The 144,179-nt window shown below is 39.4% G+C and overlaps 4 protein-coding genes across 20 annotated transcripts in view; 3 read left to right on the top strand and 1 right to left on the bottom strand.

Moving 5' to 3' along the window:
- LOC143019641 (uncharacterized) overlaps positions 1-23,714 on the top strand; it is a 264,093-nt gene extending 240,379 nt beyond the window's left edge. For 12 of the 13 annotated variants that reach the window (XM_076175469.1, XM_076175470.1, XM_076175472.1 and 9 more), the window contains 5 exons: positions 9,146-9,303; positions 9,451-9,941; positions 10,156-10,244; positions 10,470-10,837; positions 13,344-23,714. In XM_076175469.1, the coding sequence (XP_076031584.1) occupies positions 9,146-9,303; positions 9,451-9,941; positions 10,156-10,244; positions 10,470-10,837; positions 13,344-13,770 (1,533 nt within the window). In that variant the 3' untranslated portion in view covers positions 13,771-23,714. The remainder of the gene's footprint in view (positions 1-9,145; positions 9,304-9,450; positions 9,942-10,155; positions 10,245-10,469; positions 10,838-13,343) is intronic. The other variant, XM_076175462.1, reaches the window with a different exon arrangement.
- Positions 23,715-42,724: 19,010 nt separating this feature from the next.
- On the top strand, positions 42,725-44,734 carry LOC143019424 (uncharacterized). Its single transcript, XM_076175061.1, has one exon. The coding sequence runs from the start codon at positions 42,725-42,727 to the stop codon at positions 44,732-44,734; it is 2,010 nt and encodes a 669-aa protein (XP_076031176.1).
- Positions 44,735-49,075: 4,341 nt separating this feature from the next.
- Positions 49,076-100,456, top strand: RasGAP1 (Ras GTPase activating protein 1). Of its 2 annotated transcripts, none has more exons than XM_076175476.1 (19): positions 49,076-49,214; positions 57,116-57,236; positions 60,375-60,576; positions 61,614-61,693; positions 63,439-63,595; positions 65,615-65,799; positions 66,371-66,524; positions 69,800-69,948; positions 71,694-71,895; positions 80,076-80,187; positions 80,785-80,891; positions 85,935-86,096; positions 86,211-86,284; positions 90,162-90,268; positions 94,978-95,102; positions 95,979-96,097; positions 97,180-97,331; positions 97,680-97,857; positions 98,696-100,456. In XM_076175476.1, the coding sequence occupies exons 1-19, from the start codon at positions 49,160-49,162 to the stop codon at positions 98,817-98,819; spliced, it is 2,565 nt and encodes an 854-aa protein (XP_076031591.1). In that variant the 5' UTR covers positions 49,076-49,159; the 3' UTR covers positions 98,820-100,456. The 2 variants fall into 2 exon arrangements, with proteins under 2 accessions (XP_076031591.1, XP_076031592.1); XM_076175477.1 differs by lacking the exon at positions 49,076-49,214 and adding an exon at positions 49,229-49,961.
- A 26,763-nt stretch (positions 100,457-127,219) lies between these two features.
- Positions 127,220-144,179, bottom strand: part of LOC143019643 (uncharacterized) — a 29,525-nt gene continuing 12,565 nt past the window's right edge. The window contains exons 1-3 of one of the 4 annotated variants that reach the window (XM_076175480.1): positions 138,006-138,115; positions 129,208-129,266; positions 127,220-128,235 (exon numbers count right to left, since the gene is read on the bottom strand). In XM_076175480.1, coding sequence (XP_076031595.1) covers positions 127,382-128,212 — 831 coding nt within the window. In that variant the 5' untranslated portion in view covers positions 128,213-128,235; positions 129,208-129,266; positions 138,006-138,115 and the 3' untranslated portion in view covers positions 127,220-127,381. Of the gene's footprint in view, positions 128,236-129,207; positions 129,270-138,005; positions 138,161-144,179 lie in introns of those variants that run through there. The other 3 variants (XM_076175481.1, XM_076175478.1, XM_076175479.1) reach the window with 3 other exon arrangements.

Raw genomic sequence — 144,179 nt, forward strand, 5'->3', positions numbered from 1 at the left:
GTGCCAATAAGTTCTTTTGTAGGGTTGTAGTGGGGTGTAATTTTCACAGTTTTATGGATTTTTGGAAATAGAACTCAATTATTAGAAAAATACCTTGAGGTTGTTGTATTCAATTGAGTGATTAAATCCTAGAGGGTTGGAGGCTATTTTCTCTCTCCCACTGGTTTGTAACTACCTGCCCTCCACAGTTGGTAGGAAGTGTATACCCGGCCAACTTGCCACAGTTCTCATCAACATTTGGTGTCCACTGCTGAACAAAGGCCTCCCCCAGCTTCCTCCATGAACCAAATAATTATATCTTCCTCTGTCATGACATTCGTGCAACCTTCTTCATATCGTCTCTCCAGCGTCTGTCTGGTTTCCCTGTTGCTGGCCATCCACGCCATTTCCCATCGTCCTTTCAGGCTGCCTTCCCTGTCTACATCCATTTGAGCTCCGTTATCGCCTCTGTTACAAATCCCACACCAATCTGCTCCTTTAACCAGATTTCCCTCTTTCTGGCTTTCAGAATTGTTCCTAACATTTAATCTCCCCATTGCGTATAACCGGCACTTACCGAACTTCCGCGTCTGCAGTCTATTCATTTGAACATAACGGAAATTCATTCGAAACCGAAATTCGTGTCGACCCATTGTAGTTAAAGTCATGGCGAAATGAATTTTGAAGTGTTGAACCTTGAGTATGCAATGCAGGACCGCCAGTGTGTTCCCTTGGTGATGTGCAGACAGGAGAATGAGAAAAGAAATTATGGTAAAGCATTAAATCGACGATGTTGACGATGCGATGTCAACAATGCGCCATATTTGGTCAACATTGTCGTCCGTCGGTGTGGCGTTAATTTTTCAATTCCAGCCAATATCTTTTGTAATATTTTTTGCTATTCAAACCTAACCCAAGGCTTCACAGTAGTCAGTGATATCATCCTATTAATTAGAAAATAAATGTTTAGTGAAAGGCGAAAATCGAAAACTAGCATGAAGGAAATATCCGCCAAGTGAAAATAAAGTGTATAGGCTTGTCGCTTGCCGTGCTCGGCTTCTCTTCACCTCTCCTCCAGTAACCTCCTCTTTTCTCCCTTATGCTTATCCTTTACATCTTCCTCCTTTCTACTCCTCATCATCTCTCCCCATCCCTTCTCTTCCCTGCCCTTCCCTTCCCTCCCATCCTCGCACACATGCATACGCACGCACGCGCCTCCACCACCCCACCCCCGCCTTCTTTCTCTCCCCATTTTCATTCTTTGGGGAGGCGAGGCCCTGGGGACCTCAGCGACATGACGTCAGGAAAAAGTCGTCCGACTCCCTATTATTGTCAGGACGGGAAATACTCCAGAGATCTCCTCCTCCTCCTCCTCCCATGGCCTCCACCCGTCTATTTCCTTTCCCGAGCTTTGAACCTTCACTGGCTTCCCATCACTTGCCCCCCCCCCGCCACACGTGTCAGCATTGCCCTCTTGCCTGCCTGCCAGCTTGCTTGCCTGCATGCCTGTCTCCTGCCTGCCCGCCCGCCCGCCTTCCCACGGACCTTCCATCCAGTCTGCCAAACACCTACCTTTTGCTGTCGATAGAGAGCGTTTCTATTCCTCTTCATCCTCCCTCCTCTTCCTCTTCCACATGAGCACCATCCCTCGCTTGTAGCCCGAGCTCAGCCACCACAGTACCTTGCTTGCGAAGGGGCCCCGATGAAGATTAATTGTTCTTCCCAGACTTGGGCTCAGTCTACCGACTTTGATTAATAAGATAATGGTGAAAGACTCACTCACCTACTCCTGGACCCTTCCTCCCTCCGACCTCCTTCTTTCCTCCATCTTCTTACCTGTACTTCCTTCACCCCCCAACACCACCTCTTTCCCTCTTCCCTTTTCCTTCTCCCTCCTCCCACACCCATCCCTTTCCCATTTCCTTTCACCCCCTTCCATCCTTTCTTTTCCTTCCCCTTTATCTCGATTACACACACTCTCCTCTCTCTCTCTCTCTCTCTCTCTCTCTCTCTCTCTCTCTCTCTCTCTCTCTCTCTCTCTCTCTCTCTCTCTCTCTCTCTCTCTCTCCTTTCTCACCCTCATCTCATGTTGTCTCGTCATGCTCAAATTTTAATTTCTTTTCCCCTAGTTCCGCCTCCTTTAGTCCCTGAGTTCCAACATCTTACCCAAGTCCTCTCTTTCATAGCCCCGCCCTTAGCTCCTTCCATAGCCCCGCCCACTTCTTGTCGAAGCCCCTCCCTCTTTACTCCATAGATGCATGGTGCCTTCTTTCCGACAACTATGAATGATGCAATTTTCCAATTCCGGCCTCACTATTGTAAATTGACGTATGGTTCAGAGGCGCATAGGAACGTCATACCCAAGAAGGGTGGAATATACGCTGATGTGGTCTGGTTTTATTTACTTCACTGGAATTACATATAAGCTATCCGGGAGTAACGTTTTACGTATTTCAAATAATGAAGCCCGGTCGTCACGAAGCTTCGATCCTGGGTTCCCTCAAAATGCGAGGCCACCGCGCTACAAATTGTACCATCACTGAGCGTCAAAAAGACCCGGAGTGATTTGTTCCATAGTTTAATGTTTTTGTTATGGCTACTGCGAGGTGGGGGATTGTCGATTGCAGGATCAGAACGCTGTTGGCGTCTACTGAAGAGTTTTTCTTTGACCTGAATAAAATCGCCTGACGGCAGACACGGTAAACATACAAGTCGAATAAAGTGATGATAGATGAATTGAGAATTTTTTTATCCCTTCAGAGTCTAGGGATTGCTCCCTCCCCCCTCAAACGAATGAAATCGGTTGGCAACACATGACATACGAGTCGAGTAAAATGCCCCAAGAGTTCAGGGTCGTTTCTGGATCAGGTGACGTGGTTCCCTCTACCGATAATTTTAATTGGTGGGTATCGTGTAACAGATTGATTGTGGGGTGGTATTAACCTTTATACTACGAGAAAGTTTAGAAACATGACCCTTTAGGCGTCTGTACTTTTCGTGTAACCGCGATTTTAGGTTTAAGGAAGGTTCTTTGCAGTGTGATCTAAGCTTCTCTCTGTGTATCTGTTTATCTATCTCATTGCATATTTACCTTATTGTATTATACAGGATAGGAGCAACTCTCGTTGGGTCCCATTTCCTTCTCTTCAGTTTATCATACCAAAGCTCAAATTCATGTATAGAACTAACTTACTCTTTATCCTTGATCTCCAATTATCATATTGTGTGTGTGTGTGTGTGTATTTACCTAGTTGTATTTTACGGGCCTGGAGCTATGCTCATTATGACCCGTTTTTGTATCTCTCTACATCTAGTTTGCTTTTGAATTCGTGTATATTTCTGGTATTGACTGTTTCACTGTTCAATTTGTTCCAGACGTCAATCACTCTGTGTGGGAAGCTGTGTGTGTGTGTGTGTGTGTGTGTGTGTGTGTGCATGGACTCTGGAAGGTGTGGCCCTATTTCATAGCAGCAATGAAAAGAAGCCGAATGACAACGTGAGAAATGGCAGCATTTATGCTCACGATCGTAATTTCGAAGTCATGAGGCGATGGGTGGGGAGCAAGGAGGTTGGAGGGTGTTGGGGTGAGAATTCCAGACTGGGCGTGAAGCACGACTCAAAAGAGGTAGCCAAGATTATTGATGATTTAGGTACGTGTTCACCTCCTCCTCCTTCTGAGTGTAGAAATTACATGAAGATAAATATATCATTCGACTGTGGCATTAACTGGACTGGGTTAATGCACTGTGACCTGGCTGGCTACATGTTATATACACGAGTGGAATATATATTTTCTTTCTTGGTCATAGTTCATTTTGTGTAAAACCTTGATATCAAAGTTGTTTAATGTTCCTTTATGTTGGCTTTGCATTTTTTCGTGTGGGAGTAACAAGGAAAATGGTGGTTGAGAATATATTGCTGCTTTCGTTCATCATATTATCGTCATGTTTTACATGACGAAAGTGTATTGGTGTCAGCAATTTATAGTAAATAACGGAACAAAACATTCGTTGAAATATACACACAAATACGAAGGAAAGAATAGAAAATACATGAACTCGTTGTAGAAGATATTCGCATGCTTCGTTTGGACAGCACAGGCAGAACTTCGTACGCGCAAACATAACCACATTGATATGGAAGGAACCTGGGCAGTGCTCGCATGTGTAAAGGGAATTAGTCTTAGACGCGACCTGCACTCGGATCAGTACATTCGAGATGTGGGCACTCACAAATTCTCCCTCAAATACAAGTGACATAATGGGGGAAACCCTTTGATTGTGTCAAGGGTGGCAGAACCAAGTGGTTGCCACGTGCACCAAAGTGACCGTTTGTCACGCACACACGTCCTGGCCAGGTCGCCACTACCTCGGATGTAGACGCGGCTTCAACTGCCGCCCTGCTTGACGTAGCTGTTGTATTCAATTTTGTTCATTGAGTTGGTGCACGAGTGAGCGATTGTTCAATACATAATCTCCCCCATCCCACCCACCCACCCCTGGAACCCCAAGGTCTTTTTGTTTGGGCAAATTGTGTTTGCCGCGGGAAAGCAAATTTTAGCGGTAATAAAATTCCAGAGTGAAAAGAATGAAGGTGGAGGAAGTTCGAAACCTTGACGTGTCAGAAATGCAATATTTGCTCAGCACCTGACAGGGTGATTATTTGTATTTTTATATGTAGATTGATTAGAAAATTCGCTAAAGCTGTGTTTGCACTTTATTTCTATAACTAAAAATATGCTAACCGCCATTCTTAACCCTATTTTTTCACACCTTCGGCATTATGCATTTGACCATTTAACCGCGTTACTCTCGCACTATAAAATGCATGGGCAATATAAAGACAAAAAAATGCTACTAAGGTTTAGCACAAAATAAAAATTGAGGAAAGGGAACATGCATTCCCTTTGCGCATATATAATGTGACGAGCCAGGTATAACGTATTCCAGGATTGATAATCAATTTTCTGTTATGATATAGTTACCCCCTACTATGTAATGTTGTGCTCCCAGGGGGTAGATTTACTCCTGGTTGAGAATCACTGCACTATAGTCGATGTTTGGTTATTATGTACACAACCCTCACCCCACCCCACCCCCGAACCTTCTATCAATACATTTCCGTGTTACTGCCTCATGTTCTGTGTATGCTCGTGTGATATGTATACCTCAGCATGTACGACTGCTTAAAGTAGTTTGCGTGCTTTCTCATGATTATATGCCGGTCAATAAGGTCCCCTGTTTGACTTTGGGAGGGGGCCGGGGTTGGGGGGGGGGGGTTCCACCAGTGTCCGGAGGATCAAACACGTAGCTAGGACTGTTCAATGTCGTAGTGTTGGTCAAATCGAATGCGTTCAGGTTCCAGGGATTGGCTAATTTGTAATATAGTTTGTAATAATAGGTTGTAATATTTGTAATACACGAGGTTAGAACCATGCTTTTGGGTCCGCTCTCTATGCCTCCACTCATCAAATTTTCCCATGAATTCGTGTTTGGTATTGCCCTGGATTGTATGATCAACCAATGTTCCATAAGTCTACGCACCTATGTGGAAAGCTGTACCTTCTAACATCTTTCAAACAAATGTCCTTTTTCATTTTTTTTTTATTATACCTCGTTTTGGTCTTTCATCCCGTATTGGCATATGCTTTCTGTCCATTTTTGTATATCTTTCTTCGATCTAAGTATAATTCACATGTCACTTATCTTCGTTCCTCCAATGAGGGAGTTCTAGTTTTTTTTTTTTTTCTTTCTTTCTTTTCTTTTTCTTCATTCTTTTCTTACACGCCTTGCTATTTAGACTAGGAATCATCTTGATTGCTGTCCATTGTACTCTCTCCCTCCATCTCCCTCCCTCCTTTTTTTTTTTTTCTCTCTTAAGGTGTGGTGATCAACTACATCTATTCCAATTGGGGACAAATAAGGATTTCAATAATTTCCTTCAAGTCCTCGTCAATATAGTGAAATGCCACTCGTATATTTTTCAGCAGAATATACTGTAGGTCTGTCGTTATTTTCTGTATATGATTTTCTGGAGATAGATCATTCTTGATTAGGATCCCAAAGTCCTTTTCATCCTTTACTTTATCAATTAATTTCCCGTTTTGTATTTTTCCCAGCTCCAATGGTTTACATTTACTTGGATTGAAATTAATTTTCCATTCCTGGCTTCATTCATAAAGCTTATCTAGTTTGTAATCCTACTCGGTCTTCAACTTTTTCATGGTCTTGGCATCATCTGCAAAGTTTGCATAGCTGCAATTCATTCATTATGTGATTTATACGTATACAGTAGTGTAATTGTTTTCGTGGTAACACGTCGTAGAGTTCTAGAAAGTATACAATCTACGTGGGGAATAATTTCATAAATATACGCGCGTCATTTGTTGTGTCTGCCCGATTGTAGTACACAGGTATACTGTGGTTTGTTTGTGTGTGTGCGCGTGCAGTGTGTGTACGCGTGTCTTTAAATACCTGCTCTTCGTATAATGCGTCATCTTAAGTTAAATGCTGATATATGTGCAATTTTACGAAATTACGGGTGTGAGGAAGGGGGGTCTCTCATTCTCCTGAGCACGCCATTCTTGCACGCGCTCCTGGCTAGTCGTGGGAACCGGTGGTAACGGATTTTCCACGCGTCGGTCGACCGTGTCAACACCATCGACAAGGTGGCAGAATAGAATCCTTTCCACGCCGGGCCAAGGTCCATCCGATTGCTGAATAAAATTTGATGTTTTCAGTATTATGAAAACGTTGTAAAGTCCACAACGGTTATCATGGGAGTTAAGGTTATAATATGTGTAATTTGCTCGCGTGAACACTATAGTTCATAAGCGCGCAAGGACGATCGAGTGCAGAAACCAGTAATATGACCAATTGCAGAACTGAAATCGCATAGCAGTAAAAAAGGTACAGGAGGGAAGTGTACCTAGATGTATCAAAGTAATTCGACATTTTAGGAAAGGGTAGATGAGTGGCAATGATTGGAGTGAGTTTTTGGAACAGCAGTTACTATAAAGCTACGTTACAGTGACTGAGCATGTTCGAAAAAAAATGGCAGTTGGGAAATAAGTTCACGCCGTATCCCAACGTCCGTCCGTCTCTGAACCCCCGTTTCCGTCACTGGATAAGTGGCAGTCACCACGTCTAGAAGATTCATTAGAGAAGAAACGATGTCCAAACGAAGGAGGGAAGTAGAGGGAAGAGTCTCGGGGAGCAAGGTAGTGGCTGCAGCGGTGGATGGAGTGTTAGGGAATTGAGAGAGAGAGACACCTCCTCCACCCCAATCGAAACTTTACAAAGAGATTGGATACAAAAGAAAAGTGCCTCTCCCCAGTGGCACCCCCCCACACCCCATGCCTTTTGATCTGCTCGCTGGCTAGCTGGCTCTGTAGGGATTGGGGGGTGAGTACTGAAGATGGATAGGTCGGTCAGGGCGGAGCGTGAGCTTGATACAGTCTAGTGAAGGAGCTGGTACATAGGGCGCGGGAAATAGATGTTTTGTGAAGAGGAAACTTGGGATAAGGTGCCAGTGATGGTGGCACTCTTGAAGAAGAGACGCAGTGGATATGGGTCTGGTAGTTCCAGGACCTTTGATCAGCAGAGCTTGGCGTGCCGAGCTCCCAAGTAGGATCTTCTTCCGGTTGTTGCCTCTGTGTAAGGGAAGGTCAAGAAGTAGGAGATTCAAATGTGCAAAAGAAAAGGTCGAAGCAAGTGAGAACCCCAAAGTGGCCGCACCTCTCTCTCATTTATTTGTTTATTTTAGGACATGGATGGTTGTTTCTACTATTTAACAACCACAGACTTATGGCGAACTTACCTGCCTCCTCCTCCTCCTCCTCCTCCTCTTGCTTTTGCTCCACAACTTCCTCCACATCCCTTTGATATACCAGACATAAGGTAACAACATCCTTCCCCACCTCTTTGCCATTGTGCTCTTTCCCCCTTTTTTCCCAACCTGTTTACATTCCCCCACCTTTGCCCTCTTTCCCTCCTCCACTCCCCATCTTTCTTCTTTTCCACTCCTCCTCCTCCTCCTCCTCTTCCTCTTCCTCTTCCTCCTCTTTGTCCTCTCTCATTACCATTTTTTCTCACCTGTTTCCTATCCCCATCTTCCCTCCCCTCTTCTCACACTCTCAAATCTTCACTCTTACCTCTTAATTATTCCACACGTCTTCAGTCTCCCACCCTCCCCAATCGACTCAGGAGCGACAATCACTTGTTTCAATTTTGCTTCATGTACAGGCCGTAGACACAGTTAATAAAATTACGCCATAACAACAGTGGTTTCAATAAATTACATAAGCAAAATTGGGGCCCACCCCACACACCAATTCTCACATCCTCCTCCCTCCCTCTGAACTCTGTTGCAAATCTGGTTTCCCAATACCACTCTACTCTCCACCCTCTCCTCCTCCTTTCTTCCTCTTTCTCCTCCTCTTTCTGCTTCTCACTCTTCTTACCTCATACTCCTCCCTCTCCAACTCCTTATCTCCCACTCCTAATAGAGTGGTTAACAAAAAGAATAAACTTGGTAACCATGTAGTGAGGACTGAAGCTATCAGTTGTTTTAAGAGAAGGTTAGATAGTTTTATGGATGGGGATCATAGGTGGTCATGGACATAGAAATTCCTAGTTTAAGCCTTATGGTCTCTTGCAGTCTCCTTCATTCTTACATTATGTACTCCTGATCTCCTACTTCCTGTCCACCTCATACCATCTCTTCTCCTCCTCCTCCTCTTCATCATCATCATCATCATCATCATTTTTCTCTTCCTCATCCTTTCTCCCCTCCTTTTCCATCTACACATCCTCTCCTACTTCCACATTTCACCACATCATCACTTTTCCCCTTCATGATGCTTGATCATTTGTATTTTCTTATCTGTTTTCCCAGTCATATGCAGCAATTGCATGTTGTTATGCCTCAAGGTGAAACAAGGATTTTTAAATGTGATGTAGCAGAGAAGGACATAAATGAAAATATAGTTTTGTGGTGCTTTGAGTTTCTCATTTTGCTCTTTTCCCAGTATTACTTTGATTTTCCATTTTCCTTGTAATCTTATTAATTATAGACAAAGTGTGAAAAGATATGACAGCATAGATGAAATACACTGATGCAGTAGATATGATGATTTTCATGCCAGTAACTTGTATTATTGACACAGAACCTAGGAAAAGGATCATTGTGGATGGTAGACCCAGCCTATCGACCCAACCTTCTTCAAGCACTAGGTAAGACACCCTTCCACCCATACTCCAACTTGGACCGCATCAACATGATCTTCACCAAAGCTGCATACAATAGTAGACCTGTCCTTTACAGGTAAGTAAATGTAATTGAGTGAATGTGAGAGATGAAAAAAAGCAAGAAAATATAATGAATTAAAAATAATTCATCAGTGCCTTTTATTGATTTTGACACCACAATTCCTCAACTTTTTTTTTAATTTGTTATGAAATGCTTTTCCAGTAATGATCACCAAGGCCCACCTGGAGGATCCACAGCTTCGCAAGGCAACACAAGCAACAGCAGCAACAACAGTAATAGTAGTAACAACAGCAGCAGCATCAGCAGCAGTAGTAACAGTAGCCTCAACAGCAGCAATAGCAGCAGTAATGGTCTTTCAGCTGTCTCACCAGAGGTTACTTCCCCTGTGCAACACAATCAAGCATCAGGGAATAAACTCTTACCCACTGTGCCATCCACTGGCAGCAACAGCAGCAGCAGCAACAGTAGCTCCAGTAGCAATAGTGCACTCAATCTGCCCAACCCAGAACTATTTCCCTACTTGGCAAGACGACTGGGTGCAGCTGGATGTGGGATCAGCAGCAGCTCTGATGCTGTTGTGGCTGCTCATGGGGAGGGTGTTCACAGTGAAGATGTTGATGCTGCTGCAGCTATGCTTGCTCTCAAGCATGGACCTTCCATACTTACTCCTACAAATGGTAGGACTGTAATAGGTACTAGAGTAGTTACTATAATTGTATACTGGGTTGTGTCTATATATTATCATGGAGGGACTAATGATGGGTACCTGTGAGACACATTAAAGAGAATGATCTTGTCTTCAAAACATGTCAGTACCATTTTCTTTTAATCTAAAGCACATTCAATAATTCACATCACTTTGGTGAAGCAAGTTTGCTTGACAGAATCATATTTTTCATTTAATAGAGTCCTACTCAAAACTGAGGGAAGGAAAGGACACAGCTTCTTTGTATGAAGAAAGGAGGAAGAGGAAACGGAAGAGAAAACATACAGAGGTTTGTATCATGATTTAAGTACCCCTCCCCCCACAGCAATTTATCTCTTTCTTTTCTCTCTGTCTCTCTCATGTATCAATCTTTTTCTCTTATACACTCAACCTCTTTCTTTTTCCTCTTATGTGCTTGCACATGCAGATACATCTTTATTCTACATGAGAACCTATCATAGGATAATACTGCAATGTCAGTAAATGAAATATGGATTTCATCTTCCATTTCCAGATTGGAGATTCTCGTATGATGGTAATTAGTTCCTCACCAAGTGAGGATCACACATACTCAGTCATGGATGGTGAGGAAGACTTGCCCACTCTAGGACCCCAGCCTGCCAAACTTCACCGCAACCACAATCATCTCAATCAACATAGTAGCAGTGGTACTCAAAACCTTCAAAAGAAAGTGTTAACACACAGTAGAAGTCCACAGAAAAAGCTGCTGACCTACACACCCAAGGCTACAAATCATCAAAGTTCACCACGTAAGCCCAGCCACCACAGTACACCACAGCGGCACCACAAGGTCAAAAGATCACCAACTTCAAGTGTAGATGAAGCATTTTCAGATGACTCTTTTGAAAGTGATGCAAACAGGTTGGTAATCTTTATTTACTAAAGCATTCATTAGAATATTATGTATGTATTTTCCATATTATTATTATACATGCTCAGAAGCATGCAGCTGATACTTTAGGGTCTATTTAGGGTGCCCATGTGGACCAGAGCCAAACATCATTTAGTCTGTGATAGAGGAAATCTCTATTGAGAGAGAGATGATACTACTTTATTATACCGCAACTGTCCCTCCACTATGCTGGTCCCCCCACTCTTAACACTGTCCTGTACCACTTCTCTGAATATCCATTTCCTTTTTTTGCCAAACCCTGTGGTGGGGGAGAAAGAATACTGCCACAGAGTGTTACCACTTGAGTCATAAAAGGCAACAAAAATGGGACAGGGATAGGAATGGGTATCCTACTCTCTGTAGCCCCAAAAGGGGCATGCCTAAAAAAAGCAAAGGCATAAGTGGGTCTGGAAGGAGTTTTTCAACCAGAACCCTAAGGAGTGGAGGAGGAATGGGGATTTTTCAAGGAGGGAGTCACAAGGTGTGCAAACATGGTGTGTGGAATAAGGAGGACGGGAGGAAATGGATAGTGAGTGGTGGGATGATGAAGCAAAAAAGTTGTAGAAGATAAGAAATGAACATTCACAGATTAGTGCAGAATAGGACGAGAGAATGATATGAGAAGTACAAAGAAAAGAGAGGAGAAGTAAAGCATAAGATAAAAGAGACAAAGAGGAGAACAGATGTTAAGCAGGGTAAGAGTATGACAGAAAATTTTCAAAGTAATAAAAAGATGTTTTGGAAGGAAATTAAGAGAGGAAGAGGAGGTAAATCAAGTAGAAAAGAAAAGGTAAAAGGTGCAAATGAAGAAATGATAATGGAAGAGATGGCAGTAAGAGAAAGATGGCCAGAGTATTTTAGGGAGTTGCTAAATGTGAATGACGATAGGGAGGGAAAGGTAGTTTCAGTGGGAAGCACTAAGAAAACGACAGTGATGAATGAGAAAAATGGACGAGAAATAAGGAAAGATGAGGTGAAAACAGTTATAAAAATTATGAGAGCAGGTAAGGCACCTGCATTGGTCATGAGGAGTGTAAAAAAGGGAGGTACAGTGATAGTAAACTGGTTGGTGAGGGTATTTAATGTTTGTCTAAAAGAGGGTAGAGTGCTGGAGGACTGGAGGAGTGCCTGTATAGTTCCACTTTACAAGGGAAAAGGGGACAAGTGTGAGTGTAGTAGTTTCAGAAGGATCAGTTTGTTGAGTGTAGTTGTTGTTTGTTGTTGTCGTTCCCTAGACTGTCTGTCCGAGCAGTCCCGTCTCCCCAAGGAAGGCCACAGCCGAAACTGGGTTTTCCCACAAATCCTTTATAGAGTGTATGTTGTGTTGTTTGCGTGCATGATTGTGTATAATGCAGTCTTCCATTATGTGTTGTATGGTATGGGGTGAAGTGCTACATCCTGGGCAGCTGTTCACAACACGGTCGTCCAGTTGAGTGTAGTTGAGAAGGCTTATGGGAAGTTTTTGATTGAGAGGATAAGGAGAAGAAGAGGGAGTAATTGGTGAGGAACAAGAAGGGTTTAGGAAAGGTAGGGGTTGCATGGATCAGATTTTTGTGTGAGAAAGCTTTAGGAAAAGGTAAGGATCATTTTTGGGCATTTATGGATTTGGAAAAGCTTTATGATAGGGTAGACGAGAAGTCACTGTGGGAGGTATTGCAGATATATTTATTAGGAGGAAAGCAGTTAAGAGCAATCAAGAGTTTTTATAAGAGTAGTAGAGCCTGTGTTAAAATTAGAAATGAAGAGAGTGAGTGATTTGAGGTAAAGGTGGGATTTCACCAGGGATGTGTTATGTTCCCTTGGCTGTTCAATTTATGCATGGATGGGGTGTTGTGAGAAGTAAGTGCAAGGCTAATGGGCTGGGGATTGGAGATGGTTAAAGAATATGGGAAAAAATTGGAGATAAGCCAGTTGTTGTTTACAACAGGATCAGGGTTGATTTCTAGGGGAATTTGGTGGTCACTTATGTGTTGTAGAAGGAGAATGAATGAGATGGGGTGAGGAAACTAGAGATCCACTTTATTTTTGCTCTCGGTAGCTAAGGCATAGGAGGGTGTAGGAGGACTCCAACTAGAACCCTAGTAATTGAATTATTGAATGCACATAGATTTGGTAAAGTTATGAGCAAAAGGGGAGAGATTTATAGTGTGCTTGTGAGAAGAAAGATGGATGTGTTTGTAGTGAATGAAATTAAACTAAAAGAGAAAGGTGACTTTGAGTTTGAGAGCATGGTAGATAGGGTGTCATAGTATTGTTATGTGGGATGGGTGTAGAGTGTGTTCTTTGATTCACTCACCCTCCCATAAGATGGAAGAGATCTTTCATACGTATGTATTAAAAAGTGCTTTTTTGTGATTGACTGTGTGTGTATTTACCTAATTATAAACCAGTGAAGATTTTGGGGACTTTACATTGAATTCCTTAAAGGGTAAATTTGTGTTTGCAGTAACTTATTATTTTTGTTGTTTTTTGCAGTGAGGAGGCCTCTGATATGCAGCAGTTAGTTGAAGGTGCTGATGCTCTTCTGAATCTAGCTGCAGTTGCAACATCATTAGCTGCTTGCAAGAACCACACACCATCTGCTCCTATGCCTGCACCTCCTCCCACCTTTCGCAAGGCTACCCACAGCATGCGAATGCATCATCAACAACAGCAGCACGGAAGGAACAGTAGTGGTCTAAAGCCGAAGAAGATTCATCTCATGGAAGATAAGGCATCCAAGGCCTCAAACAATAACAACAGTAACAACAATAACAATAACAGCAAGAGTAACAATAATAACAATGTGGACCTTCACCATCACAATAATAACAATATCCAGGCCCTAAAGGTCCTTAAAACTAGGAAAGTTGGTGGTGGAGGAGGAAGAAGTGGAGGTAGACCTGTAGTAGCCCGACGGTAGGGTGAGGAAGAGTAGGAGGAGGAGAAGGAGAAATAGGTCGTGGTGTGTTGGCTATGCAATGTGGAGGCAAGAAACCCGGGTCTAGCTTGCTCACACTAAAATAAAAGTAAATCTTCCAAAAGACAAAAGACAGTCCAGGGCTGCCCAATATTCAAGTGTACAATGTTCACACAAAGAATGTGCAATGCTTATGTATTTAGTATACAATGTTTATGCATACTTTATGAAGTATGCAATGTCTATGTATGCATTGTGAGTTATGCATTGCCATGTATGCATCATAGAGCCTACTGAGTTTCTATGTAAGCTATGAGGCATCCACTGCCTCTATATTTAGTAAACAGCATACAGTATGTGTGTGTACAATACAAGGCATAAAAAAGTGTAGACATGCTAAAATATATAAAGGCAACAAGAGTACTTTGACGAGGGTTGTCCAGTGTTCCCAGATATGCAAATGTTGGCTTGCATACGCCTTTGATGCATTTTACACAGCAATACTGTTTTTACTCTTTATATACATGCTGGTCTTGTTTTATACATTAAAATGTATATTTGCAGTTATGTAATATACACACATGAGTAAGAGCTTTATTGCACTGTACATATGTAAAGATTGAGATTATGAGCGGATTATTTGTTGTTGTTGTTTAGAGATTTAGCACCTTACTACACTATGGAGATTTATGACATTTTGTCCTGCAGCAGTAGTGCCCCGCTCACTTCAGCACAGGCGGGGGATGCTGAAGAGCATCACAAATTTGCTCATACCATTCTAGGTTTGCAGGATTCATCTCCACTCACCTACATCACTACTCATGAACGCACACATGTGTTCACACACACTACACACACACACAGCATATACATACACATATACAGTACATATATATATATATATATATACATACATACACACACATACACACTACATTTGTGCAGATAACATGTACAGATACGTCCATGCATTCATTTACTCATTCATGCACCAGTCTTTTACTTACAGTGACTTCTTTAAATCTTTTTCTTATACATTGTTGTATTGTTTTCAGATTTTAAACAATTATGTATATATGTTTTTGTATGGAAATGCTTGAGGACAAAGTATATCTTTCTCTGGGAAATCTATTACATATTTAAATCTAGTCCTATTTAGTGACACTATGTGGTTGAAACTTCATGAAATCGTAGTTAGCTGGTGAGTAGGTGGGATCAGATAAAGCTTAGTTTTATTACAGTCTTCAGTCTTGAGCTCAGACACCTGTGTGCCAGTCAGCAGGTCTTCTATGAAAAGCTCTTGGCTTATTTGTAAAGAGTGTTGTGCATGTGAGGACTGGAACAGGTTACAAAACCAGAGCCTAGGATTGTAGTCTCTAGCTGTCTCTCTGTCTCCCTCTGTCTGTCTGTATCCTCTTTCGTTCTTTCTTCTTTTTCTCCTCTCTCTCCTCTCTCTCCTCTCTCTTCTCTCTCTCTCTCTCTCTCTCCCTCTCTCTCTCTTTCCCTCTCTCTCTCTCTCCCTCTCTCTCTCTCTCTCTCTCTCTCTCTCTCTCTCTCTCTCTCTCTCTCTCTCTCTCTCTCTCTCTCTCTCTTTCTCTCCTTCATTTTCCTTTCTGTATGCACTTGTATATCTATCTTTATTCCACATGAGAACATATGAGGCTAGTGCACTTTGTTGTCAATTGAGGAATGAACTATAGTTGTCTCACTAGCTGGGCCTATAAGTCATGGGCTACGGCACCTCTCATCCTTTGGACACTGGTGATAGCATATATGTACATATATGTGTCAACTACCTTTCCACCCTTATGATGGGATGAATTCAAAGCACACACCCATATCCCAAACAAGAAAAATAAAAAAATGAAGTTAAAAAAGAAAAAAAAATCGGTCACATCTCCCATGTCAGCACCGCAGGGGTTCATATAAAATGTTCGTGCAGTTGACCAAATATTTTACATTTTTTTAATCTATGATTATCAGATAGATTTCCACTCCCTTTAGCATATTTATGAAATAGGCAATAAGGAAAAAGGACATAATGTCAAGGCATTAACACTTAAAAGAATATGAATAATGGTGACTTGTGTCCAGTTACACTATTTGGAAACCCACAACCCACAGTGATTGGCAGTGGTCCTCAGGCTCTCCCATAGATCTCTCTTGGAAGAAACGCTGTACTTTTATTTGTGTGGGAATGTTTGTTAATGGCTTGTAATAGTAGGAGGTGAGCAGTCTATAGGTGTCAGCTCTCCTTGTGTGAAAAAGTGGAGGAAATGCAGTCAGTATTGGTAGGGAGAGATCTTGGGTCCAGTCTTGAGACAAAGTTTCAGCACCTCAGGGTTTCACTTTCATGTGGAAGTTAGGGTGTTGTTGAGTTTTGAAGATGGGTGGCAGGGAGATGATTCTCTCTGACATCTACCTCACAGGATCACCACTTGCAGGTACTCGTCGCTGGTCTCTCAAGGCCAGATATTATTTTCTAGTGAAATCTCTTAACTGCATATTGCTTTTATACTATACACATAGCAGATACAGTAAATACAGATATTTAAGCATTGCAGTGTATATTGTCCTACTGTTTGCATTTACTGTATATGGCCAAAACAACTATATGACTATAAAAGGTTGAGTTAGAAGTGCTCATTCACTAGGGAGATTGAACATTATGGAACAATTACTCAAAGCCTTGCATCTCTTTACAGTCAGCAGCAGGTAACTGAACTATCATCTTGTCAGATGCTGCTGTAATTGTTAATCAGTAAAGCCATGACTTATATACAACTTAAAGTCAAAGTATATCATATTTACAAATAATGCAGATATGATCCAAATCCAGTGGCAATTTAATTTTATACAGACTGAGCACTTCTGTCTCAGTTTTTTTCAGTTGTAGGGTAATCTGTAAGGTTGGTTGTAAGTTCAGATGTTAAAACCACAGAAGTGTTAGCCATTTTATTTACTTATTTGAGCTCTATAGCACAATCATGATACAGATCATAATGAGAGAATTAGAAGAAATAACAGAGGAAAGAACATTATAATTTTCATAAAAGTTAAGGTTGTTGAGATCAGATTTTTATTTTTAAAATAGTGCCATTAGAAAACTTGTGGGAAAGGGAAGTGAGTACCTATGTGTTTTGTGGATCTGGAAAGTGTACAGTGAAGTAGATAGGAGTGGGTTGCAATAATGATGATGATTGTTGTCTCAAGTTTCACTGAATGGAAACTGGTATCCCCATAGTGGCTGACAAGAGTCCCAGGGTCTCTCATAGATCTTTGGAAAGAAACATGCTAAGATAGGAGGGAGGGTGGAGGGGTGTGGAGTGTATTCAGGGATGGAATGGGTGGGAATGATTTTATGCCTTTTCCTTTTTGGCTACCTCCCTTGTAAGGGGGGAAAAGCCTTGGTATATGCATGTATGCTTATTAGTGTGGGGCTCTTTCTATACTGTCAGCTTATTGTAGATGAAGGAGAGCAGTTGCCAGTTGTCAGTTCCATATGTGAACAGGTAGACTGAAAGACAGTGAACCAATTCCATAGTAGTACAGCAGGGATTAACAGGCAGTATTGCTGGAAAAGAAATGAGGTACAACTTTTCTGTGGTTTAAGGAGGAAGTAATGAAAGGGATGAGGATGTTCCTATTCCATTCCAAGCCACTTCATTTTGTGGGTAAAAGCTGTTTAGTTAGGGATATATATATATACACACACACACACAGGTATGTAAATGGTAAACTAAAAAGTAAACAAGAAAGGGAAAAGCTGTACCAGGGAAATTATGAATATACAGAAGAACTTGAAATGGTTGAAATTATGAGCAATCATTTCAAATCTGTATTCGCAATTGAAAGTTCACAGAACTGTGAGGGAATAGAGAGAGAGATCCCCCAATGAAGGAAATAACTGTAACACAGAAGGAAATCAGAGACCAAATAAAAAAACGATGTCAGAAAATCATATGGTCCAGATGGAATTGCAAATTGGATAGTGAAAGAATGCACAGAGGGGTTGACAAGCAAATTATAGAATATAATTAAATACTCATTCAAAGAAGGAAAGTTACCACAGGACTTGAAAAATACAAATATTGTACCAATATATAAAGGAGGAAATAAGGAAGATCCAACCAACTACAGACCAGTCTCCTTAACCACAGTAGCAAAAATATGTGAAAAAATGATCAAAAGTAGATGAGTTAAACATCTGGAAGAAAAAATATACTGAAGCCAAATCAATTTGGATTTAGACAAGGAAGATCATGTACAACAAACCTGACCTGCTTCTGTTCGAGACTATAGAAATAATACAAGAAAGGGATGGATGGGCAGACTATGCCTTTCTAGACCTACAAAAAGCATTTGATAAGGTACCACACAAGAAACTAATAAGAAAAATAGAATCAGTAGGTGGCATCAGAGGAAAATTATTGGAATGGTTGTAAGATTTCCTGACTGGGAGAAAAATGAGGGTAGTAATTAGACAAATACTCAAATTGGGAAGAAAGGATAAGTGGTGTCCCGCAAGGTTTGGTATTGGCTCCACACATGTTTGCCATATATATAAATGACATGGATAAAGGAGTGGAGTGTTATATGAATTTCTTCCCAGATGACGCAAAAATACTAAAGAAAGTAAGAACAGAGGAGGATTGTGAATCATTACAGTTAGACCTGGACAAAATCTGGAAATGGACTCAAAAGTGGGAAGTGAACTTCAATATCAAGAAGTATAGTATAATGGAGTTTGGAAAAAGTAAAAATAGAATATCAAGAAATTATAAAATTGGTGAGAAGTCAAAAAAGTGAACTCAGAAAGAGACCTTGGAGTAATAATCAGCAAAGACATGACACCGGACAAACATATCAATAAGATAGTAGGAGAATCCTTCAACCTATTAATGTCAATGAAAGTGGCATTTAACTACTTGGATGAGGAAATGATTAAAAAAATATTAGTTACACTAATAAGACCAAAACTGGAGTACGCAGCAACACTATGGACACCCAGTACTAAAAAGAATATAAAGAAATTAGAAAGAATACAAAGAGCAACAACAAAGTTGGCACCAACTCTCTCCAAATTACCATACAAAGATTGTCCAAATTGGAATTATCAACTCTGGAACAAAGAAGAGAAAGAGGAGATTTGCTGACTATTTATAGAATCATGAAAGGAATGGGAATCCTAGATAGGAATGATTTATTAAAATGGGACAATGGAAAAACAAGAGGACATGAAAAGATAACTATAGATCTGAAAAAAAATAGCTTCCCACTTACTCTACCTGGAATAATTTAGATAAAGAAACTGTGTGTGCAAACACTATTCAAGATTTTAAGAAAAAACTTGATGCTGAAAGACATAAAGACAAGTCACCACGAGCATAGCTCCCTTCCCGTATAATACAACTAGGTAAATACACACACACACAACTCGATGGCATAGTGGTTAGATTTCCCAGCCACCACTACAGCAGTCCAGGTTTGAATTGCACCCAGGACTGAAATAATTTCAGTATCGCTGCGCTGCGAGTCATTACCCCAACTCTCGTGGGCAGGGAGTTGGGGAGGGGTGTGCGTGTAAGATCACAGCATTACCCATGGATCGGTCATATATAAGCTCTGAGCTCTCTTCCAAGAGGGAAATAGCTGTTGATCACAACTCCAACACATGATCCAAGACCATGGTGAATCACACACACACACACACATTGGATATAGCCCAAACTCAAACAATGAATGAGTTCAAATCTAAATATGATAATTGGTAATCAAGGATATAGATTGTTGGAACTGTACATGAACTTAAGGCTAGTTATGATAAAAAAGAATAGGAGACGGGACCCACAAAGCTTTGTTCCTTTCCTGTATGCTACAATTAAGTAAATACACACTCACACCCTATAAGGGAGGTAACCAGCCAAGGCATGCACTCATTCCACTCCCATCTATTACCCATTTGTTTTCCTTCTCTCTTAGCTCCTTGTAGATGAAGGGTCATCCCTGACCCCCACCCACTGCCCAGGTCATAAGCAATGCAACGAGACACAGCACATCCATAGCTGGGGCCCACTGTTTCATTTACATGCTGCCCCTCCCTCTTCATTCCACCATGCAAAAATAAAGAAAACAAGAAGAAATAATTTTGAGCCACATCAATTTATAGTCCATTCACAACCATTCTCCACTCACACCTATTTCTTGCCTTCTACTTTCCCTGCCCAACAGATTTCCCCCTTTATTCAAGTCACCCCTCACCCCATCCATCCATCTCATTTTCAGTTGTCCCCTCAAGTTCACTCCATTCCCTATTTTTCATCATATTTTATTCCCCCATGACATTTACTTACTTTCATCACTCTTCAGTTTAACTTAACCCCCACTCCTCCTTTCCCTGCTACATGTGACCCTGAATACTTACATCTGTCAACTTTGTCCAGTCTCTCTCCTGTAAGACTTTTACATGTGTGTTTATGTGTGTGTGTGTAAATATATATATATATATATATATATATGGAATTTTGCTGGCCAGACAGCTTAGAAGGCACTTAGGAGTGGAGACACTTCAAGATTACATAGCAGGCAAGGTAATACTGTTGGCCTGTTCGATGAACAGCTTAGATCAACACTACTTGGGGAAGAAGTCAGGAGTAGAGACATTTCAAGATTCCATGGCAACAAGAAAGTTTGTTGTACTGTACAGGCATACTACATTAAATTCCCATGCTATAAAAAGTTCTTCATAATGAGACACCATACAAGCCCTCATAGAGAGTGAAAGTTTTGTGATACTAATCCTAATGTAGGTATGTATATGTATAGGTGCTTCAGCCATATACAGGGATTGCAAGTTGTGGGACAGTGTATACCATTTAATATCTTAATTAGTATTTGGTGTAATTCTTAATACATTTTTATGTTTGACTAGCCATTGCTGATAGATTTTTTTTTTTTTTTTTTCACATCTTTCTTGATGTGCCAATACCTTGATATTTATTTTGTTTATTACCAATTTTGTAAACAAGGTTAGGAAAATAATAATCTATCCATATATATATACCTAATGGCTTCTTCACCCATACAATGGAGGTAGCCAGAATATTAATGGTTATAATTGCAAATACATTAAGCCTAAAAGACTTGAACAACTGCCCAAGCATTATGTAAACCAATCAGTGACTTCCAAAGGAGGAGAGCAGTGCCAGGGGGCATGGCTTATAGACCAAATTAGTATGAGACAACTATAGTATGTGATACACACAAAACTACAAATTGAACTTTTTTCATAAAACTTGTTTAGTATCTCAGTATCTTGTAAATATGCGTACATACATGTACAGGCACATACATTTGCAGACAAACAACCAAACACACTGATGCATCTGTGCAAAGCATCAAGTGAATAAATTGAGAGTACATTACTCCCAGCATCGTAACCACCTGACCAAGAATTCTGCAAGGATCGAGTACCACCTAGAATGTATGTATGGGCGGGGCACTGTTGTACATCTTCCTTGGTCTTCCTTGGTATGAATGACAAGCTTTAAGTCTTACCCTCACTTTTGTTGAACTTCACAAAATGAATTGTCAGTCCAGCCTCTTTCCTCCTTCAGCAGCCCCCACACTTCGTCATTTGCCTGCTGCTTTGATCCTTTCATCCCAACAGTTCTGAAGGAACTGTCAACCTAACCACTTTATGTATTATGCCAAGCAAGTAATTACATATCCTATCTCTTGAACAATCCTATGTATCCTGTCAATCCAACATTATTACATATCCTGTAAATCCAAAACTAGTGTTGTGTATCCAGTCAACCTTGCAGACATATCCTGTCACTTCAACAATCTTATATGTTATTTTGGTTCAGAAGTCCTAAATATCCTGCCAACTCAGCAGCCACAATTTATCTTTTCTGTTCACCAGTCCCACATACCAGATTGTCAGTCCAACTGTCCAGTTTGCTTTGGTCTAATAACCACTCATATCTTTCTGCCCTGCAGTTCTGATAATCATATAAACCAGCTTGCCTGCATATACTGTACAGCCCATCAATTTTGTTTTCTGTAAAACCATTCATTTTAGGCAAAAGTGAATGTCATGCATATCCTTTCAGTCTCATATTGTTATGTACTCTTCATACCTGTTGGCAGTCTAGTTTTCTTCATTAGCCTGTCTTACCATTCTAGTATGTTCTGTAAACCTGTGCATGGAGTATTCAGCCAGCCCTAAAATGTAAGGCAGCCTTCTAGCCCTGTAGTCAAGTAAAATCCTAAAATATGTCTACAGAATATGCTGAACCCTGTCTTGGTCTAAAGTTCCCATGCCAACAGTTGTAACCTGTCCAAAGGTTGAGTACTTCTTCAAGTCAAGTGTTTCCTATTTAAACCATGTTATTATTGTCTGCAATCTATAGTTACTTATTGTCACTATTCTTCTTTTCAATCATTTCACCCTCTGGAATCTTTTAGAACTTCATGATAATTTTTATTAAGTCAGTATCAGTAATAGTTTCTTCTTCATCTTCTTCTTCCACCTTCCTATCCACCATTCCTCACCATCACCACTACCCCTAGACTAAACAGACTGAACAGCACTGGCAGCACACACATGAAGACAACATTTTAGGGGTGCAGGACCTCTGGTTGGAGCCCAGGAGGGCTATTAATTTCCTCAAAAACTATAGTGTCATAATCCATTGATACTGTGGGCTACCCAACAACAATGACTACCCCTATTCCCACGTCCTTAAAGATACACACCACCACATCCATCCCATATTCACCACATATTACCAACACAATCATTAAAGTTTTCTGTGTATTTTTTTTTCCTCTCCCAACATTGTTCACATTGTTGCTGCCATGCCCTGAGGCCTGCAAATATCCTCCCCTAGTCCTTTAGCCCATCTATGCAGGAGTTAGTGAGAAATTGGATAAGGTGGCCCTTACTGGCGAAGTGCTTGTGATGCTGTTGGGGATGGCTGATGGGACTTGTGCCAAAGGAAATGGTAAGGTTTTCCACTGCGGGATCGGCGCTTTCCTAAGTTCAGGTTGAATGTGCCAAACACTCTGGAAAATTATCATAGTAATAAATAGTTTAAAGTTAATATTACTAGTGATAACTAGTAGTGAGGGTGAATTCCTTAGTTTGCAAGAAAAAGTTAGGCACATAGTTGAATGGTATTTTTTGAAGTCACAAAATGTGATGACTTTTGACTGCTAAGAGAAATTTATGTGTTTTATCTATATTAATAGTCTATGGCAATGACAACACTGACCCAGTAGGTCTTTCCCGCTGAAACAACTGGAAGTAAAAGTCTTATATTTAGTTTTATTAGTCTTATATTGAGTGCTGGTAGTGTAACAGCAGACTATGCATAATTTGCTGAGTTTGTGTTGTACAGGATGGCCTCAGTGTCAAAGGGATGGAGAGCAAGGAGGATTTTAGTTTTATATTTTTATTTATAATTGGTTTTGCTGAATTGTTCAGGGAAATTTAAAAGGACATCATGAATGTCATCACTCGTCTCCTTTTCCCTCCATGCCAGCATTCTTGGATATACACAAAATACAGTCATACAACTGTGTGTTTGTAGACAAAGATATTAAGGATTATTTTTCTTTTCATACAAATGTATAATTAAATATGTGACTGCTTTACTTGTGGGTGCATTGGAGGTTTGATTATGGGTATAAAGAATATTTAAAAATGTTAACATGAATTATACTTTATGGTAATGAGTAATCCAAGTTGTGAATCAAATCAGTAATGTAAGTTCAGGTTGACCATTTATTGCAAAAACTTACAAAATGCAAGAAAGATATAATAATGTAAGACCTAACAAACTTGTCCGAGGAAGGGAGATGTGAAGCCTTTCCAGCCTCCCCTGCCCCAGCAGCAGCAGCAGCAGCAGTATCAGGAATCACATTACACTTTGCTGCCATTCTTGGGTTTCATTTTTACCTTAAGGATGAGATATTTCTTGATTTTCGACGAGTCAAAAAGATCAACATCATAAGCATTATCTGAAAAAAATAAAATGTGTATTGTTTGTTAACTTGAAGACACATTCACTAGAAATCACATGTGCCCATAAGATTTGGAATTGTTGTCGATGAGAGTTGTTATTCAGATGTGTATTCAATATGTTAATGTGTATGTGACACACATAAACATATAAATTTTTTAATTCCCTTTATAAGTGGGTGGATGAGCCAAAACACACTTTTTGCCATGACTCATGTGCATGAGAAAAATGTAAAAGGTCTACCTAGTCCCCTTGTTTCTCCCCATTTAATCAGCTTTTATGGAATACAGGGGAATATAATATTCCTGTCCCTTTCACAGGATGACATGTACCATATTTTTTTAATTCCAGTTGGCTTGTACGTATAGTCATTTAATTAGATATTGTATGAGTAGAGTTTGTATATACAGTGAGACATTAATTAGCTGTGTTTGCGGTGTTTTCGCTGTGTTTTTGGTGCTGTTGTTTAGTGCGTGCAATCACTATGCCACCCAAAAACCACTCCAAAACACCGAAAACACAGCAAAAACACCGCAAACACAGCTAATTAACGTCCGTTAATGAGAGGCGTTCGTTAATGAGAGGTCTCACTGTAGTTGCATGCATACGTGTTCATATATACATGTATCTACTTAATTCTACTTACCTAATAGTAGTGTACAAGGTTAGAGCTATGTACATGGGATACCATCTCTTATCTCCACTTATCAAACTTGTGTTGTTGATCTGGATTACTTCTTCATTTAATTTGTTCCACAAAAAATTATGCATTAATGTGTAAAGCTATTCTTCCTAACACATTTTAAGCAATTTATCTTCTTTAGTTTTTTGCAATGACCTTTGGTTGTTCTTTAATCCACACTAGTAGATCCTTTGCCCCTGCAATGTGGGTAGTTCCATTTTCCCAATCTCTCCTCATATATGTCAGCCAGGCTAGGAATCCTACTAGCTGCTGTCTTTTTATTCTCTCTATTTTTCTTATGTCACTTTACATGGTAACTATACTGATGCTGTATGTCTCACTCTAGGGCAGATTAGATTTTCAGTTAGTGTTTCATCATATCCTCATCCACATAATGAAATGCCACTCCAGTGTTTGTTAACATTTCATATGTTTTTCCATGATTTTGTTTATAGGATTATATCTGGCAGTAGGTCATCTCTGATTAAATTTCCTAAATCCATTTCCTCCTCTGTTCTGATTATCTCGTCTCACATTTTTTTAACTTCCTCTTCTTTTTTTTTCCCTTCTTTTCTTTATCTCATTATCTTTCAGTTTTCTTATTTTCTTGCTTTCTCTGTTGAATCTTTCTTTACCCAACCATTCTCAAACTTGTCTTTGCTAGTTTCCTTGTCTTAGTAGTTGTCTTTTTTATTGTTTTTTGTGATTTAAACTTTATTTTCATTGGCTGTGCCCCTCCTTGTACATAATTTCTTAACCTAAATACTTCTGTCTCTTAGTATGAGCCTTCCTCATTGTTCATAATTACATGTTTAATTTCCTTTGCTTTTTTGCCCTCATTTCCTTCCTAAATCCATCTTACAATAATAGTAGGCTACATTTGTTTTTATCCACCACTGCTTATCACCATTTCTCTAGGTACCTGTAACACCTTTTCCACACCTTCCCTTTATCTTTCTTTTTATGTTCTATCATTTTATTGAATCGGACTTTTCATCCTCTTGCCCCCCTTGCTTTCTCAGTACTTTCCCCCCTGTCCTCCAGCCAGTCTCTTTTCTGTTAACTTGTCATAATCATCTTTCAAGCTGTCAAGCTCTTTGTTTTCTTTTAAATTTGTCATATCAGTTCAGTGACTTTCCAAACATTCTGATCTCACCCCCAGGACTGATAAATGTTAAGGACACAGCTTTCATTATTCTTATTGTGTCTTCCATGAATTTCATTGATAATTCATTGAAGTCATTCCAGTTTATAGCTGATCCATATTAAACCTGTCTTGTCACTAATTTAATTATAATCATTATCAGAACCAGTATCAAGATCCCAGCTTCCTCCACCAATTGCCATGGCCATCAGATCAGTTTTACCTACCTTTAGAATTTTTTTTTCTTCTTTTTACCTTACATTATATCACTTTTCATTTCTTCACATGGCTCAACCCTATGTTATCCACCCTCTTTTTCTGCTCACCTGATCCCATTGCCAGAGCTCTAGAGCAGAGAAGTTCTTTTGCTATGAGGGACCCGCAACATACAAATATATATATGCAATAAAAACACTAGGAATGTGTGTTCACAAATGCATAAGTAACCACTAGGAAAAGTAAACTAACGAAGCAGAGCGCTTTCATATAATTACATCTTCTGTGTAATTATATGAAAGCGCTCTGCTTCGTTACTTTACTTTTCCTAGTGGTTACTTATGCATATATATATATATCTGTATGTATACACACACTCAGTACTTACATGTGTACTGAAACTGAACATCACAGAACATTTGTTAGCACAGAATATAGAAAACAGAAACACCCATTACAGTGTACAAACAACTCATTAGAACCACAACAAAACGGATTTTGTTAAACTAAGAAAAAAATTCCAAAACACAAACTGGGAAGGAATCAACAAATATATACCAAAAAAGAAACAAAAAGAGATTTACATAAAGTGTTGGTTTAACAAAAGGTGTAGTGAGGCTAGAGACAGGAGAGATAAAGCCTGGAAAAAAGGGGGGGGGAAACATCCAAATGGCAAACGTATGTAAAACTTAGGAACGAATATGCAGGAAAGAAAAAAGAAATTATGAAAAAGATATTATAGGCAAATGTAAGGACCAACTTAAACTCTTTTACAGATATATAAATGAAAAACTAAAAGATAAACATGAAATAAATTGTGTGAAGGAGATAAAGAATATATATATGTGACACAGGGGTGGCAGAAGCTATGATCAGACATTTTAGATCTGCTTTTACAATTGAGAGCTCACAATCGTGGGAAGATGGACAACAAGAAAGATCACCCACGATGAAAGACTTAGATGTCAGGAAATCGCATGGACCAGATGGAATTGCAAATTGGATACTGAAAGAGTGTATAGATGAACTGACAGATAAACTGTACAAGATAATTAACTTCTCACTCAAAGAGGGAAAGGTGCTGCAAGATTGGAAAGATGCAAACATAGTACTAATATATACATACATATACCAAGGCTTTTTCCCCCTTACAAGGGAGGTAGCCAAAAAGGAAAAGGCATAAAATCATTCCCTCCCATTCCATCCCTGAATACACTCCACACCCCTCCACCCTCCCTCTTATCTTAGCACCTCCTAAGATAAAAAATATATATATATATATATATAAAGGAGAAAATAGGGAAGATCCTACAAACTTCAGACCGGTATCCCTTACAAGCACAGTAGCAAAAATATGGGAAAAGGTCATCAGAAAAAAATGGAACAAACACTTGGAAGAAAATAATATAATAAACCCCAAACAATTTGGCTTTAGAAGTGGAAGATCATGCCCCACAAACCTAATCTGCTTTTACTCAAGATTAATTGAGATAATACAAGAAAGAGATGGCTGGGCAGATTGCGTCTTTTTGGATTTGCAGAAGGCATTAAACAAAGTACCACATAAAAAATTAATAAGAAAAATTTAAATAATAGGAGGAAAACAAGGTAAACTGCTGGAATGGATGAAGGATTTCTTAACTGGAAGAAAAATGAGAGTGGTACTTGGAGAAAAAGATTCGAACTGGGAAGAAGTGAAAAGTGTCGTCCCACAAGGCTCTGTACTGGCTCCTTTAATGTTTGCCATATATATAAATGATATGGATGAGGGAGTAAACTGTTACATGAACTTCTTTGCTGACGATGCCAAATTACTCGAGAGTAAGAACAGAAGAAGATTGCATATTGCTACAAGAAGACCCAGACAAAATATGGGAATGGAGTCGGAAAAGCGAGATGAATTTCAACATTAAAAAATGTAGCTTAATGAAATTTGGAAAAAGTAAAAATAGAGTATTGGGACAGTATAAAATTGGAAACAAAGAAGTCAAAAAAGTTTATTCAGAAAGGGACCTGGGAGTAATCATCTCAAGTGACTTGACACCTGATAAACATGTCAATAAATTATTTGGAGAGACTTATAACTTGTTGAGGTCAATGAAAGTGGCCTTTGACTATATAGATGAGGAGATGGTTAAAAAAATAGTTGTTACACTGATAAGACCTAAACTAGAATATGCTGCAACACTGGGCACCTAGCACAAAGAAGAACATAAGAAAGTTAAAAAGAATACAAAGAGCAGCCAAAGATGGCACCCACACTGACAAAATGGAAATTCTCAACAGAGACGACTTACTCAAGTGGGACAGAAGAGAAACAAGAGGACACGAAAAGAAACTAAAGCTTCCCACTTAGAGTGATTGATGTCTGGAACAAACTAAACAGAGAAACAGTGAATGCCAAAACTATACACGATTTTAAGAATAAACTGGATGTGAAGAGATATGAAAATGGGTCACTACGAGCATAGCTCTCGTCCCGTAAAATACAACTAGGTAAATACATTTAACTAAGCTTCCACAACTAGATATCCAACAATGAAGAAAACAAATTATACAGGCATTACAAAACAAGGGCTTAAGAATAATAGCTATATCAGAATAAGTCAGTAGGGCATTTTGATATAAACACCAAAATCTTCTCCATAGAGAAGCATGTGAGATGAATTGTGCAAAAGCCCTCAAACCCTCTCACCCATCACATCAAACAAGCACAACCCACAGGACACAATAAGGAACCAACCCCACAACACATCCAACCACACAAACCATACACACAGTCTACAAAACAAATGCTAGACCAGCAAATTCAGTATTTGATAAAAAAATTCCAGGATAACCCTAAAGAGAGATCCTGCCCAAAACACAAAGGTGACACAAGCATGCTGATCAAGTCATCACTCAAATACAGTATCAACACAGAATCAGCATAGACACCCAGTGCCCTATATGCATTCACCACCCAGAAGACAAAATGGATTATCTACACTGCCCAACACTCATTTCAGACACCACAAAATCTTTACTGAGTGTCCTATGGGCTGACCTAGTGGCTGTGGTAAAATTCCTTTGGACCCTAGGTCTCCAGCAGGCAAGATTCAGGACTGGATTGATTGATGTTCTTTCTTGGGACCAGTGACGCTTGTCTGCACCTGATGGTATATATTTAAATGTATTTGAATCTTTGTGGTTTAAACAGGAAAAACTGAAAGGGGTGAGGATGTTCCATGCCTAGGCACTTGACTTTGTGGCTGATTTGAAGAAAATATAAAAGACAAATAATTGGTTGCATTGAACCCAGTTTAAAGTTTGGGGGCAGTGTTACCCTGCTGCAGGTGCTCACCTGCTTGTGACCACATTCCTGTGTGTTGTGGGGATGAGGGTGACTCTCCTTCCTGAAAAAGGTAACTGCTGCTTCACCACTACCTTGTAGTACCCCCTGAAATTGACTCCCACCAGGGAAGTCAATGTAAAGTGTGAAGTAGCGATTGAAACTGATTGTGCACTCAACCTGTAATACCTTTTCATCTTCCTGTCTAACAATACCTTCTGTCTTACCTTTTACTAACTTGATAAACAAGTCCCACAGCAAATGTGCATGAAGATGTGTTAAGGAAAAGGTGATCTCTGAAAGCCAATAATCATAACCCACATGTGGGTAGTCTAGACTCAGTGATCACTGTACTGGAGCAAGGTAGCTGTACAACTTTGTAGTCACCTGCACATTTGAACTGCCCTTTTCAGGATCCATTCTTCACCCCCACATAGGTAAGGGGCTAGAAAAGGTGACCTCCCAAAACATACAGTAGCATGCCCATGCTCTACCTGGCAAGGAAGAGTGAGGTTTTCCTTACCTGGATCCTGTTCCAAAGTCTTGCAATCCTCTCCATTATCTTCTCCTCAGAAGGTATCAAGATCTAGAAGCAGAATTTAAAAATAGGCTGAAGGATAACCAACTGTTGCCTCACTACCTCCTCGTGGTGCCTCAGGATTGACTTCCATCCAAGAGTTGATCCCGAGGGCATGACAGTGTTTGCCCCGTGGTGAGAATTAGGGAACAACAGAGCTTAGCAGCAGCAGTCTACATGACTGAACCGCCCTATTCAGGACCCCTTTTACTCGCCTCACATGGAAAAGATACCCTAAACATAGCCTTCCCAAACCCAATTTGGACTAGGTGCTACCTCTACCAAGGTCACCAAACGTGACAAGAATAACAATAACCAACCAAGAACAACAGAGAGAGAGAGAGCAACTCCTGCCTCACAGCACTTCCCTGTGAACGGAGCAGAGTCCATTCCCCAAGCTCGAGAACGATCTACAATGGCAACACTGAAGCAATTTCCCACCTTCCCACAGAGGGCAACAATCACCGCCATCGGGGTTATCATTGGACCCAAGCACCATAGTCAGTAACTGCAACTCCGATCTCGCTAAGCGATATTGCATGCTCGAGCCTACCCAGCCCTTCCAGCCACCAACTTCTTCCCTTTGGTAAGCAGGTCCCACGGCGAATGCGCGTAATAAAGACCACCCGTTCGCACGAAATCTGTGTGTGTGTGTGTGGGAGGGAAAGAGATGTTTGTAAGAAAATGAAAAGATAGTGTATAGAAGTCGGCTATTGCCAATAAGCAATTTTAGAACGATGATCGTGGCGCAGGAGGGATAGGCAGAAACCTTGGATGGCGACACCTGCATCTTAACTAAAAGCGGAAAAATAGTAGGAGTAGAGAAAGGTAGAAAAACGGGAAAAATAGTGGGAGGTAAACTGAAATAAGATGTATGAAAGTTAGAAAGTAAGCGAATTTTAGTCGAAGAAAAAGTACGTGTAAATGTTTCCGCGTGGGTTATGTATATGTTCGTGGGAAGTGTGTGTATGTATCCGAAAAGTAAGTAGGATTCATTTCTCGGATGTGCTACCGAAGGAGAGTGGCCCCTACCGGGGCAGGGCGGGGGTGAAAAGTCAGCAGCAGGTGGTTCCCTAAAGGTAGAAAAGAGTTGGCCCCTAGCAAGACCGAGCGTAATTGATCGTAGTCAAGCAGCGGGCGGCCCCCACGAAGGAAGTAGAGGACAGAGAGAGCTGGTCCCTGATGGGGCAGAGCGATGCTGACAAGTAGCGGCGGGCGGCTCCCTTAAGAAGGAGAGGAGCGTTGGCGATACGGAGCGTAATCTTGAGAGTATGTCCGGTGGGCAAAGCAAGCTAGTGTAAACTTGTGTAGATATATTTTCCTTCGAGCACAAGTCTGAAAACAGAGAATTACGTGACTCGTGGGAGGTACATTGGGTGGATTTGTCTAAAATGTGAGCCCGCTTGCCAGCGTCAACGAGAGATCTTGCGTGTTCCGGACCGGTCAGCGGCAGAGAAAAAAACCTTTGCCACGACCGGTCGGCGAAGAGCGGTGGACGGCGAGGGCAGGAGCTAGGAGCGAGGTCTGATCTCTGCTGAACCTGAGTTGGTTATGAATGGACTATGGACTACCTAGGACAGACCACCCGCTCGCGCGGGACCGGTAGTTGTAGGAGGGGAAGAGAGATATGTATGAAACTGAAAAGATAGTTGAGTATAAAAGAGGTCTATTGCCACCGAGCGATTTTAGGGATAGTTCGTGGGGTCGTGGCCTAGTGGGGGTGGGCAGGAGACCTGGAGTTGGAGGCTGAAATCGATGCATGCAACCGTGAGGTTACTTTAGAGATATTTATTCATCTTAACCCCAACCAACAAAATTAAAAAAAGGTAGGAGGCTTAGTCGTAGGGACAGACAGAAAAATTGAAAATATTTTTAGTGGTAGGTAAACTGAAATGAAAAGATGTAATAGGAAAGTTGGAAATGAAATTTTCAGTAGATGTTCGTGCATGTAGTCGTGTTTTTGTTTGTGGTATGGCTGTGTGTGTATTCCACGCTTAAAGGGTTGTTGCCTCTAAGCTTGATAATTAAGGCACGAGACATTATTATTACTATTATTATTGTTGTTATTATCAATATAACTAGCGAGGACTGAACCCTGCCAGCCATAGCACGTGTACTGAGAATCTGCTACCTTTCCTCACGCTTGCCGCTGGATACAGACGGACTCATGTCCGTTGTACTTAGAACACAGCACATCTCGGCACGTATGGTCACGATCAGTCAAAGCTGGTAAAAGGATACTCAGTGTAGGGACTCGGCAGTTCTGAAGTCGCTCCATCGCGCACCCGTGATGAACTTGACTGCGACATTCTGAACCTTATAGTCGTAGTTGTTAGTGGGACATGTCAGCTGGCTCAATTTCAGCGATTGGCACAGAATCGGTCTGACTAGGACTAGGTATAATCGACGCTTAGTGGACAGTGTTGCAGTTTTGAAGCGCATTAATCTTTCCAACACAACCTTAGCCCTCGCTCCCTGTCTGCGGAAGTGTGGGGTCTAAGTAAGGCAACTATCCAGTGTGCTACCCAGCACACAGGCATGGTTTCTCACTGGGACGTTAGTATTGTTTATTTTAAGAGGAGTGTCCATGATTGTTCAGTTGGTTTGTTCGCAGCGGAAGTATACAGCTTTGCATTTCGACGCGCTGGTCTTAATGTGCCAATGTTGCTCCCACTTGTGTGCCCCGTCTGGTATGTTTTGCATTACGTGTAACGCTCCCTGCAGCGTTTTGTGTCTGCTAATGTGATAAGTGTCGTCCACATACTAAGGAGTAAGAGCTCGGTTGCGTGGGTAAGCCGGCTCTGACAGGTCATTCGTATATAGATTGTACAGAGTGGGGGCAAGGACTGACCCTTGCGGTACTCCAGCCTTGGGCACAAAAGGTGGGGACACACAGCCCCGCCACCACTTTATTCTTATTGTCCTGTCGTCAAGGTAGTTGCAGAGCAACCTTGTGAACGGCAGGGGAAAGTCGAAGTGGAACTTGACTTGGACTACTCAAGAAAGACTGTAAACTATGCAATCACAGCTTCCAACCTACTTAACCGTAATCTGATGTGCGGAGTAGAGAGGTACTATACACCCCCACGCCGCTTATTCAACTGCCAGCGCTTTAGACACACGAGACACTTATGTCAGAGAAGCCCAAAGACAAGTACGATCCAGGATGATCAGACTTGGAATCACATATGTGGAAGCACTACAATCTGTCAGACGAAACCACGCACCTTGATAGCTCCATACGAACGACCACACAGAGACGACTTGCATGGTACGAGAGTTCCCTATATTGATTCCTACTGCCACCCCCCCCCCCTCACCTGTAAGCTGACAAACGGCATCCACCATTTTTAGTACCTCAACTCCACTGCCAGTAACACTTACTTCCCAGTAATGGACTAAGATATATGAATCTATTTTCCCTAAAAAAAAGTGTAGATTCTGGGGCAATTTGATACAGATCTGACTCTAAAGGGAATTCACATCAACAGTGGCGAAATTTTCACATTGAATGCGAATCAGACAAGAAATAATTGTCTCAAATTGTCAGGAATTAGATTTAATTTGGGAGTGTGTTAAAACAACTTAGTCAACCGTGTAGTACATGAATGGAATAAACTTCTGCAGAGGCAGTGCAATGTAGTGCAGCTCCAACTTTTGAGATTCATTTAGATAAACACCTATGCAATATACTCTAATGCCTGCCATTTATTATATTATATTTTATTTATTAATTTATTACTATCATCTATTTTATAAATTATTATATTTATCTTTGTTTATTATCTATCATTATCTATATTTATTTATATATTTATTTATTTGTTTACTCAATTTTTTCGTATCTGACCTAGTTATGGATAAGAGGTCTCTTGTCGCCATGCTCTTCCTTTGTAATCCTTTGAATAATATTTTGACGTAACCCGAGGGGATTTCTCCAAGTCTTCTCTATTCCTGCAAGAGGGGACGGAGAGGGGGTGTCGCCGATTAGATTGAGCAGCCTTGCTGTAGATATGCTGTTTTGCTGCATTGCTTCTAACCCAGGGCAATGGGCGAGATACACAGGTGACCCGTCATCCAGGAGGAGCCATAAAAGGGGGAGTGGTGGTGAGTGGGAGTGGAGTGGGTGGGAGTGAAATTATGTCTTTTGACTTTGGCTACCTCCTTTGTAAGGGGAAAAAAAAACCTTGGTATAGGTATGGATGTATGTACATAACGCCCCGCAACAAACAACTACTATCTCATCTAGCCCTTCAACAATGACACCACCAAATATTGGGCGGTAAAATATCTATACTTTCAACTTACTATAAAAGGCAGAACACCTAACTAAAATATGAATATTCCTAACCGGACCAGTACATGATATAAGGTTACCTACGATAGTGGCGTGAGATTGTTCACAAAAATAAAAAACAGGTAAACCAAAGATCATAACTAACTCTTCTTCACACTGTACAGTGCACTGCTTTGAACGCGTAGTCCTCTGCACCCAAAATTGGAGCGCATCAGCTTCCGAGAGCCCCAAATCCGATTGAGATCCACGTGAAATTACGCATCCAGAGGTACTGCAATCCCTGTGTGACCCCCTAACCCCCGGCATTCCCGCCCTGGCACCCCACCAAGCGAGGCCACAAACACGGTGATTTGTCAAATAGCTTCCCATTACTTCCAGTCCTCGTCGCACCGCGCAGCCAGCCCCAGCTTTACACTAGCCCTCCACGTCCTCCCACAATGGACTCATCTCCTTCACCCCAATCCCACCAACCGTAATCCCCCTCTTAACGTCCAAAGAAGATAACCAGCTTCCAGGTGAAACAATACAACAAATAACACTGTATAAGGTATCACACATGCATCCTTTCAACCTCCAAAACGCCACCGAAATTACCTCATCTCAAACACGCAGGGTATTTCCCCCTTCCCCCTCCCTACCCATCGGAGTTTGTGCTGCTTCAAACAATGATATACAAAGTTAAATACACCCAATGCCAGCAACAATTTTGCACACCCAAATCACACAAAAAAGCCCACCACAGAAAATAAGCCATGTGACACGCACTAACTAGGCTCCTAGACTTCCCAATGCCCCGAGATCAAATTGAAATGGATGATTACTAACCATCTCCAAATTCATCCCCAGAATCCAACCCCCCTCTCTCCATATATGAACACACCCACCCCTTATCATATACCTCAACCCACTTAAAAAAAATCCCCTCCTAAGACGTTACACGTGAAAACCCATGTTCATTGTAAGACCTCCGATGACAAAGCATAACTTCTTCCAACAACCCATTCCCTTATTTGGACATCACCGACCTACTAACATTCTTAGTCTCTCAGTGAAATTTTGGACTCCTATCAAACTGGGAAAATATCTCCTTCAACAGTTTGAGTCTAACTCCATTTACTAAAAACAAATAGGGATACGTACTACACTTTCCCAGTTGAGCGGTTATAACACTTATTTGCAAAATAAGAACAAGAATCTCTCTTCTAAATTGTCTAAAAATATCCTGCTGTAATGGTGTTTATTTTTTTCTAAACAACAAAACTTTCCTTCTCTATATAATATATTTATTTCACTGTAATCTATATTCATATTAATTTAATTACAGCATTAGTCTTGGAACAGAATGTAATAATGATTAAACTAATGTACAAGGAATCCTTTTGGTAGCGTGACATTAGAATCTATTTCTGGATTAATAATACAACTCAGACCCGACTCGAATCTTCGGATGAGGCGCTTGGGTTACCTCCTTATGAAAATCCGCCGGACGTAAACTCCCTAAAATTCTCTACAAGTTATTACTTAACACAACGTTCACTTAACAGGGTATTTGTCATGGGACACTATTATCACACCTTCTCCAACCTAGATAACACGGGGGGGGGGGGGAATCACCATGGGAGGATGGCCACAACCCTGCTTCCTTAACCTCACTTTTTAACGTCCCTAGCATCCAATGGGCAACGCCTGGCCACGCTGCGCATAACTCAGTAACTAATGAGACAACTAATGTATTATATATATACTAGCCAAATTACCCGCGCGTTGCTGCGGGCAAATGATCATTTTAATTTTGATAGAATTTGTGGAGAAAAGTTACACGTATCAATATAACTCAGTGGAAAATGTAACACAAATAAAATGTTAAAGTAAGAAAAAAAAAAAAATTGAGGAGGGAGACGCCCTTTGGAAATAAATATTCTCTGCCGTAAGAGAAGAATTTAAACATTTTTTTAATATCTTTAAACTCGATTATATTGCCGCCTGGAAAAAAATAAAGTAAAATAAAATAAAAGTAACCAATATTTCAACATTTGGTAAAAACATACAATCATTTTACATTTACATGCTTTCTCCTTACGAAGGCTATCAAAGTTTGTGGCAACATTGATTTCACAAATATAGATAATATTTATGGACACATAAAATTGTTTAATTGTAGTAATTTTTGTCACAAAAATGTTATGCATGTTAAGGGGAAACTACAGTAGTGGCGTGTTACCACACCATACCCCTTTAACCCTTAACTCTAACCAAAATGTTTTCTTTTTAATTGAATATAGTTATCCAAGTACCTGTAGTGATAGGGTATCAGAATATATATGGTTATGGGGGTCTATCTCCAAAACCCTAGGAGTTCGTGAACAGACAGACAGAGGCTACTACTTTATATATATATATATATGTATGTATATATATATATATGTATGTATATGCGAATAAATCACAAAAACACGTGATTCACAAAATGTGTAATAAAACCAATTGGAAAATAAAACGTTCGATCATCTTTCTTTTATTTTCCAAGTGGTTTTATTTCATGTGTATATATATATATATATATATATATATATATATATATATATACATATATAAATATATATATATATATATGTATATTTATAAATATATATATATAGATATATATCGATATATATAAAATCAGGGCTGTGGAGTCGGAACACAAAACCTTCGACTCCGACTCCGACTCCGACTCCGACTCCGACTCCGGCTCCTCTTCATGTAATTAACTGATTATGGCCTACATATTTTATAAAGCCTATACAGCACACATACGTTCCAATCTTGAGTAGACTTATATCATTATAACTGGTCTATATCAAAGAATAAATATATATGGTATAGTGTGGCTTTCCTGTTTGACCTCTTCATTAATACTTTATAAGTGAAGTAGAGACCAAATTTTTGAAAGTATATTGAAGAAAATTCAGCAAAGAAAAAAGATTCTATAATGTAAGACATTTGGCATAATATATATATTTGCAAATAAGTGATAAGTACATTTCAAAAACAAAAATACTGTGCTTTATAACAAAGGTTGAAATATAACCTTTGTAAAGGATATTCAAACCTAATAATAAAATATATATATAATGGAAGATTTTTTTACATATATAGTTTTGCAAATACAAAATAAAAAATTGGAATACTTTATATAAGAAGTTTAGGCAAATTTCTTGAAAGGAAACAGTAAATATAGAGAAAATAAACCTTATTGATACGAGTTACGGTACAAGGTCGAGTGTTACAGCTGAACATGTATGATACTGAAAGGTATATGTATTATACAAACATTTTGGGTATCATTATCCTTCATATGTTTTCATACCTTTTGTCTTAATGTACTGAAATTACTGACACAAGTACCTCTTGGTTTAACTACATACTGGTACTGTTATGCGATTATTGCGATGGACTAACTCTGGTTCTGGAACCGATCTTATCGATACGAGTACAAAACAAGATACAGCTGAACATGTTTGAAACGTGAAACTTTTTTTCAACTTTAAATAACCTTATTTCAATCATTCATTGTTAAAAAGTAAAGAGGGAAAAAAAGAAGGGGAAAGGAAAGAAGAGATAGTATTATTGCGTTAGTCTACAGTTGAAATCATAATTATTCTACTGTTTGGTAACACAGCAGTGGGAGAAACCACCAAACTGATGGAGTGATGGAAACGATGCATATGGAACTTGACAGGAATATTACAGCTCCCGTGACTGTGTATCAACAGGTGTAAAATTGAGGTGTTTAATTTATTCAAGTAATACTTTGGATGTTTATCGGTCTCTGTATAATTTTGAAAGCCAGCGTTGCACAATGACGTTTTGGGGGTTTAGTGGTATGACAACGAAGATAAGACGATGAGATTTATTACATTTTATAAAATTATGTTTTTTTTATATATATAATCAACTTACAAGGAGTGTGCACTGCATAACTCTACAGACTAAACGAAGGCCTTATAAAGTGTAAATTTAACTGGAGTCGGTATATTTTTACCGGCTTCCGACTCCGACTCCGACTCCACAGCCCTGATATATATATATATATATATATATATATATATATATATATATATATATATATATATATATATATATATATATACGAATAAACCACAACACGTGATTCACAAAATGTGTAATAAAACCACTTGGAAAATAAAACGTTCGGCCACCTTTAACTTTATTTTCCAATTGATTTTATGGCACGTGATAACTTTGTTGTTGATTCTGACAGATTTTTCATTTGTGAATTTTCCATGAATGATTATTGTTTTGCTCTTGAATCATACCCCTAGTGTAGTTATGAACAGCTCAGAGACTTTTTGGTGCTGCCAAGGAAACGCAAGCTGCAATACATCATTTCATCTACTGACAAGGATCAGGTGATGAGGGAAACATCTGCCACAGTGAAGACACTGCAGCAGAATAATTTATTTCTCTTGATAGATGAAGTATAGATTCGGCCAACTGTTACATTTTTCTGGTGTGGTTCTGAGTGGCATGGCAGTGAACAAGCCAGACTGCAAGGCCACTTCTATGCTATGTATTATGATGACGTCGCTGCACAGAGGACCTTGTATTATGATTTCTGTGACACCCGTCCACAAGCTCACAGCAGCATACCAGCTTGAGCGTGTGAAAGAGGCGGCAGCTGCTGTTGAGAGGGCAGGTGGGCGTGTCATCGAGTCTATCACAGACAACCACAAGATAAACCAGCAGTACTGTAAGCTGTTTTATTTTCCGGGTGATTGCCGTGCCACAGCCAAGCATCCTCTTGACAAAGATCGTGTCTGGTTTCTCCTTTTTGACACAGTGCAACTTCTGAAGTGCATCCGCAACAACTGGATCAGTGAGAAGTGCCAGAAGATCAGTCTTGACAATAAAACAACAGTATCATTTGCTGACGTCAAGGAACTGTACGAGTCAGAGAAAGGCAGTATTCTGAAGACTACTCCCCTCACTAAATTTGCTGTCAGACCCTCACAACTTCAACTACGAAATGTGCAGCATGTCTTGAAGGTCTTCAATGAAAAGGTTGTGGCTTCATTGAAGCTCAGAGGATGTCATGACACTGCTAAGTTCATCCAAATCATCCTCAACTGGTGGAATTTAGTGAATGTATCTGGGAAGGGGGCCAAGATCAGCGCATGAACGATCCATATCGAGCTGTTCAGGATCCCCAGTCAACCAGCCTGCAGACTTTCCTGTTGATTTTCCAAGAGACTTCTTCAGGACATGGAGCAAATCGAATCAAGTGTTTCACCCATGACACCAAGAATGAACAAGTGCAGACTATGCAGGGACTGACTGCCGTTTCCGCTACTTGTTCAGAAACGCTGACTTCCATTATGTCCTGCTGCGTGAGATCCAGAGTGACCGGCTTGAGGGGGAGTTCTCAGTCTACCGTCAATCAACTGGTGCAAACTCTTTCATGACCACTAGGGATGTGTTCTCCGCATGCAAGCAGCGCCTCACGAGATATGCTGCCGTAAACCTCCAGTCCATCGATGTCCACCCTGTGTTGAAGGAACATACCTGCTTGGGGACTGCAATTGACCTAGAGGATGCAGCCTCTATTGAGAGGTGCACCACAGATGTGACACTGACTGTGAGTGAAGAGTGCAGTGCAGCCTGTGTGGGGGGGTGGTTTGAAACGAAGTGCGCGGACGATGTGGTCTTCAGCGCCGAGGAACCTCTTGTGACCAGTGACGTTAAGGACTTTATCGAGACAGTGTCCAGAGGTTCCCTGACAACTCCACATGTGTGCACTTTTGATCTTGTCAGATGTGGACTGTGTTTCATCAAGGAAGCCCGTCACAGTTCCTGCTGCCAGAAAAGACTGATGGAGATCGTGTCAACACTGACCAGCTTCAGTGGGATTGGCATTGTCCCAAGATGTTCTGTCGTCTGGCAAATGTTCTTCTGAATGGCCTCCACAACCTAGAGAAAGACCAGCAGAAGAATGCAGCCCTTCTCCAGACCTCTGTAAAGAAGGCCCGGCTCGCTGATTAATGGGACCTTTCGCAGTGAGCAAATTGATACCAGACACCGCCAGATTTTGTAATTCTTGCCGGAAAATAAATACTTTTTTGGGCAAGTTTTATAACCTTACAGAGGTGTATCCTTGTACATTATTGTGTCTGAAATTTAAGTCAATTAATTTCATGATTGCAAACATCATATAGCATTGTTTGAGCCTCTATTTATAATCATAGATGATATTCGTAAAACAGCCTATAATTGTATCAAGCCAAGCAATTTCTCATTTTCTACCGACTTCAAAGGACGTATACTGATATATACTTTCATTTGAATGCACCAAGCAATAGGCAAATCCATGTAATGTATCGAAAATATAATTTTGCATCGAAGACTTAATTTTTTCGGTACGATAAACTTTGTTTTAAGTTATATATATATATATATATATATATATATATATATACATATGTATATATTGTCAGTGTATTTGGGCAGGAGTTTTTCTCTAATGCATGTTTCATTAAAAGTGATGGCTAGTTTTGCATTAATAATTTTCTTAATGGTATTTTCCATATACCTTATTAAGGATTTGTTTTCCTTAGAAAGGAAATTTATGACGTGGCTGTATGTCGTCATATTAGCTAGATCGCGATTTCGGGTTCAAGACCCTTCTTCAGTAGCTATAGGGATAAGAATTAATCCGAAGATTCTAGTAAAGATCTAAGTTTTATACTAGAGTTTCTATACTTGCTAATCACTGGGGGAGGTCACCTGGTATTACGGGCAGGGACGAAATGTCACGTGCGCTAGGGAGCCTCCGGGTTTGTGTTGTGGCGGAATGTGGCGTTTTGTCTCGTAGTTGGACGAGTGGCGTTTTGTCTCGTATTGGCGCATGAGACAAACCGTTACAAATAAAAACAGGAGACATAACACCACAAACGCCAATACGAGACAAAACGCCATGAGACAAACCGTTACAAATAAAAACAGGAGACATAACACCACAAACGCCAATACGAGACAAAACGCCACTCGTCCAACTACGAGACAAAACGCCACATTCCGCCACAACACAAACCCGGAGGCTCCCTAGCGCACGTGACATTTCGTCCCTGCCCGTAATACTAGGTGACCTCCCCCAGTGATTAGCAAGTATAGAAACTCTAGTATAAAACTTAGATCTTTACTAGAATCTTCGGATTAATTCTTATCCCTATAGCTACTGAAGAAGGTTCTTGAACCCGAAATCGCGATCTAGCTAATATGACTACATACAGCCAAGTCATAAATTTCCTTTCTAAGGAAAACAAATCCTTAATAAGGTATATGGAAAATACCATTAAGAAAATTATTAATGCAAAACTAGCCATCACTTTTAATGAAATATATATATATATGTTTTAATCTGACGTGCAGTTTGCCACGGCTCACGTAAAATTAGTCATATCAAATATAATATAAAAGATAAGTCTCCGCGGTCCAGGGTGGTTTCGCCGATTTTGTCGATTTTGTTAAAACCCTTCAAGTGCTCAGTCGGCGTGGCAATCTGCGGACACCTCCCTGTAAGCCCTCCGAGGGTGCAAGTCCTCCGAGGGTGCAGGTCCTCCGAGGGTGCAAGTCCTCCGAGGGTGCAGGTCCTCCGAAGTTGTAAGCCCTTCGAGGCTGCAAGTCCTCCGAGGTCGTAAGTCCTATGAGGGTGCAAGTCCTCTGAAGTTGCAAGTCCTCAGCGAGGGTGCAAGTCCTCTGAAGTTGGAAGCCCGCGGCTTCGCGGTCCAGAGTGGTTTCGTCGATTTTGTTAAAACCCTTCAAGTGCTCAGTCGGCGTGGCAATCTGCGGACACCTCCCTGTAAGCCCTCCGAGGGTGCAAGTCCTCCGAGGTTGCAGGTCCTCCGAAGTTGTAAGCCCTTCGAGGCTGCAAGTCCTCCGAGGTCGTAAGTCCTACGAGGGTGCAAGTCCTCTGAAGTTGCAAGTCCTCAGCGAGGGTGCAAGTCCTCTGAAGTTGCAAGCCCCTCGGGGAGTTCGGGGAAGCAGACTTCGAGGACCCGAGTCAACGAGCCCAGCGATTATCATCGCTACAAAGGACCTTCGTGACCGACACTTCTCCTTGCATTGGCGGTAGGCTGCGAGGACCCAGGTCTTGGAAAGTCTCTACCTCCGGGTCAAGAAATAAAAAACCAAAACCAAAAAGACAAAATTCAAAAAGACAAGAAAAAAAAAATAATAATAAATAAATAAATAAATAAATAAATAAATAAATAAATAGATAGATAAATAAACAAATAAATAGATAAAAGAAGAAGAATATTTCGAGAAGATCTTCTGAGCCGAGACCCGGAGCCCGAAATGTCTCAGAAAAAAGGGCCACAGAGAGAGAGAGAGAGAGAGAGAGAGAAAGAGAGAAAAAAAAACGAAACGAAACAAAATGAAATTAAATGTAATGAAATGAAACAATAAGACAAAATCTAATCTAATATAATATAAAAGATAAGTCTCCGCGGTCCAGAGTGGTTTCGTCGATTTTGGAGTGAAGACGGTAAAAATTCTGGACAACGTATCGTTATTCCTCCAACATACGTTGGGGGCCCAAGATACATGAAACAGCGTCAACAGGACGCACTCGCGTTCGTCACTAACTATGGTTCTCCTGACTTTTTCATAACTTTTACCATGAATCCTGCCTGGGAAGAACTGAGCGAAGCCGCGCAACAGACGGGTTCCCATGCTACTTCGAAAAATAGGGGCGATAGACCTGATTTAGTCAGCAGAATCTTCAAGTTGAAAGTCGACGAACTCATGGATGATTTGACCAACAAGAACATTTTTGGACGCGTAAAAGCTCACCTTTACAGCATCGAATGGCAGAAAAGAGGTCTCCCTCACGTTCACATTCTTTTGTGGATGGAACATCGTGTTGACGCAGAATTAGTGGGAAGAATCATCTCAGCCGAAATACCAGACAAAGAAAAAGAGCCAAGGTTATTCGAAACTGTTACAACATGCATGATCCATGGTCCTTGCAAGGGTTTCGACGAGTCCCAAGCATGTTGTCAAGGAAAATCAGTAAACGGGAAGGAATTCTGTGTAAAAGGCTTCCCTAAACTTTGCAGGGACAATCTTCTCTTTGGAAACAACGGGTACCCTCTTTACAAAAGAAGAGCCGTAGGGGAAGGCGGACATTCTTTTACCAAGAAAGTTAAAGGAGAGGAAGCAACAATAGATAATTCGTGGGTTGTCCCTTATAATCCGTATCTGTGCCTTAAATATAACGCTCACATCAACGTTGAATGTTCAAATTCCATCAAAACTATCGCATATGTTACCAAGTACGTTAACAAAGGTTGCGACCGTATTCTGTTCACAAAATCAGGAGAAAACGATCAAATTGTCAACGAGGTCAAAAACTACCAAGAGGCGCGTTACGTTAACGCGAATGAAGCTACTTGGAAGATATTCAAGTTCCCTATTCACAAAAGTCACCCTCCTGTCGTTTCACTAGATTTACACCTTGAAGGGGAAAATGAAGTGTTCTACAACAAAGATGCATCAAAGGAAACCATCAATAATAAGGTCTCTAAAGATACCCAACTAACGCCCTTTTTCAAATTATGTTCCCAAAACGAATTCGCTGCCAGTCTCTTTTACCATGAAGTACCAAACTTTTTCTTCTACGAAAAGAATAAGGGAAAATGGACGGAACGAAAGACCAGAACTTCTTCTTTAGGAAGGATCCGGGCTGTAACAAGTAAAACTGTTGAACTATTCTGTATGCGTCTACTTCTAACACATAAAAGAGGTCCTACATCTTTTACAGACCTTAGAACAGGTCAAGGGGTAACACATCCAACCTTTCGGGAAACCGTAAAAGCTATGGGTCTCTTAAACGATGAAGAAACGTGGAAACAGACAATCATGGAGATCATTAATCACACAAACGACAGAAAACAGCTAAGATCAACGTACGCGAGTATGCTGGTGTTTTCTGACCTAGAGGATCAGTCAAATATCTGGGAAGAAACTAAAGATCTGTTTGCGAGTGATTTCCTCTATTTCAGAGGATTAACAGAGTACAATGACGAAATTTATCTGGACGCCTTAGACGATATACAAGAAAACGTTTTAAACTGTGGAGGTGGGAGAATAGTTCAATACGGTTTACCGCCTTCAAGAGACGGAGAAAAGACAACAAATGTCATCCGTAGGGAGAAATCGTACAACAAAGTTAGGCTAGCAGAAGAAGTTGAAGGTAAAAAGGTTCTCCTAAACGAGAAACAGCGGTTCTGCTACGAAACCGTGATGGCACGCGTAGAAGGGGGCAGAAAAGACTGTAACAATGGCTTTTTCCTAGACGCTCCTGGGGGTACAGGAAAGTCTTTCGTTCTAAACATTATACTGGACACAGTTCGTTCAACGGGAAAGATAGCCTTGGCAGTCGCGTCTTCGGGTATCGCTGCAACAGTTTTACATGGAGGTAGAACGGCTCACAACATGTTCAAGATTCCACTAATGGAATACAATGAAGTACGTTCATGTGGTATCAAGAAGAACTCTGAGATGGCACGGTTATTAAGGATGACATCAGTTATAGTGTGGGATGAAGCTGTAATGGCCAACAGGAATACGATTGCAGCCCCTAGATATTACGTTGAGAGATATACTGGAAGTCAAACATACCATTGAATAAACACTGGGCGGAGCCCAAAGGGGGGGGGGGAGCGCCGCAGGCCAAGCACCCACGGCGTAGCCGTGGACGGCGAAGCCGGGTGCTTGTTTGTTTGAAAATAGCTCCCAGCAGATCTAAGAGGCTATTCTTTACAAAAATGTCGTTAACTTCGTACGTCCGCCACCACTATTGTTATTTTTTATCTCACTGATTATCTTTATATACAGGACGTGACAGTGATATCCATTATTTTTCAACACTCTCAGATAAAATGCACAAACCGAAATCAACATCATCTTATTTTTACTGCTCATAGTTACTTCAGTAAAAAATAATTACCTATTTTTAGTTTTACCTTATAATTAAATTAACAAAGCCTTATCACACACCAGTAAGTAAAAATTATAACATTATGAGTCATGTTTTTTAATTTTAAATACATTTATGCAGCAATTTATGGCGTATCTTTTTTTAAATATCGGTTTCCAAATTAGCTAAGTCACCCCTTTGCCTCGTGAAATCCGAGACAATTGAAAATTCTAGCGCTAATAGGAATCTACGAGCCTGACTGCGAAAGGTCCCATTGCTGCAGTCTGGTAAGCTTTTGCTTCTATGTCTGTTTATTTGTGTGAATGTTTGTTTGTTTGTAAAATGTATAACAACAGCAACTTGGGTTCCTTTAAAGTGTCCACTAACCTCATACAATAATACATGTTAAGTCCAGCTAAAATTGGTATTTCAAAGCATAACAGTGCCTTAAAGATAATTTCTTATTTCACTATAAAAGTTTGTATTAACTTATACTGCATTGAATAAGTCAATAGTTGATATATTTGTCCTATATACAATGTCAGGTTTCTAGTTTTGATATATTTGTCCAATATAAAATGTTAGGTTACAAAGAAAGCAATGGCCTCCGCTAGCGGAGTCAGGAATCTGGGTGTGCACGTCCTGTTTAATAGTAGTCCTTGATATACATACATATATATATATATATATATATATATGTGTGTGTGTGTGTGTGTGTGTGTGTGTGTGTGTGTGTATTTACGTCCTATGGGAGATGTTTTTTCGGGGAATCTGTCAAGAGTGATCATTTCAGTAGAAAAAAATCTACATCTATATGAAATTTAGCTATATTACATAAAAAGTATATACCATTACAAAGGGGGGGGGGTGAGAAAATAGACATCAACCTGTCGAGAGTCTTCAGTAGAAATGACGCTCACACACCCCTTTTACATTTTCGTATCTAGGTCGAATCAGTTTGGTCGAGGTATCTATAGGGGTGTATATATTCCTGGTGTTATTCAAACCACATAATTTTATTTCTTTTGGATGAGAATTTTTTGAAAATAGTCTAAGGCGTGAAACTGTAACTCTCTGTGTTTCGGACAATTCGGCCAACCACGAGCGTGGGTATGTAACATTACGCGAAAATGTTACTTGCGCTTAGGTGCCGAAGGAGTGAAGGAGACTCCGGTGAGTTTCGTGGCTTTATTCTTGTTAGCTCGAGAGTCGACCGAGGCTGGGTCGGCGGGCAGGGCACAAAGCCCTGCCCTAAACCACAAGAGTAACCGCGAGCCTCGGCCGGGCACTGCTGGGTACAAGTGCTGAAAGGAACTGAACGGGGACACCAGAACCTGACATCTTATATAGGCCTATGCGTACGCAAAAGTAGCACACGACCCAACCTGACCGAAACATGGCTCGGCAGGGCTTAGGTTGTGCTTTCAAGAGGATACAAATGCATGTAATACAGGCGTACTATAGACTTAGCCTACATACAATTACTATAAGGCCGAAGGCCAGCTACTTCTACACAAACTATCAATTCCTGGTCCATCCCATTTCTGAGGCGGCGATGCTATAAGCCAAAATACCGCGTCGTTGCACATGTGGGGGGTTGTCCACCACAGGTAGGCTTTGGCGCGAAGACGGAGGATGGGGGAGGGGCAGAAAGAAAGGGGGGGGGACTGTTACTAACTACAAAACTACGCGTCGGTTACGTAGGCACGGAGAAAGAGGGGGAGGGTATATCCTCTGATTTTACGGTTAGTCAAAAATAACGTACTGAAATCACCTCCGGACATCTTACATAAACACCCTTTTGAACAATATAAATGAATAAGCAAAATTTGGCATCACGCAGCCTTCAAACCTGTGACTTCTCACACAGCCTAGGAAGCAGTCAGATGATCAATTTAGAATATACTAAATCCTTTTACAAATGTGAAATTGATTATTAACGCAAAGCCTACTCTGCAACCTCACCCACAGCAGCCCTTCGAATGTTCGATTCCGTATACTCTCTCCTTATAAAAAAAAAAAAAACATAAACGGAAAGTTAGTAACTCCCAAATAGACGTCTACTGTTCTTTTAATATCAGTGGAATACCTTCCACACAACACAACGAAAACAAATAGTTCTCGGTAGCAGTGTAATATTGTCCGTAAGGATAGAAACGCTGATTAATTGTCGGCGACAAAATACAGTTGCTCTATGTATGGTTTGTCCTTCATTTCATCTTAGAGCATGTCTTCCATTACAACCAAAAACAATCCTATTAGAGGGGAGTATGTTAGCCTCCCCTCAAAGACCACTATTTTCACCAAGCCCAAGCACATGGGAGAGATATGTGGCCCCGTCCTCCCACCTCAGGACCCTTCCCCAACTGAAATAGTTTTAGTACATTTCCATTCCACGTTGGGTGACCGAACTCAACCACCTTTGATATGCAATCGAAAATCCTAAAGCACAGACAGTCACAACACCAAAATGTCGCAGGAAAACATGGAGTCATTTAAAGTGCAGGGAAAAGAAATGACTTGATGTGTAGTATTTGAAGTCGGGGGAGGAACCAACAGGGGCATTTTAATTTTATACCTTTAGCAATGGTAAGTAGGCTACGTATAACGGTTTAATTTTATACCTTTAGCAATGGTAAGTAGGCTACGTATAACGTGTACGCCAACAACACTGTTTCGTAAATAATCGATATATAACTAAATTATATTTTTTGTTTTACTTTAACAAATGTTGACTTCCAACATAGTATGTTTTCTGTGTAATAAAACTCTCAACAATTTGACGGGTAGTCATAATAAAAAAAAAATCTGCCATACTGTAAAATTTCATGGTAACAGTACATATGACTTCAGTCATTGCAAAGAAGTACTGTACAATAAAATTTGATAACTATTGCGATAGAAAATCCCTTTCGCTGCATAAGGGGATGTATTTCAAGTGAATAGAAACGCCCCCCCCCCCTCGCAACAGAAGGGGGGCGCCACGGAGTCCAGTTTGTCGGTATGTAGAAGAAAGAGATGGGTATCATACGGTACGGAAGGGGTTACCCTTGCCAGAGATATCCGGTGGCAGTCAATACAGAAGGATAAGTGCCACAGAGGTTAACGCTGATAAGAATTGTCATTATCACAAGATTCTTCATCGTCATTGTTGATATTGGCCTTTCCGGGCAATACTTGTTAACAAATTACTCTGCTGTCATCTACAAGTTATTTCGCATATATTTTAATTAGATATTCAGTAAAACCCAACATTTGTTTTTTAAATACCTGGATATCAAAATTGGCCGCTTGAAACCATTCATGTTTACGTTTTACCATTGGCGGACTGAAATCGCAAGTTAGTGTAAAATTAGTGGTGACACATCCAGAAAAATACGTATATTGCATAACTTGTCATTCATGCTATGATCTCTATTCTGTTTAATGGAATAGTTGTGTTAGGCGCAGCCAGCAGAAAAATGTGCTGGAGCAAATAGGCTTGTCACCCTTCATGTCTATTGTATGATTCATTCCTATCCAAATTTGTTCATCATTCCAAACAGATTCATTGCACACATAGAAATCGATTGGATATATGTATTAGTCTACGGTATTGTAATCATAACCCTCCCATTTTGGACTAACACTTGTATCATCGCTATTCCCATTTGTGAATGAATATTCCGTTTTCTTTCTCGCCTACTACACTGCTTGGGAAGTTACTTTTCTCGTGTCATCAACCTTGCTCTCTCAATCTGTGGAAATGTCTTTTGAGATTCATTAATATAAGAATGAGAAAAGCGTAGATGAGTATAAAATATATGAAAAAATATATATTTTAAGAGTAAATTTTGTTTGTCTTATTCTGAAGTATGATTATTCCCTTTTAGCCGTACTCAATTATTCTGATTTATGAGACTGCAGCCCTTCGGATAAATTTTTACAACTCTTTCCGTGGGGCTTGTGATAGATATAACAAATTTCTCTATTCCTAAGCAGTACAGGTTTACTTTGCATGAATTTTCATTTAATTTTATACATTAATTTCTAATGTGAAATATCTGATAGATCAACTAACTTTATATAGCCAGTGCAAGTTATCAGTGTTATTGTATCATGTTGGTAGCACTGGTAGTAAGGGATGGATCAAAATGGCTGTATCGTCTGGCCAAGTTAGGCTGGTTGAAAGACTAAAAGTTAAATTAGGTAAGTAGGCAATACAAGTACATGTTTATTGCACGCAAAAGTCTATTATAGTTAAGAGTTTGCATAATACTTGTTGAGTTATGTACCTAATCAACCATATCTAAAATATAAGGAATGTCAAAAGTTTGTTTGGGAAGTATTGCTTTTGTTTACTTACACTGAAGTGACCTGGACATTGTTATTGTAAACAAACTTTAGAGATATTTACACTATCTATGTAGGGCACTGTGTGCGAAGGCTTGATAAGATTACGTTTGAAGAGTTGTCAGTAGTTGGTTTGAGAAACACTAAAAGAGTTGGGATGAGTTCCTGACCTACATCACATTCATTGACACACAGAATGACACCTGTTGATATCTGTCCTCGGTCTCACTATATCGTTGCATATTTCTTGCAAAAATCCCCATACAGCCAATAGCTATGCTAAAGAAAGACAGAATAGAGTCATGATTGGAGGGCAAAATGGAGTGTGTTCATCTAGATACACATTAGTGTGGATCATTGTGCCCTGACCCAATCTCCATTCTCCCTTATAACATAAATTCTTATCCATATTGTTTATATATAAGACAGTTGTTATTTTGTTGCTGATATGAATGGTGATAGATTGATTTGTGGTGTATTACATTAGCTGTTTATATATATTGAACATCCCTAGTTAACTTCATAGAAGGTGCAGGGAAACCCAAAATTCTGGGAGGGAGTGAATTCAAAATCTAGTTCAAGTGGTATCAAGTCATCCGTTTTGTAAGTTATCTCATAATCATTGCATTTGAAATATGTATACCGAAAAAATAGTTGTTTCATGATGCCATTCTTGAGAAACATTATAGGAAAAAGGTAGTACGGGCATTCTCGGTAAATAGTGGTCCTATCTGGCTATACTCCACCACCCTTTTCGTGGTAAACTTAACAAAATAAATTATCAACAATTCCTTGTATATTTAGACATAGGTGATTGAAAATTTTTGATGATGAAATAGATTGTTGACTATTTATTTTGCCATGAATTGTCAAAATGGACAAAATGAATTATAAATAATCCCCAGTATATTTGAAGGTAATTTAAATTTTTCGCAATATAATATTGTTGATAATTTGTTTTGTATGTTTATTGTTGGAAGGGTGGGAGAGCAAATCATGCCTTTTCCCATGATTTTTATGCAGTTAATTCAGTAGAATAGTTTCACACTTGTTTAAATTAGAAAAAAAAATTCTAACTGTTTTTGATGGTATTGAAACTGTTTTGACCAGTACTTGTTACTGAAACTGCTTTTGACATAAAAGTTAAACTTATTTCAAGATTATCTTGATTTATCCTTTCAGTATATTTAATGACCAGTATTGACTCTAGTGATTGTCCTGCAGTTTTATTCATCTGAGGGGAACGCTTTTCTATTGTGAAAGGGTTAAAGATAGCCTGGGCTTATCTCATGTAACTCCATATTCTATGATATATTCTAGCTGCCACTGGACACTGACTTATTTGAGTGAATCTTCTTTTGTAGTGAAATATTCTTAACTTATGATTTACCTCTTCTCTGCATTTTATGGCATTGATATTTATTCCATTTGATTACAGGCAAATTTAATAAGCTGATAAGGACCCCATCATAGTGATAGGGTAGAATATAATATTTCATGGTTATCTTAACTAACTCCTCTGCTCCATTTTGTGACATGGATATATATTACAGCTACTGCCATAATTTTGTTCTGCTGAGGGAAAGACCTTCCACAGTAAAAGGATTAAACAGTTATCAAGCTTATCTTATTTGCTGTGGTTGATAACTATTTATTTTAGTTGCCATTGAGCTATTTTATTCAGCTGAAGGAAACCCTTTCTTCAGTGATTGGGTCGAACGCTTTTTGAGCTTAACCTTTATTCTGTGTTTTATGTCAAGGACTTATGTTAGCTACCAGAGGGCAATTTTATTCAGCTGAAAGGAAATCCCTCCACTTTGTTATGGGTGGGTAGCCTTAGGTGTGTGTTACATAGGAAACCAGTTATAATCTTGGACTCTTGCCAGAGGTATTCCACCCCATATATGTTATATTTGCTAAATTGTATTTACCAAATTGTAACATAGAAGATAACTATGCTGGTGAGGATCTGTCTGCTTCCATTGGTCAATCTTGGCTTTGAAGTTGCTTATGTTGTCTTGACTACCATTTCTTTAACCTTATATTGTTCCAAGAATCAGTGCATATGTATGGAAAGCTATATTTCTTAATATCTTTGAAACTAATGTGTTCAAGTCTTTATTGCCAAACCAATGTTGGTATGACCAGAGTGTTATGCCAAAGTACACTGGGTTAGTTTTGTTTAGATTAGTTTCTGGTTTGTGTATAGGTAATGGGTGGGGATGGTAGTGGCCAAGGATCTTGTTTGGCACTAGACTAGGTAGAGACTTATCCAATAGAATCAAGAATTGTACTGGCATATTACATTCAAGTAATCACCCTGCACTTCAACAATACCAACACAGAATTGGCCTGGTTACAACCACCAAGTGTATTGGATGCAACCACCACAGAGAAGACAGAGCACTGTATGATACACTGTCTGATACTCACTACAGACATCACAAAATCTCTTAATTGAGTGACATGTGGGCAGAAACAATGGCCATGGCTAGTTTCCTAGGAACTGTGAATATCCAACAAGAGAGAACTGGTGCAGTGGTTGGTCTAATTATATTCATCTTAGGCAATGTTATTTAGTTGAGGGGAAACCACTTTTGCAGTGAAAAGGTTAAATGCCTTATGTGCTCATGTTGATTAACTCACTTGCTGTATTTTATAACTTTAGTAAATATTCTAGCTGCCACCAAGTAACATTATTCAGCTAAAGGGAACCCACCTCTATAGTATTTTTTGTTTATTTATTTATATATATATATATATATATATATATATATGCAAAAAGATCACAACACCACGTGATCCAAAAGATTGCTGATAACCACAGGGAAAAAACAGAAAAGAAAACTAGAATTCCCAAGCGCTTGCGTGATATTTCACATCTTCAGGGGATTACGTAATCCCCTGAAGATGTGAAATATCACAAAAGCACTTGGGAATTCTAGTTTTCTTTTCCGTTTTTTCCCTGTGGTTATCAGCAATATATATATATATATATATATATATATATATATATATTATCTTTTATGAAAATTTTGCATTAGAAATGACCATCTTTTCACCAATGATAGTGTTAATCATTACATTACACAAGCTCAACCAACTGACCACAAAAAGACAGCATTCTACTCAAACACTTACAAATACACAAATACATTCAGATCACAAAACAAGCTCTACAAGATTGACCAACAAACTTCCTACTCCACTAAATTCCCCGATTTTGGTCCTACAGAGGAATCATTCTTGTAACAAGCAAGAACCACATTAATATATCAGTATTCAGGCCACCACCCAGCTATAAAACAATACCAATATAGAATAAGATTAGTCACATGTGCAAAATGCCCCAGGTGCAGTCACCACACACAAGACACTGAACACCTCATATAACTCTGCTCTACTTTAGCCCTACCCAGATAGCAACAAAATATCTCTTCCATGTGGGTCTCTTGCAAGAGACTGGGACAAAGGTTTAATGATTGACATTAATATAATTTTGTGTGGCTTTTTTCCAGTTCTCTAAATTGTTTTTTTTTAACATGGTTTTAAAGACTTTGAAGATTATATATGATCATATCATGTATTTTCCATTATATTGTTGAACTTTGAGCTATGTTTTCAGTTATATTCCTGTTTTAAGTACATTATGGGTATTTAATAGTCTTTTTTGGAGGCTGTGAATCCTGTGGACTAAAAATAGGCCCTTACAACATGTTTTATCATATACATGCATACAGACTGTTAAACTTTGCTCATTGATATGACTCTTCACTGGGGTTAGCCATTGGAGCTGACACTATATCCTCTTGGTGATGTGAGTTGCACTTGTGGACCACATGTGGTTAACATCTGACCCATGGCCAAGGAGTGAGTCTCAGTTCAGGTTGCAAATGGAATTTAGAAAGGCATCTCTCTCCCACTCTCACTCTCCTCCCCCTCCCCACCTCCTCCCTCTCCTTTCCCTCTCTTCCCTCTCCCCCTCCTTCCATCCCTCCCTCCCTCCCTCATTTCCTATCCTCCTTCCATCCTCCCTTTCTCCCCTTCTCCCCTCTATCCTCCCTTTCTCCCTTCCATCATCCCTTCCTTCCTCCCTCCCTCCCTCCCCTTCCTTCTCTCCTTCATACCAGTAGCCCATCCTCTACCTCCTTCCATTTGTTCCTCCCATCCTTGCTTCCTTCCTTTCCTCTTTTTCTTTCTTCCTTTCTAACTTCTTTTCTCCCTGTTTCCCTTCTTCCTTTCCTTCCCATTCATGAGCACCATCCTTATCTCAGTCCCAGAGCACATCAAAGCTCTTATATATGCATAAAACCAAACCATCATAGTCTAACACAGCAACTACAAAAAATCTGCCAAAAACACAAAATATCTTGATGAACCAGAACTGTAGCTAAGTCAAAACAAAATGGCAGCTTCAGCTAAGAAGTTCCAGTGACATTATTTACTCCAGACAGTCAAGAATCAAAGAAACATCCAAAAGTCAAATTGAATGGCCAACTTACATCACAAGACAAGAACTCAGAAACCCTAGACTTCACTTGACACATGACCCCCAGTCCACACATCAGAGACCTCAGTACAAAAGCAGATAAAAAATTTAACATATCAAGATCAATAGCAAATGCATAATTTTACCAGCAGAAATAAACCTAGGTAACAGTTTAGAAACAACTCATAAGAGCCACACTTTACTATGTCTCCCCAGCATGGTTTCCAACAGTCAAGAAAACAAATACAATAAACAGTATAAAACAAAGCATGAAGAATAATGACAGGATGCACCAAAGCTACAGATTTCAACACAGGAGACCTCATTTCCACCCATCCTTCCCATCACATAAGAAAAAGAAATTACAGCATCATACTACACAGATATCTTGAACAACTCCCCACCAACATTCCAGGACACATCCACATGAAAATACATACACTCAGATCCCAAAACAAGCAGTCCAAGACAAACCCCAAACCTAATACTGTACTCTACCAAACTCCCCCCAGACATGAGTCCTATCAAGAAATATTTTCCCCCAACAAGCAAGAATGACTACATTCAGTCTACTGCCTAGTGGTGAAGTGGTATCAACACTGAATCACTCTGACCACAGAGCTCAAATTGCCCATGATGTAATCACAGCACAGAAGACACTTAACACATCCTACACTATCTCTCACATCCTATTCAGACAACAGCACATCTCTTTCATGAGTGACATGTGACCTAAACTAGAAGCCATTGCCATTCATCTGGATGTCATGAATTGATTGATCCCTTCCCCACTCTTCCTTCCATTCCTCCTTCATTTCTTCCTTTTTTCTTTCCTTCCTCCTTCCACCCATCCATCCATCCATTCATTCATCCATCCATCCCTTTCTCTCATAATTTCCCCTTTTCCTACAGACATTTTTGACATATTTGTTATAAACATAAGATAGTGTTTTAGGAAAGTGCTACTGGGATGGTTTAGGCCCATGGAAAGAATGAGTGAGGAAAGACTAGCAAAATCAGTGTGAAAACAGGTTAATGGAATGAACTTGGGAAAACCAAGAATGACATGGATGGGGTGAAGGGGGCCTTGAGTAAACAGGAGATGTCTGTTGAGCAGGGAAGGGAGAAGGCAAGAGGTGGTTGTGATAAGAGAATGGTTGTGAATGGACAATAAATTGATGCAGCCCAAAGGGATTTCTCATCTACTCTATTATTATTATTATTATTACTGTTATTATTATATGTGTGTGTATATATATATATATATATATATATATATATATATATATATATATATATATATATATATATATATATTATAGAAGAGAAGGTAGGTTCATTATGTAAATGAAGCAGTGAGAATAAACCAATTTAGGTTGTTGGGCCTTGCTGTAGATATGCTATGTCTTGCTGCACTGCTTTTGACCCTGGTAATGGGTGGGGGTCAGGGATGGCCCTTCATCCACAAGGAGCTAAGATAGAGGGGAAACAAATAGGGAGTGGGATGGGTGGGGGGTAGGCACATGCCTTGGCTGGCTACCTCCCTCATAAAGGGGAAGAAGCCTTTTGGTATATAGATATGTATTGAAGAATGTGTTGAGTCAGCATAAGACAATGTATAGCTTTGTGTTTTATTCCTTTGTTTAAGTTGATAGAAACAAATAAAGTGTGCCAGTCATGTACAGGAAGCATCACTGATGTCAACCTGTGGATTTTTTGAAGGACAGGAAATGGTTATCCACAGGACTTGTGCAGGGTACAGTACAGTGGCTTAGATTTATGTAACATGATTGTATGTTATTTAATACATTCAGAGACTCCAAAGAAATTATTGCATAGAGTATTCTGTGTAAATATTTAGAGAACAAGCTTGTTGCACCTTAAGGGATGCAGCACCTCATAGAAACTTTTAGGTTTTCCAATATGTATGTGCATAGGTAATATATAAAATAAGAGCCATACATGTGGGCCATCTCTGCTTCCATTGGTTAAACTTACTTTTAAATTTGTATGTATCTGATTGTACCATTTCTTCTTATATTTTGTTTCAGAAATCAGTACATCTACATGTACAATGTATTCCCTGATATCCTTCAAATACCTTGTTTTTTATTTATTTTTATTTAATTTTATTATTATTATTATTATATTTATTATTATTTTTCAGATTATTTCCTTGCCCTTTGATTTTTCTACTGTCCCACACTAAAACTTCTTTGTTTATTTTATATATATATATATATATATATATATATATATATATATATATATATATATGTATGTATGTATATGTATATATATATATATATATATATATATATATATATATATATATATATATATATATATTAGATTTGGAAAAGGCTTATGACAGAGGAGACAGAAAGGCACTGTCAAAGGTATTGTAGATATATAGGATTGGGAGAAAGCTGTTAAGGGCAGTCAAGAGTTTTTATGAGAGTAGTAGAACCTGTGTTAGAATTAGAAATGGAAAGAGTAAGAGGCATGATGTAAAGGTGGGACTTTGTCAGGGGTGTGTCATGCCACCATGCCTGTTTGATGTATATATGTGTGTGTGTGTGTATATATATATATATATATACATATATATATATATATATATATATATATATATACATGCAAGCTGCTGGAACAATACAGTTCATGAATTCAAATGTAAACATGGTTATTGGAAGTTGGACCTGTACATGAATTTGAGGCCAGGTATGATAAACTGGAGAGTAGGAGACAGAACCCCATGAGGGTTTTTTCTTTCCTGTATACTGCAATTAGGGAAATGCATGCATGCATACATACATGCATTCATACACCAAAGGCCCACTCCCCTCATAAGGGAGTGGCTGAGTTGAAGCAGATATTCACATAATTCACAAATAAATACCATTCAGAACTCTTTCAATAACCCCCCCCCCACACACACACACACAAACCCTTATAAGCATCTTGGAGATGAAGGGTCTTTCTGTCCCCTGTCACATTGCATGGGTCAAAAGCAATGCAGTGAGGCACAGGTCTCCTATAGTAGTGCCCGACAGCTTGTGTTAAGGATGATAATTACAGTAACCTAATTAAACCTAGCTTAACCTAGCAGTACAACCTAACCTATAATGTATCTTATTGTGGAGAAGGATTGTCAATGTGCTTTCTGTCTCCATGAGGGATCAGAGCTTCTGGGTGTAATGATGATAAGGTTATTCATTATGTTATCTGTCCTCTTGATATTTGAATCTTTTCAATGATTTTGTAGGGGAGGCAAAGAACTTACCAGCAAGGAGCCATGGCAACATTGGACAACGTGATGTTTACTGTGCCATATCCCTTGACCAAGAAGAAATTTTTCGATCAGCCACATGTGAAAAAACATTGGAGTGAGTATAATGATTACATACATTTTAAGTATGCTCTTTCATAATTCATAAACAAAAACAAAATAATACCAGGCCTAGTTTATGGTGAACTGAATCATATACCAGATCTACTTGTGCTGTGATTCATTACACTGAGCTTTTGAATAATTGCATCCCTTTTTCATGTGAAAGTTGGCTTATTAATTTCAAACATTTGAGAGTTTGAAATTCCTTTATTACACAGCTTTTAGGTTCATAGCTATGTAATTTATGTTTTGTCAAGCAATATCAAGCATATCTCTGCACTCATGATGACATAAATTTGTGTGAATGACAACTTATATTTTGCAGAGCTGTGTAGAAGATAATATTAAACTATATGTACATATTTCTGCCAAATCACCATTTAAAGGCAGTTTAGACAATATTTAAAGCAGCAATGTAGGATAGATTTTGTTACAGAATTATTAGACACTAGTTTTATTATGTATTTGTAAAAGACTGCTAATGTTTAGTGTTATATAGATCCTCAGTGTTGGATAGCATAGTTTTTGTTTGTTGTAAGAAATGTAAAAATGTATGTCTTCAAAATTTCTTAATGTCATTCTTTGAGCTATGTTCATTTATATATATATATATACACACACACACACACATACATATATCAAATAATTCCGACTGTAATCCCCGGATTCGAACCAGGCACGTGAAATCTCACTGCCGTCGCCTTACAGACTGAGCTACTGACCCTATAAAATTCTCCAACCTGGAAGTTAATCTAGTTCCTGAGGAACTAAGTCGACTGCTAACTGTCATCCATACTTATAAGTACGGACTGGTGATTCTATTCAGGTATGACAACGACGATAAGTCCATCAAGGAAATGAACTAGTTTAAACACTAGCTAAGAAGCCCTGGTTCTCTGTGAAATAATAAGTATGGACAGCAGTTAGCAGTTGACTTAGTTCCTCAGGAAGTAGATTAACTTCCAGGTTGGATAATCTTATAGGGTCAGTAGCTCAGTTGGTAAGGTGACGGCAGTGAGATTTCATGTGCCTGGTTTGAATCCAGGGATGGCAGTTGGAATTATTTGATCGACTTCTCCGTCACTGGTGATTCTATTCAGATATATATATATATATATATATATGTATATATATATATATGTGTATATATATATATATATATATATATATATATATATATATATAAATATATACATATATATATATATATACAGTACTACCTCTCATTAGTGGACTAAAGGGGGTTAACGGTGTCCGTTGATGTTAATAATCCATTGATTTGGAGTGGTTTTTGGGTGGCATAGTGATTGCATAGCACTAAACAACAGCACCAAAAACAGCGAAAACACCGCAAACACAGCTAATTAATGTCCGTTAATGAGAGGTCTCTCTGTATATATACAATAGGCACCATAAGTTTGGATGCAATAATGCTGACATCAGTACTTATGCCACAAATTGGAAGTCCCTCGCCCTTAATATCCTGAGCAAGATTGATATTTTTTTGTATGCATGCCAGCGAGACCAGGGCATACAGTGTTTCCAGGCTTGGTGCTGTTTGATATTCAACAGGGGTAGGATTACGTTTCTGGAGCTCCGCGCTTTGGCTTCAATTTTATGTAAATTTTCAGTTGTTTGGCATCTATGTTGCCGGCTATGGGTAGTGGACATGAAATTGAATTTGACACAATTGCTGCTATATTTACCCTGTTGAAGGCAGTGCATTCTGTGAAGCAAATCTCTGAAAATACAGAAGTTACATTGTGATCAATGCAACGCTGGTTATGTTTCAAGGATGGAGGGGCATCACTACCTACCCCACGTCAGTACTGTGGCAGACCCGAGAAACTCATACCATGCACTTTAAATGTTATTAAGCATGAGATAGACAAGTCTTGTAAAATTGCCAAATGAATTGAGCAGGAAAACCCTAGGTTATTAGGTGATGTGTCTCTTCACACTATGAAATGCTGCTCCCCCCCACCATCCTTGATATGTAACAACCAGTGTTGCACTGAATGCATTGTAACTCCTGTATTTTCAGAATTTCCTTCACAGAATGCACTGCCTTAAACAAGGCCACTATAGCAGCAATCTTGTCATGTTCAATTTCACATCCACTACCCATAGCTGGCAACACAGATGCCAAACCACTGAGAATTTACGTAAAATCGAAGGCAAAGCATGGAGCTCTAGAAACATAATCCTCCCCATCCAATCTTAAACAGCACCGAGCCTGGAAAAAATGCATGCCCTGGTGGCAGCCAACCTTGGTCTTGCCGCCAGGCATATGAAAAAATATCTAGCTTGCTCAGGATATTGAGGGCGAGGGGCTTCCTATTTGTGGCATAAGTATTGACATCAGCATTATCACATCGAAACTTATAGCAGCTATGATATATATATATATATATATATATATATATATATATATATATATATATATATATATATATATATATATATATATATATATATATATATTCGTGAAGCGTGGCAGGAGATTCTCTTTTAAGCATATTCTGTTGAAAACGACAGCAAATTCATTAGAAATTAATTTCTTTCTTAAGCTTTCTAGCTTTCGGAAAGAAGATTTCTGGGGGAATGAGAGGGGAAGAAGCAAATTTCCAATTGACATTGGTAATTTATATTAACACAGAAGTCTATGTTATATACAAAATAAATGAAAATAAACAAAACACAGTATAATAAACCCAAGACGTTTCGCAGATCGTTCTGCATCTTCAGTTGGAGTGAAGGGAAGTGTGACCAAGACGAGTATAAATATGTATAAAGGAAAACTTGGAGAGGTCACTTAATGACTCTCCTCTGTTTGGCTGGCGCTATTTGGTTGGTTCCTAAGCCTAGCCGATCGTTTAAGGCATGACATTTTATCCTCTGCGGGGATATTTTGGACCTTTAAGCTAGAAAGCTTAAGAAAAATTAATTTCTAATGAATTTGCTGTCGTTTTCAACAGAATATATATATATATATTTGTGTAAACACTCATCTCATAGAAAAATGAAGTTTAACAAAAATTTTACTGTTAGAGTGATATAACAATTTGTCTTCTACTTTAAAAAATGTATACTTGGCCTAGAATACTATATATATGTATATATTTTTTTCCAGCCCATTCTTCGGTGAAGAATTCCAGTTTGACATTCCTCGTGAGTTCCGTTTCTTGTCTTTTTATCTCTATGACCGGGATCGCCCTATGAAGACAGACAAGGTGATGGGCAAGGTATCAATCAAGAAAGAAGAACTTCACAAATATCATGGCAAGGATCAGTGGTTTGCAGTTACACCAGTTGACCAGGATTCTGAGGTCCAAGTGAGTATAAAAAAATACTATATAGAGTAATTGTTTCAGAACTTTTTGGACATTTAGAAAGAGATTTATGCTGGTCAAAGACATTGTTTTATAATTCATTGGTATTTCCCTTTTTCCTCCCTTGAATATTAGTATCACATTAGTAAAATTCCAGTCCAGTGTCACCTTCCCCTCTTTTCTCCTTTCAGATCCCTCTTCCTTGTTGAATACTGATTGGAATATTTTATTTATTATTTCAGTTTGCTTTCTTGCTGCTTCATGTACCCCTTCAACTTTCAGTTTGGATATTCTTTCTCCGTGCTTTGGCTTACCATTCACAAATCTGTAAAATAGCTTAACCCCTTCCATACGGTGATGCCTGCGTAGGCGTCATGAGGAGCAAGTGGGTACGCGAGGCTGCCATATTGGCGTCTTGATTATATTTATTGTAGTTGTACCTGTGTGACCCCCATACTCTGTAAACTGGCTTCATCATATTTTCTATGGTTATCAAAATTCACGGGTGAAAGAGAGAACGATCGATACAGGGGAGACTTTATTTTTTATAATGCGAGTATTATGACGCAATATCGTACGTCTGGCAGCTAATCCTGCCTGCGAGATTTTGGCCCGGCATGAAGTGGTTAACCTTTGCATAGTTGTATCAACCTTGTTTGTATATTTCTTCCTTTAATCTGTCTTACCCCTCATCCAGCATAAATTCAAGGACTACATTACTTCCATCTGTCTTCCATTTCATGTCTCAATTTTAATGTCGGTAGGGACAGTGCTTTCAAATAATTCATATCATTTGGTATTAACCAGAGCAAAATTTCATAGAATATCATGGAAAAGGAACATTAGTAAAGTGGGTTTGGACATTTGGAACCTAGGAACTATTCTTCCTCTTTATAGACTTGTCTTCCATGTGCCAGAACACTGTCATTGAAGTATATTTGGTTGAAATTATGTTATATGTATTTTGCCTTAGGATTTATTTATTTTTATTTTATTTTTTTGTTTTTTTATTTATTTATTTATTGTCATTTTTCTCTTAGGGAAAGGTGCATATTGAAGCAAAGCTACTCATGGTAGAACATATGAATGATGCTGTTCCACAAAATATGCTGGAAGTCAGGTAAGCCTACAAGTTCCAAAAATTTAAGAAATAGAGAACAGCTTGAGCTGTGTGTGGATAAGATATATTGGGAATATAGTTAAGAAGTTATCATTTGAAAGTGTGTGATGGAATTAGCTGAAGGTGTGTATAATGCTATTAGAGAAATGGTAATGTAGAATCAATCAATCAACTGTTGCCTCAAGTTTCTATCTAACTATCCATATACTGAGAGCTTTTTCCCACTTACAAGGAAGGTAGCCAAGTTAGAGGCACATACCTATTCCCACACATTTCGCTCTCTTCCGCCACCCCTTCCACCCATCCTACTTCAGCTCCTCGTGGATGACAGGTCATCCTTGCATCCAGCAACTGCCCTGGGTCAAATGCAGTGCAGCAAGACAGTACAATCACAGGAAGGCTGCTTCATTTAATTAACTAACCCCCTCTCCATTTCTTCATGCAGAAAAATAGAAGACAGGGTGAAATCCCTTTAGGCTGCATCAAAATATCATTCATACATAAGCACCACCTACCCACCCATCCCCCATCCCTTCCTTCCTTGCATAACAGTATCATCCATGCCCATTCTTCACTCATCCCTATCTTCATCTCATCCTCGGTCATGCCCTCAAGTTCACTCTCTCCACCTCTGCTTTCCACATCTCTTTTACCAATCTTTCATCACTCATTCTTTCCATGTGTCCAAACCATCCCAATAATCTTTCATAAGTTCTATCTGCCATCTCCATTTCCACTCCTGCTCTTCTCCTCACATCCTTGTTTTTCACTTTGTCCAACCTAATAACCCCTACCATACACCTCAGACATTTAATTTCAAACACATTTAAACATTTCTTCAACACTGTCACTCTTTAAATTCCAAGTCTGCTCCATACAATGCCATCAGCATAATCACCCCTTCATGCAATCTCCTTTTTGCATCCATTCTCAGTTGCCTGTTTCTCATAACACTTTTTAACATTCCAAGGCACTTACTTGCTTCTCTTAATCTAGCTCCATCACCACTCCTCCCTATCCTGCCATATGTGACCCCAAATACCTAAAGCTATTCACTCCCTCCAGTCTCTCCTTTTAGACTTACTTCCAACATACTGCCACCCTCTACCCTTGTACATCTCATCACCTTACTTTTACCCACATTTACCTTCAACTTTCTCCTATCGAGTTTCACAGTGGAAAACCCACAGCCCCACAGTGTTCCTCATAACCTCCCATAGATCTCTGGGAAGAAACTTTAGACTTTTGTCTGTGTTGCATCAGTTCAGGACTGTTTCTTTGTCACTGGATCACAGTGGTAGGGAGAGGGATAGTATTTGCTGGCTGCCAGCTCTCCATATGTGAGAAACATAAAAATACAGTTCACGTTGATAAAAAGAGACCTGGGGGGTTGATGGGTTTTGAAAATGGGCAGCTTCACTGTCTAACTTGCAGTACCACCACGTGTGACAGAGGTCGAGGTGGTGGTGGTTCAAACCTAGCCACGAGCTAGTTGGACCAAGGGCATGGTTCATTAAATTCCATACTACAGAGTCCTTTGTAAGGGACATTGTCCTAGCCTCCTGATGGGGGGAGTTTGTGACATTAAACTGAATCATCATTACCACCCCTCCCATCTCAGTACCTGTCCCCTCATCACACTGCCTGAAATGGAAGGATCTAGTTTCTGTCCCATGTCAAACCACCTTGTTTTGCAGGTAATGGCATATGGGTTGAAAGAGAGTATTCATTTGTCTTTCTTTCAGGATTATAGAATGCAGTGAGTTAGCTATTATCCATGGTTGCTGTGATCCCTATGCAACATTAACAGTTCTTTATAATAACAAGAAGACAGAATCCAAAAGGACGAAAGTGAAAAAGAAAACCAGTTGTCCACTTTATGATGAAGCTTTCATCTTTGAGGTAGGGCATTTTTTAATATTCGCCATCTTATATATCCCTCTATGTTGATTGGGTAAACAGCATCACAAAAGGCTTCTGGAGTGATGCAGACATTTTTTGGGTCAGCCAGTTTATATGAACTTGTGTACTTAGTTGCCATTTTGTAGTTGAGGTGCTGAGCTATTCTTAATAGGGTATTGGAATAAGTGAGTTTTGATGTTATATTCTGTGTTTGATTTGTGGAAAATTTGTGTAGCTAGATTAGTAAAATAAACTTTTATCCCACCATCAGAAAAGAAGACACTAATGTCGAAACTTCTGTATATTTCGATCACTAACTGTGATCCTGTATGAATGATCCTGTGAACTGTATGAAGGAGTGATTGTGCCAACAGCACTGTATGGAGCAGAAACATGGAACATAAGAGAGAAAGAGAGAAGGAACTTGAATGTGTTTGAGATGAAGTGTCTGAGAAGTATGATGGGGGTTACTAGGCTTGATAGAGTGAGAAATGAGGAGGTGAGGAGGAGAACAGGGGTGGAAAGGGAGCTGGGAGATAGGGTGGATGAAAGAGTATTAGGATGGTTTGGACACATGGAAAGAATGAGTGAAGAAAGACTAGTAAAGGAGGTATGGAAGGCAGATGTGGAGGGAGTGAACATGAGGGGACGTACCTAGGATGAGATGGATGGGGTGAAGGGTGCTTTGGGTAAGAGGGGAATGTCTGTTGAGGAAGGACGGGAGAGGACAGAAGACAGGGGTGAATGGAGAATGGCTGTATATGGAAAATGTTGTGATGCATGAGGTGGAATGGACGGGGGAATGGGGGATGAGGTAGTGTGTATGAGCAAAAATTTTGACGCAGCCCGAAGGGATTTCTCCCCGTCCTCTCCTTTATATGGGGGGACGGAGAGGGGGGGGTCGCCGATTTAATGAAGCGGCCTTGCTGTGGATGTGCTGTGTCCTGCGACACTGCTTCTGACCCAGGGCAGTGGACAGGGTGCAGGGATGACCCGTCATCTAGGAGGTGCTAAGATGGGAGAGAGGGTGGAGGGGTGTGGAGTATTTTCGGGGATGGAATGGGTGGGAGTGATTTTATGCCTTGTCCTTTTTGGCTACCCCCCTTGTAAGGGGGAAAAAGCCTTGGTATATGTATGTATATAAATGTGATCCTCTTCAGCAGATTGAGTACATAGTAGAAAACATATATATATACAAAAAATGTGAGGTGAGAAGTAGGAACAAGGGGAGAGCTCAGGTTATGTGACCAACGCTCCACGGGCCTTGTGAGTTTTTGTCCACTTGGAGTAAAGAAGGTAGTAGTCAATTGACAGCTGAGGTGATAATGCAGTCAGGTGACCATTGAGCATTAGAAATATTGAAATTAGGGAAATGAAATGTAGTTTCAGAAGAAAAATAATTGAGTCTTCCCTGATTAAATATTTTCCTAATTTCAATATTTCAAATGGTCATTGGTCACCTGACCGCATTGCCACCTCAGCTGTCAATCGACTACTACCTTCTTTACTCCAAGTGGACAAAAACTCACAAGGCCCGCGGATTGTCAGTCATGTAACCTGAGCTCCCTTGTTCCTACTTCTCACCTCACATTTTTTGTATATATGTTTATGTCTTCTACCATGTACTCAATCTGCTGAAGAGGATCACAGTTAGTGATCAAAATATACAGAACTTCTACTATTAACTCAGTCTGCTGAAGAGGATCACAGTTAGTGATCGAAATATACAGAACTTTCGACGTTAGTGTCTTCTTTTCTGACGGTTGGATAAAAGTTTATTGTGTAGCTAGGTTAAAGAGTGATGGTAGGTTGGTATTTTTGCTGAAAATTCACTGGTACTTCTCTCCATATAGACACAATCACTTAACTTAGTGACTTATGGGGCAAACTGATGGCTGTGGCCAGCTTCCTGGGGGCTGTGGAAGAACCAGGACAGCAGATTGGTTATTTGATTGATAAATGTTTTATCACATGTTTCATTTTTTCTCATAGTTCATTGACTTGTTCACCTTATTTCAGAATGGTCAGCGATGTGGAGGACAAGATCGTGAAAACGCATACAGCCTGGTAGAAGAGGAAGCGGCAATACAGGAAATTCGTATCACCCTATATCATGACTCCTCTGGGGTCTTTGGCAATGCATTTCTTGGGGAAGTGAAGATTCCCATTAGTGATATTGCCTTGAATAGGGAACATAATGCTTGGTAAGAAGAAACATTGAATCTCTTACTACTTTGGGTGTGATCAGTGATAGGTACTTGCTAGTGTTGGCCCTGCAAGATGGACCTCAGAAATAATCTTCCTGCCACCTATTTTCAAAGCTCCTCCATCTGGAGGTACATCCCCAAGGGGATGATGCTTAAGACTCTGAAACAAGCCCATGATTTATGTCATGGGATTACTGTTGACCCAAGGAGTGTGGTGAAGTGTAGAGATGACCCTTCATTCATAGATGCTAAGACAGGGGAGGTAATTAATGAATTTTGGGTGGGTGTATGCTTTGGCTCAGCCACCTCTCTTTTAAGGGGGAAAAGGCTTTTTAATATATATTTATGTATCTATAATTCTTTACTTGCACATTAAAATATTTGAAATTATGTACATTTGTATCCATAAGCTGGTTTTCAGATTAAATTTTATTTATGTTGAAATATTTTCCTTTGTTTCACCATATACTTTTTTTCAAGAAGTGTATGGGTATTGTTACATTTTATTTGACATAGATATGGATTTATGTTAGTATTTTGCATTGATAAGTGAACTTTGGTTTCCCAGGTATTTTTTGCAGCCAAGAGACTCTGCAAATCGAAACAATAAAGGAGAGTTAGGTTCCCTGAGAATAAAGCTCCAATACACATCAGACCATGTTTTCTCTAGTCATTTTTATGATTCTCTTCGTAATCTGATTCTGCAGAGTGCCAATAAAGAGGTGAGTTGAAGACAAGTTCACATCATTTTCAGAAATGTTTGATAACAAGAATGTTTAAATAGATATGCAACTCTTGGGGAGATAGTATACTGTCTGGAGTGGACCCATGCTCTATCAGCTTCCATGATTCCTCTATAGCTCTTTCACATAAGAAAATATGAGAACCAGTGACTTTTTTCTATCTCCTCCTCTTCCTCCTGTGGCAATGCCCTGCAGCCAAGTGGTGTCCAGGTCCTTGTTGGGGGTATTGATTCCTCTAGTGGTTCTCCATCCTGTCTTTGATGGCAGTGCTGCCTCTTTCAGGCACATTGCAGTAGCATCACTGAAAATATTAACACAATACACCAATACCACCCCCAATTGAATATCTAAATGCTGAAACCAAACTCCACCTCATAGAACAGTACATGAAAATGATGCACACACGGTTCTGTGCTAGAGCTCTCAGTCCCACTCATCCATCTTATTACAAAACACAAGCTCCACCAACTACAGGAGCAAAAATCTACACAAGCAGCATACTGTTCAAACATCTACAACAGCATACTTTGAGCCTCGTGCAACACACCCATATAGAATCACACATACAGATCACAAAATAAATATTTAAAGACCAACCACCAAACACCCTACTTTACCAAACTCCCCCAGACACCAACCATACTGAGGAATCCCTCCCATGACAAACAAAAACTACAATAGCACATCTGTGTACAGGCCTTCATCCAGCTTTAAAACAATGTCAACAGAGAATAGGCTTGGCCACAGAAGTAAATTGCCCCAGATGCAGTCATTACATAGAAGACCTCAAACACCTCATCTTACATTGTCCTACTCTTGCCTTACACAGACAAGACAATATCTTAATGAGTGACTTGTGGATCAGCCTAGAGGCTTTTGCTGGTTAACTGGGAGCCATAGATCTCCTAAAAGAGAGACCTGAGGCAATGGTTGATTGATTGAAAGTGAATAGGATGATAATAATAATAGAGCCATACATATTACAGTACTATCATTCTTCAAAACAATAGATCGATGATCATTGTATAGTGATGACAGTTGAGCTTAAAGTTATCTAAACAGAAACCGGACATAAGTCCGATACATAGAAAATTATCCGTTAGGTTTCGGCGTGCACATACATATTAGATATGTAATAAAAAGCTACAGTACATATGTATAATGATGTACATTACATACATATATACCATTTCTTACCTTAAATCTAGTTGCTGCTATTTACATATGTGCAGTACAGGATCTCCATTGGATTAGTGGTGCCAGTGTGGGGGCTGGCTGGTGCATCAGCTGTATCCATAGTGCCAAGGTGGGGGCTGACAAAGGATTACAAAGGCGGAGCATGCCGACAGGAGACCTTTTGATCCATATCTAGGTCGGATGCGAAAAAAAATCATATTAATAATAAAATAATAAATAAAACTATGATAATGTAAATAACAAATAAAATGCATAGGTATAGTTAAATAATAAACAAACAGGTAAATAGTAAATAATGATAAATTGACATATGACTAATAATAAATGAAAATCAGACTGACAAATGATAACAAAACAAAAACAGGACACACTGGGCTGGCTGGTTGGTTCATCAGTTGGTTCATCAGCTGTACCTGATATGCCAGGCTGGGGGCTGGCAGGGCTGACTGGTGCATCAGCTGTACTTGATATGCCAGGCTGGGGCTGGCAGGGCTGACTGGGGTGGCTGGTGCATCAGCTGCCCAGCTGTAACTTGGGGCAAAGAAGCTGCTAATCTTGGTCTGCTTGCCTGCCATGTATTGCTCTCTTATAACAATTTCCCTCAGGAGGCATAATTGTGTGTAGTGGTTACAAGCTTTGGGGACTGCTGTATGTGGTGTAGTCCAGCAGCGTGTCCACACAGTAACGGATATGTGACATATTTTTCTTCTTCACTTCATCCTCATCCTCTCCATCACTGCTGTCACTTTCCTTAGCCTGTGTCACTGATGCAATAATGTCTTAGTCATCCATCAGTTCATAGCCATCCTGATTTTTCTGCTTGTCAATCCATTCATGGATGTCATCCATAGTGTGACGAAACTGCTGATGTTTGTCGTCTGCTTGAAAACCTTCAAAAGGTTCCACCTCCTCCATGTCAGCACGGCCAGCCTCCTCCCTGACAACTTTATTGAATATCCCATGGCAATCACAAAAGTGCCACAGCCAACAATCACTTGCCCTAAAATCAGCAATTTCTAATTTCGTGCCCAGTCGCTAAGCGGCACTTAAAATATCCAGGCTATGGATGTTAACACCACACTCTCGCTGCTGCACATACCACTTCATTACTGCTCCGTCTAACTCACATTCTTTGCCTGTTTTTATATGCTTACGCAGATGGCTGGCACTACCATGCACACTAGGAGTAACATCAACACAATGCATAGAAGCATATTCCATGAGCTTAGCCTTAGCTCTCTTGATATCTGAAACAGTTTGTTTTTTACACCATACTCATCACAAACATTTTTCACACTCAAGCCTCGTTCCAGCTTCTTCAGCAGCTCCAGCTTCGTTTGCACTGACAAATGCTTGCACATGGCCTTGGGAGGAATGTTGGTACAGACGCACACACGGTGACCTGAAAATTTGCAGACAATGGACAAGGTACACTATGTGAACGTCAAGCGGACTGCACAAACCGCAACAACAATGGTGGTGGTGGCAGATGTTCCTGCTCGCTCCACCACCTACCGGTCATCAGTTGCACTGTGGCACCACATTCAAAGCGACTCTACCAGACAAATTTTGATTTGACAGATTTTGTCCAGTACTATTTGCCTGTTACTACCGGACACCTATTGGACAAAATTTCATTTTACGGACTTTGTCCGGTACTATTTGACCGTTACTACTGGACACTTATTGGAAAATTTTTCATTTTACGGACTTTGTCTGGAATTTCACTATTACTACCGGACACACTTTTTGTCCGCTAAATCGAAAGTGTATTGCGGCACTGCTTCTGGCCCAAGGCAGTGGACAAGGTGCAGGGATGACCCGTCATCCAGGAGGTGCTAAGATAAGAGGGAGGGTGGAGGGGTGTGGAGTGTATTCAGGGATGGAATGGGTGGGAATGATTTTATGCCTTTTCCTTTTTGGCTACCTCCCTTGTAAGGGGGAAAGAGCCTTGGTATATGTATGTATGTAAACCGAAAGTCCGCAAATTCGAGGTCTGCTAAATCGAGGGTTGAGTGTAATCATGTTATGAGCTGTTTCATTTGTTTTTGTTGCAGCCAATCACATCCTCCATGGCTTGGCTCTTGGGTGAAGTTGTTTCCTACAAGCTTGATGCTGCCCAGCCACTCACTAGAGTTTTCTTCCATCATGGCCAGATTGTTCCATTTATATCTGCCCTAGCCAGATATGAGCTCTCCAAAGTCACGTAAGTCGAAGCTTTCATTTTTGTTTCTTGAAGAATAGTATAACAGGTGGAGGACCTAGGCCTCCTGCAAAAGAAAACCAGGACAAAGTATTGTTTGGTATAACAAGTGTTTAGTATTTCAGTAGAATTGTAAATGTAAGGGTAATGGGCAAGGGACTAGAGGTGGTTAAAGAAAATGGAGAAAAGTGGGAGATGAGGCCATTCTAATTTACTGATGACACTGCGCTTGTGTCACAGTCAGAGGGGGATTAAGGAAGTTAGTAACAGAGTTTGGGAAGATATGCAATAGGAGAAAATTGAAGGTAAATGTGGGTAAAAGTAAGGTAATAAGATGTTTAAGGGGAGAGGATGGCAGAGAATTGGAAGTAAGTCTTACAGGAGGAGGAGGAGGCTGGAAGAAGTGGATGGTTTTAGGTATTTGGGGCCACATGTGGTAGGCAAGGGAGGAGTGGAGGTGGAGGTAAATTGTAGATTGAGAAAAGCAATTAAATGTTTTGGGGGATTAAAAAGTGTCATAAAAAATGTGCATTTGAGAATAGTTGCAAAGAGATTATATGACACTGTATGAGGCAGAGACTTGGAATTTAAAAAAGGCAGAGAGAAGTTTAAATGTGTTTGAGATGTAATGTCTGAGAAATATGGTAGAGGTTACAGAGTTGAATAAAGTGAGAAATGAGGAGGTGAGGATGAGGTTGGAAAAGGAAATTGCAGATAGGGTTGATGAAAGAGTATTGGGATGGTTTGGACACATGGAAAGAATGAGTGAAGAAAGGTTTTTAAAGAGGTGTGGAAGGCAGAGGTTGATGGAGTGAACTTGAGAGAATGACCAAGGATGAAATGGATAGGGTGAAAGGGGCTTTGAGCAAGAGGGGAATGTCTGTTGAGGAAGGAAAGAAGGCAAAAGATAGGGGTGAGTGGAGAAGGGCTGTGTATAGATGATACTGTGATGCAAGGAAGGGAATTGGGGGGTGGTGGAGTATGTAGTGGTTATGTGTGAATGATATTTTGATGCAGCCCAAAGGGATTTCTCCCTGTTTTCTCCATTTTCTGCATGAGGGGATGGAGAGGGAGGGGTTGCTGATTAAGTGATGCCACCTTGCTGTGGGTGTATTGTGTCTTGTTGCACTGGTTCTGACCTGGGGCAGTGGGCAGGAGACAAGGATGACCCTTCATCCATAATGAGCTAAGATGAGAGGAAAGGATGGTGGATGGGAGTGGGTGTGTGCCTTTTGACTTAGCTACCTCCCTTATAAGTGGGAAAAAGCCATTGATATATAGACAGATAGGTGATTTGTCTTCTCAATATATATATATAGGGGCACCTCAAAACAGTTCCTAAAGCAGTGGCTGCAGGCTAATATGGAATTACTACTACATGATAACATCCATTCAATCCCAATATGGGGTATCCCATCTTATTTATTTAGTTATTTTATTTATCCAAGAAAAGAGGGAGGGAGGGAGGGGTGGTGAATGGGAGTGTGCTATTTCTTGCTATATTGCTTCTGACCCAGGGCAGTGGGTGAGATGCAGGGATGACCTGTCATCCAGGAGGAACCAAGATAAGAGAGAGGGAATGGGGTGAATGGGAGTGGAGTATGTGGGGATGAAATGGGTGAGAGTGGATTTTATGCCTTTGTTTTTGGCTATCTCCCTTGTAAGGGGGGAAAATGTTGGTATATTTATGTATGTATGTATGTATATTTTATTTTTTATTTTTCTTCTTTCTTCTTTCATGATAACAGAGATACCAACACAATTTTCCGAGGAAATACCTTGGTGTCGAAGTGTATGGATGAATTAATGAAGCTTGCAGGTCACCACTACCTACGCGTCACACTTAAGCCAACCTTGGACTTAATGTTTCGTGAAAGAAAGGCTTGTGAAATTGACCCATCAAAGATGCAAGTTGGAGAGTCAAGGGAAACCAACTTGGCCAATGTGCAGGTAGGATTTATGTATAGGCATTCCTCAGCTTAAGAGAATATTTGGTTTAAGATATATGTATTTACCTAGTTGTACCTAGTTGTATTATACGGGAAGGGAGCTATGCTCGTGGTGGCCCATCTTTGTATCTTTCAGCATCAAGTTTATTCTTAAAATCGTGAATAGTATTTGCTCACACTGTTTTTTTTATCTAAATTATTCCATATATCCAGCATTCTTTGTGGGAAGCTATTCTTTTTCCTGTCTCTTCTGTAGTTGTCCTTTTTGAGTTTCTTTTCATGACCTCTTGTTTTTCCATTGTCATTTTTAATGACAATGCAAAGGGGGACGGAGAGGGGGGGTCGCCGATTAAATGAAGCGGCCTTGCTGTGGATGTACTGTGTCTTGCGACACTGCTTCTGACCCAGGGCGGTGGGCAGGGTGCAGGGATGACCCGTCATCCAGGAGGTGCTCAGATGAGAGGGAGGGTGGGAGGGGTGTGGAGTGTATTTAGGGATGAAATGGGTGGGAGTGTTTTTATGCCTTTCCCTTTTTGGCTACCTCCCTTGGAAGGGGGAAAAAGCCTTGGTATATGTATGTATGTATGTATGTATTTTTAAGTAAATCTTTTCTGTGTGTGTGTGTATTTACCTAGTTGTATTTTACGGGAAGGGGAGCTATGCTTGTGGTGTCCCGTTTTCATATCTCGTTTTATCTAAACTATTTTTATCTAAACTATTTTTAAATGTGGGTAAAAGTAATGTGATGAGATGTACAAGGAGTGAAAGTGGCAGTAGACTGGAAGTGAACATTAAGGGAGAGCGACTGGAGGAAGTGGATAGTTTTAGATACTTGGGTGCAAGTGTAGCAGGAAAAGGTGGAGTGAAGGTGGGGGTAGAATGTAGATTGAGAGAAGCGAGTAAATGCCTTGGTGGTTTAAAGAGTGTAATGAGGAATAGACATTTGGGAATGGATGCTAAGAGGAGACTGTATGAAGGAGTGATTGTGCCAACAGCACTGTATGGGGCAGAAACGTGGAACATAAGAGAAGAAGAGAGAAGGAGTTTGAATGTGTTTGAGATGAGATGTCTGAGAAGTATGGTGGGGGTTACTAGGCTGGATAGAGTGAGAAATGAGGAGGTGAGGAGGAGAACAGGGGTGAAAAAGGAGCTGGGAGATAGGGTTGATGAAAGAATATTAGGATGGTTTGGACACATGGAAAGAATGAGTGAAGAAAGACTAGTAAAAGAGGTATGGAAGGCAGATGTGGAGGGAGTGAACATGAGGGGACGTCCTAGGATGAGGTGGATGGATGGGGTGAAGGGGGCTTTGGGGAAAAGGGGAATGTCTGTTGAGGAAGGAAGGGAGAGGACGGAAGACAGAGGTGAGTGGAGAATGGTTGTATATGGATGATGTTGTGACTGCATGAGGAGGAATGGGCGGGGGGTTGGGGGTGGGGTAGTATGTGTGAGTAAATTTTGATGCAGCCCGAAGGGATTTCTCCCCGTCCTTGCCTTATATGCAAAGGGGGACGGAGAGGGGGGGTCGCCGATTAAATGAAGCGGCCTTGCTGTGGATGTGCTGTGTCTTGCGACACTGCTTCTGACCCAGGGCGGTGGGCAGGGTGCAGGGATGACCCGTCATCCAGGAGGTGCTCAGATGAGAGGAAGGGTGGGAGGGGTGTGGAGTGTATTTAGGGATGAAATGGGTGGGAGTGTTTTTATGCCTTTCCCTTTTTGGCTACCTCCCTTGGAAGGGGGAAAAAGCCTTGGTATATGTATGTATGTATGTATTTTTAAATTCATGTATTGTTTTTGCACACACCACTTTCTCATCTAACTTGTTCCAACTGTCTATTACTCTGTGAGGAAAGCTGTTCTTTTTCAGGTCTCTTCTATAGCTGTCTTTTTTTATTTTATTTCCATGTCCTCTTGTATTTCTCTCATCCCATTTTATCAGATTCTCTCTATCAGTAATTTCTATGCCTTTCATGATTCTGTAAATAGCTATCAAATCTCCTCTCTCTCTTCTTTGCTCTAGTGTCTGTAGTTCAAGTTTTGCTAGTCTCTCTTCATATGATAGTTTTGAGAGTGTAGGTGCCAATTTTGTAATTGCTCTTTGTATTCTTTCAAGTTTTTTATACATTTTTTTGTACTTGGTGACCATATCGTTGCTGCATATTCCAATCTTGGTCTTATCAGGGTGATTAGAATTTTCTTCACCATTTCTTCATCCAGGTATGTAAATGCAACTTTGATTGTTCTTATTAAATTATAGGTTTCTCCAAAAATCTTATTTATATGTTTCTCAGGTGACATATTATTCATAACAATGACTCCCAGGTCTTTTTCATTTTCTACTTTTTTTATTCCTTCTTCTCCCAATTTATATGATCCTGTTATTCTGTTTTTACTTTTTCCAAATTCCATTATACTACACTTCTTTGTATTGAACTCCACCTCCCACTTCCTACTCCATTCCTGTACTTTATTTAGATCTCTCTGTAGTGATTCACAATCTTCTTCCGTGTTCACTTTTTTCAATAGTTTTGCATCATCTGCAAAGAAGCTCATATAGCTTTCAATTCCTTCATCCATATCATTAATATATATAGCGAACATTATTGGGGCCAGAACTGTTCCTTGTGGAACACCGCTTATTACTTCATCCCATTTTGAGTGTTGGTCTCTTATCACTACTCTCATTTTTCTTTCTTGCAAAAAGTCTTCCATCCAATTTAGCAGTTTGCCCTGTATTCCTCCTTCAGTTTCTAATTTCTTAAGCAACTTCTTATGTGGTACTTTGTCAAAAGCTTTTTTTAGGTCTAGAAATGCACAATCAGCCCATCCATCTCTTTCTTGTATTATATCTATTAGCCTTGAATAGAAACATATTAAATTGGTGACGCATGATCGTCCCTGTCTGAATCCAAATTGTCTTGGATTTAGCACATTGTTTTTTTCTAAATATTTTACCCATCTATTTTTGACAATTCTTTCACAAATTTTTGCTATTGTACTTGTTAGAGAGACTGGCCTATAGTTGTTAGAGTCTTCTTTATTTCCCCCTTTATATATAGGTACTATATTTGCTTTTTTCCAATCTTCTGGAACTTTACCTTCTTTCAAGGAACTGTTTATTATGCTATGTATTTTGTCTGCCAGTTCATTTCTGCATTCTTTCAAAATCCAGTTTGGTATTTCATCTGGTCCATGCGATTTTCTGACATCAAGATTACTCAAGTGGTTCAATATTTCATTCTTTGTTACTTCTATTTCTTTCATAGGGGGGACTTTCTCTTTCCATTCAATCTCTTCAGGTTGTATGTTCTCCCTTGTAAACACAGATTTAAAATGTTTGTTCATAATTTCCACCATTTCAATTTCCTCTGTGTATTCAACTCCTTGTCTTAATTTCTCCAAATCTTGTTTGTTTTTCAGTTTGTTGTTTACAAATCTGTAGAATAGTTTTGGTTGATCTTTACATTTTTCTATGACATCTTTTTCATATTTTCTCTTTTCCTCTCTGCATGCTTGTACATATTCATTTCTATAACAAGTATATATTTTCCATTTTTCTGGTCTTTTGTTTTTCTTCCATTTGGCCCAGGCTTTGTCTCTTTTGTCTTTTATCTCCCTACAACTTTTATTGTACCAGCACTTTACATATTCTTTTTCTTGTTTTTGTCTTGGGACATACTTTTCTACTCCTTTTTTATAGATTTTTGTCAAAATATTCCATTTCTCTTCTACTGTTGTATCTTCTTTGTGTATTCTTTCCCAGTTTTCATTTTGGAAGAATTCTCTTATTTTTTCAAAATTTGCTTTTTCATACATCAATCTTCCTTTTTATATATTGTTTATTTTTTTCATGTATTTTTTCTCATTTAGTTCTAGTTCTATCAATATGTGGTCACTTTTGCTTATTGGTGCCTGGTATTCTATCTTTTCCACTATTTCAGGTTCTGATGTGATTATTAGGTCTAGTCTCGATGGTTCTTCTTCATTTCTATACCTAGTGTTCTCTTGGATCCATTGTGTCATTGTGTGGTCAGTAATCATCTCAAGTAGAACACTTCCCCATGAGTCTTCTCCACCCTTTACGGTCATCTCTTCCCAGCATATTTCTTTGCAATTATAGTCGCCCATCATAACTATTCTTCCTCCATCTTCCATTATCTTGTTTAGTGTTATTCTTGTGTCTTCTAACATGCTTTTATGTTCATTCTCTTCCCATGAGGCTGTTTTTGGGGGCACGTAGTTTATTACAAACTTTCTGCTCTTCTTATCTCTATCTTCTACTTCTATCATGATCATCTCTACTCTATTGTTCCCATATGTGACACTCTTCATGCTTATATCCTTCTTAGTCAGGAACATAACTCCACCCCCTTGTTTTTTCTCTCTGTTTCTAATCCAATAATTATATGCATTGTGTCCTATGCTGTTGGGTGGTAGTGGACCTTTTAATTTTGTCTCAACAATTCCCATTATGTCCGGATCTTTTTCTTTCAGATATTTGTTCAGTTCATTCAGTCCTGTTATTAATCCATCTATATTTGTGTAGGATACTTTTAACTTTCTGTTATTTCCATTGTATTCTCTGTTTCTTTTGTGTTTCTCTTTGTTATTTTCCATTGCTTCAATTTCATATTCACTACTCTCCAGTAGAATTCTTGTTTTTCTGTCTCCGTTCTGGTCTCGTTTTTTTTCTTAGCTTCATGTCTTTTCCTTATTTCCTCCTCTCTTTCCTCTTTATTCATTTCCCTTTTTATCCATACCTTTTTATATTGTTCACTTGTTGCTAGTTTCCCTGTTTTGGATAAGATATTCTCTGCCGTCGTTTGTGACCTGAATTTAATCTTAATTGGTCTGGTCTTGTCTGTACTATATTTCCCAAGCCTGAATTTCTCTTCGATTTGTTTCATTATTTCTGGCTCATCTTCCTGAACTAATTCTAGTAAATTTCTTACTTTTTCATTTTCCTCTTTGGTTCTTGTGGTTCTATCTGGGTTATGTTTCTCTTCCATTCCTAATATAATTATACATTTCTTTCTATCTGCTAAGTCTCTTACTATATTCTCCTTCTGTCTCATCACTTTAATAACTGAGTCTTCAGTTTGTTCTTTCATTTGCTGTTTGATTATGTCAGTAAATGCAACTTTACTGTTTTCTTGAATTTTTTTCCAACCCTCCTTGTCCTTATTATTCTCCTTTAAGACTTTATTCTTCTCTTTTAACTGTTTTTTTAATTCTTCAATTTCCTTAGTTAAGTTTTTGTTCGCCTTCTCTAGTTCTTCCAATTTTTCAACCCTCTGCACAATGTTGTTAATGTGACCGAACCTAAGTTCCCAGTGCTCGATCATCTTATCGAGCTTCTCTTCTAGTCTTGTTAATCGGGGGGGTTTGTGTCCCCCCCACCCTCTTTAAATCCCTGGAAAATATTCTCATCACCTTCTACTGTATTGCTCTTATCTATACTTCTGATCTTTACATTTTTGTTAGACATTTCGTCGTCGCTAAATTGGTCCGGACCTCTTTTGTTTAGATGGCGTCTGCCTGCCTGGGCCAAGTCCTCACCTTCCTCATTTCCTTCCATTTCCCTCAGTAATCCCTCCCCTTCTCCTTTTTCCTCACTTTCCCCTACACCACGAGCAATTCCCCTCCCCCTGTAAATACAATAGGTACTTCCTTTGCTTCGGGATCCACGAAATTTCACTTTTTCTTCAGAATGTCCTCTAAGCCATCCGTTCGTTGAAGTGTGTGCGTGTGTGTATGTATATGCATCTCATATGGGGCAGAAACGTGGAACATAAGAGAGGAGTTTGAATGTGTTTGAGATGAGGTGTCTGTGAAGTATGATAGGGGTTACTAGGCTGTATAGAGTGAGAAATGAGGAGGTGAGGAGGAGAACAGGAGTGGAAAGGAAGTTGGGAGATAGGGTGGATGAAAGAGTATTAGGATGGTTTGGGCACATGGAAAGAATGAGTAAAGAAAGAATAGTAAAAGAGGTGTGGAAGGCAGAGGTGGAAGGAGTGAAAATGAGGGGTCGACCTAGGATGAGATGGATGGATGGCGTAAAAGGGGCTTTGGGTAAGAGGGGAATGTCTGTTGAGGAAGGATGAGAGAGGACAGAAGACAGGGGTGAATGGAGAATAGTTGCATATGGATGATGATGTAATGCACGAGGTGGAATGGGTGGGGGATGGGGGATGAGGGAGTATGTATGAGAAATAATTTGATGCAGCCCGAAAGGATTTCTCCCTATCTTTTCCTTTTCTGCATGGGGTGGACAGAGAGAGGGGGGGTCGCCGATTTAATGAAGCGGCCTTCTCCAGTTCAGCTCTCAAGGGCAGGCCCCCACTCACTTGACCATGTTGACACCTCTTTTGAGGGGGGGAGTACTGTAAAAGCCTCAGCATGGACCTGCACTGCAGCCAGCCAATCATCCCTCAGCACAGACCCACACCACAGTCACTTGCATACAAACTCCTTGCATACGTGGAAGTAGCCATTGTCTCCCACAAGATGATACTCACTGAAGCTTGCAAATTTGCTGAACCCATGAGGAAGCTTCTGATTGGTTGACTGCATTCCCTGCTGAGCTTTGTGTTTTGTATAAAAGTCCTGTGTAAACTCAGTAAAAGCATTCTGCCTTGGTTTGTTGTTTGATGCACACCTCACCAGTCATAGAGGTGAGGAGGAGAGCAGGGATGGGAAAGGAAATGGCAGATAGGGTTGATGAAAGAGTATTGGGATGAGTGAAGAAATATTAGTAAAAGAGGTGTGGAAGACAGGTGGAGGTAGTAACTTGAGGGGATGAATGAGGTTGAGATGGATGGATGGGGTGAAAGGGGTGTTAAGCAAGAGGAGAATATCTGTTGAGCAAAGGAGGGAGAAGGCAGGAGATAGGGGCGAGTGAGAAATGGCTGCATATATTTACCTAGTTCTATTATATGGGAAGGGAGCTATGCTCGTAGTGACCCATCTTTGTATCTTTCAGCATCAAGCTTGTTCTTAAATTTTTTAGATGATACTGTGGTGCAAGGAAGGGAGGGGTGGGGGATGGTGGCTAGGGAGTAGTTATATATGAAGGATATTTTGATGCAGCCTGAAGGGATTTCTCCCCATCTTCTCTTTTTTCTGCATGAGGGGAAGGAGAGGGGGTTTGCTGATTAAGTGAAGCGACCTTGCAATGGATGTGTTGTGTCTTGCTGTATTGCTGCTGACCCAGGGCAGTGGCAAGATACAGGGATGACTCATCATCCATGAGGAGCTAAGATGACAGTGGGGAAATGGTGGTAGATGGGAGTGAGTATGTGCCTTTTGACTTGACTACCTCCCTTGTAGGGGGTAAAAGGCCATTAGTGCGTGTTTGTGTATGTGTATATATGGTGGAAACATAGAAACACCAGACTCAGAAGTAGGTAATTTATTACCGACGTTTCGGGTGCTGGGGGAGGACATTTACACCCTGCTACTGTTTGTGGGATTTTTCTTCCACCTCTCCCCCCACACCCACATAGATGGGATTGAGTGTGATAGACCTATTTATGCTGTCTCCATTAGTGGCCCACGCCTCCAAGAACAGTCTGCCTCCTTTCCTGTTGTTATTGTAAAGTACCTTTGCACCTTGCCAGTCAAACTTGTGTTGGTGCTGTTCAGTATGTTTGTACACCGCCGAACTCTGGTCTTTTCTGTTTACTGTCCTTTGGTGTTCTTGTAGTCTTGTGCTAGTCTGTTTGCCCGTTTCACCCACAGCACACTATGTGGGTGTATATATGTACATATGTATACACCAAAAATCCTGTTGGGGTATGTTGGGGTAGCCAAGTCAATGCATACACACTATGTGTGTATATATATGTACATATGTATACACCAAAAATCCTGTTGGGGTATGTTGGAGTAACCAAGTCAATGCATACACCCACCCCACACCCCTGCTGTACCTATCCAAAAATCCATTCATTGTTCCTCCCATCTCGACTCCTCATGAATGAATGAATTTTCCCTGCCACCCTCTTCCCCCAAATACACCTGCTTGTGTCTGAGGCAGTGCAGTAAGATGCAGCACCTCCACAGCAGGTCCCAACAACCAGAGCTTGTTTACCCCCACTGCTTCATTACAAGGTGATTTAGTACAGATGATAGCTAAAGGACCTGCAGTAAATGTACATGTTTATATATGTTATATTTCAGGAATATATAAGTCAGATCCTGGTGGCTATAAAAAACTCAGCCCTTAATTGCCCCCCAGTGATGTGCCAAATCTTCTCTGAGCTCCGTGAGCTTGCAAACACCTACTTCCCAAGTAAGTTATCATTATCTGTTTAATCACCAAGTATGCTAAGGAGCTTTGTTTTATTTGTAAATTCATTTTTATGTAGTAAATGGGTTTAAGGAACTAAGTGCACTAACAGTGTACCCAGGATTTATGCTTGGAAAACCAGCATGTCAAAACTCACTACCGAATACCCTTCTCCATCAAACCCCTCTAGACATTAGCCCCACAGAAAAATCCCTCTCAAGAGGGGCAAGAACTCATTTGCACAATTGTATGCAGCTCACCATACAACATTAAGAAAATACCAACACAGAATAGGTCTGGCACTCATTTGCACAATTGTATGCAGCTCACCATACAACATTAAGAAAATACCAACACAGAATAGGTCTGGCCACAGAAACATATAACCCCAGATGCAACCATCTAATATTTCACTGCCCCCATCCTGGCCATACTCACACAGCAATACAATATGTTTTTCAGTGACTTAGGGGCCAATTAGGTGACTGTAATCAGTTACCTGTGAACCATGGATCTCCAGGAAAGGAGACTTGTGGCAATGAATTGATTTGCAGTTTTTGTATGAGGTAAAGAACTTATTGAATTCCCCCTCCTTTACAGATCAGCGGGAGGTGCGCTACTCAGTGATCTCAAGCTTTGTCTTCTTAAGGTTCTTTGCTCCAGCCATACTTGGGCCTAAACTCTTTGATCTCACCTCAGAGCAAATTGTAAGTAACCAAAGTCATTAAGACCCATAAATATTTGATTAAGTCTCAATTATCTTATTTTCCTTGCACACATTAGCATTTGGTTGTAATGGCCTTTATACATTTTATGTATGGAGCTGAAACTTGGAATATTAGTGAAGGTAGAAAAGGAGAATCTGAATGTTTTTGAGAGGGTGTTTGAGAAATATGATAGGTGTTACTAGAATGGATAGAGTGAGAAATGTGGAAGTTAGACAGAGAACAGGAGTGGGAAAAGAGCTGTGTAGATCAGAATGCTGAGGTGGTTTGTTCATATGGAAAAAAGGAGTTTGCAAAGCAGGAGTAGATGGATGGGGTGAAGGGGGCCTTGGTTACATGAAATATCAAGTAGGGAAGAGTGTAAAAGATAAGTTTAAATGGAGGGAGGTTGTGAATGAATGACATGACCCAAAGTATTTTCATCTGGTTCATAATGTATTTTGAATAGTTGAAGAGGGGGGGGTACACCATATAATAAAGCAATGGGGATAAACTGTTTCTGGCATTTGAATGCTGCTGTGGAAACACTGTGCCTTACTCTATTGCATTTGACCTAAAATTGATGAGGTGCTGAGAAAGGAGGGGTATTAAGTGGGTTTTGTTATGTATGAAGTGGGTGTGTGCTTTGATTTGGCTACCTCCTTTATAAGGAGAATAGGTCTTTGTGTCATTGTAGCAAAGTGGTGAATTGACATGGCCCTTTTGTATGAGCTGTGTCTTCATGTGAATAAAATTATCTGAGTTAGGCCAGAACAACATTTGTAAAGTGTGTCAAATGTAGAGAAGGAGTTAATCTGCCTTTATTCGTCCTGACCAATAAATCATTACATTAATCAACTTAGGTGTGAGCCTTAGCATAAATATACATACATATACCAAAGGCTTTTCCCCCCTTATAAGGGAGGTAGCCAAAAAACAAAGGCATAGAAACCACTCCCACCCATTCCATCTCTAACATACTCCACTCCCTTCTACCCTCTTCCCTCCCTTTTATCTTGGCACCTCCTGGATGACGGGTCATCCCTGCATCTCACCAACTGCCCTGGGTCAGAAGCAGTGTTGCAAGACACAGCACATCCACAGCAAGGCTGCTTCATTAAATTGGTGACCCCCCTCCTTCCCCTCATGCAGAAAAGGAGAAGATGGAGAGAAATCCCTTCAGGCTGCATCATTTTATTTCTCACACATACTCCCTCACCCCCTATCCCCCACCCACTCCCCCTCATGCATCACAGCATCATCCTTACACAACCATTCTCCATTCATCCCTATCTTCTGTCCTCTCCTGTCCTTCCTCAAATGACATTTCCCTCTTCCCGATGGCCCTTTTACCCCATCCATCCATCTCATCCTAGATCAACCCTTCATGTTCTCTCCTTCCACCTCTGCCTTCCACACCTCTTCTGCTAGTCTTTCTTCATTCATTCTTTCCATGTGTCCAAACCATCCCAATACTCTTTCATGAACCCTATCCTCCAACACCCTTTCCACCCCCATTCTCATCCTCACGTCCTCATTTCTCATTCTATCCAGCATAGTAACCCCTATCATACTTCTCAGGCACCTCATCTCAAACACATTCAAACTCCTCTCTTATGTTCCATGTTTCTGCCCTGTACAGTACATACAATATCCGTACAGTAGCATAAATATAATTTTGATAAATCCATACCTTGTTTCAGCTAGTGTCCACCTGTAAGTTATTTGTCCATTGGTTGTTATAATAAATTTGTATGTTGGTTGGAGTTAATCTCTGCTTACTTGGTTCCAATTGTTTTCAACAGACTTGATACCATTCACATATGATTGAGTTTCACTGTTTCGCTCAACAGCATGGTTCCCAACAATCAGCAAGCCAATGCTAACAATTTATAAACACAACAGTATGGAGCACTGAGAGTAATAATGGGATGCACCAAAAACATCTATATTGGACACTTTACATAGTCACTAGCTTTACTAGAGTTGAGGTTGCTAGTCACTAGCTTTACCGTGTCAAGGTGTAGGCCTTGTGATCTCCATTGACTATGTGGGTGGGTCAAGGTGTGGATGCTTACAGCTCTAGTTTGCTAAATGATCTAGTGGTGGTGGGAGTAGGTCACGAAATGATACCTGTGCTAGGCAAGAATGTAGGCAGTTGAGCTGGCATTTGGCAGATGAGCTAGTAGTCAGCAGACATGGCAGGCAGTGGCGGCAGGCAAGCTGACAGTTGGTAGACCTGGTAGGCAGCAGCAGTTGGCAGACCTGTTGAACAGCAGCAGCAGTCAAGCTGGTGGGCAGTCGAGCTGGCAGGCAGCAGCGGCAGCAGATCAGCTGGCATTCGGCAAACCTGGCAGGCAGTGGTGGTAGATGAGCTGGCAGTCAGTAGAGCTGGTGACTGGTGCCCCATGTTGGGTGTCAAATGTCAGGCTGGCTGGAAGGGGAGGGGGGAGGAGAGAAGGCAACGAAGGCAGCCAGCTAGGATCAAAGCGTGATCCTTTGAGGCGATCTGAATCTTCAGCATTCTGTCCAGTCTTATATACATGACCTGTGCTCTTAATTGGCATGAGGTCAAAGTCGATGCCTGAGAAGTCAAACCCCACTGGCATGCTTGCATTTAGGACACCAGCATTAAGACTGTTTCAACACAGAATAGGCCTGGCCACAGATTCAAACTGCCCCAGATGCAACCACCACACAGAAGACACAGAACACCTTATACTAGTGTCCCACACAAACAATCCCCAGAAAACAACATAATATATCTTCCTTGAGTTACTTATGATCCCACCTGGAGGCTGTTGCCAGTTTCCTGAAAGCTGCAGATCTTCAGCAAGAGAGACTAGGGGCAATGGATTGACTGATTTAACTTTTTTGTTTCCATCTTTCTTTTCTCATCCTTGCAGTTCTGTTGTGAATGCTATACTGCTGTGGAGGTTCAATTAGTCCCTCAGGCACCCCAGTTCTCTCTTCCATTTACAGGTTTCTTCCCTTCCACACTTTCTTCAGTGCACCCACAACTCTTTTGCCCTCTGCAACCCTATGTCTAACCACCCCATCCATCTGCTGCCATGTTCATCCCAAGGTACTTGTACATATTGACCCCTTCCAGTAGGCTGCCATTCAGACTTGTATTTAATTCCCATACCCTCCTGTTTTTCCTGAAATACATTACTTTATTTCATTTTCATCACTAACCCATTGAAGACTGGTATTGGTGTCATTAGATAAAATAAGTTTGCATTAGTGCCCAAGTGTAGTGACACTCATCTGTGGATTGATCAAGATGGTATTTAACCCAGTTAGTGGTAAGAGTTTTCTCCTAAATGGTTAAAACCATCTAGCATTAGTGTTACAAGGATGGAAAGAGCGAGAAATGTGGAGAGTTGGGATGGACAGAACTGTTGGATAGGGTAGATCAAAGAGTGCTGAAGTGGTTTACGAATATGGAGTGAGTGAATGAGGAGGAACTGAGTAGAGAAAGTAGAATTGGAGGAAGAGAACTTGAGGGGAAGAGCAAGAATGAGGTAGATAGATGGGATAATGGGGATCATGGAATACAAAAGGAATGTCAGTTGGGCAAGGAAGAGAGATTGAAAGAAATAAGAGTGAATGGGGCGTAATTGTAAATGGATGAAGGAATGACATTTCCCAAAGGGATGTACTTGTCTGCTCTGTAAATTCTTTGGATGAGGAGGAGGGTTGCCATATGATGAAGCAGTGGGGGTAAACTAGCTCTTGCTATCAGGCTGTGCTATGGTAGTATTGTGTCTCACTGTGGTTCCTTTGACCTGAGTGGTGGTGTTGGGGACAGAGATGGCCCTTTATCCACAAAGTGCTATGGGGGACAGTGAGTGGGTTTTGAATGGGTATGTGATGTTTGTGGAAGCTTGCTAGTTGAATGGATTAGGGCATCATTACTTTTAGCAGAAGTTGAGGGGATGGCAGTTCAAATCCTGCCACTGGCAAAGTTGAACCAAGGTTATGGTTAATTAAATTCCACACTACAAAGTCATCTGTAATGGGCACAGTCCTTGCCTCCTAATAGGAGGGAGTTTGTGATGTTAAACCATCATCACCATCACCACCACCACCACTGCTACCACCACCACTGCTGCCACCACAATAACAACATGAGGTGTTTGTATGCTTTGAATCAACCAACCCCTTTATAATTGGGAAAAGCCTTTTGGTATGAATGTATCTCTATACAAAACATACCTGAAGAGTTTCATCAAGATAGTTTAATCTATTCAGAATTGGAGGATTATCTACATTTCGTACTCTATCCATTCCCATGACAACCACCATACTAAAATATAAAGGAAACAAATGGGTGACAGATGAGAGTGAGATGGGTGGGGGTGGGTGCATGCCTTGGCTGGCTACCTCCCTTATAAGAGGGAAGAAGCCTTTGGTATTTAGATGAATAGATGTATACATACAAAGGAAGAGCCCAAATATATTTGAGATGAAATATTTAGAAAATATGTGTTAAAAGAATGGATAGTTGGAGATGTGGTAAGGTAAAGAATGGATAGGACAGGGTAAATTAAAGAATGCTGAGGTAATTTGGACATATGGAAAGAATGAATGAAGAAAGACCAGGAAAGAAGAGTGTAGAAAGTAGATGTGGATAGAGTGAACTTGAGAGAAAGGTTGTAAATAGATAAATTATATATTTTCTTTCTATCTTTTTGTGCAATCCCTTTGACTTGAGTACTGGGGTGCTAAGATGAGAGGGGCAATGAATGGGTTTCGATGGGTGTGGGGTGGGTGTGTTTATTCAATCACTCCCCATATGAGGGGGAAATGGCCTTATGTATATGATACATACATTGTATATGATTCATGTATGTGGTACTGTTGAGGGTATTTGAATTGAAATATCTGATGACATTGAAATCATGTAAACAATTTCTCGTTTATTTTATTTCTCAAAGATGATTAAATTTCCAGATATGTGATTTTAATGAAAATATATTTAATGCCAGCTTTGTTGATTTGTTTTATATTGAAAGTTCTTAAGAATATTTTGGATTTTAGGACACACAGATGCACCGCACACTTACGCTGGTTAGCAAGACAGTACAAAGTGTGGGTAACCTTGTAAGTTCCCGCACCTCTCAACACAACTCTAAGGAGTTGTACATGCGTGATGTCTTCACACATTGTGTCACTGACAAACATGTAGATGCTGTTCGAATGGTAAGATGCATGTTGTAAACTGATGATAATGATGTCTAATATTTAATGAATTTTTGTACTCCCTTTTGGGTAATATATATATTGCATACCTAATTGGTTTTGTTCTTATTCCAGTTTTTAGAAATAATTTCCTCCATGCCAAATGGAAACCAGAAAGCTTTTGATACTCCAGTTATACTAAAGGAAGGGTAAGCATTAGTTTGAATTTTCCTTTTCTTTTATGTTACAAATGTTCTTTAGAAATTAATACACTTGAATTGTTGAAGTGAATATGAATAAACTAAAATACCTCGGAATATTATATCAGTCAATCAATCCATTGTCCCAAGTCCTTTTTGCAGCTCCCAGGTAACCCGCTACAATCACTGAACAGGTCCATAAGTCACTCAGGGAAGAAGTACTGTGCTGTTGTTTAGGAATTGTTAGTGTGGGGCATTGTAGGATGAGGTGTTCAATGTCATCTGTGTAGTGGTTGCATCTAGAGCAGTTCAATTCTGTGGCCAGGCCTACTCTGTGTTGGTACAGTCCTAATGTTGGATGCTGTCCTAACTGCAAGCATACCATTGTAGTTCTTTTTTCTCATGAGGGATTTTTCTATGGGGATAATGTCTTGGGGGTGTTGGTGAAATATTGAATTTGGTGGTCTGTCTTGAAGAGTTTGTTCAGTGAGGCAGATATGCAAGAAGTATTTGGCAAAGGGTGAGGTATCTTTTGGGTTTTTATGGATTTAGAAGAGTATGACAAGGTTAACAAAGAAGCATTGTGAGATGTGGTGCAGATGTATGGGATAGGGAGAATTCTGCTAAGGGCAGTCAGAATTTTTTATACATGTAGTAGAATTTGTGTGAGAGTAGGGAATGGAGAGAGTGGGTGGCTTAAGATGAATGTGAGGCTGCACCAAGGTTGTTCAATGAGCATATAGGATGTGTCCTTTTTACCACTGTTGCTTATTTTTGGAGCATGGAACATAAGAGACGAAGAGTTTAAATGTGTTTGAGATGAAATGTCTGAGAAGTATGGTAGGGGTAACTAGTCTGGATAGAATGAGAACTGAGGAGTTGAGGAGGAGAGTGGGTGGTAGAAAGAAACTTGGGAGATAGGAATGATGAAAGAGTATTGGGATGATTTGGACAAATGGAAAGAATGAGTGAAGAAAGTTTAGTAAAAGAAGTGTGGAAGGCAGAGGTGGATGGAGTGAACATGAGTGGCCAACAGAGGATGAGATGGATGGATGGGGGTTAAAAGGGGTATATCTGTTGAGGAAGGAAAGAAGAAGACAGAAGATAGGGGTAAGTGGAGAATGGTTGTACATGGATGATGCTGTGATGCATGGAAGAGAGTGGGTGGGGGATAAGGGAGTAAAGGAGTGGTTATGTGTGAATGATATTTTGGTGCAGCCCATAGGGATTTCTTCCCATCTTCTCTTTTTCTGCATGAGGGGACAGAGAAGGGTGGTTCACTGATTAAATGAATTGGCCTTGCTGTGGATGTGCTGTGTCTTGCTGCATTGCCTCTGACCCAGGGGACTGGGTAAGATGTAGGGATGACCTGTCATCCAGGAGGAGCCAAGAAAAGAGGGAGGGGTAGTGAATGGGAGTGGAGTGGTTGGGGATGAAATGGATGGGAGTGGAATTATGCCTTTTGACTTCGGTTACCTCCCTTGTAAGGGGGAAAAAAAACCTTGGTATATGTATGTATTTATGCTTATTTTTGTCATTAATTAAAACTTTTGATGATTTACTAATTACTTTGTGTACATTGTGCTTTTCCAATGGTAAGCTTGCAGTTGTCACAGTAATACATTCCACTGCTGATTATGTTTACTTCCAAATCTTTCTATTCAACCTGCCATTCTAAAACAACATAAGTCCTGTCTTCACACTGTCTTCCAGCTTAAAATGATCAGGAAGTCAGTCTTGGTAGTTTTTGTTTTAGTCCTTAACACTATTTTCCATTGAGTTCTCTGTCAGCCCCATCATATCCCTTTTCCAAGTCAATGGAAGAAAGAAAAAAAAAAAAAATTATGTATATATATATATATATATATATATATATATATATATATATATATATATATATATATATATATATATATATATATATATATATATGCAAAGAAATCACAAAACACATGTGATGAGCTATTTTTGCAGAAATCACCGGGAAATTGAAAAAACAGATACCGAATGTTTTCGTCTATTAAGACATTTTCTTAATAGACGAAAATGTTCGGTATCTGTTTTTTCAATTTCCCGGTGGTTTCTGCAAAAATATATATATATATATATATATATATTTAAATACATCCTTAACTTTTTCAATAATTTTTATATATGTCTTACAATAAGAAATGGACCTACACACCCTCCCCCCCCAACCCACACCACTCTTCTCCAGCCATATAATCTGCCCTCCACCCCAGTCCTCTTAGTTAACATATGCCCACTTGAACAACCTGAACAACCAACCACACTCAATGGAATTATTTCTCTAAAACTTTCGCATTCATACTTGTCTCCCCTACCCTTGTATACGAAGATCACACGCATATGCAAAAAAAAATTGATGCTGAAAGATACAAAGACGGATCACCACAAGCATAGCTCCCTTCCCATATAATACAACTAGGTAAATACACACTCCTCCATTCCACTGAGATGCCTCCTTTCCCCAGGTACACATTGAAAAATTTCGCAAGCCACTCCACTTCCAATTCTCCACCCATTGTTTGACATTTCATATAATATCCATCTAATCCAGGCACCTTTCCAGCTTTCGACCACCTTCAGTGTCACCAATATCTCCTATTTTGCAATAGCACTATCATTCTGCCCATCACAGTCATTCACGTAGTATCTCCCACCAAAATATTTAGCTTTGTAATAAGTATCTTATAGAGGGTCTCCTAAAGCCCTCCAACATTTTTTATTAATTCGTAAGCAATTGGAATTGGCGAGTTGAATTTTTATTCTTGTATGTAAATAATGTTGAGCTCATTCATGTTGAGAATTGTTATTAACCTGAAGTCTAATCAAGGTATTTATCATAGCAATTATAACTATTTTTTAAATTAGCATACCTGATTAAATACTTTCATGCAGGTTACTTCCTATGTAATATCATTATTCATAATTATGTAGTTAAACTGTTCTAATGTTGCCTGTAATCACAGAAAGTTATTGCCTAATAATAAATTTTAAATTTTACATATGCTTTCAAAGAAGGATCAAAGGTTTGTCAATACTGTGCATTTGGTTTTGTGTAGAAACATATTCAAAGGATTAATGTATGTTTTCAGGCTATAATATCTTGTTTGAACTGATATCCCAATACTTATCCATAATGATTACCACTCTGTTGAACAAGTTGAACCATGGTGGCATAGGAAATTTATAGAAATTTGCTTTTAATTGCCTTTGTTGGCTACCTCTCTTGTAAGGGGGAAAAATCCTTTAGTATGTGTATGTCATTGTCTTTGTATCAAAATATTAAAATTAAAAGCTCATATCTCAGCCTAGCTTTGGTTTGCTACCTTTTTTATGAAGGGGAAGAAGCCTTTTCATATATAGCTATAGATAGAATCCCTGCCAGTTTCCAGTGTCATCAAACCCTAGATTGTTAGGAAAACAGTATGCATTTGAAATTTGACATTTCAGTTGTTCCTTGATTTAAGATTCCCAGGTTACTTTTAGAATGCATATGTAGTTTTAGTAGTTACAAATAAGATTTTTTTTCTCTTAACCAAGTCATTGTGTCATATAGAGGTAAATTATTTTTTCTATTATGTACTTGACTTTTTTATAATAAAAAAGTTGTCACAACTATTACACCCTTGTTCTTAAACATTTTAAAATTACTGAATTAGTGTCAGATATATGTGCATAAGTATGTACGTGTGTGTGTGTAAATATTTAGGGTATAAATCGGCAGGAATTTTTTTCTTAAACATTAAATGTGATTGCTAGTTCAGCATTTTTTCTCTTCTTAGTGTCTTAAAAGGGCTTTATCCTCTTTGAAATCTCATCTGTAACTATTTCAGTTATTATCATGATTAATTTGTTTCAGGTTTATGATTAAGAGAGCTCAAGGAAGGAAAAAATTTGGAATAAAGAACTTCAAGAAAAGATACTTCAAGTTGACAACCCATGACTTATCATATGCCAAAACCAAAGGTATTCTTTAAACTTTACCATGAATGTTTCATTAATATCTGTTTTAATTGAGTTATTGTGCATATTTTTTTGTGTATATATGAAAAAATGAACGAGGAAAGTCTAATAGAGTGTACATACATACATATACCAAGGCTTTTTCCCCCTTTCAAGGGAGGTAGCCAAAAAGGGAAAGGCATAAAAACACTCCCACCCATTTCATCCCTAAATACACTCCACACCCCTCCCACCCTCCCTCTCATCTGAGCACCTCCTGGATGACGGGTCATCCCTGTACCTTGCCCACCGCCCTGGGTCAGAAGCAGTGTCGCAAGACACAGCACATCCACAGCAAGGCCGCTTCATTTAATCGGCGACCCCCCCTCTCCGTCCCCCCTTGCATATAAGGAGAGGACGGGGAGAAATCCCTTCGGGCTGCGTCAAAATTTACTCACACATACTACCTCACCCCCACCCCGCCCATTCCTCCTCATGCAGTCACAACATCATCCATATACAACCATTCTCCACTCACCTCTGTCTTCCGTCCTCTCCCTTCCTTCCTCAACAGACATTCCCCTCTTCCCCAAAGCCCCTTTCACCCCATCCATCCACCTCATCCTAGGACGTCCCCTCATGTTCACTCCCTCCACATCTGCCTTCCATACCTCTTTTACTAGTCTTTCTTCACTCATTCTTTCCATGTGTCCAAACCATCCTAATATTCTTTCATCAACCCTATCTCCCAGCTCCTTTTTCACCCCTGTTCTCCTCCTCACCTCATTTCTCACTCTATCCAGCCTAGTAAACCCCACCATACTTCTCAGACACCTCATCTCAAACACATTCAAACTCCTTCTCTCTTCTTCTCTTATGTTCCACGTTTCTGCCCCATACAGTGCTGTTGGCACAATCACTCCTTCATACAGTCTCCTCTTCGCATCCATTCCTAAATGTCTATTCCTCATTACACTCTTTAATCCACCAAGGCATTTACTCGCTTCTCTCAATCTACATTCTACCTCCACCTTCACTCCACCTTTTCCTGCTACACTTGCACCCAAGTATCTAAAACTATCCACTTCCTCCAGTCGCTCTCCCTTAATGTTCACTTCCAGTCTACTGCCACTTTCACCCCTTGTACATCTCATCACCTTACTTTTACCCACATTTATCTTTAGCTTTCTTCTATCACATACTCTCCTGAACTCTGCCACCAACTTCCTCAATCCCTCCTCCGACCCTGCCACAAGCGCAGTGTCGTCCACAAACAACAGCTGGCTCACCTTCCACTTTTCTCCATTTTCTTTAACCATCTCCAATCCCTGACCCACTACCCTAGCATTCACCTCTCGCACCACCCCATCCATGTATAAGTTGAACAGCCAGGGCGACATAACGCATCCTTGACGAAGTCCCACCTTTAATTCAAACCACTCACTCTCTCCATTTCTAATCCTGACACAAGCTCTACTACTCTCATAAAAACTCTTGACAGCTCCCAAAAGCTTTCCTCCTATCCCATAAATCTGCATAACCTCCCACAGTGCCTTTCTGTCTACCCTATCATAAGCCTTTTCCAGATCCATAAAAGCCCAAAAAACATCCTTCCCCTTTCCTATAGCTTTCTCACATATCTGTCTTACCACAAAGATCTGATCTACACAACCTCTACCTGTCCTAAATCCACACTGTTCCTCACCAATTACTCCTTCTGTTCCTCTCCTAATCCTCTCAATCAAGATCCTCCCATAAGCCTTCCCTACTACACTTAACAAGCTAATCCCTCTGAAACTACTACATTCACACTTGTCCCCTTTTCCCTTGTAAAGAGGAACTATACAGGCACTTCTCCAGTCCTCCAGTACTCTACCCTCTCTCCAGCAAACATTAAATAACCTCACCAACCAGTCCACCATCACTGTACCTCCCTTTTTCAGACATTCTGCATGGCATCCATCCAGACCAGGTGCCTTACCTGCTTTCATCATCTTAACAACTGCCTTCACCTCATTCTTCCTTATTTCTCCTCCATTCTCCTCACTCATCACTCTCATTTTCTTCGCATTTCCCACTGCAGCTATCTTTCCTTCCCTATCCTCCTTCACATTTAGCAACTCCCTAAAATATTCTGCCCATCTTCCCCTTACTGCCTTCTCTTCCATTATCATCTCTCCATCTGCACCTTTTACCTTTTCTTCCCTATTTGATTCGCCTCCTCTTCCTCTCTTAATTTCTTTCCAAAACATCTTTTTATTACTTTCAAAATTTTCTGTCATACTCTTACCCCATTTCACATCTGCTCTTCTCTTTGCAACCTTTACCTTTTGCTTTACTTCTTTTTTCTTTTCTTTGTACCTCTCATATGACTCCCTCGTCCTATTTTGTAACCAATCTGTGAATGCTCGCTTCTTCTCTTCTACAACCTTCTTTGTTTCCTCATCCCACCATTCACTACCCTTTCTTCTATTTCCCCCTGTCCTTCTTGTTCCACACACCATTCTTGCACACTTTATGACTCCCTCCTTGAACCATCCCCATTCCTCCTCCACACCCATCTCTACTCCATCCTTTACTCCCTCCCACTCCTCCTTCAGCTTCTTTCCGTACTCCTTCTCCTTTTCCTTTTCATTCAAGGAGTTCACTCTAAGAACCTCCCTACCTTTTGTCCCTTTCTTCTTTCTCCATCTATCCTCCACTCTCAGCTTACCTTCCACCAAAAAATGATCTGATATTCCCCCATCCTCTCCCCTTAGCACATGTACATCCTTAACTCTTCCTATCATAATCCTATTTACCACTACATAATCCATTAGCGCTCTATCTACCACCCTTCCCTCCACCACCCTCTCCCATGTGTACTTATGCTTGACTTTCTTCCGAAACACTGTATTTGCTATCATCAACTCTCCACTACGATTCTTTCCTGGAACTCCACACTTCCCAACCACTCCATCGATTGGACCATTTCCCACCCTAGCATTAAGGTCTCCCAGTACTATTACATTGACATTTCTTCCTAAACCCTCTATGCACTCATTTAAATCTATCCAAAAGGCCTCCCTTTCTTCCACGCTCTTCTCACTGCCAGGCCCATATGCACATCTCCTTTCCCAGTTTCACCTTCATCCACATTATCCTTGAGGAAACCTCCTTCCACTCCACTACCTGTTTACCTATCTCCTCACTTACTAGAATAGCCACCCCTTCCCTCCCTCGCCCTCTTTTCACTCATGATAACCTCACATTTACACTCCCAAACTTACACTCACCCTTCCCTTTCAACTTAGTTTCACTCAAAGCCAACACATCCATCTTTCTTCTCACAAACATACTACCTATCTCTTCCCTTTTACTCTCATCTGTACCACATCCACGCACATTAACCCCTTCCATACGGTGCCGCACACGTAGGCGTCATGGACTTAGATCTCGGTGGCAGCAGCCAATGCCAGCCGTACGACGTGTCGTAATAATACTCGCATCATAAAATATAGTCACCGCTTATATCGATCGTTCTCTCTTCACCCGTGAATTTTGATAACCATAGAAAATGCGATTACAAAAGAATTAGAAAGAATGTCATTATGGAGGGGCGACTACAATAAATATAATCAAGACGCCGATATGGCAGCCTCGTGAATACACTCGCTCCCCATGACGCCTACGTGTGCGGCACCGTATGGAAGGGGTTAAAAGAACCTTAGGGTGCTGGTCCGAGGCCCTCCAGTACCCCTTATGCCTTCACTTTTATTTTTAGGAGATATGCCCCGTGGGGCTACAGGGAGAAGGATGCCTAGTCCCAATCCCCGTCCCTTTCTTCTCGCCTCTTATGATCCAAGTGGGATACTTGGTGGCAGTATTCTTTTCCCCCCACCACAGGGAATTCCCCCATCACAGAAAGAGAATACTCAGAGAAATGGTACAGGACAGCAACAAGGGGTTGGGGGACAGCATAACGGAGGGACAGTCGTAGTATATATGAAAAAATGAACGAGGAAAGTCTAATAGAGTGTGGAAAGCGGAAAGTGGATAGAGTGAATTTGAGAGGAATCAGGTGGATGGATGGGGTGAAATGAATTTTAACATTGTATAAGGTAAGGGAAGCTTGCTGGCCAGGTGGAATAGAGCATTGTTACTTGCAGTAGAGGTGGAGGGGGTGGCAGTTTGAACCCTGCCACCAGTGAAGTTGAATTAAGGGCATGGTTCATTAACCCATTGGCTACTTAATTAGGGCAGATATTTATTCCCCTCTGATGCCCATTTTCCTTCCAAAAAAACAAAATTGTCAAATGTCCATCAAATGTGCTGTCCATAGGTAATAAATGTCAGAATTTTATTATTATAACACTAATTTTCATGTAAGTAAAATTTGAAATTCTCATGGAATTTCTTGAATTTTTTATATAAAATTTCCTAAGTATATGAAAGTGACATTAAACTTATAATGAAGTGGTGGGAGTAAATCAGATCTGGTTGTTGGACTGCATTGTGGAAGCACTATCAGCTTTGACCCAAATAGTGTGATTGGGGACAGGACTGACCCTTCATGTGTGAGGGATGGAAGGGAAAATGAGAGGAATTTGGAGGGATTTAGGGTGGTTGTATGCCTTGATTTGGCCATCCTCTTTATAAGGCAAAAAGGCATTTTGGTGTGTGTGTAACTTATGATAAAATAGAACAAGTTTCAGCCGAATTGAAATGTTCCTTCACATCTTTAATTTTACCAGGTGGAAGTGTATTATGTGCCATACCTGTGGATCAGATCCTTGCTGTAGAGCGAGTAGAAGAGTCTTCCTTCAAATGTAAAAACATGTTTCAGCTTGTGCAGAGTGAAAGGACATTATACATCCAGGTGTGTACACATTTGTGTGGATCTTTATGATCTTTATTGTGTGTATATATATATTTATGAAAAGATGAGATATTTTGTGCATTAAAAGATATGAAACCTGGTTAGGCATTTGGGTTAGATGTTTGTCATATAAAGTGTTTGACAAAGGAAAGAGTTGTTATAGTGGAATGGCTAGTGAGAGTGTTTAATGTGTGCACAAGGAAAAAAAGTGTTCTGGTGGATTAGAGGAGTGCATGTATAGTTACACAATACAAAAGAATTGAATGTGATTAAGAGGGATCATTGTTAATTTGAGTCAGTAAGGTGTATGAGAGGATGTTAATGAAAAGGATTAGGAGTAAAACAAGAATAGTTCAGGAATCAGTCAGTCAATATGTTGGTCTTGCAGGAGACCTAAGGCCCCCCCAGGTAACTGGGAATGGGATAGTAATTGTGGGGCAGTGTAGGATGAGAAGCACAGTTTCCTCAGTGTAATGGTTGTATCTAGGACAATTTGAGTTTGTGGCTAGTCCTAGTCTGTATTGGCACTGGCTTAGTGCCGGAGGGTGTCTTGAGCACAAGGGAGATAGTATAGTTCTTGCTTCTGTTGAGAGGTTCTGTGTTGGGCTGATGTCGGGGGAGAGGGGTGGAGTTCTGAGATTTGTGTCAGTCATGATTTTATTATTATTATTATTTTTTCTAGATTTTATTTATGTGTTTTATCTTATCATTATTACATATATATATATATATATATTTTTTTTTTCTTCTTTTTTCTTTTTACCTTGGTATTTTGAAAATAAGGTGGATATTGAAAGCTTATTTCTGTAAGGTTCTAAATGGCATTCAATGTACTTTGTCTTTTTCCATAGTACTAAATTTTACTTTTATTAACAGGCAAAGAATTGTGTTGATGAGAAAGAATGGCGAGACCTCTTGACCAAGGTGTGCCAGTACAATAGTCATCGCCTGAAACAGTATCACCCTGGTGCTTACTTGAATTCACAGTGGGTCTGGTAAGTAGGTGTTTTGTTACATTTATCATAAGAAAGGAGTCAAATAAATGTCTGGGTGGAATGGAAAGTATTATATAAGATAAGTGTCTGGGAATGAATGGAAAGAGAACTTAGACTTAGAATTTGAAGGAAGTGGAAATGAAGAGGCTGACTGTGTTTGAGAGTGATGGTAAGTGTTGGATAGAATAAGAAATGTGACCTTCCTTATAAGGGGGAAGATGCCCTTGATATACCAATGGATAAGAAGTGAAGCAAAGAATGTTGGTGTATTGAGAGATGTCAGGGTAGATCAGAGAGTGCTGAAGACGTATGGAGAGAATGAATGAGGAAAGAACAGCAAAAAGAGTGTAGGAACCAGAAGTGGCTTAGAACTTTAGGGGAAAAATAAGATTGGGGTGTATGGAGAGGTAAAGGGGGCATTAGAGAACAATTGTGTGTGGATAAAGGAATGATGCAACCTGAAGAAATGTTCATGTCTGCTCCATAAAGATTTTTTAGTGAGTGAAGAGGGCAGATTGAAGTTGTTGGGGTAAACCAACCTTGGCCATTAGGCTCAGTTGTGGAGGCATGTGTTCCACTGCATAGCTTTCAACCTGAACAGTATGGTAGGGGATAGGAATGACACTTCATCCAAGAGAGACTTGGCCAGCCCCCCAATATTCTTAAGTAGGAGGATGCCTTCTGGTATGTATGAGAGAGCAGTGAGGTTTTAGTTGAACTGTATGTGGCAGAGAATTTGGTGGAATGAGTGCTGATGTGGTTTGGGCATATGGAAAGAATGAATAGGGAAAGATTAGCAAAGATGATGTGGAAAACAGGAGTAGATCAAGTGAACTTGAGAAGACTAATAATGAGGAGAGTGAATGGGGTGAAGAGGACTTTGGATGCATAGGGACCAATAGCACATAGGTTTTGGATGGGTGCGGAATGGGTGCAGGACAAATGGAGGATGGGTATATTATATTTTGACTCAGCCACCCTCATAATAAGGGTGAAAGTCCTTTTTGGTATATGTATGTATGAAATGTTCTTGGAATTTATATGAATATGGTTAGTAGTTATATACTTTATGTATGCTGCAGTTGTAAAGCAACCAATGAAAGTGCACCAGGCTGCAGTGCTGTATCCAACTATTTGGACTGTGACCTCAAGATTCAGATTGACAGTGATAGAGAAATGGAAAGAATATATTCCCTCCTGCTTGACCATATGGAGCACTTTAAACACCTTCAGAGTAAGTTATTATTATGAAAAGTTCTGCTAGTTTAACAAGACTTAATTGAAAAATTATCTTGTGTATTAGTAAGTAGTGGAATAGATGGGAGTGGGTGCATACCTTGATTGGCTACCTCCCTTATAAGGGGGAAGAACCCCTTAGTATATAGATAGAATAGTAGGTTACTATAATGTGCAAATTTTCCATACTGGTGCAGCACCTTATCTCAGGGCATTGAATAGTTTGTTTTCTTTTGGAATGACTATAAGACCAATTTATTTTATGGTATCTATAGTATGTATAGCATACAGAAGTTACAAAAATATGAGTAAGATCATTACTGAATGTATGATTACAACTTTGCAGGCAGTTGTAGAAATGCAACTCTTGGACAAAATGAGGTAAAGATTGGTGGTGTTATAGCTGAAGATGTTGACTCTTTAATGCAAACCTTAGATGATTTAATCATGGCTGTCACACATCTGGAGCAGGAACACAGGAAACACCGAAGAAGTCTTATTAATACCACCAGATATGGCTCCAAGTAAGCATTCTGTCATTTTCATTTATAAAATTTGTCTTCTCTTTCTCACTGGTAAAGGTCATATTCAGTTGTCACTCTACATTTGTAATCTTAATTTACATATGTATACCAAAGGCTTTTCTCCCTTACAAGGGAGGTAGCCAAAAAACAAAGGCATAAAATCCACTCTCACCTATTCCTCCCCAGATACTCCACTTCTATCCACCCCCTACCACTCTGTCTATTGGTTTATTTCCTACCCTAGTATTACTACAGTGACATTTCTCCCTAAACACTATGCACTCATTTAAATCTATCCAAAAAAGCTTCCCTTTCCTTAACACTCTTCTCACTACCAGGCCCAGATGTCTGTTGAGGAAGGAAGGGAGAAGGAAGAAGATAGGGGTGAGTGGAGAATGGCTGTGTATGGATGATACTGTGATGCATGGAAGGGAGTGGGTGAGGGACAAGGAGGGTGTTAAGGAGTTGTTATGTGTGAATGATATTTTGACACAGCCTGAAAAGATTTCTCCCCATCTTCAATGATTCTGTATGAGGGGATGGAGAGGGGGTGGGGGGTCCCCAGTTAAATGAAGTGACATTGCTGTGGATGTGCTGTGTTGCTGCATTGCTTGTGACCCAGGGTGATGGGTGAGATGCAGGGATGACCTGTCATCCAGAAGGAGTCAAGATGAGAGGGGTGGTGAATTGGATTGGAATGGGTGGGGTTGGAATTATGCCTTTTGACTTTGGCTACCTCCCTTGTAGAGGGGAAAAAGCCCTTGGTATATATGTATGTATATACAAATTATAACAATAGAATGATTACAACTTTTATCACTTTCTTTTTGTTTTACAGACAAGCCCCAATTGGAGATGATAACTACCTTATGTTGGCATCAAGTATTGATAAAATTGATTTGTCGTCTCCACTATCTGCTCAGACACCATGTGTACGTAAGACAGCAAGTAACCCATGCTGACATCTGGTCTGGCCAAATGCTGGCTTCAGTGGAGAAAGAGAATACTATTTTATTTCTTTCATGTCAAAATTTTGTGTGTGAATGGATGTATAGTAGTTTTATTAGCTTGAATGTTATAAATTTTGAAAATGTTATTACATTATAAATTATATTTACATATTTACCTGTATGTATAGACATATATACTATATATACTCTCAGCTCCATATTATTTGAGGACATCTACCACAGTGAGGAAATGGCTGAAATTTTATCCCAGTTGGTAACATTAAATGTAATCATTTGAATACATGTAATTTTTGAGTTACACCTTGTGTAGCTCAAGTGATCAGTCTTCAAAACCTACTACTATCCATTCATTCATTGGCAAATAGATATTAGATTTTTATACATACATGCATTCATACATACATACACACCTATACCAAAGGGCTTATCTTCCTTGTGAGGGGGTTGGCCAAGTCAAAGTATACATCCATCCAACACCCATTCAATGCAGTGAGATACACACCAATAAATTTAGATGGGACACAAAGCACCCAGTAAATGATGCATTGAAATAATGATGATTGTTGCCTTGAGATTCACTGACTGGAAACCTGCAGCCCTATAGTGGCTGGCTATAGACTTCAGGATCTTCCCATAGATATATCCTTTGGGAGATATTATGGACTGTTGTAGATGTATTAATGTGAGACTTTCTGTATCACCAACTGAATATAGTAGGAGGAAGGGAACAGTTGTCAGTTGTCAGTTCTCCATATGTGAAAAAAGTGGAAGAAATACAGTTGAAGTTGATGATAGATCTTGTACCATCATGTGTTACCAGGTTTTGAAAATGGGTTGCAGGGAGATGATTATCTCTGCTGTCCATCTTGCAAGACCACCAGAAGCAGGTACCTGTCATTGGTCCTTAACCCAGACCATGCAGACATAGACATCATTTGCATACAAAATCATTGCCAGGCACTATGGGGCTATTAGTTTCCAGCCGGAGAAATTTGAGGTAACAGCTATCGTTATTATATTCATTCTGACAACAAATCATAATTTCCCAAAGCTGATCAAAACTATAGCTGACATGTTCAGGTTGCACCCTAATCTAAGTGAAGATATAATTACATAAAGTATTGTCTGTTCATTTGTGCATTATTGGAGAGTATGAAAAAATGTGAGAATGCGCAGTATGTGAATTTCTATATAAGATCTGATGAAAATTTATTATTTGTACATTCAACTTGTTTATCAAACTATTTGAAGCCTGGATGGAGCAGTATGTAACATTCCTGCCATGGATGCAGGAGACCTGAGTAGTGGTAGACTTGTAGCTTTCCAACCCCTCTCAGCAATGGTAGATATTGAGGTAAAGTATCCCGGTGAAGCATATCAGTGTTAGCACCTAATCAGCATGGTCAAGCTGATTATATTGATTTCACAACCATGGCCATTCCAATACACCCAAAAACCCCACATACACATCTTACCATATATATATAGATATATATATATATGTGTGTATGTTTAAGACAGATTGAACATTTTTAGAAGCTCTGCCAAGGGATTTGAACCCTGACCCTTGACTTCATGATTATTCACGCACAGGTCAGGGTTCGAATCCCTGGGCAGAGCTTCGAAAAATGTTTGTTCATATATATATAATATATATATATATATATATATATATATATATATTATATATATATATATATATATATATATATATATATATATATATATGCCAAAAAGCCTTTTCCCCCTTATAAAGGGGATGGTCAAGTCAAAACATACACCCACCCTACACTACACACATCCTTCACCCATCAAAGAAAAAAAGAGAAAAAAAAAAAAAAAAACAGTTGTCATTTCCCATCTTAGCACTTTGTGGATGAAGGATCATCCCTGTCCCCAACTACAGTGCATGGATCAAAGTCTATGTAGCAAAATACAGCACTTCTACAGCAGGGCCCAACAATCAAAGCTGGTTTATCCCCACCACTTCCATAGACCCTCCCATAGATCTGCTCTGGGAGGAGAATTTGGACTGTTTTCTATGTTACATTAGTGACTTTCAGCTTCAATAGATGAAAGAAAGAGAGGAGGGGAGCAGTACAGGTGGTCAGGTCTCTGTATTTGAAAACGTGGAAAAATACAGTTGAAATTGATAGAAAGTAATCTTGAGCCCAATCAGAAAACCAAATGTCAGCTCCTCAGAGCTGCAGAGGAGAGGGGATTGATAGGTTTTAACAATGGGTAGCAGGCTGGTGATTCTCTTTGCTGTTCACCTTGCAGAATCACAACAAGCAGGTACCCATCATTGGTCCCTCACCATACATACAACCAGCCTGATTAAGTCACAAAGGCTGCATAATCACCCAGGTGATAGGCTAGTCCTGCAGTGGACCATTTATGGTAAATTTGATTCATACAGTCTGATTCAGTATTACCAACTGTGACAAGCTTCCAGTCACTTCTTTGTTTAGGTAGGTATCCTCAGATCATATGGAAACAGTGGTACATAAGTTCTGGTTTGAAGTCTGTAAATGACTTTACCTCATCCTACACCATTTTCTCTCCAGACACCTATCCACATCCTTTTTACCAGCCCCTATCCTCCCATTTTCCTTGACATACTACTAGCCTCCTCTTTCATTGTCTGCACATGTAAGTAACATTTCAACACTACACATGTCCTTTGTATATGCATTTAGTATTATCTTTGTGTTAGGAAAATTATTCAATTTTTGCAAACCACATGCTCTCAGGTAAGGTTTTTCTTATGCTTTCATACACTGCAGCATCCCAAACCTTATTATTTAATTTCCATATTCCATTGATTATTTCCTGCTTCACAAACCTTCCTCATTATTCCACCCACCTTTCTAACTTTCACCACCATTTGCTCATTCTCCTATTTTGTTCTTTCATCTATCACTACACCCATCCCTAGATATCTGAAAATTTAGCCTGTTCCAGACTTTCAGTCCAGCTTGTTATATAATTCTATTATTTATTTGGAGGAGGCAGAAGATAGGGGTGAGTGAAGAATGGCTATGTATGTATGACACTGTGATGAATGGAAGGGAGGGGGTGGGGGATGGAGTTAGGGAGTGGTTATGTGTGAATGATATTTTGATGCAGCCTGAAGGGATTTCTTCCAGTCTTCAGTGTTTCTGCATGAAGGGACGGAGAGGGTGGGTTGCCAATTGTCAGGGGGGTACAAATTAATGGTTTGTATACTCGGTATTATTGAGAATTCGGGCGAGAGAGAAAGAAACACCAAGGTAACACTAACACGTGTTTTTATTGGATATAACACAGAGCACTATCCTATCTACTTCTCAAACACATATATAATAAATATCACCAGCGTGATGTCTACAAGTCTACAAGACTACAAGTCTACATGTATACTACACCACTCCTCGCACTGCGGGCGCGAGGTTCTCCTCGAGCGTAGTCTCCTTCTTCGGACGAGTCCCCTTGTTGTCCTGGTGGACGGGCGCACGTCTCCTCCTTGTGTCCTGGTCCGACGAGTCCCCTTGTTGTCCTGGTGGACGGGCGCACGTCTCCTCCTGGTCTCCTGCTCCTCGTGGTCTCCTTCTGTCCCGGTGCCCTCCCTCCGTGGAACTGGGAGGGGGGGGGGGTCCGCCCTCAACGGCAGACGGCCGTAAAGTCTGTCTCCTCCTTCTGTCCTGGTGCCCTCCCTCCGTGGAACTGGGAGGGGAGGGGGGGGTCCGCCCTCAACGGCAGACGGCCGTAAGGTGTGTGTGCTATCCCTCTCTGTCCTTCCCTCTTATACATCCGGGAGGGTGAGGGAGAGTGGGTGGTGGCGATCTGCGCATGCGCGTAACGACGGTAGTGACCCCGTAGTGACCAGTTGGCAGGCCTGAAAGCCAAGCATGACCTCACGCCACATTCCTCGGCAGGTCAGGTGATCTGGCTCACCAGCACCAAGCTTCGTCTCGGGCCGAATCACGTGGTCGACGTCCGCGCCGACAGCCCTCCAAGTCTCGTCACGTGACCCACGTGACACCAATTAAGTGAAATGGCCTTGCTGTGGATGTGCTGTGTCTTACTGCATTGCTTCTGATCCAGGGCAATGGACAAGATGCAGGGATGATCCATCATCTATGAGGAGCTAAAATGAGAGGGAGGGAGGAGTGGTGGATGGGGATGAAATGGATGGTAGTAGAATTATGCCTTTCGACTTTAGCCACCTCCCCAGGAAGGGGGAAAGAGCCTTAGGTATATGTATGATGTATGTATATTTGGCCTCCCCCCCTCTCTCTCTCTCTCTTTCTCTCTCTCTCTCTCTCTCTCTCTCTCTCTCTCTCTCTCTCTCTCTCTCTCTCTCTCTCTCTCTCTCTCTCTCTCCCCCCCCCAACCCCCTAAAGAAAAATTTATGTATTCTACACATGGACAAATTTATGTTTTCTACACATGTACATGGGACAGATAACTTTCATTTTAAACAATCTCACCCCTCAAATCACAAATTCCCTTCCATTATTCATTCTTTGTATTTTGCCCCCTTTTATTTCTTCTTCAATTTCTTCCTGTGCTGCATTTCATGAATTTGAGCTAGTCTGATGTTTGGCAGTAGAATTTACATGACAAAGGGTCAAAATTTACAGTATTCTATTATTGTTTTGTTCCCCATTGCATCTTGTATCTAAATATTTTCTTCCCAATTTCCTTCATGTATCAACCCATGCACTTTTCTTTTTTCCCACAAGCACTTGGTAGTACAATTTATATGACATCTCATACACCAAGTTAAGTTTTTATTTTATTCTTTTTTTAATGTTCATTTGTTTGTTTTACATACTCCTATGTTTTATCCATCCAGTTTCATCTTTGGACATACTGTATATAACCTATTCCATGTATGAGTCATACAATTTACCATTCTCTACCCCTACTCCTAAGGCAGTATGAGGGGGCTGCAGGTCTTGTACAAGAGAGATCCAAGGCAAAGGATTGATTGATTGAACACTTTAATTTTTTCCTATACTTTTATGTTTCACACATCTAGCCTCATGTAGTATAATTTACCCTTTCAACATTTCTCTAAGCAAACACAAGTATACTATTTCCACTCCCTGTACCTTATATCATTTAGCCTACTTGAGTGTCTTATCTCACTTTCATATGATGTTATTGTCTTGTCTGTCCTCTAGGCCACTGATTTTCAAACTTATCAACACAAGTAACAACAGGAGACTCAAAACATACTCTTTACCCCCCTGAAGTGCTGCAAATGGTCTCCTACAGCTACATACACAGGCATTAGCACTCACACATTAGATCTGTTGCTTTATATTAGAGAGTAGAACTTTACCCCTGGAAGAAAAAAAAATTAAAAATATTAATTTCTATACTTTTGTACACTTGCAAGATTCCTCAAAATACTCTTGCAACTCAAATTTTGGGAACCTCTACTTATAGATCACTGATTTTGTTTTATTTAATTATCATTATTTTAACCCTACCCTAGCATCTTTTCCTCACACCCTGTTTACAAGTACTCAAAAGGTGAAATATTTATTTGTTGTTAATTCAGTCTGGGACATTTACAAGTGATGCTCTGAAGATTATTATATAATTTTTGTAGTTTATAGAAAGATCAGTGTTCCAGTATGTAACATTCCTGCCATGGATGCAGGAGACCTGAGTAGTGGTAGGCTTGTAGCTTTCCAACCCCTCTCAGCATTGGTAGATATTGAAACCATAAAATTCTCTCCCCAATTGAAAACCCCTGCCTTAGAGTATTTTTTACATGTGCATTTCATAGTATTTCCTTCACTTCTGTACTTTTTGCATGTGTTCTTGCGGCTTTCATTGCTTTTACTTCTTTATTTTAACTCTCATCATCCGAAGGCCAACTTGCCAGTCACACAATGAAGATATTTTGTTTACATGTCTAGAATGAGTGTAAGACAGTGTAGTATAAAATGTTCTGTGCCTTATGTTTGGTAATTTTATTAAAGGAACTACTTATATCTGATGCCAGGTCAATTCCACATTGTTGCTATTTCAGTGCAGTGTAACAACATCAATTTAGGTGTGCCAGTGCAATTTAGCTAGTCTTTGGAGTGATTTGTGGGTAAGTGGTGAAGCATAAAATTTGTCTGTCTATAAAAGGGTGCTTGTTTTGTGATGTGCATTTTTACATGAAAGTACTGTGGGGTACTGGGGGTAGGTTGTAGAGTGCTGTGTAGGTTTTGATGTTGCATTTGATTGATTTGATGTGAGAGGTGGATGGGATGAGGCCTCTTGCTTAATCAATATTGATACATCTTACCATCATTTTAGCTTTACTTCATGCTTTATTCCCAAGAACCTCACAGAGGATGCCAAATGCCTCTTCTTACTCTGCTCCACCATAGCTACACACAGATGACAACACCATATTTCTTCCTTGAGTGACTTATGGGCCATTCCAGTGGCTTGTCACAGAAAGAAAAAGTAAATAAATAAATAAATAATCTTTCCACCTCCCCAAACCAATATGGATTCATGGAGGGCTAGTGTAGTCCTATATGGATACGCACAGGTGTTGAATTAGTTTTTATTGTGCATGAAGTAGGAGTGTGCTTGGCAATCCCTCCTTATTGTAAGGAATAGGTCATTGCGTTAATCTATACATTCTTCTCCTAGTGCCTGTCATTTATACACATTTATTCTTGTTTGACATCCTGATCATTTCCTCTTGTGCCTTCGTTCATGCAGTCAACTCTCCTTTTCCTTAGTTTTCTCCTTGCTTTCAGTCCCAGCACCACTGATTTCTGCATTCTTCAAAGCTATTAACTTCTATCTATTCTCATATCATGACACACATACACATATGTCAAAGGTATCCAGCCAATGCATGCAGCCACCCTTCACCCATCCTATATCTATGTAACATCTATTTGTTTTTCATTTTATTATATTACCTTGTGGGTTAGGGACCATCCCTGCCACTTACTCACTCCCTGGGTGAGAAGCAATGCAGCAAATGCCCTTGAACCCACAAGTCTCTTACATATCACACATAGGTGGATGTAGAAAGATACAACAGCAGGTCACTACGAGCATAGCTCTCCTCCCACAGAATACAACTAGGTAAATACATGGAACATAAAAGCAACCCCAGTAGTGTTATATTCAAACATGTAAAATAACTTATCCGTAAGATCCCATAAAATATTCATACAAAAGCATATACACACAGAGATCACATAACAAGTGCTCCTTAATAGACTATCAAATTCCATAGTTCAAAAGAATCAACTCTGTAGATAACATTTCTAAGATAGGAAAGAGTTGCACTGTTGTGCCTACATTCAGATCACCATCCTGCTTTTAATCAGTACCACCATAGAATCAGCCTGGCAACAGAACACCTTATAATACAATGTCCTTCACTCGCTCGGTGCAGACAATACAAAATCTCTATAAAGGGCCAAACCAATGATTATGGTTAGCTTCCTGGGAGCTCCTATTCTCATGGAATAGAGAACCAGAGCAATAGGTTGATTGATTTATCAACATCCTCACCTCCATCAGGAAGTGCAACTCTGAGGGGCTGGCGCTTGGTCATTATTTGAGGCCCAAAATTTTTGTATCACCTTCAACTGTCTCTCCTCCACTTTTCCACATAAGTAGAGCTGACAGCTAGCAGCTGCCCTACCTCCCCTCCTCCTCCTCCCTGTCTCTTCATCCACCTCAGCCTACCTACCGGTGACAGTGAAACAGACCCACACTAATATAACACAGAAAACAGTCCAGCATTTCTTCCCAAAGAAATCTATGGAAGGACAATAGGGGTGTTGCTTGCTACTGTGGGGCTGTGAATTTCCAGTCAGTGGAACTGAAGGGAACAATTATTGTTATGTAATTGTACAAGTTATACATGTGTTTTTAATGTATATTTTAGATATGGAATTACAGCAGATACATTTGAATTTTGAGAGTATTGAATCTGCAATTGGTATGGCATAATGACAAGAATATAGGTTCCTCCAAAGATGTAAATCTTTCAAGCTCTCTATGGTCAGCAAAAGAAGGGCCTCAGTCTTAAATGAGTAAGGTCATCACTCAATTTAGCTTGTATCTTGTTATATTTATTTTTTTATATAGGCCCAAGACTTCATGATGATTTATGTTGAAACATTGATCAAGAAGATTAATGTAATTTAATGTTTAAAGTAAATGGAACCTTTAGTTTATGTATGTATACATGTATACACACTCACATACACATACACAAACAAGCTAAGAATAACTACAAGAATTCACAAGGAGGAAGAAAATAATTTTGAAAGAGGTGTAGTAGATAAATGTAAAGCTGAACGAAAATGGTTTTATAGGTTTACAAAGGGTAAATTGAGACACAGGGAAGTATTCACCAAGAATAGTGGGTGGTGAGGTCTTTGAAGAAGCCTCAGCTCAGGCAGAAATAATGAATGAAACATTTCCAAATGGTCTTCACAAAAGATTTTTTGAAAGTGAGGGGAGCAAAAAACAGGTTTAGAATTCTAGATACAAATGTATAAGTGAGGGAAGAGATTAGTCTCTTCAGATCATTGGATGTGACAAAATCTTCAGGACCTGATGAGATTTCAACCAGGATACTTAAAGGATGGAGGAAACAACTAGTCAACGAGATTCATTCTTATTGCATGTTCATTGAAAGAAAGCATTGTGCAACTTGATTGGAAAAGGGCAAATGTGGTGCCAATTCACAAAGGTGGAAACAAGGAGACACCACTAAATTATAGGCTGGTATCACTGACCAGCACATTAGTGAAATTATGTGAAAGATCGATGGACCAGATATCTTGAAAAGATGAGCATTCTGACAGACAAACAGACACTCAGTTTGGCTTCAGATATGGAAGGCCATGTATGTCGGAACATTTTAAGCTTTTACTTGAGAGTAATTGAGGCACTGCAAAAGAGGGTTGGGTGGACTATGTCTACCTTGACCTAGAAAAGGCATTTGATAAAGAAACTAACCATCAACTTTCAAGGAAACTAGAGCATGTAGGAGGACTGAGAGGCAAACTACAAGAATGGTTGAAAGATTTTTTGAAGGAAAGATACATGAGGACAGTATTAAAGAATAATATGTCAAGATGAAGAGCAGTTATGAGCAGAGCTCCACAAGGGTCAGTGCTTGCACTAACAGTGTTTCTTGTCTATGTCAATGACATAATGGAAGGAACAACAAGCTATGCCAACATATTTGTAGATGACACAAAAATCATGAGAAAAGTGAAAAATGAGGGTGATGGTTGACTATTGCAAAAAGATCTAGATACTTTTTTTGCATGGATCCAAGAATAGGAAATAAAGTTAAATACCAAAAAATGCAAAGTACTGGAAATGGACAATAGTATTAAAAAACATCCTTAACCCCTTTGTTACCAACCCGTCAACCTTACGTAAACAAACGTTTCAAACCGTCCCATGAATGGCTGGAGCCTTATGTTTGTAAACACAGACACGTGGGTAGAAATAACACACAAACCGAGGCCTTGAGAGCCCTCAATACACACAGCTTATAACTGTGACACGTGCGTGTCACGGGGAGCACGCTCGGTTCCTGGTGGGTGCACTCAGCCGTGACACGCAGGTGTCACAAAACACACATCCGGTACTCAAGGGGTTAAACTATTTCTTGGGAAGTGAACTCATTTCAAGATTGTTGGAGAGACATACAGACTACTGCAGAAGATCAAAGTGGCATTTCACTATATGGATGAGATGATGAAAAAACTCATCGAAACTTTGATCCACCCAAGACTGGATTATGTGTCAGTAGTATGGTTCCCACACAGAGTGAAGGATATAAGCAAGATTGAGATAATACAAAAGCCAGCAACCAAACTGGTCCCCAGCGTGGCAAATAAACCATATGAGGAAAGACTGTAGTACTGGGTCTGCCAACTTTGAAAGATCAAAGAGAAAGAGGTGATATGATTACAGTATTCAAATCAATAAATGGGATAGATTGCATTGACAGAAGAGATCTAATTAAAGATGGGAGGGCTTTCAGAGGTCATGGGAGCAAATTAAGAAAGACAACATGTCTAAAGGATCAATTTTCCATAGATGCATAAATACTTGGAATAGTTTAGGTGATATAGCCTAAGTTCAAACAATACCTGAGTTCAGATCTAAATATGATAACTGGAAATCAAGGATATGGACTAAGTTGGAACTACATGAATTTGAGGTTAAGTATGATAAAAAATTAGAGAATAGGAGACAGGACCCAGTGAGCATTGCTCCTTCCATGTATAATACAATTAGGTAAATACACACACAATGACAGATTTGAAAAAAAAAAAAAAAAGTATCCATATGTAAGCTCCAAAAATAGCCCAGATGATATAGCACAAGCTGGGCCATATAGATTTAAAATGGGGTATGGTAATCAAAGACCAGGACCCCAGGAGCATAGCCCTTCCTGTACACAATAATTAACCTCACAAATGCTCAATTGGACAAGATGGAGAAAAGACAAAAAACCTAGAAAGTGGAAAATATATATTAATCAAAGGAATGAATATGTAAAAATATGCAGGGAAGAAAAAAGAAACTGAAAAAGTCATAATAAAAAAATGTAAGTATCAGCCAAAACTATAGATATGTAAATGGTAAACTAAAAAACAAACAGGAAATTGTGAAATATGCCAAGTGGATATGGAATACACAAAATTTATAGAAATGGCTAAAGTAATGAGCAAACACTTCAAGTCGATTTTTACTAGAGAAAATGTACATCGGGATGAAGGAGAGAAATGAACCTCCCCCTCCCCATGAGGGAACTAATAGTAACATGGAAAGAAATAATGGACCAAATAATGAATCTCAATGTTGGGAAATCGCACAGCCCAGATGGAATAGCAAATTGTATATTAAAAGAATGTAAACTAATAAACAAAATATATAACATATTAAATTGCTCACTCAAAGAAGGAAAAATACCAGAAGACTGGAAAAATGTTATCGTACCAATTTATAAGGGAGGAAATAAGGAAGACCCAACAAATGACAGACTGGTTTCCCTTACAATAATGGTAGCCAATTTTTTTTTAAAAGTTATAAAAAGTAGATGGATAAAACATTTGAAGAACAATATACTAAATCCGAGACCATTCAGATTTAGGCAGGGAAGACCATGTACTGTACCACAAATTTTATTTGTTTTTACTTAAGACTACTAGATATAAAACAGGAAAGGAACAGATGGGCTGATTGCGCTGTCCTAGATCTACAAAAAGCTTTTGATAAAGTCACACACAAAAAAACTATTAAGAAAACTGGAAACCATGGGAGGGATGCAACGTAAATTACTGAAATTGATGGAGGACTTTCTGCATGGAAGAAAAGTGAGGGTATTGCTCAGATATAAGAGTTCTAATTAGGAAGAGGTAATTAGCGGAGTTCCACAAGGATCAGTATTGGCTCCAATTATGTTTGCTCTTTATGTGGATGACATGGACAAGGGTGTAAAATGTTATGAGCTTCTTTGCAGATGACACAAAACTGTTAAAGAAAGTGAGTACTGAAATAGACTGCAACTCCCTGCAGAGAGATCTGAACAGGGTTTGGGAATGGAGTCAGAAGTTGGAAGTGGATTTCAACATTAAGAAATGTATCATAATGGAATTTAGAAAAAAAAAAAAAAAAGGATATCAAAACAATATAAACCGGTGAAAAGGAAGTAAAAAAAAAAAAAAAAAAAGTGTATCTGAAAAAGACCTGGTAGTAATCATCACAAAGGATATGTCCCCTGACAAACATATAAACAGAATTGTCAGTGAAACCTATAACTTGTTAAGATCAATAAAAGTGGTAAAGAAAATACTAGTCACACTGATAAGGCCAAATTTGGAGTACACAGGGACACTATGGTCACCCAGTACTAAAAATAGTATAAGGAAAATTGAGAGAATCCAGAGAGCAACTACAAAGATGGTCCCAACACTATCTAAACTGTCATATGAAGACAGATTGCCAAAACTAGAATTACGGACTCTGTAACAAAGAAGAGAAAAAGGTGATTTGTTGACCATCTACAGAATTATTAGAGGTATAGAATTCCTTGATAGAGACGACTTACTAAATTGGGATATGAGAAACACAAGAGGACATGGAAGGAAGCCCAAAAAGAAGTTATAGAAGAGACCTGAAAAAGAAGAGCTTTCCCCACAGAGTGGTGGTTGTACGGAACATACTAGATGAAACAGCAGTGTGTACAAAAGCAGTACAAGAATTTAAGAGCAAATTAGATATGTTGAGATACAGAGATGGGACACCATAAGCATAGTTCCCCTTCCTGTAAGATACAACTATGTAAATGCACACACACACACATAGCTCCCTTCCCATATAATACTAGGTAAATACACACACACACAAAATTGTCAGGGAAACCTACAACTTGTTGAGGTTAATAAAAGTGGCATTTATTTACTTGAATGAAGAAATGGAGCAGAAAATACTAGTCACACTGATAAGACCAAAACTGGAGTACACAGTGACACAATGGTCACCCAGTACCAAAAAGAATATAAGGAAAATTGAAAGAATCCAAAGAGCAACAGCGAAGATGGCCTCCACACTTTCAGAACTGTCATACAAAGAGAGACTGTCAAAACTAGAGTTACTGACCCTGGAACAAAGAAGAGAAAGAAGAGACTTGTTTACCCTCTATAGAATCATAAGAGGTATGGAAGTCCTTGATAGAGAAGACTTACTAAAATGGGATACAAGAAATACAAGAGGACATAAAGAAACTCAAAAAGGACAGTTATAGAAAAGATCTGAAAAAGAACAGCTTTCCCCAGAGTGGTGGATGTATGGAACAAACTGGATTAAATAATAGTGTGTGCAAAAACCATACACGAATGTAAGAACAATTTAGATACTGCAAGATACAGATATGGGACACCAGGAGCATGGCTCCCTTTCCTGTAAGTTACAACTAGGTAAATACACACACACACACCATACAAGGGAAGACCAAAACACTGGGTCTACAACTTTGAAAGATCAAAGAGAACGAAATAATATGATTACAATATTTAAGTCATTAAAAGGGGTACACTACATTGAGAGAATAGATCTCTTGATTAAAGATAGGAGGGCTTTAAGAGATCACGAAAACAAATTGAGGAATATTACATGTAAAAGATGTGAAGAAATACATTTTCTATAAAATGCATAAATATTTGGAATAGTTTAGGTGATATAGCCCAAGCTGGAACAGTACACAAATTCAAATCTAAATATATTAGAAAATCAAGAATATGAACTAAGTTGGAACTATACATGACTTTGAGGCTAGGTATGATAAAATGGAGAGTAAGAGACAGGATCCAACAAGCATTGCTTCTTTCCTGCATACTTCAGTTAAGTAAATGCACAAACACACACTCAAAATTAGGTAAATACACCCACAAATGCCCTTTCCACCCTGACTTCATACACATTGAAACCCCCCATCTTAACATCTCATGAATCAAGAGTCATCCTTGTCCCCTACCACTGTGCTCCAGTAGAAGGCAATGTAGTGAGACATAGTGCTTCTACAAGAAAGCCTAACACTCAGAACTGGCTCATCCCCACTGCTACATTATATGGTGACTCCCCTTCTCATCCACTCAAAATCATTTTTGGAACAGATGAGAACATCCCTTCAGGCTACATCATCCTTTCATTTATTCACAGTCTCCCTCCATTCATTCCTCTTTTGCATTCTCTCTTGTCTGCTCCACAGAAGTTTTTCTTGTATCTAAAGCCCTCTTTACCCTTTCTGACCACCACAGTTTTGGTCATCATTTGAAGTTCATTTAACTCCAAACATCTACCTAGCACTCTCACATCTATCTTCCTTACCACACAATTCGTATATATATACATATATATATATATATATATATATATATATATATATATATATATATATATATATATATATATATATATATATATATATATAGAACACCCATAGTGACATCACACAACCCTGACACAGCCCTATGCTTATTTCAAACAATTCGCTCTCCATTCCCAATCCTTCCACATATCCTATTGTTCACATAAAAACTATTGACTGCTTTCAGTAGACTTCCTTCTATCCCACACATCAGGAACACATGCCACAATGCCTGTATCAGCCTTGCCATACACCTTTTCCAAGTTTATAATGACTCAATAAACTTGCCTTTTCCCAAAAACTTATTGCATGCCTGTCTCACCACAAACACTTAATCCTTGCAAGCTTTTTCCTTCTTAAACCTACACTGCTATTCTCCAAATACTCCCACCATTCCCCCTAATCCTTTCAATTAACAAATCCATGCACCTTACTGATCACACTCAGCAGACTGATCCCTCTTAAACTACTAAATTCATACCTGTCCCCCTTCTTGCACACTGGAACTATACACACACACACACACAGAGTGGTGGATATCTGGAATAAATTGGATGAGGCGACAGTGTGTGCAAATACTATTCAAGAATTTAAGAACAAACTTGATGCTGAAAGATACAAAGGCGGGTCACTACGAGCATAGCTCCCTTTCCATATAATACAACTAGGTAAATACACACACACACACACATATACATACATATATATAAATATATATGTATACATTGTATTTTAAGAGTTAAGAGATTTATTTGAAGGCTTTAGGTACCCAAAATTTGTATTGTTGTGCATATATTTATCAGGCAATCATTATAGTAAAAGCTATATTAATGGAAAGTTAAATGTTAGTTATTCAAATTTTTATGATAGGTAAGATAGGTAGAAATGGAGATGTTGCTCTTCATTTTTGCTGCAGCAAGTAAGGTCTTGCTGTTCACTTTCACAGCCATAGTAGATTGTGGTGTACTGCAGCTTTTGTGCTGCATCCAACTATAAAGGAATCCCCACCTTGAAGTAGTAGGAAAGTATTCCACTTACCAAAGAGAGGCTGCAAGGGGAACAAAGTTGTCTGCATTTGAGTTTTTCTAATGTAACACTTGTACAGTAGTACTTAATGGAAGAAGTTCAAGTAAGATTATCATTAGAGAATTTTTTATAGTTGTTAGTATTAATGAAACTTATGTTTGTGATATTTTGTATCTTGATATAAATTGAAACTGCATTTTTACATGAATAGATTCAGTGAAGGCATGGTTTTATTTATTTGGAAGCAGGAGTTTAGATGAGAAGTTGATGGTTTGAGCATTTGAACACAGTAGTTGAATTATATTATAAATGGCTCACAAATCTATTGATATTATTAAGTTAGTAACCATACTTCCTCTCACTAGAGTCACAACTAAGGCCACAATATTTCTTCCATTTTCAATAACTTTATGTCTAACTTCTAATCTTTTGGTATCCTTGTACAAAATTTGAGTAATGTATAGTCTTAAAATTATGCAGTAAACTTAAAACTGCATAAATTACCCAGTGTTCATTATTTAAAGTAGTTACTGGAGAATAACTACCCGGTATGTGACTACTTTGAGAATAATGTTTTTTATTGATGTACAGTTCACTGTTTAGGTTTGATTTTGTACATTGTCAAACAAGACATAACAAACTGTGTATGTACCTCTCATTTGAATTATGTAAAGAAATTTCATGTAATGAAAATATCAAAGAATCTTTTGATGTTACTTTATTTTTAATTCCTGGAATTAGTATGTACCTTGGCTTCACTATGTGTATCATTTGAAGCTTTTGTGTTCATTTTTTTAATGCCAAGTTCAAGTATAAAAGTTAACTGAACAGGGATTTGAATCTTGGTATCTCCAAGAATAATATACATGTTAGAAAAGGCCATATTGTTTTACTTCCAACCCTGGTGAATTACTCACAAATTTGAAATGAGAACATGGATTTTTTAGAAGAAAAAAAAAATATATATATATCAGTTATTATATGCACTAAGATAGGAAAAAATAATAGGGGAAGGATTGAAACCTGAAAAATGTGGAAAACTGGAAAAAAGAAGTTCCAAAACCTTCTGGGTAAATGAAAAATATTTTAAGGATCACCCCACCACCTCTACACACATAAAATTATTAATCTCTACCCACATGATGGCTAGGTATAAGAGGGAAAAAATTTCACTCCCATCACATATGTACTTTGATTTGGATTGGCAATCTCATCACCATCATATATTTTAATTATAGTAATTCCTCTCATATCTGAAATAACGGTCAGAGTTCATATTTGGAAAGTATTCAGGGGAGGTAAAATCATTCCTTCTTACTGCCCAATATCCACTCCACCACTGCTGTGCCATTGCAAAATTTTCAATTCTGAAAGAATAAATTTTTTACAATGAGCCTGTTCAGATATGGGAGGGATTACTGTACCGTATACAGAAGAGCCTCTGTTCTTGAACATCTCGCAAGTTAGTAAATCAGTTTTAATTTTTTTTTTTTTTTTTTTTTTTTTGGGTGGGTGGGTGGGGGGCTCTTAGTCAACCTTGGTTCTTAACCAACCCAAATGAAGAGATAGATAATGGGTAAAAATTTAAAGTTTTGTGGAAGATTATCACCCTGATAAAGCAGTATCCAACAGATCAGTAAACTTGTTTCAGTCTTAGACAAAATAACTTCTAGAAAAGTTTTCTAGAATGCACTGTGGTTGAGAACTGGTTTCTACTTTATTTCATGTATTGGTCTAGTGAATTGAGATTTAAAATTTGTAGAGATTTTATATGGGAAATTAGGTTGGTTGGGGTGCTCTCCATGTGGTAGAGATGTTTTACTGATGTCAGGGTATGGTGAACATCTAGAGAGGATGCCCATTTCCTGCTCACAAACTTTTTAATGGAGTATTTTGAAAGGTGTGGAAGGCAGAGATGGATGAAGAGACAACAGAGGATGAGATGGATGGGTGGGGTGAAGGGGATGTTGAGCAAGAGGGCAATGTCTGTTGAGCAAGGAAGGGAGAAGGCAGGAGACAGGAATAAGTGGAGAGTGACTGTGTATAGATGATATTGTTATGCAAGGAAGGGAGGGGGTGGGGGGGTGCTTATGTGTGAATGATATTTTGACACGGCCCAAAGAGATTTTTTCCTGTCTTCTCTTTTTCTGCATGAGAGAACAGGGGGGTGTCACTGATTAAGTGAAGTGGCCTTGCTATGAATGTATTGCAAATTGGATTCTAAAGGAGTGCAAAGAAGAACTAACAGACAAAATACACATCTTAATAAACAGCTCACTCAAAGAAGGAAAGATACCCGAGGACTGGAAAAACGCTAACATTGTACCAATACACAAAGGAGGAAACAAAGAAGAACCCACCAACTATAGGCCAGTATCACTAACAAGCACCATTGCCAAAATTTGTGAGAAAATAATCAAGAATAGATGGGTAAAACATCTGGAAGACAATGACATATTAAACCCAAGACAATTCGGATTCAGACAAGGAAGATCATGCTCCACAAACTTAATATGCTTTTACTCAAGACTAATAGACATAGTGCAAGAAAGAAATGGATGGGCTGATTGTGCATTCCTAGACTTGCAAAAAGCCTTTGACAAAGTACCACACAGAAAACTACTAAAAAAACTGGAACACATAGGAGGAATACAGGGAAACCTACTAAAATGGATAGAGGAGTGCTCAGAGAAAAATATTCAGACTGGAAAGAGGTGATCAGTGGAGTACCGCAAGGATCTGTGCTGGCACCAATAATGTTTGCTATCTATATGAATGACATGGATGAGGACGTGAACTGCTACATGAGCTTCTTTGCCGATGACGCCAAACTGCTAAGGAAAATAGAAACTGATGAGGACTGTGAAGCACTGCAAGAAGACCTAAATAGGGTATGGAACTGGAGTCAGAAATGGGAAGTGGACTTTAATACGAAGAAGTGTAGCATAATGGAGTTTGGAAAAAGCAAAAACAGAATATCAGGAAAATATACAATTGGAACCAAAGAAGTAAAGAAAGTAGGATCCGAAAAAGATTTGGGAGTAATTATCACGAACGACTTGTCCTATGATATACAGATTAACAAAATTGTCGGGGAGACTTACAACTTGCTAAGATCAATAAAAGTGGCGTTTACATACTTGGACGAAGACATGATGAAAAAAATATTGGTTACATTGATAAGGCCTAGATTAGAGTATGCAGCGACATTGTGGTCCCCCAGTACCAAAAAGAATATAAAGAAAATAGAAAGAATCCAAAGAGCAGCTACAAAAATGGCACCTGCACTTGCAAACCTATCATACGAAGAGAGATTGGCTAAACTGGAGTTACCGACACTGGAGCAAAGAAGAGAGAGAGGTGACCTATTGACCATCTACAGAATCATGAAAGGCACAGAGGTACTCGATAGTGAGAACTTACTTAACTGGGACAAAAGAAACACAAGAGGACATGGAAAGAAAATAAAAAAACATAGCTATAGAAGAGAACTGAAGAAAAACAGTTTTCCTCATAGAGTTTTGGACACTTGGAACAAACTGGACAATGAAATAGTATGCGCAAAAACCATTCATGAGTTTAAAAACAAACTAGACACTGCAAGATACAAAGGCGGGACAACACGAGCATAGCTCCCCTTCCCGCAAAATACAACTAGGTAAATACAACTAGGTAAATTGCTTCTGAACCAGAGCAAGGGGTGTGATACAAGGATGACCTGTCATCTGTGAGGAGCTATGATGAGAAGGGGAAAAGGGTGGTAGATGGGAGTAGGTGCGCACCTTTAACTTGGCTACCTCCCTTATATGGGGGAAAAAGCTCTTGGTACATAGTTGTGAAAGGCACCTGTGCTTAGGCATAGGCTGAAAGATCATATAATTTCCAGTATTCGAAGAGTTCTGGGTGTGGCAGAGGAGTAGCCTTGACATATGTAGTTGAATTTGCTCTGTATGAGGGTTTAGTACATGTTCCAAAGGAATTGTCCTGTTCTCCAATTTGTGTAGGATACCAGTTTTAGGAAATCACAAGCTCAGAGGCAGGGTGCTTTTAGATCTTTAAGGTGGGGAGTCAAGGCGAGTCTAAATGTTGAGGATTGTGCCCAGATATTGGGTCTATTCTACCACTGGGAGGGTGGTGCTTCCTAGTTAAAACTGATGGAGTGTCTCTGCAGTTAAGATAAAAGGGACAAGTGGATGTGGGATAGGTGAAGGGTGGATGTGTCCCATGGACAGCCCACACCCTTTATAAGTGGTAAGGGCCTTTTGGTATTTGTATATGCGTGAATTTCTCAAGGACCACCAAATGTAATTTACCATTACTGTTCCCACTTAATTCAGTAAATGTCAAGTAAAAAGGGATTAAAAGCTTTCCTGATGGTTTACTTTTCAATTATGCCTCATTATTTGTAGTTTTCACATATAAGCCAAATTATATAGATCTATTTCTAATAAACAGCAATATAAAATTGAGTTAAAATATTATGGTCAAGTGTACACTACTGGTAGCTTTGGATAGCTTATAAGATCTTCTTTAATGATTGTTAAAGTGCTCATATATTAATCAGTTAAGCCTTTTTTATTGAAAGTTAAATTCACAATGTTGTACAGTATATATTTCATGACTATACTTTGGCTCAAGTGCTTTATATAATATCAAGATCACACAGAAGCAGTGCAGGTAGACCTTAACTAATTTCATCACCTGTAATTCAATTAATTCATTAATTCAATGCCAATTTCAAATTTCTAAGCCACAGCATCAACCTGCCATACACTATTTTTGTTGTGCTATATCTGTTCACTTGTTAATGTTCTGCTTGTTTTCCAATATTTATTAATATAATCTACTCTTACCCTATGATGAGACTGACTGTATAGCTATGTGCAGTCAATGCTCTAGGGGACTTTAGTGGCATTTATATGGACCAAAGAAGAGGCACAAGTAGCACTGAAAGAAATGAAAGCTAGGAAGACCTGGAATGGATGGATTCCGTGTCTGACAAATGGTGGACCAGTAACACCAATGACTAATAAAATTGTTCATCATGTATATGGGAGGGAAGTGTCTTGCTATAGTGGTGTCTATATGTAGTTCTGCTGTACAAGGGGAAGGGAGATAAGTATGATTATTGCAATGAATGGAGGAGTGGAATAGAGGTGAATCATGAAATAATGGAAAGTAAAAGTCTGGAGTGAATAAAACCTGTTATGAGGATTGAGAAATAAGTACTTCAAAATGAATGTAAAGAGAAGGTATTAAGTACTTTGTCAATGATAACCACCCCTTTTATCTTTAGGGACAGTATTATATTGAAGAGGTGGAGTCATCAAGGTGGCCAAGGATAGATTTAAGGAGGGTAGCAGAACAAAGAAATAGTAGAAGTTAAAAGAAATCTATAGGGATGTCACTAAAATTGCTAAAATATTAACTGCATAAAACTCGCACAGTCAATACCCCATATGGGGAAAATAAGAAAAGGTTGTGTTGAAGGAGTGATTGTACCTATGGCACTGTATGGAGCAGACTTAGAATACAAGGGAGGAAGAGATGAGGAGACAATGTTTTTGAGACAAAGTGTTTGAGAAATATGATAAGTGCTACAAACAACCTATGACCTGCAGGAGACCCACAGCCCCCCAGTTTTGGCCATTAATCACTTGGTAAGAGATTTTATGTTTCTGTCAGGAAAGGATGAATGCAGGACATTGTAGTGTAAAGGTGGTGGTACACTAGGTATTTCTCGCTAGTATGCTACTTGCTTTTGCTCCCTTGTTTGACTTCAGTTACAATTTTTTTCTTCATATTTCCAAATATTTTGGCTACCTCCCTTGCACAGGGAAAAAAACGTTGGTATATGTATGTATGCATATTTCCATGTCAAATTACTCTTGCATCATATAGTTAGAAGCTGAATGATGAACTAAGAGAAGTTAATCCTGCACAAATGACACATGGATGTTCTTAAAGAAATCTAAAATATTGTAACTGAAGTCATTTCTACTCAAATAAAGTAGCAAAACCAAGTAGTATGCTAGCCTAGTTTACTTCCACATTAAGATGCATCATGTCTTTCATGTGGTGGTACTATCTAGGGGAATTTTAGTGAAGTATAGAATTCACTGGTCTACTGGAAAGTGTTTCTTTGTGATCAAAGTGTGCATGTAGTTTACCTAATTGTATTCATTTGCCTAACTGTAGTATACATGAAAGAAGCTAAACCCATGGAATCCTATCTCTTAATTCTCTAATTACCATACTTAATTTCAATTTCATAAATGGCTCCACCTTAAGCTATATCATCTTCTAGACAGCAGATACAGAATTCCCAACAGATTGGTTAGGCAGTTAGCTATTGTTCACACGAAATCTACCTTATACTTTTTTTTTTTTTTTTTTTATAATATGGCACTCACCAGGTGTCAACTGGTGTTAAATTAGTAAAGGTCTACCTGTATTTATAAATCTGAACCCTAATCTGTAACAATGACATATAATGCCCACTTGTGGTTTACATATTTATAGGACTGGGTAAAACAATTCTCAACCATTAATCACTTTTTAAGGGGCCTATATAATCAAATGTTTATAATGTAGGTAATTCTGTTTCCCTACTAAATATTTCTCTCCTTAAACAATACAGGTGTAGTGTATAAATATTTAAGCATATAAAAGTACTGCTTATTTCATATTGGTTACTTGAAAATGTGAAGTTTGAGCAAATTATGTTTAATACATTACATAACTACTAACTTGAAACACTGCTTGACACACAAAAGACACTAAGCTACATACATGGTGTGCACCATAGCAGATAATAAAATTCCAAGGGAGCAGTTTATTGAAAGGCTAAAATCATTTAACATCATTTTAAATACAATATAATGTGATTAATGGAAACTGATTACATGGAAGCCCAATTCAATGCATTTCTTTCACTGACCACCACCCAATTATCAAAAATTTGTCTACTTAATTAAAATGGTAATTGTTAAAAACCTGTGAAATTGACAATTTCAGTCAAGTATTGCCTGGTTAAAAGGTTTTCTGGTCACCACGATACAGTACAGTAAAACCTCACTTAATGAGCACCTCACATAACATGTGATTTGCATAACAAGCAAATTTTTATTTTTAATTCTGACTCACTTAATGAATGACATTTCGCTTAACAAGCAATGTTTCGCTTAACAAGAGACGTTCATGATTTGTATGCCTGATGCGAAGGCTCCTTTCTACTTAGCTAGCCACAAGTCACGAGGAGCGTCTCCTCATTCCCATCTGCTTCTTGGCCAGTGTTGCCACTGCTTGAAATTTTCTACTAGATCTTGGATTTTTTACTTTGACCTTGGAGTCTTGAAGTTTTTTCTTAAAATCTGGTAAATCTTGTAGTTTTCAAGTAACTCGGCTGATGAGTGTAAAAAAATATCCAGTATTACACTCACGGCAAATTCAATTATATAACCATGATTACCTACTATTTTGGACTAGAACACACTTTTCTTCTATGGCCTTTACATAGTAGATGGCACGTTTTCGAGTTATGCCTATTTTTTCTAGCCAATCATATGTAACCATGAGCATTACAGGACTTTCTGACAATCAACATTTACCCTGCGGAGCTGCAACTCCTGTCTTTAGTTTGAACACAGTGGTTATAATGCTAGGCTATCCATATATAAGACTGAGTAGGCTAGGTTAGTTTTGGTTTAGTTATGTTAGAATTACCCACTCATATTTTACTTCCCCACCCAGCTCCCAGGCTCTCACTCCCAAAATTGTGATGGGGAGGGGATGGCATACCTAAAAATCAAAGCATTCTTAACAGAAATTTCATAGAACTAAAGTCATAGAATTGTGTACAATGGTACCAAACCCAGTTTCTATTTCAAATATTTGAATATTTTACCACTATAATTGTAGGGAGGGGATAACTCAAAAATACAATATTTTTGACGAAAATATCAGATGAAAGTGTCTTAGAATTGTCCAAAACAGTAGAAAACTTTTTTTTGTAATAAAAATTTCTGAGGGTGCAATTCTGGATATTTTCCAACCATACTGTGATAATTGCATTGTGGTAAGTGGATCATGAAACACAATTGGAAATGAAACAAAGTTAATGTGGTGATTGATTAGTAGTCCTTCACGGAGATGTGGTTCATGATTTTCTATGCTGCCTCTTTCATTTCACTTGTCACTGGATTTTGACATTTGTTCTGATTTCAACTCCAACAACAACAAAAAGTAACTAAGAGCAAGGTTATGTGAGTAGAGGGTGAAGAATATACAATTTTTGTCCTAGCTCGTCATCCAATTGGTCACACCACTTCTGAGAAGACGAATGTGCAGTATCATTTTGATAAAAGAACCAGTCCTAAAGGGGCCATGCAAGTACCTCTTTTTTTGTTGTATCCTTGAAAATGTTGGAGAACTTATTGATACAATGTAATACTCCTTGTTCAGTCTTTCTCAAGGGGACCCACCTTATGTTACACTCTCTTGTAGTCAAAGGAAGTCTTTATGTATTTACCTAGTTGTATTTACCTAGTTGTAATATACGGGAGGGGAGCTATGCTCGTGGTGACCCGTCTTTGTATCTCTCCGCATCAAGTTTTATCTTAAAATCTTGTATAGTGTTAGCACATACTGTTTTGTTGTCTAATTTGTTCCATGTATTTATCGCTCTGTGTGGGAAACTGTTCCTTTTCAAGTTTTTTCTATAACTATCCTTTTTCAATTTTTTTCCGTGTCCTCTTGTTTTACCGTTGTCCCACATTAATAGGTCGTTCCTGTCTAAAACTTCCATTCCTTTCATTATTCTGTAGATAGTTAGCAAATCTCCTCTTTCTCTTCTTTGTTCCAGAGTTGGTAGGTTCAATTTGGATAGTCTTTGCTCATATGTTAGTTCGGCGAGTGTCGGTGCTAGTTTTGTTATCGCTCTTTGTAATCTTTCTAGTTTCTTAATATTCTTTTTGGTACTGGGTGTCCAAAGTGATGCTGCGTACTCGAGTTTTGGTCTTATTAGTGTAGTAAGTATTTTCCTTATCATTTCTTCATCCATATAGGCAAATGCCACTTTGATTGCTCTCAATAAGTTGTAGGTTTCTCCGAACATCTTGTTTATATGCTTATCTGGTTTCATGTCCTTGAATCAAGATGACTGTACTTCCACTGCATGATGACCCTATAGGTAATAGGTTGTTTATGCCTACTGGACAATTATTGTCAGGGAAGACTATGGAATTTATCCTCTCTAGTCACATTATCCAGCTCCCTATGAAAATTTCTGTTTAACCCTGATAATTTATCAGAAAACAAGAATTAAAGACTGCAAAGTGGATATGAAAGAGGCACTGTAAGTCTTGAACCACCTCCCAAAACTGCTTCCATCAATTGAAGCAGTTTACAGGCTGGTGTATAATTGGAGAGAACTTTCACAGATGTTAAACAATTTCATTCTTACTTTGAAACAGATAATTACTTTTAGGATATACTTTGTATAAGAATAAGCAAATTACAATCTATACAAACATTTAGATAATAAATTACACTTAAATATGGAGAATAACTGTCTGGTTATCTTTGACTAATCTCGCCCCTGAGTGTTAAAGTTAAGATCACAGGAAAAACATAAAAAATATACTTACTGTAATCTATACTTTGCAAACTTCCAATCCTTTGATATTCTAGTTCAGAAAAAAAGTACTGATGAATGAACATTTGTCAAGCTGTCCCCTTACAAACTCATTTCATGAGGAAGTGCAAGCCATAAAATACAGTAACTTGAAGTTGTTCATTCACAAGCAACATGGTGAAAATTAGTGCATAGCAATAACACAAAAAAGAGAGAACAAGATTCATACTTATTACATATTTCCATATCAAGAGGCACATATCCACAGCCATTCCATCTCATGATTAGAAGTAATTCAAAGATTAGCATTACCCACCTATTCAATTGTTTTCATTCCATAGGACTTGTTAAATCCTTGTTATACTTTTTATTAAATTCATATCACCTATGCCTAATCTGCACATGCATACTTCTGACATATAACTGCTACACTTTGCCTTGATTCAGTTTTACTAATTTCCCACCAATGTACCTTCTATGGCATCATAAATAGTGATGCATTTCATGCCAGAGAATTCGACAGCACTTCTATCAACAGCTCTCTAATTGGGAGCATTAGTAGGGACGAGGGCAGTGACCTTGCTCACGTGCTAACACTAATCCCCAAAGTTTCTCTCAGCAAGCCCCCGTGTGGCAATCCTCCCCATTCACACAGCTCTCTCTGACATCAGTTAAACTCCCCCTGGCTGTGAATTCTGAAGAGTATCCCTTTCATCTTCACAAAGGGTTGTCTTTTGCAGAAATAACCTAATGAGTGGGATCAACATTTGGGAAGTACGCCACATGCCCATAGAGTTGACATTCATGGATTATACTAGCAACAGGTCTTGACAGAATTTTATGGAGACAATGCTGGTTTGATATACAAGTCATTCCAGTAATACCCCATGATTCCCTAGCACTTGGTACCAAAGATATCAAGGCACCTCTTCAAGTCAGCAGGCTCCTTGTCTCACAGCTGTACAGCAAGACATGGAACACAAAGAACTTGAAGATTTGGATCTTGGTCTTCTTGCATATCAATAATACCATATATAGGGATTTCTTGATTTATGTGTGTTTAGAATATGTGTGTTTAGATTATTCAAAATAACACAATGTAAAAAATTACCCAGGGCAGTGGACAAGATGCAGGGATGACCCGTCATCCAGGAGGTGCCAAGATAAGAGGGAGGGAAGAGGGTGGAGGGGAGTGGAGTGTATTAGGGATGGAATGGGTGGGAATGGTTTTTATGCCCCCCCTTTTTTTTTTGGCTACCTCCCTTGTAAGGTGGAAAAAGCCTTTGGTATATGTATGTAAAAAATCAAGCAAGTAATAGTAAAACTTAACTGTTCACTTTATGCAATATTTACATTACACAATCCCTTCAGGAATGTATCCCTCACATAAATCGAGAAGTCCCTCTACTCTGATTTAGAGCCATAAACATTATGGGCACTATAATTCCTTCTAAAAATTCCTCATATGACCCATCAGTTATAAACTTCACTACCATGGTATGTGAAGTTTTCCAAGACCTCAATGTCCTTACCACATGCATGAACAAACTGACCTGTGTCATTAAAACCCCAAATGCTTCTATCTTTAAGAACAATATTCCACTAGTGCTGTATTAGCCATTGATACTAGCTTATTCTACAACATCCAAGATGCATACCACATTAGTAATTTTCCAACATAGCATCAACATATATAATTAAATGGAATAAAATCATTAAAATCAAATCCAATTTCTACTGCAGAGAACAGTGACCACAAGCTCTTGTTTTAACAATAAATTACATGCTACCCTCAAAGTTTGTCACCACCTCCATGCAAAAGCAAATTAAAACAATTTATGCAAACACCATCAGCCATACAATACTTTAGAAAATAAAAAAATAATAACAATAAGCAGTAAAAAAAAAACATCTATCCAGTGCCACAATACCCTTCCAGGTGTAATGGGTTAACCCCATCTGTATTAAGCAGCACTAATATTCTTATTTTGCATGCTGCAGGTTATTCTATTCAATGTTACAAAACCTCTTTGGTAGTAAAGGGGTTAGAAGTAACATTTATCATTTTCAAAACATTTTCTATTATTTGTATACATATACACCGATGACTGATCTCGATTTATGCTTCTTTATCATACCACTTCTTAACATTTCAAGACTAAATCAATTTTATATTGCTCTAATCCTGTAATATTTGAAATACTGACATTTCTGGCACCTAAAAGATATCAACACTGGTTGCTGCATTAGGTCTTGAGCCACATTGTATAACCTAAATAAAGAATTCAGCTCAATCTAATTTTGTAACTAATTACTGAACATTGGGTCTTGCAGAATATTCCTTTCAGACCTACAAGATTCTTTGCTGTGTTAAAAAAAATAACAATTCTCCTTAGGTTACTAAAATTTTAACTTTTAAAATCTAAAAACTAGTATTCTAATTGATAACTTCCTCCTTTATTAAATCTTTATTTTGCCAGAAATGAATTGCATGTTCTATTCTATTCATCACCATCAATTCAATTCAGTTATGGAAAACATGGAATAAGAGGATTACAAACTCTCAATCAACCCTTTCACTGGCTACAATTTTTTTTTTTTTTGGGCAAGTAAGGCAATTTTATTCAGTCAAGGGAAACTTTAATTACAGGTTCAATATTTGAATAAATCAAATTGATGGAGATACTATGCAACCAAAATTTAAAAGCACTGGTTGATGCAACAGTAACAACACCTACTGGTATTTCTCTTCTACTTCATTACAGTCTTGTATGTGCATCTTCATTTCTCTTCCATCACTGCACTGTCTGCCAACTAATATTTTAAACTTTCCACCTACTTTGTAAACTTTATATCATTTTTGTACCTAACAACTTATCAAAATTAGCTCCTTTTCATATTTAGTATTATGGCTACTTACATCAAATCTCCATCATCGTAGCATACTTAAGACTTTTTTTTTTCAAATGCCAACCAAATTCAGCTTAGGACTAAGCCCTGACAAAAACAGGATCAATTATTCAAGATTCCATTCTGAGCAAGTCCCATTGCACAGCTGAGCAAATACCAATTTAGTGCCTCCAGCGACAATATCTATTGTATTAAATCATACCAAAGATGTTAATATGAACCAATTTTCAGTTTTCATGTTTGATCATTAGAATGGGGGTGGTCACTGACCTACATTAACAATGTATGAACACCTATCAAACCTAATTGCAGCAAGGATGATTACCCATTTTTTTTTAAACTAATCCCATAAAATACATATCATAAATAAATCCAACCCTATCCTTATGATGGAATGGTGCCACTGCATGGTATAGTGCACCAGTTCTATTGTACCGAAATCTCCCTCTACATATGGCAATATTAGTACTAAATAAAAGTTGCGAAGAAAAAGTGTGATGAACTTAATTACTCTTTCAGTAATCAAATAAGTTGCCTTCCACAGCTTCAAATTACCCTTTACTGTACATTACATCCATTAGTACCAGTTAGCAAATATCCGAAAAACTTTTGAACCAATCATTTTCTTTGTGAATATGCACAAGAGGGTTAGAGGCAAAGTCAGCAGAGGTTTTTGGCATGCAGTTTTCTAAAATACTTCTATATGCTACTATATTTCCAACCCCCTGAAAACATATTTTTCTTTACATAAGGATCATCGTTCCTTGAATGAATCTAATTCCTCCTGCACTGTAGCTAAAAGGAATGGCCTTGAAATGGTAAATAAGAAGCTAATCTCAATCAATTACATATGATGTCCTGTAACCTGCTGCATTGGGTATATCATAGTGCATACAAACTTTCAAGTTTTATTGGGTACTATTATTCATACAAGATATCTAGCAATAACAATTATGCAAACAAAACATATTAAGCAGAGGCAAGAAGCAGTGAAGGAGAAATAATCTTGGCACTGTGTGACGTGAAGGGCACTTGACTCGTTTATCCAAACCAGGACTAATCCAAGGCTGCTGCAGTTGCCTCTGGCTCCTCTTGTGCCTCTTCTGTCAACCCTTCCTGACCAAAGACAACTTGCCACAGCACAATGAAAACCATATACATGGATAAGTCTTCCACAACACACTGAATTGCACTCATAATTTGGTTATATTTTGCAACAGTGGTTTGGGCCACCCCACTCAGGATCAAGGCTGTTCCGAGAAGGCTTCCACTTTTATTCGAGGGTAAGCTACTAATACACCAAAGCTTGTGAGCCATCCACACAGTGAAGGGTACAGTGAGGCTGTCTGATATAACACTCCCAATATTCAAGGTAAAGAGTAAACAGACAAAAAAGGCCAAAAATATCGGGGCAAGAGGATGGCAGATATGGGGGAGCATGGTCTCCATCCTGGCAGCTGGGTTAACCATCTCCCCTGGAGCAAAGCGGCTTGAGTTTTCAAGGATGGCATTTATATCACTCATTGGTTCATTGAGGTCAAGGGGAGATTCTGAGCTATTATGAGAATACACGGAGTTATACACACTGTTAGTGTGAATGTGATTCCTTAGATGTGTCCTATTTTTAACACTAGAATTGTGAGTAGGTGAGAGATTAGGAAGTGGAGGGTCATTTTCATCTTCAATGTTATGGTTTAATACACTTTCTACAGGAGTGGCAGGAATTGCGTTGATATCATTAAATTCTTGATTATCAAAGAGAACTGGTGATGGTGTTGAACTATCTGTTCTTTCAGTTGGTGAAGTCTCCAGTATTTCTGGATCACCAAAGATCTCTCTGGTACTATTGTTGATCTTCTGACTGTTGCATCCTCTGGAGTTAGGCATTTCAAGGACTGGTTTTTCGCCATCTGGTAAAAAGTAAGTGATATAAATGAAACAAATGTCATGTTTGACATAAATAATAATTGCTGCCTAAAGTTTCACCATCTCAAAAACCACAGCAACAATCCTCAGATCCTTCAATAAATCTCTGGAAAGAAATGTTGGATTGATGTTTGTTGTATTAGTATGATATGGACCAATGACACATACCTGCTTGTGGTGGTCTAGCAAGATGGAAAGCATGGCTGCCCTTCTTCAAAACCCATCTACCCTGTCACTACCATAAAGATGTGCAGCCCTAATGGGCTGACACTCCATCTCCAGACTGAGCCCAGGATCTCTCATTAATTTCTATTGTATTTCTTATGCCTCTTCTCACATGTAGAGCAGATATCCAGCAACTTCTCCCCTCCTTCTACTACTTTCAGCCAGTGACATAATCCCACATGAATACAGCACACAAAAAAATCTAGTTTCTTCCCAGAGGGATGGAAACTTGAGACAAGAATTATCATTACACGTATCATTATTTGTGACACCATTTCTGGCACCAGCTTATTGTAGTAAGGAAGTAGTCACCATTTGTCAGTTCTCCTTATGCCCAATCCAAAAACAGTATCAACCCCTTAGAGTTGCAGTTACAGTTGGTGGCAAGGGAGTTGACAGGTTTTCAAGAAGGGGACCAATAATATTATGATTCCCTCTACAAGACCACTTGCAAGTACCTATCACTGGTTTCATGCCAAGCTTATATTTGAAACAACCATTATCCATTATGTGCAAACCTGAACAATAAAATGGATATCCACCAAATATTTCCAAAAACTATTTTCTACATCATGAAAAGTAATTCTATCAAATGATGTAGTTTTTTGTTTTGTTTTGTTAGCACTTCAAGCTTTAAAATCTTAAGAGTACTAGTAAGACTTCCTCTGCTGACATATGTAGCACCCATGAATTCCCCAAAAGAATTGAAGATCAATGAGGATAAAGGCTACCTTCTAGAATAGGTGTTCAACTTAGATGATAAAGGTCTGTTCTAGATGCCCAGCAGGATCTACTTCCAGAAGATAAAAATAAATAAATAAATACATATATACATACACAAATTCAAAAGCAAACTAGATGTAGTGAGATACAAAAATGGGTCAACACGAGCATAGCTCCAGTCCCGTAAAATACAACTAGGTAAATACATACATATACCAAGGGCATTTACCAACTTAAAAGGGAGGTAGCCAAAGTCAAAGGCATAAATCCACTCCCACACATTTCATTCCCATATATTCCACTCCCATTCACCACCTCTCCCTCTCTTTTCTTGGTTTCTCATGGACGATGGGACATCCCTGCATCTCACCCACTGCCCTAGGTCAGAAGCAATGCAGCAAGGCTGCTTCATTTAATGAGTGACCCCCCTCTCTGTCCCCTCATGCAGGAAAAGAGAGGACAGGGAGAAATTCCTTCAAGCTGCATCAGAATATCATTCACACATACTCCCTAACCCCCCCTCCCCCACCACATGGATGGGAGTATGTGTGAATGATATTTTGTTGCAGCCCAAAGGGATTTCTCCCCATCTTCCCTTTTTCTGCATGACATGGAAAAGGGGTGTCAGCTATTAAATGAAGAAGCCCTGCTGTGGATGTGCTGTGTCTTGCTGCATTGCTGCTAGCCCACGGCAGTGGATGGGATGCAGGGATGACCCATCATCCAGGAGAAGCCAAAAAATGAGAGAGGGAGGGGTGGTAATTGGAAGCAGAGTATGTGGGGATGAAATAAATAAACAAATAAATTAAATAAATAAAAAACAAAATGAAAAATAAATAATAATAATAATGCAAAATTGAAGGCTATAGTTATCCCTTGAGTACAGACCTCTGGCACTGTGATACTCTCTTGACTCCTATCCACTGGTTTTGGCAGGGGATTTTTATGACCTGATGCCCTTCCTGATGCCAGCCCTCCCCATTTATCCGGGCTTGGGACTGGCACGGGGCATGTGACAGACCAAAACCAGTGGAAACAACTAGTGAGGAATGGCGACCCAATATGAAAATGGGAAACATCAACAGGAAAAGAAGAAGAAGAAGACAACAGACCTCAGGCACTGGAGATGAAAAATCTGATCTACCTACCTGTGCACATGTACAATACGGCCCGACCTTATAGGAATGGAATGGCTTGAGACTTTGTCACAGATCCCTTGAGTTATTCGAGATCAGCAAGCTATTCTTCAAGGTCCTGCTGACAATCAACAATGCCAAAGACCACCTACAATCCCTCATCGATCTACCTACCTGTGCACATGTACAATACGGCCCGACCTTATAGGAATGGAATGGCTTGAGACTTTGTCACAGATGCCTTGAGTTATTCGAGATCAGCAAGCTATTCTTCAAGGTCCTGCTGACAATCAACAATGCCAAAGACCACCTACAATCCCTCATCAACATTAATGAAAATGTTCAGGTTTTACTTTCACACAATATGACCTTGATCCTTCAGCCCCTCACCTATGGAATAACAACTGTATCTAGGCTAGCCTACACTCACTTGACCTTTGCCAGTATCCATGCTGTCATCAACAATGACCCCAATGTTGAACTTGTCAAATATTGAAAGTAATTAAAAATTTCAAACTAAATCACTTACACTGATGAATAAAGCCAAACTCTTAAATGCTAAGCTGTGAATGCCTGCTGGAAGACTCAGAGACCAGAAGTTGTGAACAATTTCAAGGGTTTCTTTGAGGTATGAAAGATCACTGGTTTGGCCAGGTGTGTTAAAGGCAAGGTTCTGACATGCTGGAGAAGGATGTTGAAGAATACTTTGACAAGCACTGGCAGCAGCTGACAGATAACATCCTTTAGAGGTTTGTCAGGACTTCTGAGGCTGAAGAAAACAATTACAATGATGCCAATGAGGAGGGAAAAGTGAAAACCTCATAGACCCTGGATTCCTTAGCCCATTTTTTTAGGAGATACAATTGTATAATCTATTTTGTAGCCATTGTTACAAAAGTAGATGATGAAAGGATGAACATGAAAGAAACTACTGGAAGATGTTAAGACATGTGTGTATGTGTGTGTTTTGACCAAGGGTTCCCAAACTGCGGGTCCTGACCCCTAAAAGGGTCATGAGCCTTTTTCTGGGGGTCATGGAGAGTATAACTGTATGTACATTCAGCTAGAGACCCACATACTGATTTGCTTGTATAAAAAAAGTAAGCACATCCTTCTCATTAAAATGTATAATTAAATCAATCTTTTTAATAAACAATAATAATAAAAAATTATTGCTCTCTGCTGTGATTAATCTTTTAAATTTTAAGATAATGTATCAGCGATATAAAAAATTGGTACGCTTTCAGAGGGCTTATAAAGGTGGGGGTCATGGTATGTTTGGTACTACTGAAAGGGGTCACATACTGGAAAAGTTTGGGAAACGCTGGTTTCAACTGAAAGAATGGCGAGTTATTTCTACAGTGGATAGTCTACTATTCTCATTCCAAATTGATGCACACAGTACAGGTGTCTGATGAACCCTTGAGAGGCAGATGAGTCAAACAGTATGAGAAATTGAGATAGTAGGGGAGTTCTTGATATGAAAGACACCACTAACTCATCCCAAGGGTACTGTGGTTGCCAGTGCTGATGTAAAGGTGATCAAGAGAATGTATAGTATATCAAGGGCTGTGAATGAGGCAGGGAAGTATGCCTAGCACTCAAAATCAAGTTCATTCTATATGAGGGTTTGGTGGAGATTCTAATAGGAACATCTATCAGGTCCTCTACTCATGCAAAACCATAATATCAGGTCACAGGTTCAAGGCATTTTTTTTTATACAAGGTATCCAAGAGGTACATGTCCAGGATAAGGCCTAGAAACTGAACCTGTTTAACAACTGGGAGGAATGTTGCCTAGATGTATGAAGCAATACCTTTTCTAACCTGGATTCCCTCCAAGGCCTGAGTACATCAGGCATTCTGGCACTGCTAACAATCCTAGGGGCAGGGCATCTTTAACCTATTCTCTGAATATCTGTGCTTCAGTTCATACATTCATTCAGTAGATGCATGCCACATTTGGACTCATGTCTAAAATATAAATATATTACATTCAACTTCCAGTATAGGAAAGGAGTCTATAATATTTATCATGGCTTTCAAATACCTGATAATCATGCAAAATATGTTCTCCAACTAACTAAACCTTATCAAAGAAATAGTATAATCTTTACATCTAAATCCTTACATAACTTATAGCATCTGACAAATAATACTAAAAATCTTTACAAGTCTATAGTTCCCATCTTTCAACCTGACAGAATCTGTGTCTTTTGCTATAAAGGGGCCTTATCTCAACTGAATAAAACTGCCTGATAACAGCAGCAAGAATAAACACTGAGGTATGTTACTGCATGAGAGGATAGAGATGGGGGTAGTCAATTTAATGAAGCAGCCTTGCTGTGGATGTGCTGTCTCTTGCTGCAATACTTCTGACCCAAGGCAGTGGGCGAAATACTGGCATGACTCATCATCCAGGAGGAGCAAAGATGAGAGGGAGAGGTGGTGAATGGAGGTGGAGTGGGTGGGAGTGGAATTATGTATTTTGACTTTGGCATATATATATATATATACACATACATACACAATGTAAGTATGCAAGTTAATCTTTTCTGCTGAAAAGGGGATTTTCCTCAGCTGAATAAAAAACACACAACAACAGCTGACATAATACTGGTCAATGACAGTGTCCCCCTGATCCCATTTACTAAATTCCTGCAACCCTAAAGTAAATGAACCCTAACGGTCCATTCCAGAGATCTCTATGAAAGTTTGCTATGCTGTTTATTATAGAGAGTGTATGAGTATGTGAGTAGCACAGTCAATTCCCTCACCCAAAGAGCCAACACTTGGTCTTCAGACTGAGCCCAAGATCACTCTCCATTGGTTTCCACTATATTTTTTCCACCTTTTCACACATGGAAAGGTGACAGCCAATGACTACTCCCTTCCTACTAATACAAGCTGCCAACAGAAAATCATAAAGTAAAATGATTCCACATGTTGCTGATAAACCAAATGAAGAGACTCCATACAGTGGAACATCCAAAGTTAGAGGACGGATGAAAAAGGGGTGACTCTATAGCTATATTTTCCTAATTGTAGTATACAGGAGTGGAACAGCAGTCATTGGATCCTGTCTCTTATTCCCTATGTCTCCCTTTATCATACCTAGACTCAATTCATGAACAGTTCTGACTATCTATATTCTTGATTTCAAATCTTCATATTTAGATTTGAACAAATGTATTGTTTGAGCTTGGGCTATATCACTGTACTTCTTCACATCCTTTTGACATGGGATGTTTAGAGCCATAAGGTGTGGACATGAGTGACAAAGAAGACATCTTATTGTGGGATCAGCAATGAGCCTGAGGACATGGGATGAGATTAAAAGGATTTTATGTTTGAAAAGCATTAATAATATAGTTTTCTGTATACACATTATATTCATGCATCCAAACCTACACCCATCCCACAATTATCCAAAACACCCCTACACTGTCCCTCCTGTCTTAGCTCTCTGCATATGAAGTGCCACCCCAATCCCCCACCATACTGCTCTAGCCAGAAGTAATGAAGCAAGACACAACACCTTCACATTAGGGTCCAACATCCAATGCTGATTTAACCCTATAAGAACACACAAGACAAAATCCATTTAGGTTCTCTTTATCTAGCTGTATTAATACAGTCAGATCAGCTGTATTATACTGGGGATAGGGTAAGTGGAGAATGACTGTATGGATGATACTCTGAAGCAGCTGAAAGGGATTTCTCCCCGTCTTCTCTATTTTCTGCATGAGGGGATGGAAAGGGGGGGGGGGTCATCAATTAAGTGAAGTGGCATTGCTGTGGATGTGCTGAGTCCTGCTGCATTGCTTTTGACCAAGGTAGTGGGCTAGAGACAGGGATGGCCTTTCAACCACAAAGAGATAAGATAAGCGGGTTACAAGGATGGTGAATAGGAGTGGAATGGTAGGGAGTGGGTGCATGCCTTCAACCTAGCTACCTCCCTTATAAGGGGGAAAAAGCCCTTGATATACAGATATAGCATTATACAGGATAAGAAATATGCTCATAGGGTCCTATATCTAAATTCCCATTAGTCAAATGTGACCTTAAATTCTCCCATCCTATGTGAGTATACTATTCCTTCATCCTAATTACCCAATAAATCAATATTTCTATTCTAGGTCATCTGTCCTAAATGAAGTTGATTTGAGGTTCATACCTACTGGAACTTTATATGAAATTTATAGTACATCGACATTTATTTGAAACCTAGGTTGTCAGGATATTAATCAATTCTTCTACCCTGATAAAACCCAATACCAAGCCTGTCTATAAAAAATAAAGGAGGAATATGGCAACATTTGTTCACCCTCATATATCAAAGTATATCCTCTTATGAATGGTAAGCAAGCTTCTCTGGTGGTGCTTCATCCTAAGCCCCTAGGATATGTTTGTGTTAGTGTGTGACAAGTGTAAACAATACTAGAAGCCTCACTAGATAGGGGTTACAATACAGTGTTCAAACCAATGAAACTAGTCGCCTATCCCATTTCAAATTTCTTCTTTCTTGTTAGTTGAAGACAAAACAAAGGAACTAGCGTTGAACATTTTTAAAGTTTTCTTGAGAATTCATAATTAAGCTTATACATTAACATCTTTAGACAACAGAATATTACAACAACACTAAAATGCTCACAGCCTACAAGAAAAATCCTATGAAATAAAACTGTTGCCTTGAGTTTAACTGACTAGAAACTTACAGCACAATAATGAGAAATGGTCCTTGGGCCCTCCCACATGCTTTTCCACAAAGAAATACTGGACTATTCTCTGTGTTATATTAATGTAGATCGGTTTCTTTGTCAGTGGCTAGGAAGAGGAGGAGAGCAGTTGTCAAAATTCAACTCTCCTTATATGAAATGGTAGAAAAAAAAGTCAATATTGATAGGGATCTTGGATTTGGTCCCAAGACTTTGAGTTCACATCTACAGATACATGCATGGTGGTTAACAAGTTCTGAAGATGGGCAGCGAGAAGATAATTTTTATCATCCATCTCTCCAGACCACCACATGAAAGACATCATTGAACATTGTACCTATAGTACCAAAAAATAGTCAGGCAATATTCATCAATACTAATCTTCAAATTCATTACAAGTCTTTAGAAAACCATTCTTAATCATATGTTGTACTTATTTTATGTTCTGAAAATGAATGACTGCCCAGCTATGGTCCAACAGAAAGGCTACGTAAAGGAAGTAAAGGAAAATATGATCATTTCAGCCTCAGGAGCACCTCAGCTATTGTTCAATCAAGGCCACACACCAAGGATACATTAATATGAACACACTGCTTAATGTGATCTGTGAATAATTGTCTGTTGGGGAGATGGGATAAGGCAGACGATGGGGGTGAGTGTGGGGTGGCTGTTTATGGACGACAGTGGGTGGGAGATTAGGGGTCAGGGAATGGTTATGTGTGAATGTTATTTTGATGCAGCTCAGAGAGATTTCTCCCAGTCTTCAATCTTTCTGCATGGGGGATGGAGAGAGGGGGGTCACTGATTAAGTAAAGCAGCCTTGCTGTGGATGTGCTGTGTCATGATGCATTGCTTTTGACCCAAGTCAATGGGCAAGATGCAGGGATGACCCGTCATCCATGAAGAGCCCAGATGAGAGAGAGGGAGGGGTGGTGGATGGGAGTGGAATGGGTAGGGATGAAATGGATGAGAGTGGAATGGGTGGGGATGAAATGGATGGGAGTGGAATGGGTGAGAATGAAATGGATGGGAGTGGAATGGGTGGGGATGAAATGGATGGGAGTGGAATGGGTGGGGATGAAATGGATGGGAGTGGAATGGGTGGGGATGAAATGGATGGGAGTGGAATGGGTGGGGATGAAATGGATGGGAGTGGAATGGGTGGGGGTGGAATGGGTGGGGATGAAATGGGTAGGGATGAAATGGATGGAAGTGGAATGGGTGGGGATGAAATGGATGGGAGTGGAATGGGTGGGAATGAAATGGATGGGAGTGGAATGAGTGGGAATGAAATGGATGGGAGTGGAATGGGTGGGGATGAAATGGATGGGAGTGGAATGGGTGGGGATGAAATGGATGATCATAGAATTATGCCTTTTGACTTTGGCTACCTCCCTGGTAAGGAGGAAAACGCCCTTGGTATGTATGTGAATAATTTATGAAACTGACAAGTTTCTACTTTTCATCACCAGCTTGATAATATCAATGTTCAAATAGTAGTACACACTTGTCCTAAATATAGGCATTGTAACAAATATACTAAGTTTGATGCATAACACTGAGAACTTTCAAACCTTTTTCACTCAATCAACCCTTTAGCCTAGGCTTCTTCTACAGAAGACTTACAGACCCCAGGTTACCCTTTTCACAATTTTATTATTCTACTTCATGATTATCTGTAGTTATAAATACAATTATATAATTTTCCTCATCAAATGTAATGGAACTAATGAGGTCTACTAATTTTTTGGTCAAATTCCATAATCATGCAAACATGGATATTTAACATGAGAATTACATTGTCCAATAGCACCTAACCTAATATAACCTAACATAACCTTTCCAAAGAAAAAGTCTATCAATGGCAAAAAAGAAAGAAAATAAAAATGAGTTTGCATAATACTGGAATAGAACCCATTTTTGGTCCTGAAAGAGGTATGCCAATGAGAATCATTTCTTTCCTCCCCCTTTTCTAAACCAATCCACTTTTTAGGATCCATGCCCTTGCCAGGTAGGAATAGGGTTAGTAGTTATTTCAGATTAAGCAGAATGCTTAGTAAGACTTGAACTTGATCCCTGGGACAATGATATACATAGATATATATGTTACAAAGTATGACTTATAGGCTCCCTTGATTTGGTGTTTGTAAAAAAAAAAAGAAAAAAGCCTAAAAATCTATCCAAAAGTTAAGTACCAGCAGTTACAAGGTAACAAGGTCCAAATTTTGCCAGTTATGAGTTACCCCCTTAAAAAGCCAGAAGTTCAGGTATCTTAACTGCTTATAAAATTATATCAAAACAAATCAATTTCATATAGAACAAGTTTTCAAACAAGTACAGTCCAGCCTGAACTGAAGGACAATTTCAATTTGTAACATTAATCATTAATGTTACAAATTGAAATTGTCCTTCAGTTCAGGCTTTTGTTCAATGCTTTTCTGTTATCTTTATGTTGAGACATTAATTTAATGTCTCAACATAAAGATAACAGAAAAAGCATTGATTATGTGTGGCATCTACATATATTACACTAAACATAGTCTATTTTCTGAATTTGGAATTGAATTTGCATGATTCAAATCCACTAGAACTAGATGACGTTAAACTGGAACGAAATGAATTGTCACAACTAAGTTTACTACGTCATGACTGGTAATCAGTTGGCATAAACAAATGTCTCATACCTGTACACCTAGATTGTGAAAATACCAAACCCCAGATAACTTTTCCAGGTAAATCCAAAAAATATATATATCACAATATTTTACCACGTCATTATCACACCATTTCAAAACGAAACACTTAGTAACCAAACTACAAGCAGTAAGAGAAAAATACATGGTCATATGAGCTAGATCTACGAGTGCTAAAGATGACCAGTCTTGAGTCTGTGTCTCTTCTGGTTTACAGTAGTTAATGATTTCACTACTTAGTGATAGTTATGTTATTCACCTTGATTAGTCTTATTGATTCCGAGGATCTTTTTGGCTCTTTCGTCGGCATTTGCCAATATTTTTTGTCTCCTGAGTTCTCGACGTCTCCTATATGCTGCGTCTGCCATGTTTACAGTTCTAATACAAACTTCGTAGATGCGCTTCTTTTTCACCGTTTTTACGTGGTCGCCAATTTCACATGTGCAGTCACTTGGCAATTATCGTCATGGCATATTATAATAGACTACCACAATTTTGCATATTTGAAATAATTGAATTTATTCAGTGATGTTATAGCTATATGATACATTATTTTGTTTATACAATTTAACAAAAGGGTTTTATTTGTACAGTAAAAAAAATTCATCAGGGATACTGATGTATGGTGCTTATTGCAAAAATTGCAAAGGTTCTACTATACTTACGGTATAGAGTTTTACGTATTGTCATTGTTACATCGACGTTTGTGTAAAGGTTCTGTATTGTAAACTCCACAAGCTAACAAAACTGAATATGTAGGCTAATTCTGCCTAAAGATTTCCCTTATACAAGAAAAGAAAATATTTATTTGCGAGCGATATTTCTCTTTAACATTTGGTCTGCCATGAGCTCTGAAAGCATTGTTGTAAGGAATTATTACGAAGAGATCTGTATGAGAAAAAATAATAACACTGTATAACAATGAAAAAAAACGGAAATGAGACTATCCTTTTCTAGAGTTATTTTTTGCGTAGATCACGAATATAACATCCGTTTCTTTCTGTGACCTTCCAGTTCTTCGTAAATAGCAGTGCCCGCAATGTCTATCTGAACGGTATTTTTTGTTGCTTTTACCATTTATATAATTTTTCACATAGCTATGTGTTTTTTTTTCTTAACAGGATACAGAGTTAAGATGCCTAGAGAATGCAAGAATTCGCCAGACAAGTTTTGTTATATATGTGGATCAGTTACATTAAGGCAATACAAGAGACAGTTGACTCAACGTGTAAAGAAACTTTATGAGCTGTACTTTGGATGTAAAGTGGGTGACCAGGACAAAAGCTGGGCACCTCACATATGTTGTGTCAGGTGTACAAGTTCCCTTTCTGCCTGGGTGAAAGGCAAAGGGACTGGCCTCATGTTTGGCGTACCAATGGTCTGGAGGGAGCCAAAGGACCACTCAACAGATTGCTACTTCTGCTTAACGGATATTAAAGGTGGGTGTTCAGTGTTTATTTTTTACTGTTTTTATATATATTTTCAAGAGATGTATCAATAAAAAAGATCGAAATACATAATAAGTTGCACTTCCACTATTTTTGCACATGATCACAACCAATAGTATCCATTTTTAGTCTGATTTTATTTTATTTTCCTGCAGGTCGCAACAGAAAAGGCAAGAAATCTATCGTGTATCCAGATCTTCAGTCTGCTATTCGCCCAGTTCTACATTCAAGTGATATTCCTGTACCACAGCCGCCCTCTGAACTACCAAGCGATGACACGAGCAACTCAGACGATTCAGAATCTCAAGATGCAACGTATACGACACAACTTGAATCTGATAAGAAACCACACCTCATCACCCAACCAGAACTCAATGATCTAGTTCGTGATCTAACACTTACTAAGCAACAGAGTGAACTCCTGGCCTCACGTTTGCAACAATGGCACCTGTTGGATGAAGAAGAGGAAGATTAAAGAGGGTATATTTGTAGGCCCTCAGATTCGCAAGCTTATAAATGATGAGGACTTTGAGGCGACAATGGATGAACCTGAGCTAGCGGCCTGGCATGCATTCAAAGATGTATGCAAAGGGCTTCTGGGAAAGCACCAAGAGTCCCAGCGAGAGCGTAAAGTGGAGAGGCTAATCAAATGCTACCAAGATCTCGGATGCAATATGTCACTGAAGATACACTTTCTTCATTCTCATCTGTCCTTCTTCCCAGAGAATGCAGCAGATGTGAGTGATGAACATGGAGAGAGGTTCCATCAAGATATAGCGTCAATGGAAAACAGGTACAAGGGAAACTGGAGCCCTGCTATGCTGGCTGACTTCTGTTGGAACCTGAAGCGTGACACGCCTGAGACGTCTTATAAAAGAAGAAGTAAATAATAGATTGTAGGTTAATACATCATATAAAGCTAACAAACATGCCGATTCATTATATATTAATTAAATAAATACAATGAAGACATTTAATCTGACTTTGGGAGCAAAATACATTTATGGAACCTTGGAAATCTCTCTTAATTGCATAATTATTAAAACAGCGATTTACAAAAAATTGTGACGTGGCATGAAATTTTTGTTATCAAATTTGAATTCAGCACACTGAACTTCATAATAAAACGCACATGAGAACTATGTTTTCTTCTTAATCCTGAAATCTGTTGTACAGTGTAATTAGTATGCAATCGTTTTATCATTCACAAAAGGAAAACAACTTATAACTCGGAGATCTATTCATCTCCTGGTAAGGTATCAATCATCTGTCGTAACTAGTAGTTCAACCAAAGTAATATAGCCTATGTATACAATATACATTCTTAAATATCATCCCCTTGTTTAGTTCCTATCCTAGAGTTGACACCTTGACGTGGTGGATAGGTTTGAGAATGATTACAAAAGCTATGTCGATAGAGAAGAAATCTCTGCAGGGTCACCCATATCGAACAGGTTTTGTAAGAAAGATCAGACAAAGCAGCTCAAACACACAGTCGCAGGACCCTGATGGCAAACAGGGAAATTCCTCATAGATATATGGGGTACCGTTATAATGACGGCGTGGACCATTGGGCACTCTGTAGATATAGGGCTTCACCGAATATAATAAGGCGACACCATAGAAATATCTCACCAGAAACCAGTTGGCACGGAGGTGAGATTACTGAAAAAAAAAAATCATAACAACTATGAACAATACAAACAAAACAAAATCGGGCGTTCTTATTGGATCATCGTCTCCTAAAGGTCCAACCGCATTGCCTCGTGTGCTTACGGGCAGTGTGCCACTGAATGTGAGTAACCACTGTCCAAGCAGATCCAAGTCCTGGGCATTAAGCAACATGAAGAAAATGAAGATCTACACTTACACCGTAAGACGTCTCTCAGAAGACCACAGGCTGGAGAGAACTAGACAACATCAAGTGGGACATTGTAGGACTGAGCGAAGTCCGAAGAACGGAAGAAAAGCTGATACAATTACAAGATGGTCACCACCTGTTCTACTATAGAGGTAAGGACAAAGAAAGATCCAGTGGAGTAGGATTCTTGATAAACCGAAAGGTTGCTGGTAACGTAGTCAAATCCAGTAGTTTATCGGACAGGGTAGCTTGGATTGTGATTAGGCTGTGCAAAAGATACACTCTAAAAATATGTCAGGTTTATGCACCAACTATGAAACGAGGAAAAACACCTGGGGAAGATGGTGTATCAATAGATCTATTGAAAGACGCAGGTAAATTAGTCCATATCAGATTAGCTCAGTTGTACACCTAGTGCTTACGTCAAGAAAGCGTTCCTGATGCGTGGTGCAATGCAATAGTGATTTTGCTTCATAAAAAAGGAGACCAGAAGGACCTTAGTAACTATCGATCGATTAGCTTGCTATCAAATGTATATAAAGTATTCTCCAAGATCCTTACAAATAGACTAAGTCAAGTTTTAGATGGAAACCAACCGAGAGAACAGGCAGGCTTTAGGAGCGGATATTCGACTCTAGACCATTTGCAGGCGATAAACCAACTAATCGAGAAAACGACAGAATACAATATACCTCTATGTTTAGCTTTTGTAGATTACGAGAAGGCCTTTGACTCGATAGAACAAATAGCAATACTAAACTCGCTGCGCAAACAGGGTACAAACGAACAGATCATAAGAGTTTTAGAAAAGATTTATGCGAAAGGTACCGTTATAATTTAACTACATAAACATACAGAAAAGATCAAGATCGAGAAAGGAGTATGGCAAGGCGATACAATTTCACCCAAATCATTTACAGCTTGTATGGAAGATATTTTCAGAAGGTTGAGTTGGGAAAAGAAGGTTTGAAGATTAATGGCGAATATTTGAACTACCTAAGATTTGCGGATGACATTATTCTTATTTCAGAAAGAGCAGAAGATTTGCAAGATATGCTGAGCGATCTAAACAAAGAAAGTCTCAAAGTAGGTTGAAAAATGAATAAGAGTAAAACCAAAGTAATGTTCAACACGAAAGTTCAAAGCAAAGAGATTGTAATTGATGATGAGAGTCTTGAAGAGGTTGAAGAGTATAATTATTTAGGCCAGATGGTGAAGGTGACGAAAAATCATGATAATGAAATAAAAAGAAGCATTGCAATTGGTTGGAAAGTGTTTGGTAAGTATAATAAAATCCTGAGAGGCTCTCTACCTTTATGTTTGAAACGTAAAGTTTGCAATCAATGCATTCTACCAGCAATAATTTACGGGTGTGAGACTTGGAAGCTGACGAGGGCGGTGGGAACAAAGCTAAGGACTGCACAGAGGAGAATGGAGAGATCAGTGATGGGAATAACACTGAGAGACCGAAAGAGAGCAAGTTGGGTGAGAGAGCAGGCTAGAGTGAAAGATATTGTGGAGGCAGTAAAAGAGAGGAAGTGGAATTGGGCAGGTAAGTTATTGCGAATGACTGGTGAGCGATGGAGCAAGTGTGTTACTGAGTGGACGCCGCAAGAGAGGAAGTGTGGAAGAGGGAGACCAGACAGAAGGTGGAGAGGCGAGATCGAGAAGTTTGCAGGAATGACGTGGCAGAGGATGGCACGGTCGTGTGAATCATGGAATGCTATGATGGAGGCCTTTGTTCAGCAGTGGACTCAGGATGGCTGATTTGATTGATTGATTGATTGATTCTTTATTAGTTTACATATTCTATACGTCTTAGTTTGCTTACATATTCCTTCTTAAAAAAAGTATATATAGTTGCCAATGAATCTCACAAGCATACAAAAAACGTCTATTAAGTGGTAAGGGTCGGGGGAATCTAAGAGAGAGAAAATCCTAGAAGGAAAATCAGGAGAGAACAGAGGGGGACAAAACCCGTCGTTTAGCTTTTATTCGATGAGAGGATTTTCATTTTTTTTTTGTATATATATATATAGAGAGAGAGAGAGGAACAGTTTACGAATGTCGTCTCATATACGCACGACCACCACACACACGCACACACCACACCTCTCATATTAGCACCTCTTGGTTGAAGGATAGCCCCTGCTCGTGTCAAGTGTAATGTTACAAGAAACAGCACCTCCACAGCATAGCCCGACAGCCCACCGCTTAAAAAAATGAACAGACAAGACCTTCCTCTGTATGCATTTGCAACCATTCTCCATTCACTCCCACATTTTGCACTCCCACTTCCTTGTTTGGCAGACATTCCTCTCACATCTAATGCCCCCATCATCCGGTCCATCCTCCTCATTCTCGGTCTTACCTCTCAATTTCATTCTACCCACGACTGCTTTTCGAACCGTTTTTTTAGTTTTTCCTTACTCATTCTTATTTGTCCAGACCATCTGAGTAGGATACTCCTTGACCAACCCTATCTGCCAACTCCCTTTCCAGCCACGCTTTCCTCCACATCTCCTCATTTCTTAATCTAGCCAGCCTTGTAGACCTCAGCATACTTCTCAAACACATTTAGACTCTTCCTTTCTGCCTGTTTCAAAACCCAAGTCTCCGCCCCGCCCTCATATAACTTTCTCTTTGAGTTCATCAGTAGACAATTATTTCTTGTGACGTTTTTCATTTCCCCCAGACATTTACTTGACTCCATTACTTTATAACTCACCTCCAACCCCAATCCCCCCACCCACTGCCATATGCGACCCCAAAATATAAAAAATTCCAATTTTCTTCACCCTTTTATCCTTCAAACTCACATCGAGCCCGCCACCATCCCCACACCTTGTACATCTCATCACCTTAATTTGGCATACATTTACTTTCAGCTTTCACCTCTCACATGTCCTGCCAAACTCAGTCAATTGCCCCAATCTATCCTCAGACCCAGCTACAAGCAGTGTCACCCATAAACATCAACTTGCTCCCCTCCCATTTCCCTCCAGTGTTATTCATCAACTCCAAAACTCCTTCTTCGCCACCACATCCGTATATACATTGAACCATAATCGTTACAAAAATAAAATCAAAGCACTGGGAATGGGCAATAGCTGCGAAAGGACAT

The sequence above is a fragment of the Oratosquilla oratoria genome, chromosome 37 (genome assembly GCF_046742065.1).
Source record: "Oratosquilla oratoria isolate Oo_2021 chromosome 37, ASM4674206v1, whole genome shotgun sequence".
Classification (NCBI taxonomy): Eukaryota; Metazoa; Arthropoda; class Malacostraca; order Stomatopoda; family Squillidae; genus Oratosquilla; species Oratosquilla oratoria.

Coding starts and splice junctions, on each gene's coding strand:
- LOC143019424 (XM_076175061.1), top strand. CDS start 42,725: ATGAATCCTGCCTGGGAAGAACTGAGCGAAGCCGCGCAACAGACGGGT.
- RasGAP1 (XM_076175476.1), top strand. CDS start 49,160: ATGGCTGTATCGTCTGGCCAAGTTAGGCTGGTTGAAAGACTAAAAGTT. Junction 65,800..66,370: donor AATAGGGAACATAATGCTTG/GTAAGAAGAAAC, acceptor TTGGTTTCCCAG/GTATTTTTTGCAGCCAAGAG. Junction 86,285..90,161: donor CCAGTTATACTAAAGGAAGG/GTAAGCATTAGT, acceptor AATTTGTTTCAG/GTTTATGATTAAGAGAGCTC.